At 39.3% G+C, this 144,179-nt stretch overlaps 2 protein-coding genes across 5 annotated transcripts; one reads left to right on the forward strand and one right to left on the reverse strand.

Moving 5' to 3' along the window:
• Positions 1-11,202: 11,202 nt before the first annotated feature.
• On the reverse strand, positions 11,203-13,514 carry LOC135627529 (uncharacterized). The gene is made up of 4 exons (XM_065133657.1): positions 13,386-13,514; positions 11,725-11,798; positions 11,560-11,638; positions 11,203-11,232 (listed from the first exon to the last, which is right to left on the reverse strand). Exons 1-4 carry the CDS (start codon positions 13,512-13,514, stop codon positions 11,203-11,205), a joined length of 312 nt encoding a protein of 103 aa, XP_064989729.1.
• Positions 13,515-15,287: 1,773 nt separating this feature from the next.
• On the forward strand, positions 15,288-56,219 carry LOC135626188 (uncharacterized). Of its 4 annotated transcripts, none has more exons than XM_065131311.1 (12): positions 15,288-15,518; positions 15,612-15,945; positions 18,708-18,897; positions 18,978-19,027; positions 22,795-22,887; positions 22,965-23,053; positions 23,328-23,406; positions 48,475-48,557; positions 51,266-51,344; positions 51,438-52,170; positions 54,467-55,058; positions 55,803-56,219. In XM_065131311.1, exons 1-12 carry the CDS (start codon positions 15,487-15,489, stop codon positions 55,939-55,941), a joined length of 2,493 nt encoding a protein of 830 aa, XP_064987383.1. In that variant the 5' UTR covers positions 15,288-15,486; the 3' UTR covers positions 55,942-56,219. The 4 variants fall into 4 exon arrangements, with proteins under 4 accessions (XP_064987383.1, XP_064987384.1, XP_064987387.1 ...); XM_065131312.1 differs by having other exon boundaries at positions 51,438-51,789; XM_065131313.1 differs by lacking the exons at positions 15,288-15,518; positions 15,612-15,945 and adding exons at positions 17,072-17,104; positions 17,205-17,295.
• Positions 56,220-144,179: the final 87,960 nt, after the last annotated feature.

Raw genomic sequence — 144,179 nt, forward strand, 5'->3', positions numbered from 1 at the left:
AGAAAGCAAAAAATTTGCTAGCTCACATAATTCAAGAAGAAAGCAAAAATTACACTTCTCAAAAAAGAAAAAATTGCTATCTTGAACATCACCAAGAATTTCTTATTTGAAGTCTCAAGAAGATGCAAAAATATGCTATCTTGCACATCGCAAAGAAAAGCAAATATGTCAACTTACATATTTTTAAATTTGCTAGCTTGTATGTTGTAAAACTTGTATATTTTAAGAAGCAAGTGTTGCTTTCTTGAACATCTCTAATTTGATAGCTTGCATAATGTAGAACTTGCTATCTTGAACTCTATAAAGAAGTGTTATCTTACCTATCTCAAGAAGTAAAAATGCTAGCTTTTTTTATACATCTAGCAAAATTTACAAACTTATAAAACTTTAAATTTTTGCTAGCTTGTATGATGATAAAAAAACTAGAAATTATGTTTATCATGTAATGTGTTGAACCTGTATTCCAAACACATGAATAGTTGGACTTCTCCTTTGTGTTGATGACAAAAGGGGAGAAGTACGATCATGTTATGCATGATGACGTATTACAAATATTCAAGATGAAATTTGCAATGACTTGAATTCAGCTTGAATTCAAGGTTCTATCAATATGGTATATTGATAGGGGGAGTTTGTTTAAACTCCGGGAGTTAAAGTTAACTCCGTCATCAATTAGTTATCATCATCAAAAAGGGGGACATTGTTGAATCTCGTATTTTGATGATGAAACCAATTGATAATTGTTTATGATTTAATCTGCATTTTGAGTGACGTAGGATGCTTCAATCAGGATGAGACAATTAAAGCAAGAAAAATCAAGTTGTACCAGAGGAGAACATGTCAGAAGATTGGACGTCTAGCCGGTGGATCGGTCGACGTATCGACAGAAGGCTTCGGGTCGTGGATTCGGGCATCGGGCCAAGAAGAGCGGATATTGCGCCAAGGATATCAGAGTTGTGGAGTCAACTGGTCGATTGGGCAATAGGCCACAAGAGAGGACGATACGTCAAAGAATCGGACGAAGCGTCAAGGGACCAATGACATGCCGGACAACTTGATTAATGCTTAGTATTAATTGTCTAAATCGAAGTTTATTTTACATGTGCAGGATTAACTACGATGACGGTAAGACATGTAGCAGGAGTTGTGCCGAAGTCAAGACTGGGGGTTCGAGAGTTTGACGGAAGTCCGGACAGTCATCGGAGGTTCTGCAGGAACAAATCCGAGAAGTCCAAGAGCTTTCCAAAGAAGCTCGTCGTAACTCGCCAAGTGGATCGTCGCAAGTCCAGGAGTTTGTCCGAAGTCCGTCAGAGCATCGTCGAGGGTTCATCGGATGTTCGCTAGAAGTTCACCGAAAGAAGTGATTGACGCACCGGAGCAAGTTGCAATATTAATGTCTTAAATATCTAGTTAGCATGTAGATTAAGTTAGGAATGGGAGGTGATCCCATTAACTTAATCTAGGGGTAATTGGGCCCTTGGCAGACCCAAATTGAGCCGAATGGATCAGCCCATTCGGACCCAGAATTCCTAGCCGACGGTGCCACCGCCTAGGAGCTCAGTCTCCCAGGAATATTGGGCGATGGTACTGCCCCTGTCAGGCGGTGGTACCGCCTAAGCTCGGTCTCCAAGCGAAGTCAGGCGGTGATACCGCCCTTGTCAGGCAGTGGTACCACTCTTGTCAGGCGGTGGTACCGCCCTTGTCAGGCAGTGGTACCACTCATGTCAGGCGGTGGTATCGCCTGAGCTCGATCTCCGAGCAATGCCGGGCAGTAGTACCGCCCAGTTATGGTGGTAGTACCGTCATAACCCCGAAAATCCGGGAGATAACACTTTTGAGCTCCAAATTCAAACTAGTTGAGGCCTATATAAACCCCACCCTTTCCTACATAAAAGGGCACCGAAATTTAGCATTTATTCTGAGAATTTGAGAGCTTAAAAGTATTCTAAAATGCTAGAAGTTCTTCTCCCTCTTTTCTTCTAAGTTTTGATCATTCAAGAGAGGAGTGAAAATCTGTAAGGGTTGTCTCCTAAGCCCGTCAAAATGAGTAAAGCTATAAAAGGGTGGTTGGCCTTCGTCAATTGAAGGAATGCCTCTAGTGGACATCGGTGACCTCATCGGAGGAGGAAGCCAAAAGTGGATGTAGGTCAAGATTGATCGAACCACTCTAAATCTCGGTTTGCATTTATATTCTACTCTCTATCTTAACTGCAAACTGCTTCCATTGTTTTTCTTCAACTGTACTTCGCTTAATCTTAAGTTGAAGAACTTTTCGAAATAGTTTTTCATTGAAAGTGTTTTTATCATACGAACGTCGTTTTAAATCGTCGAAAGTTTTCCGCTGCACTAATTCACCCTCCCCCCCTCCTCTCTTAGTGCTCTTGATCCTAACATACTTGTGGCCTTCTTCGACCGCCTTGACACCTTAATATCAAGGAAACCGACCTCTTATTCTCTTCATGTATGTGGGCTGCCCGTCCTGAACTCGGTCTTTTCTGAAGCTTGCTTGTTCCTCTTAGGCTTTTCGGGAAGGGGAGTTGAACCACTGTCTTGACTGCACTAACGGAATGTTTGACTTGCGCTTACGGAGTTCTCTTGACTTGCGCTTACGGGAGTTGTTACGGTTGCTTGTGAACTTGCTTTAACTTTTTCCTTCAAAAGAGCCTGCCTTATCTTACGGGTCATAACCTTTGAGTTGACTCTTGAACCAGTTGTCCTCCTTGGGCTCTTTTCTTTGCAGTGGTGATAGAATCCTTGAAAACATAGTTTTTAAAAGGAATTGATAGCCTTAAGCCTTCTCTTTCTTTCCTAGCTCTTGATTTTCCTCTTCTTTCTCAAAGAGGTAGGACTCCCCTTCCATACTATCTGTAATCCTATTCTCCTCCATAAGATCTGTAATCCTATTCTCTTCCATAATATCTGTAATCCTATTCTTTTCCTACTGTAAGTTAGCTATTCCCTTCCCTACTGTAAGTAATCCTATTCTCTTCCTACCCTACTGTAAGTTAGCTATTCTCTTCCTCCAGCCTGTAAGTTAGCTATTCCCTTCCCTGCTCGTCCGTAATCCTATTCTCTTCCATAATATCTGTAATCCTATTCTTTTCCTACTGTAAGTTAGCTATTCCCTTCCCTGCTCATAAGATTGGAAAAAGTGGTACGAGTGTCTGAGAGCAAGGAATAGTATTCAAAAAGGAAAAAGTAAAACAAAGATGAAATAAGAAGCTCTAAAGAATTGGGGACTAACTGCTTTCATGCCTTGACCGAGTCTCAAGAGTTGGTACTGTACAAATACTTATCTATAGTATCTCATAAAACTAGCTCAAGAGTTGGTACTATACAAATACGGATCTGGAGTCTCTAATTAAACTTGTATAATAAATATCTAATGAAACTAGTAGAATCAAAAGGGTGCCCATATTATAATCAGATGAATAGGATGAGTGTTCCTTTAATGAAATGATACAGATTGTGGGTGTAACCTTTAATGAAATGATACAGATGTGGGTTAGAAAAGAGTATCAGAATGGGTGTTGAATAAGAGAGTAGAGGAATGGGTTGTAAATAAGGGTGTTGAATAAGAAAGTAAAGTAATGGGTGTTGAAGTAATTTGATATCGAGTTTTGTAACATTGGGCATCTCCTACTTTGCATAAGCTGACGATACTGCAACATTATTGACTTCCTACACCTCTATTCTTTATGTACGTACCATTAGATACTATAGAAATGGAAGACGCCCCCTTACTTAGACAGGCATTGTTTACTTTCCAATTCCACTAATATTTCTTCTCTGATGTTAGAATACTAACATTATTGACTTACCTATGAAATAATGAATAGGATCTGTCTAGAAGATATCATAGGGATATTCATCCACTAAATAAGAGAGTTAAGAGATTGTTATATACTCTGCATTATGGATAGGCACCGAAATAGACTAGTCAAGAGAAAATAGGCGCATACTATTCTATAATCAATTAGGAGAATCATACCGATCCCGTCCGAAGTGAATGAATTGCATATATAGATCCATAGATAGGAAATGGCTTATAGTTTAATTGGTTGAAATGTACTGCTCATAACGGTGATATTGTAGGTTCGAGCCCTACTAAGCCTACCGCCGCCCCTAGTACATATAGTCAAAGTCCCCGTAACCCTACGATTTAACCGGGCCAAACCACAACTGAAACATAATATAAAGATAAATAAGCGGCCACTGATCGGTCGTTGAGCACTCACAGTTCAACTAAGTTAATACTTGCTCCCGAAGAGTCAAGCTCCTTCTCTCGGTATGCTTCACCATAATATATACAAGTGCAATTAGTGAGCTTTGCTGGTATATTTAGAATTAATTCTTTCGGGAATGTATTAGCGAGTTGACTTTACACGACAAAGCGCTCTCCGATGCTAAGAGGATTCGGCTCTTTTCCTACTCCCGAAAAATATCATCTGAAAGAGTTAACTGAACTTACCACTTGGGCGAGGCCCCTTTCTCCCATCCCTAAAGCATAAAGTGGGGGATCCCTTTCTCATTGACCGAAGAGAGAGAGAGGAGCCTTTAGCCTTGAATCGAGATCCAAACAAGCTACTGCTACAAAGGCAAAGTACAAAAGCAAAGAAAGTAATGAACTACCTGGTTTACAGCCCAAAAGAAATACTAGTATACGAGTAATCAAGAGCGATAACAGTATTTGTAGCCTGAGTTCAAAGAGCATAAGTTTCAGTCGAGGAAGAATCAAGTATTGGCTTTAAAGCGAGCTTGAGGAGAGGTAGGCAAGGGATAAGGGATAGATGTTGCGCATTAGGGGATAGATCTAGTGCATTCAATTCTTTTATAGAAGTAGAGAGGTCGGGCAAAACGGAGCATGATACGAATAAAAATAACACTCTGGAGGTAGGGACACAGATTCAGGAGAATCCACAGTGGTGTCAAAGTCCGATGGTAAGCGATGAAGAAGGGGGTTGAGATATGTCTACTAGAATAATACAATAAGAGAATAGCCTAAGGGAAATTCTAATAATCTAATAGCCTAAAGGGATGCCACTCTCAAGTCAGAATTGAACAAGTAAGTAACAGAGACAAGCAACTACGCCAACAACTAGAACTAGCACCACTACAAGGGAAAGTCGATAACCAACCTATCTATACGTCAACAAGGGAAGGGTCAAGCGTTTGGCACTTTACCTTTGCATGCTTTTCTTTCCCTTTATGAGTAGTGAGTCGGTTCAGGCAATCAATCCATTCTCGTCGTTTAAGCCATGTTTCAAATCATATTAAAAGACTTGGATTTAGCCTTAGTGAGAAACCCCTATAGCGCTAGTTAGTTTCAATGAGTAAGCATGTGCGCTAGTGAAAAGAGAGTTTTCTAGTTTCTAGTTGGTTGACTTTCATTCTAGGTGAAAGCAGTAAGTAATAATATGTCATTTATAGATGTCAGCAGTAAGTAATAATATGTCATTTAGCAGTTTGCTTACCTGTTGTAATAACAGTCAGCTGTTTGATAGTGCTTATAGTAAGTAGCTTTAGTAAGGATGAAACAGTTTCAGAGTCTTTTGTCCCTATAGGGAATATGTTACTTCAAATCAGCAGGAGCAGGAAAAGATGGATGTGTCCTGTTTTCGGTAGCAAGAGAAGATTCTATGAGTGGAACAAGGGATGTCCCTCTCCGTAGGGGCAAAAAAAGGACTGGCTCTTGATACTGCTGTAGTTGCTTGGCGGACTCGGTAATAACTACAACTAACCATATATTATGTGTTCGTTCGCCTCTCCTTACTTACCTAGCTCTAGCTCATGACCTATCCTTGAAGACCCGCTTGCTACATACTCGTATTCAGTACACCTCGATTCAGAAAGATGACAAAGATACTGGTAGAGATTCTCAAACGCTTAACAAACACTGATGAAACAAGAACTGTACTGGCACCCTCGAAAGTAACTTCACCTTACTTTCTCAAAGGTATTAAATACAATACAGGAGTCAGGAGTAGAAGACCGGTCCTTATTAATATTCTAATCCCTGAGTGGAAGACCTGAGTTCAACGTTGCTTGTTTGAGTTGAGCCATAAGAGAGGTAGTCAACTTTTTGTCTTGTGAAATGACAGTTTTCGGGCTTAGAAGCGGGAAGTGTTGGATCTTACTTATACTAATTCTAAGGGATAAGAAGCGGAAACAGTATCCAATCCAGTAGCTGTCTTGTCTCAAGCAATAAAGAGCAGGGAGCAGGCTACTACTAGTGGGGCAAAGGCAAAGAGACAAGCAACGGGCAAGCAGCGGCATACAATCAGTTCACCAGGCAAGCAACGTATAGTTATGGGTACGATCTAGCGCATTCATTGAGTATTGATTGGCTTGAGTTAGATGAGATGAGAGCCGGAGTTATAGGATCAGAATGCAGGTAGAAAACGGAATACTTAATTTCAGGAGTGGTTAGTTTACTTAACACAGTATAAATAGCCCAGGAATGGCTGCCGCGCAACACGAACAAAGGACTTTTTTCTCTTATCTTTATATAGTCTTTATAAAAGAATTAGGTAACCTACCGAAGACTCTTTCTCTCGACTAAAAGAATGAAACAAGAAACTAGGAGTATAAGAATTCCACTCCAATCCAAGTCCAGAAAAAGAAGATTTAGCTTGGTATGATAGAATAAGTAACTAACCCTGTTATCTTTCTCGCTAACCCCCCGCTCGCGTAAGCCATGAATACCAGACTCATTACAGGCACCGAACAAATTAACACACTTGTGGGATTTTGGACTCTCTGTGCTTTTTTAGTAGTAGCTTGTTTGCTCTTAACCAAAGAAGAAGGGAACGCCGTACCTAGTGCTCTTTAATGAAAGTCAGAAATAAACTCGTTAGTAGGAAAGCAAGAAGTAACCAACAAAGTAAGAGTTCCACTCAAAATAAAGAATGAAACGGAATCAGAGGAATTAACCTCAAAGGTCAGAATTACACTTAAGGGGCTTAAGCATGAAGGAGGCTTTTGCGAGGTATTTCCTTGATGCAGAGTTGGAATACACCACCAGTAGGAAAGGAATCAGGTAACACTGTCTAGTGCTAGTGCTCCTTCCTGTATAAGTGGAAAAGTAAGAAATCAACTCGTTAGTGGGAAAGTCAGAATCCAACCCTATAGTAGTAGCTTGCCTTAACGCAAATAGTTACGACCGCTTGAGTTTAATCCTACCAGATAGACAGTTTGAGTTTCATCCTATCCTCTACAGTTTGAGTTTCATCCTATCCCATATAAGGGAAAGATGGAAATGCTCTATTTGACTTTCAAAAGCCTAGAATCGATGCGGTGCGATTTAAAGGTGTGGTTAAGTATAAAGTGAGCGAGAAAGAAGCTCCTTATTTGCATTTGCAACAGGGGTTCGCCCAGCCCTTTAACTTGATGACTTGCTCCTATGCAGGTTTTAGTATGGTTTCTGGTTTGCTTACGTGACATGAGTGGAATCCGTCTTTGTCTGCCCTAGCTTTAAGTTCTCATATCAGCATGCATACCTTTAAGTTATAATATCAGCATACCTATAAGTATGAATTAGGCACACCCCTGCAACTTTAATAAGAGAAACTTTAATAAGATAAGAAAATAAGAGAAACTTGTGAATAAGATAAGAAATATATACATGCGCGCGCCCCGACGAGAGTAAGCCTGAGCGAGTTCTTACTGCTCTACCTGCTGAATGCTTTTCCTTTAATGAGGCACCACTATCCCGACTACTGGAATTTCCATAAGATAGCCTTATTACTGCCTTGCTTCTTGTTCTCGTATACTTGTTTGCTCTCTTTACTCTAAATAAGCTATTCCATCTTTCCTGTTGCAAGTGTTCTGATCCTTCCTATTGTAAGTGTTTCGATCTTTCCTATTGTAAGTGTTTTGATCTTTCCTATTGCAAGTGTTCTGATCCTTCCTATTTCATATGTTTCAATCTTTTCTACTATAATTTCATCTCTGCTTTTGTCTTAAATATAAAAATTTTGAATTGTTCTAGCCTTGTATTTGATACATCTCTTGTTTAGACATAACGATTTGAATCTGGAAAGCTTCCGAGATTCTGACCCTTCCATCTTTTCTTAGCTATAAATCCTTGCATAGATTTCTAATCTAGACATAACTTATTTAATTAGAATATAGACTCGTAAACCTTTCTTTTGACAGCTTATTTGAATAATTTAGAGTAGATTTGCCTGCCTAAACTTCTATTTCGATTGACCCTATGGATTCTGCAAAATAGAGTACGTATCTTCTGACATTTTGATACTAAACTGTTTGTATAAGTCCATGTTGGGAATTCTGATTTATGCAAAATTTACTTTGTTGGAAACTAGACTCCTAGATCTTTCTTTTGATACCTATAATGAATAATTTGGAGTACAAATACCTACCCATCTATCTGTTGAATCCGATCTTATAAATTCGGCCAAACAGAGATCTTATTCTCCGACCTTTGTTTATCAAATTATTTGTAACTCTCTATTGGGAACTTCAATTCATATGAAGCTTATTTTATCTAAAAGTAAGTTGAAATATCTTTTCAATGATATATTTCTTGAGTAAATTAGAGTACAATTGATAGTTTGAATCATTTATCCAATGTGCCTCTCGAATTCTGCCAAAAATCGAGCTTTGATCGATTTCACTTGTTCTTATTCCATTCCCTTTGGAAATTGATTTTTTTAGCATTCTTTCTTCAAATGAGCTTTATATCATACTTTGAATTCTTATATGCTTTTGTCCTTAAATTATTTATATTCTTGAAACCTATTATGTAAAGTTTATGTTGTATCGCATTATTTCGTATGGGCATATGTAAGTTTCGTTGTTATGCATATGCGTCTGATATATGCTAAAATCCATATATTCTCTTGCCTTAGTTTCCTTTCAAATTTGAATACATTTTTGAAAGATTATATTTGCATTGTATTAACTCACAAAGGCACATGTACGTTTCATTGTTCCGTATGTGCTTCCGATATGTGCTAATTTTATTGTTCACACTATTCTTTTGTACTCTGGTATTTGTGGGATATTGTGAACCTTTACCAGAAATAGTAAAAGGAGTTATGTATAGAGCCTGCGATGCTCTACTAGCTCCCTCTGATTTCACCTAGACATGGGTGGATTGAGCTCCTAAACGTGGGAGACTTCTGTCTGGTGATCATTCAGAAATGGATGAATCACATTCTATCTGTGGTCCCACTGCACCTTCTGTATATTTGATATGATATTCAGAGGTTTGGTTATGTTTTTTCTATACTTGCTTTGGATAATAATGATATAAATGCAATATCAAATACAACGTTTGAGCTTCTGTTTCGTATTTATTTTTTAATATGCTCCGAAATGGTTCAAATGTCATTTATATGCTCTGAAATATTTCATATGCTATTGATATATTCCGAAATGCTCCCTATGCCTCTGAAATGTTCATACACCATTGATATATTTTGAAATATTTCATATACCATTGATATGTTTCGAAATATTTCATTTGTCATTAATATGCTCCGAAACATTTCATACACTATTGATAAGCTCTGAAATGTTTCATTCGTTATTGATATGATCCAAAACATTTCCTACGCCATTGATATGCTTCGAAATGTTTCATCTGCCATTGTTATGCTCCGAAATATTCTATATGTCATTGATATGCTCTGGAACATCTCATACACTATTGATATGCTCCAATTACTCTATGCTCTATTTGTTATGAATAAAATATGTTTTGATTAAAATAACATTTATAATTTTGTATCTAATGAGATGGTATCCTTGAATCTCTTATATTCTGCCTTGCATTGTGATACCTTGTTTATTTGAAACTATCCTTTTTCGTTCTAAACATGTTTTGTCACTTGTTAAGTTGTTTTTAGCTCACTCCGTTGTTATCAATCTTTCAAGTCAACTTGTCACTCTCTGAGATTTTTGTATTGGGCTGAGGCAATGGAGAGCTATTCAAAATTGTGGGCAAGTCTTGTTAGTTGTTATGTTAATGTTGAATAAGCATATTCTTTATGTAATGACAATGTTGTCAATGAATCTGAATGGATATATCATGTAAAAGTGTTAGAAGATCTCTCTTATTTGGAATTTCAGAATGTTAAGTTTAGTCTACAATGATATTGATTGGTGGTAAATGGTTGGAGTTTTGATTGTATAAATTACTTTGCTTGTAGAATTATAAGTGTTAATGTTTTGTTAAGTTGACTTGAGTTTTCATTAATGTGAATTATCGAATGATGTGATATATGATTATAAATTACATAGGTTTTATGGTTGTGAATTTGATTGAATGTTTCTCTGTGTCCTCAAATATTAGTTTAGATCTTGGATTGATTTGTGATGAAAAATTTTAATGTTATCAATTTGAGGGGGTGTGACAGAGGTGGTAGTTTGAGGATTAGTGAAATATTTGATATGTTGACATGCAAAATATACTGATGTTTAGTGAACTATAGTGATCGGTGAAAATTTTCTTTGATACATTTTAGGAATCTAAGGTGACGAGGACATTTGGTCCTCCTACTTCATCTACTTCTAATTAATTATAGGGGATGAAAGGGTTGCATGGGGATATTAAATCAGAATGGCGTAGCGGAAGCATGGTGAACCTAATACATTAGTGGCAGAATAGTGGTAGAAAGATGGATGATGCAAATTGAGAAAATATTTGATGTACAAAATTATTTTAATGATCAAAAAAGAATTTCTAGAGATCAAGGTCAGGAATAGCAAGGACAAGTTTACCAATAAAAATATAATTGGAAATGAATCAGAAAATGATAACAAGAGGGTCAAGACATCTGGATTTGAAAAGGTAAGTCATCACAAAAGACTTAATCCTATGTAAGATGCGAGTTAAATTATGAAATAAGTTTGTGTTTGTGGGTGATTGGAGTCTATTTTGCTTGTGAAAAGTTAGATCATAAAGTCAAACACTATCCTTTAAACAAGAAGAAAAAATCACTGCCTCATAAATCATCAACCCATGTCATAGTGTATGTTATCATTAAATATAATTCTAAAATTTCTGAATCAGTGATCAAAGGTATTATTCATATTGACATGGTCGAAGGCATTATGTTGATGTGGTCCGCTGTATCGACTTCGAAGCTCCTCATTGGCATTGATATGGCTATAGACAGTTGCGAAGGGGCGTGCTACTAAATTGTGCCCTATCACACCTCTATCATGAATTAGTTAAGCAAACTTGGTTATCATCTTCGGTACCTGAAGGAACAAATCATATATCATAAATAATCAACAATTAGAGAGATGCAAAAACATTTATAGAAGCAAGAAACCATTAAATGCACCATCTAATTCCTAAGTTCAAGAACATAGGATTCCTCGAAATCAACAACTTTCATAGCACAAATCCAAGTACGAATTCCTAGAAATAGAATCTTGAAGAAAATAAAAGGGCAGAACCTCGGACCTTAAACTGTGACTTCAGATGTTCTAGCTCATTGTCGAGATCATTGATGGCCTAATTATATGCCTGGATCGGTGTGCTTTGAATCGTCGAGATTAACGCAGCGCAGCGGAGTGGCTTACCCTGAGTTCGACCTCGAGCTCTCGAGGGCTCGGCACCTTGTATCCAGAGAACATCACATCCGGATCTCGACACAACTGCCTGTGATAATCCCGAAACAAAGGAACGCGTCACTCATAAGAACAATAACAGAAGCAGAGTCATCGAATGGAGAGGACGAGCATTACATTTCGAGGAGGTTACCGAGGGTGTGGTCTTCTCTTTCGGTGGTGAACTTACCGACGCAGGCGATGTTGGTTTCCTGCACGTACATAACCATAATTCATGACATTCGGTGTACAGAAGCAGTGATGTTGTTTCACGGAGTTAGGAAGAAGGGAGAAGAATGCAAAATAGACGAGGGCGGAAGGTGGCGGCACTTCTGGGCTACGAAGTCTTGGAAAAGATTTGGGGCATTCATGACTCTTCTCCTTCTCCTCTTTACTCTTGGTGATGTTCCTTCTTCTCTCTTGATGTTGTTCCTCCTTCCTTTTTTACCTCAATCGGATCGTTGGCGCTCTCGTTATATTTACAGTAGAGCCTGAACCCGGGGCGTTTGTAAGGCGAAGTTTACATATATACCCCGCTACAATTAATTTTCTGAAATATATTCCTTGAATTTATATATATACCCCAATAGTCAATATATTATCTTAGCAGAAATATTAAACTTATAATTAACATTAATATTCTTTAAAGTTATTCTTAGAGAGGATTATTATGGTAATAGAATCAAAGGTATTTTTCGTGTTCTATAAATTTTAAAATATTTTTTATACTCAAATTACGTGAAACTAAACATAATGATATTGGTATTAGAGAAACATTATTATGCTTCGTGACCTAGAAAAAGAAATTTACCCCTCGACGTACGAAATGAAGAGTCATATAAGATGCTAATTCGACGGAGTCCAATAAATGATCATGTAAGATGCTAATATGCAAAGTCCGATGAGTTACAGTGTCTCGCATGTCACGTAATCATCAGATTAAAAAGGAACATATTAAAAAAAAGAATAATTGTTGTAACCTTTCAGATCTGGAATATCTTCTTTAATGGCTGGTCATTCTTATTCAAACATTATAAAAGGAATTTTCTATTTTTTTTACATCATTTCTCTACTATATCTCACTTATGATACGTTCCAACTTGAGCAGTATTTTTTTTTTTAACTCCGTTGATCCCATTCCAGTACTCTGTCTATAAATTCAATAGCTGACGATATAAAAGGAGAGATTTTTATTATTTATATTTATATTTTTAATTTAATTATTTGTAATATTCTTAAGACACCTTCTAGAAATGACATCATTTAATTTTAACACCTTTTAAACTTCTTTTATATACTCCTTTTTTTTCTTCCCCTTTTCTTTTTTTTTTTTCTCCTCCTCCTAATCATCTTGATGATCAGGAAAAGACATAGTTAAGGTTCTGATAACGATACTCATATAGATGATTAACCTACAAATGAAATGGATTGTATAAACTAATAATAATAAAAAAATCATGAGAAATAAGAGTATGATTAGTAATTGAGGGATTGTCTTTAATAAAATTATTATTTTAATTATTATATGAAGTAAGGGGTTGTCATCTCTTAATTTGTAACTATAATAATAGCATTAAATCTATGGGTGATTTAAAAAAAACTATTTTTTTCTTTTCTCTTAAGATGCCTCTTTTTTTTTTTTTTCAAATAATGTCTCTTATTTTTTTATCTTGTAAATATCCATCGTTGCCTCCACCTCATAGTAAGACCCCATCACTCTACCCATTGACGTCCTATCATAATCTTTGCTATCTTACCATCATTCTCACGTGCCTTCACCCTACCTATGAAAATCTCACTATCTCATCGTTATCCTCGCAAGCTTCATGAGGCTCTTCTTTCACCTTTGCCATACAAATGGAGATATTGCCATCGTCCTTAGTATCTATTTCCACTACACAAGGCTTCCCCTCACTTCTCTCCGGCATGACGCACCAAGTGAGATGTCACCTATACCTTTCCATGCTGCTATGCTTAGTGATTGAACGATAGTGAGAGGTTATAACAATAAAGAATGAAAGATAATGAGATAAAATAATAAAAAATAAGGAACGAGGGACGAAAGCACTAAGGTAAAAGCGTCGAGGTCGATGGTCAATATGGTAAAAGATAACAAGGCACAGATGAATAAACATCAGGGAAATGAATAAAAATCAGAAATTTGTTTTTTCAGGGAAATGAATAACTTCTTGCAAACGTTTGTACTTGTCCAGTGACTACAATCACAATCATTTATAATTGCAGGTAAATAAACATCTCTTACGTGCTTATGAAGGACAATACCTTAAATGCTCTCACAAGCATAAACTTTAGCAGGTAATATTTGGACTCCTCGATCCCCGCAAACTATATTTACAATCATTTATAATTGCAGGAAAATAAACATCACTTATGTGCTTGTGAAGGACAAAACCTTAAATGATCTCACAAGCATAAATTTAGAACAGGTAATATTTGAACTCCTCGTTCTCTTGGAGAAGTTCGTGCCGTGGACACTTCACATCTTGCGAATGCTTTGCTTTTCATTACCGTAAAATATATATTTGATATCATCAAAATCCATGAAGATCATCATGTCATCAAATAATACAATGGTTTAGGTTAAAGTGCCAAGTAGATAATTTACATTATTTGGGCAGACATATCCTTTTTTTATTCAAATATTAGGAGGGAAAAATTGTTGGATATTTGAAAACCATCAATTTTTATATAACTTGCTTATGAATTTTCAAATTTATTTTAAAGAGGCATTTTTTATATTTTTAAATTCGATTAAAAGGACCGTAATTAAAGTGTACCAAATATTTTGTTTTTTTACCATGAATTAAAATTATTGAGTATATCAGTTTATGAATATTAGGACAAAAGTAAAAGGAGAATTATTATGGAATTTTCGAATTATACAAATGAAAAATCGACTTACATACTACAGGTGAAACCATTAGAAAATCTCCAATTTATAATGAGTTTATAGTTGGAGAGAAACCACTTAATTTTTCCCACTTAAATATTATGTTAATTATCCCATATTACAAACAAATGAAATTTATACTACATATGTATCCTTCAAACCACCAAATAAAACTACTTAATTATCTATTTTTTCTACCTTTACCTGCAGTTCCGACTGAGCTAAATCTTAAGAGATCAATCATTTCCTATGTTCCTCTTTATGACGCAACACGAATGGGGCCACAACTGTCGCTGATCGGTCCAATGGACGGCTAAGATGGATTCCCGGCACTTCCTCAGCCATCTTATAAAAGACACATGCCTCGTGTTTTACCCGCTGCTGATCCGCTATTTAAAAAAAATTTTCTTGTGGGGGCCAAGAGTACATCCATCTATAATTCAGGTACAATTTGAAACGTAGAAACACAACCCGAATGAATCCGAAACTCGCATGACTGGCCGTCATGCCAAGTGGACGGCATGGATGGACTCCGAGCATCGACGACTCGTAAATGGCCCACTCCAATACACCGATCGTGTTCCTTCTGCACCATTGGGCGGGGTTTTTTTTTCTTAGTTTGGACCCACTCCCTGGAGGGTGACGGTAACAGGAGTGGACACCTAAAATTCCCACCGCAACTAATAGCCGAATACGAATACATCATGTAACCTAATACATGTAACGTTATATATATATATATATATATATATATATATATATATATATATATATCGCTTCTCTCCGCCCCTCTTCCCTGTCTTCTCTTGGCCCTGGTTCACTTCGCCCGCCCCTTCCCTCTCGCTTCGCAATAATCCCATATATTTCCCCTCGGGCTTATTATTATTTTTATTATCGCCCAATTCCCACCTCGCTCTAATTCTTTTTCAAATCGATCACAGGAGCGAAACCCCTCCCCCTTTTAAACCCCAACATCGCATCCGATCTAAATGGCTTTCCACATCGCTTGCCCCATCACTTGGTAATACTTCTCCTTCCCCCTCTCCCTCTCTCCTTCCCTTTCGTTCGCTCTCGTTTGGTTGTGGGGTGACGAATCCCTTTCTTTGGTCCGCAGCCGGCAGATTTGCGACTGCGAGCTCGGATTCCCGGCGGGGCTGCGCGGGGAGGCGGGGAAGGGCGCGTTCTTGGATGAGATCGACGCGCTCGAGGAGTTCTTGAGTGACCCGTGGACCGTCCGGCCAGACGCCGCCGAGAGGGAGGAGGAGGAGACGGTCCAGGTATGGGTGCCTCGCGTGTCGCCGGCCGTTGCCGTGCCCTCCGCGGCCGTGGACGACAGGGGCGCCGGCGTAGGCGACGAGGTGAAGCGGGCGTTGCTGCAGCGACAGGCGCTGGCTGCTTCCCTGGCGGCAGAGGACTATGTCCGGAGGTTGGAGGCTGGGGGTACTGCGGTGAGTGCCCTTCTTGCGTCTCATGACGAGGCTTTCTTTAGGAGTTTAGTGGTTGGCTTGTTGGCCTTGGTAGATTTGGGGGATAATATCTTGGAATGTTTCACCAGGATTCTTGCTATTCTAGAATTCATGTCTATATCTTCACTTTAAGTGTTTCTGGATTCGACCCATAGTTGAAGGTTAATTTTCTTCTCTATTGCTTTCAGGTATACAAATTTTTTGATATCGAATTTGGTGAAGATGTTTTTTCTCATCTTGTACGGTTTCCTATATATCTCTGTTGATTGTAATTGAAGTCTCAATAGTTGTTTAAATCACCTCCATGATGGATGTAGGATAATTTATGCAAGTTTTTCTAGTTAACCATTGATGAAGGAAGTGATATTATGCAAATCGTTGATTAGTTAACCATTTTATTTTAACTTTTTGTTTGAACAAACAACCACAAACCAATTCTGTGCTCTAGGCACCACCTTTTTTATATCAAACCTTGACAATGGTTGAAATAGATTTTTAGAAGGGGGAAAAGGATGTTACTGTTACTGATCCATTTTGTGTCACTTCTTTCTCATCATCAGAATTGTTCTTGCCAGAGTTTGTAGTGTCAGTTCGTAGCTGAATGCCATGAATATGTTATTCTAGTAAAAGATCTCGGACTTGGTAAGATAATGGCCATATCCTGTGGAAATTTATTTGTTTACTTGATGTCATAACTTGATCAATTTTTAATACTAATAACATGCCTTCCAGTTTAGCTTTCACCCAAATCTTTTCTAATTTTTGGTGAATAGTTCTATGTCATCATCATATTATGTTACAGATGAAAAGGCAATGTTTATCGGCCCAGTTAAAATCAACCATTGTTTTTATACATGTCAACGTGTAACTATATTAATTGTATGCATCACAGAAGAGCCAAACAATAGTGAGACTATTAATGGCACAGCTTGCTCTTGGTATGATGTAAGAAAGATTTGGGTTGTTCTTGCTTAAAGGGTATAATTTGGACTCCTATAAATGCAGACTTTCTGTATGGCATCTTGGTTTGTGCCTCCTATCCAATCATTTCAGAATTTCACTTATTTATTACCACAGGGGGAGCTTTGTTCTCCGTAGTGTGCACCACTATATCATCCACCAGTTTAGACAAGTACCATAGGTATGTGCTGCAAAGTGGCCTAAATTTTCCCGCTTGCCAACTAGTTAAAGTATTAAGCTTCTAAGCTATCAGGTAAATTTTGTTTTGGTTACTGTCACAGGCAATTCGCTTTACAGATTACTGAGAGATTCTTCTACTGTCAGACACATTTGAGAAAGTTGTTTGCTTAATTTACGTACGTACCTGTCAAGGTATGGAGTTGATATTACCTTAGCAAATTGGGTGGAAAGATTCATGATATTGTTTGGTTTCTTTTTTGAATTTGGGAAAGCTGTTGCTTTACTTTTGATTTGCTATTGGGAAATGGGTTCCAATGGCAGTGATATCACCCCCATGATCGTGTTGATGACTGGGAAACTGAAGGTTTTTCAAGGCATGATGCTAGCAATATGTTTTATTTATTTAAAGTAAGAAAGAAAGGTGGTTGCTGATATTAAATTTAATAGAACTTTACAGGTTAACATTGCTAACTAGGAGATTGTGACTTTCTGAGAGTCAGGATCTTTAGTCACATACCAATTGTTTTGGAAGTGCTTTTGTCATTGCATTGCTGCGATCTATATTGTTTACATCACCAAAATAATTCCCAACTGATTGTTCTAGGTGCTGTTATTTCTGATGATTTGACTTAGTAGTGAGAAACATTTAGACATATGAAAGCAAAAGGAAATCAATTAAAGTGGCTTCCATTTTCTTTTTGGGGTTTAAGGGTTTGTTTTATACCTCCATATTATAGGCCTCCTAAATGTTGATATCTGAGTATTGCTTCAGTGGTTGTTGCTTTAGAAATATATTGTCTCAAACATGTGGCACTATGCTGATTGTGTTAGATCTTGTAATTTATATGAGTCAATTTAGACTATTGTGGTGTAATTAAATCTATGAACAATCAGTCACTTATTGATTGGAATTCTGGTCAAGCACTTTTGCTAGCCAAACATATACTTTATTGCTCACTTTATTTTTCTGAAACTTGGAATTATACAATGTCGTCTCTCTTGTGGTATTGACCCAATGCGTTCTGTTATTGCCTGAATTGCAACGCAATAATAGATATTATTTAAATTTTGGTTTCCAAGAACTTGGTGACCTGACACTACCTTAGTAATCGTGGAACGTCCATTTCTGAACTTTTCTTCTGAACCTCTTAGTATTGCACAGCACCAAGTACAATTGCTATGCTGTTTAGTCAACTTCCTTTAGACATGATCTTGTGTCATCTCTATGAATTCTTGATGTTCCTTCATGATTTGTTTAACTTTACATGGCTCCCATCTTAGCTCTATTATTTCAGTACTTTTTGTTAGAGGATATATCTTGTCTCATTGCCTATTTAGTGGTGTAACACACATTCCCTTGTTTCAGAATTAATTTCTTGTGTTTGTATAACCAACTGAATGGTTTTTAAAAGGTGTGTAGACTATATTGTATGTACCTCTGTACTCCTGTTCACCAGCACAAGGACAGCCATTAATTTGGATTCTCTTACTCCTGCACTATGTGGAAATGAAATAGCTCATGTTGTAGTAAAATGTTTTAGTAAGTATTTCTTTTAATCTGCTGTAAAGAAAAGCAGTGGATAAAGTAATTTGAATTATCCCAGGAGTTACTAGGAGAGGCAACTAGCAATCTTGCTAGGGATGATCAAGGGGTTTCTACCGTCAAGGTCATGTGCCATATTTGTTTCTCTGGGGAAATTGAGGGAAGTGAGAAAGTTATGAAGATGCTATTGTGCAAATCGTGCAACAGGAAATACCACAGAAGTTGCTTGAAAACATTGGTTGAACATAGAGGTTTCTACTCACAATTCAAGGCTACACAATAGAAATATTTTCCCCGAAGATTTCATTACTAAACATGTCTTTTCCTGCAGATCTATTTCATTGGAGTTTGTGGTCTTGCCCTGCGTGCCGCATCTGTGAGGTACTTGCTTTTGCTGGGCTATGTTGGTCACAGCATGCCTTTCTGAATAAAGAGTTAGAACTTTACAAAGAAGTTACTAGAATTCTATGAGACATTTGTGCTCGTGCTTGGACCTTTTTACTTAGACTTCATTTGTCGGGATATAGTGTAGGGACTTCTTGTGAAATTATGTTGTCTATAGATGTTAGTCTATTTTCCTCTTCAAATATACAGAACAAGGTCTACCACTGCAGGAATGTTGGTAGAGACAACTAATTCGATTGCTAAAGCTTGCTTAGAAAAAGTAATTCAGTTTCTCTTGGCTGCTGTTTGATGAATTTGATAATTGATTTTATAGAATGCTAATCTTAATGCATCCTTTATTTGGCGACAACCTTGACATGCTGAATAGCATGGAAGTTGATTTGGAATTTTGGATAGTGTTATTGATGCACAAAATCTGCTATGTGGTGGATATTTTTTTATTCTTTGACATGTTAGATGTTGATGTTGATTCTATGCTGCTGACAATGTCCAACAAACGTTATGTTGTCAAGTTATGTTTGACACTGTCTCCTATTACTTTAGGAACAATTTTTATCATATCATCCATCGTCTGCTCTATAATGCGACTATTCGTCTCAGGTGCTTATGTATGAAACATTGGATGAATTCAATGGACTTCATGTTTGGTTTGTTAAGTGTATTTTAAGTTAATTTTGGCAATTTTCAGTTGGACCCAGAATGCTAACTATTAGTTATTTTTCATTGGATGACTATTAAAACAGATGCACTTAGTAGTGAGACCGTGGAAAATTTAGTTTACAAGTGACCATTGCAATGCAATGGCTAGATAATTGCAGAGATTTCCAGACATAAATATATTGTTCTTGGCAGTCCCCAGGGTGTCATTTGAGCATATGTCATATTCATGCATTCTTCTGTTGTCCCCTGAATTCTAGCGATCTAGATTGCAAATGTTATGTTTAATCTGAATTGACAGACTGTCATGGACAGCCACTGCAAGCCTGCAATGCAGGACCTTCGTCACTCGAGCAATCTGTGTTTTGTTTGTCATCACCTTTTTTCTTGTGTACAACTGTGAATAACGAGGCATATGGTAGCTGAGCAGTCTCATTTTGCATGTAATTTGCTTGTTTTCGACTGTAAATGTAGTCTGCAGAACATTCCGTTGACTGTCAACATTCCTGGACTGAAACTGGCCAAAACAACCCATTTTGCTTGTGCCACGACTACTGATTTTCAGTATTGTTGTTGGTGGAAAAAACATTAGCTATCTCAGCACTCTAGAACTGCACAGTTGGCACTGGGCCGATTAGGACTTTGGTACATTAGTTGGAGAGCTTCAACAACTCGTGAGGCCATAAGTGATATATTCGTAGAAGTGTGAGACTTCGTCAAACTCTTTGACAACTCGGGACCCTAATACGTTTGGATTTGGGACTGCCTTTTCAAGGCTAATTTAGTTCTTATTACTTTCAATTATTTGTAACGTGTGCCTTCCAGACAAAGATGACCTTGTGTTTGTCGTTTGCTTCTTCAACTAATTCTGTTCTTCTTTTGCAGATCCTTTGGGACCGCAAGGGGTGGAAACCTAGGCTGATCCTTGTGGGTAGAAGTCAGCTTGGGTGCCTCATAAGTTAGACAATTCTAGCTAAGTTTGTGATATGATGGAGTCAAATGGTGGCCGACACCCACCTAATTATCACCATGTGAACTTTTTACCATGATTTCCTTCCTAATCCATGATTAAAGGTGCATCTCAGGTGCAAAATATATTTTTATTAATTATGTCCTTTGAAGGTGAATCTTAATGCCATGATGAGTTGTTTCCTTATTACCCGGATGTCAAGGGTTCAATTTCAAAAGCAGCCTTTTTGCTTGTAGGAGTAACCCATCCTAGACATGGCAGTTATGGCAGACTGTCTTGGGCTGCCCTTCTGCTCTTGGAGGAATTTGCATTTAAGAGGGAAAATTGTTTCAGGGTAACTGTGGTTTAATTAATAGTTATGTATTAGAAAAGTGCATGTATATTCATGCACTTTTGTTTTCAGGAAGCAATTAAAATGGAAAGAAATTAATATTTTTAATCATTTTCAATGATGATACGTGCTATTTCTTGTACATGATAGCTGATAGCCTGATACCACCGAAAGTGATATCTTTTTATCAATGAAATAGTTGCACAATGGGACAGGAGTAATTTACTAGTTATGGGTTATGAATGGGCAAGAAATCCAATATGAAATTTATATTTTGAATAAATCTGCTCCAGGATAATGGCATATATTTTTAAAGGTTTCCTTCTAGAAAGTATAAATTAGTTTGTATTGTTTAACTCATGAACCCATGATTGGTGGGATTTAGGCTTATAATCATGCTATCGTAATCTGGCTCCAAGAACCTGACATGTTGTGTGCAGGCTGTAAGTAGCATCGCGAAAGATACTTGCCATAAGGGCATAGTTGTGATGTTGATTATTAATGGTAGCTTGACTTTGGAGGAAGAGTAAGCTTGTGGTGGTTTAAAAATGCCAAATCGTGTTTCAAGCATCATTGACTGGAAGTTTTCAGAAGCTCAAATGCACTCGAGTATCATCAGCATGTCCTGGGCCTGTTGGTTATGGGCATGATATGTGCTGTTGGCATGTCCTTTGCTGATACCATGTCAACATGGTCATGCTGGCAGCATACTTAGTGAGAATTAGAGGTCATATGGATTCCAAGTGATCTGCTGTTGGTCTCCTTCAGTGTCCCATGACAACAGTTCCAACTTCATCAAGAATGATTATTTATGTTCCTGCAGTGCAGGCATTAAGGTTAATGCCAGTTGGCCTCAGGATAAAATATATAGGCCTGTTATCTATCTGTAGTCATCTGATATCCCTCTTTGCTTTTGAAAATCCAGTCAGAGATGAGGGTCAAGAAGTTTGATAAAGATGATATTTTAGTGATGATAAATATCCTCGACTCTTGACTATGTTACTAATGCATTTTTTTTCCTTGAAAAGTGAATAAATATGACTACATATAGTAAATAATAATAATATAGCTCAGTAGAACAGAGAATCAACTTCTTATCTTGTGCCAATCCTGTTACTATGGTACTTGCAATATGATATTGCTCTTTATTGTTCAAGCTTTGTCTGTGGCTCTGTGCTACTTGGCATGGAATGGAACTCCACTTATTTGCTTTAGTTAGTTTTGACTCTTATCCATGCTAACATGAATGTCTAGATTCCACATCAATTTTGGAAAAATATTAATACCATGATTTACTTTTTTCTGCAACAAACTTGAGCTTTTGTGTGGTGTGTAAATCAAACATGATGTTCCATGGGTGACATAAGCCTATAATGTTCATGAGTGCTTGTAATGAAGTTCCGACTCTCCAGGTAATCTTAGAAAAATAATTCAATGCCAGAATAACAAACTGTTCTTATTTCAATATATAGGAGTATTTATTTGTATGTTGTGTTGAAAGTTGAAACCATGTGGTTTAGTTGCAAAACTGATAGTGAAAAGCATCAATATTCTAGTTCTTAACATTCTCTTCTGCTTCAAAAACGTTCTTTAGAAAATTGTGACCAACTTTACACAACAGAAAAACCATCCGGTGTTGACCTTAAGATAGTGAAACCTGTTGCCTTTATTCCATTCTGCTAGGTGTCTTTTGTTTGATGTCATATGCTCATTTTTGTCATGTTCCTTGTTATCGTCCGTGCTTGAGTTGATGGTTATATCAGTTCCTGATTCTCTTTTACCCAGGTCTGCCGAAGAACTGGTGATCCCAATAAACTGATGTATTGTAAAAGGTGCGATGGCGCTTATCATTGCTACTGTCAGCACCCACCACACAAGGTGTGTTATATGACTGATTTCTGGATAATGCATAGTTTTCTGCATTTCAAGTATTGTGTCAACAATTTAACTTGCAGAATGTGAGCCGTGGACCTTACTTGTGTCCAAAGCACACAAGATGTCACAGCTGTGGGTCCACCGTTTCAGGAAGTGGTCTTAGCACAAGGTAGTTCAAATACCAAACTGCATTTCGCATGATTAAGTTGCTGCAGTTGTTTGAGCTATTTTCTACACTACATAGTTGATCAACAAGGTTGTGATATTTTGGTGTAGTTGTTTGAGATATATTCTATATGCCACATGGTTGAACCACATGGCCCTCATTATGATGCTGTAGTCTTCTGAGATATTTTATACACTATTAAGTTGAACCACAAGCTCTGAAACTAGTCTGTTTTATTGGCATCATTCCTACTCTAACATGGATCAATGATCTGCAGGTGGTTTTTAGGCTATACCTGTTGTGATGCTTGTGGTAGATTGTTTGTGAAAGGAAACTACTGTCCAATCTGTTTGAAGGTACTGCTTTATTATACACAAGTTTTCCAGCTTTTAAAAGGAAATCTTGGATTACAGTTTACAGATTATAAGGAAGATTCTGTGACTTGGATGAGAGCCATTTACATATTATAGTGACCATATTTCATTTATGTTTGCCTATTTTGTATTATGTTTTTGGAAAATCCTTGAGTTTATCTGTAATATTGACAGGATTAGCAAGTTAGTGATCATTTAGTAATAAGGTTCATATTATTGGGAGTCAACTATATCTGAGTAACTAGATGACAAATCCTCGAATAGCATATGTCGGATCTTGACTGGTTATATTGGTAGCAACAATATGTGCTGTCCCTAGGAGTAAGGTTGAGTTGTATGGATGGTGCATTTATCTTTTTTTGACAAAGACTACAAGCTACATTCATATTTCATAAAGCTAGTAAAATAAGTACAGGGTGGAAAGGAAAAAAACGTCAAAAGAAAAGTAAAAAGAAAAAAAGGAAAAATATAGAAATAATGAAGGCAGGAGAGCCTTCCCAATCCAATTGCAATAACTAAAAGACAATCCAGTAAATGTGTCAAATTTTTGGATTCCCAACTGCTAATGTAAGTAGGATCCTTTTGAAGTTAGAAAACTGGCCCTGGTGAGGATGTTTCTCTGAAAAACTTTGTTATTTCACTCCTTTGTAAATCATCATACAGATCAACAAGACAGGGAATGGAGCTAGATGGCCATGGGAATTGGACATAAGTCACCTCAAAATCAAGGTAGATGGAGGGCACAAAAAACCATTCAAGCTCTATCCCAGAGATTCTATCATCTAAACCAAGCAATTTAACTTGCCCATTTTTTTCCATAAATAAAGGAAAGCAACTGAATGTGATATAAGGGCCCAAGAATGAGGTTCAAATAATGCCTTAAAAGTTCAACCAAAAACCATGTTGGCACAAGCCAAAGGTGATTGTGATCTTAGGATTTCTAGTATGGAAATCTTAACAGGAGGGTTCAAGCCATTAGTCTTCCATAGATTAATTGATCTTCCATTGGCAAGCGAAAATTTATGCTAATTAAAGATTTTTAGGATTAAGGAGATATCGAAGATACAGTGATAATGCCAATTCAATATCTTTAAGTAATAATGAGGAAAGTGTTGGGAAAGGAAAGAAAGCGATCAATGCATCCAAGTGTAGGGCTACTAATTTACCATGCATCGTATTTGAGGTTTTTTTTTTTTTTTTCACTCTAGAGATGTGCCTTGGAATCTCCTAGTCAAATAAAAAGAAAAAGACATTAATGTATGATTAATTCATCAGACAACTAAATTATCCTCCCAATTTATCTGGTCACTAGCTAAGAGACTAGACTCATGTTGTTTTAACATGTTTTAGACTATAACTATTAGGTGGTTACCAAAAGTTGATCATGGCTTGTGGATATGCTTTTTTGCGATAACTCGAATGATAACACATTAACATATTCTTCAATAGTTCCCACCTTTGTCTTGCCCTGTGCCAAAGCCTTTTGACTCCAATTTCATCTATGCAAGTTGAGTCGGGCCTCCTTGCCTTGGTATCTATATCGAGACTCAATTTGTAGTGAGATAATTATGGCCCTCATGGTCCTTCGTTACGTGGGTCGGCCCTCCATAAAGCTCGATGTTCACCTCATCGGCTCGATGCATGCCTTCATCTTTGGCATTGTCTTCAGTAGCTTCCCGACTTGATCTCACGACGTGTCCATCGATATATCACCTCCTATGAGATCTTGTGATGACTCCTCACTGTAGCTTGATTTTGGCTTCTTACGAGCTTTATAGAGCATTTATCTTTGCGACCCTTGTCTTTCGGCTTGGAAGAGAGATTGGTAAGGCATGCTTCTTAAAGGCATCTCCTTCAATGTGTGTGGTCCATTGCACAAGAAGCATTTGTCGAAAATTTGGGCTTATCCTCTTGGAAACTAACTTGTCTCGTTGGAGCAACATTCATCTTCACATACTTCTTTCATGCATACTTTCCTCATGCAAAAGATAAAATTTTCTTTGTCCATTACGTCGAATTTCGATCACCTTGCGATGGCCACAGACAATTCGTCGTCTATATATAAAGCCATTGTATGAATACCGAACTTTTCAGGTCATCAATTCCCTCGCCTCTATGAGCCCTTGCACAAACTCTTTTAGTCGTTGATCAACCATTCTTTGATTTTCACAGTCTCATTTTTTTAAGAAGCTCTCTCGCTTACATTGAGCACTATGAAGTTAGGTTGACCACATTGAGTTGTAGCTCGAACTAAGCCATCTCGTCCTTTATGTGCATGTATATTCTTCCGAGCTCGCTTCTTGTGGTGCCCCCTGTGCGATGTGTTGGTCATCCCTTTGAACGCAATCTTGGATGCATGCTCCTCTGGATGACTTTATTTCCAACGTTTCCAAACCCATATTCTTTAAACGGTCACACAAACTGCCCTCCAAGCAGCCCACTAGGTTACCTCTATTAGATGTCGTGTTTGTTAATGCGCTTGTCCCATAATTGTCACAAACTTAGATGCTTTGTTTAAGTTGTGTATCACCCTTGCGATATTTGTCTCCCTACCCGTAACCTCATGCAATCCTATGGGGACCTACAAGGTATAAGGCTGTTCCGTAGAAGCCAAAACTTAGGATTTTACAATCAAACACTTTATAGGCATCGTGAAAAACAAAGATGGACCTTGCAAATCTCAAAACGGTCGTGTAACAAAATCAACCAGAAACTAATCGCGTACAAAGTTCGTCGTATTGTCATGGACAAAACTGTAAATGGGTGTTTGATGTACTGCTCATGTATATCCGTGTCGTTCGGTTTTGTTCATGCTTTACACATTCAAAGATATCTATGAGAATGATGTGGATTTCGGCTCAATATGGCAGAATTGCAAATCAGGTTATCTTTGATGGATCTTTTTTCGAGCCAATATATTGTGTGTTTCATCTTCTTTTTTGAGACGAGTAATTCTAGCTGAAGCTCATGGTGGTGTTTTGGGAGGACATTTCAGTAGGGACAAGACTCTAGTTCTTGTTCAATCAAATTTCTATTGGCTTTAGATGTTCAGAGATATGGAGAGACTTGTAAAGCAATGCCGAGTGTGTCATTTGGTAAAACCAAGACGTCAAAATTCTAGTTTGTACACTCCATTACCAGTGCCTAATGCTCCATGGGAGGAAGTGAGTCTTGATTTCGTTTTGAGACTGCTAAGAACTAAAAAAAACAAAGATTCCAAAACTTCTGAAGTTTTGGGTCCTTCCTCCACAAAATTTGCCCATTGACTCTTCTTTCACTTAGTTGTCACTTCCAAGTAGGTTCGCATCACTTCCGCTTTCGATTGGCATTTCGTTGGGAAATGAAGCGGACAATCTACTCTCAGTAGCACTGATCACCGTTGGTGAGGATTTGACAACTATTGTCTTCCATTATCTTCGAAGGGTCTTTGAACTTGTGCAGAGCTCCTCTGCTGGATAGATAAGAGAATTGGGGTACTCGATTTCACTCCTTCTCTTAAGGGTTGAGAAGGCAAAGGTTACTTGACTTCGCCCGCCTCCTCGAGGTTGTACTCCATGCATCGAGCTGGTTATTGGCCTTCGCCGGCTCTTTGCTCACACTTCTGAAGCACTTGAAGTGTTTGCACTCCTTGCGTTGAGTTAGCTATTGTGCTTCACCTTCTCAATGCCATCGAACTTCTGGAATGCAAGAAGTTTTTACCCCAACTTGGAGTAATTCTCTAATAGATTTGGTTGCCTCTAGGATTGTACCGTCTTCTCCATCAACCTTGCCGCCTACTCCCCTGAGTAGCAAAGGTACAGCACTACGTACTGCCTGCTTCGTTCCTTGGTCGTGCACTCTTGCAAGACCCGAAGTCCTTCACTTTCGGCTATCTTGATGAGAAGCTCGTTGACACCGGTCTTACGAAGTTCCTTGGCCTCTGCCCTTCAGCCTTGTCTCGGTACTTGGAGTTTGCCTCTGCATGCTCCACCTCCTCGGCCCCTTTCACGACCAAGCGCTCTCCCTCCACGAGAGCAAGGGATCAATGACTTTCACGGAAGTCTCGCCTCTGCGGTACCATGGCACTGCCATGCCCATGACCCTACTATCCATCGCCTCGCATCTGCATCCCTTTTCTTCATGATCAGTAGATATGTATCTGTGGCATTCCTCCGAGTCCACCTCCATTCTAACTAATGCTTGATTTTGGGTAGCTAAGTCCCTCTGGACTCATCGTCGCTTCCTTGCTCCTTTCGACCCCCTACTTCAATACCTCTGTGTTCTCCAAGCAGCTCCCTTGGTCGATGGAAAGACAGACTGCAACTCCCATGCATGGCCTCTGCCATCGCATTATAGGATTTGCACCGATTCTGTTCTCCTTAGCTTCTTTGGTAGCAACATTCGCTTACTCGACCTTGTCCTCTGAATTACCGGGCTCCCTTAAGCGAATATGGGCTATGAAGCAATCCAACTCTCCAACTGCTTCGATCATACCTCTGCATGATCAAGTCCCTCCCATGGGACTCATTGGTACTTGCATTCGAACTTTTCCGTTGGTGGAACACAGCCCCCATATGCTGATGACCAAGGCTTTTATCCGATGCAAAATTCGATGCATGCACGGAAGACCCGCCTCTGCGGTACCATGGCCTTCACTCCTTGAATCCATAGCCCTTCTTGCCGTCGTGTTGTTCACCGAAGTGGAGCTTCCAGTAGCTCCCGATCATACCTCCGTATAATTTAGTCCCTCACGGGACTCATTCATGTGTATCGCATTGCCACGAACTGTTCCACCACGATCCGCTGCACCATGTCGCCTCCTGGTAACATCTTTATTGCATTCTGATCCTTGTGGGATGAACTCGAATTGTGATCCCTCCATGTGTGGCCTCTGCCAATACATCGCAGGGTCTCTTCCACCTTCGATTTTGTTCGCTCCTTTGGCAATCGACCTTCATCCACCCACTCTTGGGTCACACCTAGATGAAGCACCGCTCTAGGACAGTCCGTCGCCTAGTAGCTCCTGAAGTCCCCCGACTTCGCTGCAATTAGTGCACCATTGTCTGGATCCTGGGCCTCTGCCCCTACCAGCACAATCTTCGCTGCGCACCGCTTCCTTCATGGCAACTTGAATGGCAACACTGTGGCATATTCTTCAAGAGTACTCGCCTCCGCATCCTCTTACCCCGTGCCAAGGCCTTCTGAACCCAACTTCACCTCTGCAAGTTGAGTCGCCTTAGTTCCTCCGTCAAATGCGTCTCCGAGATAAGGTGCATGTGCCCAGAAGCTCCCTTCGTCTTTGACACCATGCAAGATGAGTCCACTCCGTCAGAATGAAGGACCCATGGAACAACATGATCCTGCTCTTGCCTGTGCAAGAGTTCATGTCCTTGACCTATGTCCAAGGAAAGCACCGTGCCTCCGCTCCATGTTCCATCTTCTATGCTGGCTCCCTTAATGCGGCTTGGGTATCTCTCCAAGTTACACCAAAGTTGCTCCGCTCCTCGTTTTTGCATTGAGTTGATGGTGGCCCTCGTGCCCACCATTCCACGGATCAGCCCTCCCTTGAGTCCGATCTACATATCGACTCTAAGTGTGCCTTTATTTGTGTTGCTTTGGGTCGCTCCCCCACTTGATCTCGCAATGCATCCACTAATGCATTCTCTCAAGTGAGATCATGCGACGACTCCTCGCCGCTTGCTCGGTCCATTGAGCTTCGTGGAGTTGTTGTTTGTCGAGGTATTCCTCCTCAACATGTGAGGTCCGTCCCACATGATTCTCCCTTTGGAGAGCCGGGACTTATCCTTCTTGGATAACTATCCCGTTGGAGCAACATCTCTCTTCGTTTCGGAGACCACCATCCCCTTGGACTACTCCGATTTGCTGAACAAACTGTGCATTGTTTTGCCTCTTGCAAACGCACTTGCTAGATTGCGACTCCACGTCAATATAGCACCCGCTGCACCATTCAAGGCCTAGCAACATGCTGAACTCGTTGCACACTTCAGCCTCCTACGGACGTATCCTTCACATGCTGAAGAGAAAGTTTCAATGCTCCATGGCGTCGAGTTTCGGTCGCCTTGGGATGGCCGTGAACATTCCATCGTCCGCATACAAGCCCATGCGTGAGTACCAAATTTTTCGAGTTAGCAATTCCCCTCACCTCTGTGAGCTTTTGCATAACTCTTTCGGTCGTTGAGCAACTTATTCCACCTTGTATGGTCTCATCCTTTACCAAGCGCCTCACTTGCCTTGAGCACCATCAGGTATAGTTGTCAACGTTGAGCCGTAGCTCAAACTCAGTCATCCCACCTTTTATGCGCTTCACATTCTTCCAAGCTTGCCTGTTCTCGTGGTGCCTCTTGCGCGAAGGGTTGGCCATTCCTCTGAATGCCAATCTCAGATGCCCACTCCTCTGAGCGACTCTTTTCCCTATATCTTCATGCCCGTTTTCCCCCAAACGGTCGCGCGTGTGCTGACTGCCCTCAACGTAGCCCTGCTAGGTCCCCCACGTTTGCATGCTAAGTGTTTCTATGAGTGCTTGTCCCGCTCTGATACCATCTATCACTGGCTTAGCTGGTTTTGCCTAAGTCGTGCGGCATCCTTGCGTGTCCGTCCGCAAAGGTCAGCCTCCCCGAAGCCTCCCATGGCCCCTTAAGACCCACAAAAGAGAAAACGGGTTAGAGAGAACGCCTCATTCGGGATCCACAAGCAAACATTCCAGGAAACACTTCATAGACAATGCAAATTACAAACAGACTTTACAAGCTCTGAACAGTTGCACAATAAAGGGTCAAAATGGTCCATTACAGACCGAAAATCTTTCACAAGTGTCCACATGACACAACCTTTATTTACAAGCCTAAAGCGGCCACCAACCCAACTACATGCTGTTCAAAGCATGAACATATCAAAAGACATGGACATACATAAGCATTACATCAAACATCCTGTTTAGAAGTTTGTCCGTGACACTATGCTGGCAAGAATACTAAGTAATGAGATCTCATTCTTCCACAAATTAATACAATCGTTCTATGCATCATAGCTTTGGTAAGAGTCCTTTTGAGGTTGTTTATGGTGCTAATCCTATTGGCCCTTTGGACTTAGAAGCTAATGAGAGGGCTAAGCAGATAAAGAAGCTATATGAGGGTGTTAAAGCATCTATTGAGAAGCAAAATGAGAGGTACATGTAAGCTGCCAACAAACACAGAAAACACGTGGAGTTTTACGAAGGTTATTTGGTCTGGATTCATCTAAGGAAGAAGAGGTTTCCACCAGGCAAATTTGGGAAATTGAAACCAAAGGTTGATGGTCCATTCAAGGTGCTTAAGAGAATTGGAAAGAATGCTTGTGAGATCTTGCTACCTGAAGATTATGGAGTGTCCAGTGATTTAAAAAGCGCTAGGCGCCAAAAGGCGCTAAGGTCCACAAACGCCCGAGGCGCTAGGCGCTCGCCCGAGCGAAGCGAGGCGCTAGAATATAAAAATATATAATATAATTAATAATTTCAAATAAATAAAAATTAACAACATTAAAATCAAAATAATATATTATTAATCTATTAACAGAAAATTAATCATTTTAAAATTCAAATAAACTTAATATTAAGAGTATACTGTATACTGAGCCTGATGGAGAAACGAGGAAGCAGCGAAGCAGCGGCGAGCGGCGGCAGCAGCAGCGGCGAGCGACGACAACAGCAGCGGTGAGCGGCGGCAGCGGCAGCGGGAAAGGGAAAGGGAGCGGAAGGCACGAGCAGCGGGAGGGCTCGCGGGAGGCGCAAGCAGCGGGAGGGCTCGAGGGAGGCGCGAGCAGCGGGAAGGCTCGCGGGAGGGCTCGAGGGAGGCGCGAGCAGCGGGAGGGCTCGCGGGAGGCGCGAGCAGCGGGAAGGCTCGCGGGAGGCGCGAGCAGCGACAGCGGCAGCGGGAGCAAGAGCGACGAGCAGCGAGATCATGATCAGGATCGGCAGCAGGTTAGGGTTGGGTAAGGGTTAGGGTTGGGGTTATATCGGTTTAGTTGGTTCGATTGAACCAACTAACAACCGAACCAGGACCAAACCAGACCTAAAATTCTGGTTCGGTCGCCTTGGTTTACCCAGGCGCTCGCCCGAAGCGCCCAGCGCCTGGGCTCGGGCGAGCGCCCAGGCGGCGCCTGGGCTCGGGTGAGCGCCCAGGCAGCGCCTATTTGAAGCGCGCCGCCTAGGACATTAGCGAGGCGCTCGGGCCTCGCCTCGCCTCGCTCGAGCGCCTAAGCGAGCGCCCGAGCGCCTAGGCGAGCGCCCGAGCGCCTTTTTCAATCACTGGGAGTGTCCCCAACATTTAATGTGGTTGATTTAAGTCCTTATCATAATCATGTTAATGAAACAAACGAGGAGTTGAGGGCAAGTCTTTTTTAATTAGTGGAGATTGATATGGGAGTGCTTCATTTGCAACAATAAGCTCTTGTTGACCTTGCTGATATTATGGCTCACTTAAATATGATAACTCATGAGCATATTCCTTAGACAAAATTAAAGCTGTTTCAAGGTACTTTTCTTTATGACCAAGGAATGCATTATAGGAGTTAGTTACCAATTGTAAAACACTGAATTTCGTAATTCCCTATGTATGAAGGGTTGTTTCATGCATTAGTACTTATTTTGGTGTTTTAGGGTTAGAAAGAAGTTTAGAAAACTAATGCTATTGGCAGAAACTTTCTTGGAGTCCTCTTTTAAGCTTTGTATCTCTTGGATGCTTCCTTGAGTGGTGAGTCTTTTGTTTTCAGTTCTGTATCTTTGTATATTATTCTTGGGGTGGTGAACATTTTGTATCCCTTTATGATTTTAAATTTGATGGTGAGCTATTTTTTGATTTTATTAAAGTATTATTGTGAGTTCGTTCATTTTTTATCTGAAAAACTTATTCCAGTAAATACAACTATACTATCAGATTTCTTTCAAAATTCATTCTACATTACACCTCCCTCCCCCCCCCCCCCCCCTCCGCGCATTAGTGACCCAACCTACAATGCCATAGGTATGCATTGTTCACCTCATCTCGCTTCATTTTTAACACATTTACATTCGTAACATGTGGAGCATCATCTAATATGAATAAAGTATTATTTAATGTTCTTTTACCGATGATCTCATCATCTAGGATCAATAAACAACCATTGTTTTAAAAAACTAATATATATCCATTATTTGTCAAACAAGAACTGGAAATGATGTTTCTGATAATTGAAGGAATAAAATAGCAAGCATCTAATGCTAAAAGAGCTCCACCAGGCAACTATAGGGTGACCTCCCTAATGGCAACAACGACAACCTTTGCGCTATTTCCTATCCTGAGGTCCACCTCGTCTTTCGCCAATCTCCTAGGCCTTGCCAAAACCTGCAACGAATTGCAGATATGAGATGCACTGCCAATATCCAATACCTATGCACTATCATAATTTTCTGACAAATGAAGATCAATCATGAATATACCTGAAGCTTCTTCAAATTTTTGTTTCACCTTTTCTGCAAGGTACTCTCCTCTTCCGGTACTCGTTTTTGCCATAGTGGAAGCATTGGTCTTTGTCCTTTGTTGGGTCCTTCTCAGCAACCTTTGGTTTGCTCTTGCCCTTGTCCTCTTAAGGGACTTCTCTACCTTCCTTTTCTTTTTGGTTTCAGCAGTATAGAGAACTGGCTTCTCTTTCCTTGATGGTGCTCTTAGCCTTCCTCAACATATTGAGAAGTTCAGGAAGAGTCACCTCAAGCTTGTCCATTTTAAAATTCATAATGAACTATGAAAAGGAATTTAGGAGGGACTGAAGTACAAAATCCAAATATAGGTTATTCTCTATGATCATTCCTAGCCACGTGAGTTTTTCTATCCACTCAATCATTTTAAGGACATGGTTCTGAACCAATGTCCCCTTAGTCATCTTGGCACGGAATAGACTCTTGGATATCTCATATCGCTGAGTCCTTCCCTATTCCTGAAACAATTTGTGAAGATGTAGGAGAATAGATCTGGTATCTATCTTTTTATGCTACCTTTGTAACTCGAGAGTCATAGAGCCCAACATGTAACACTGAGCAAGAGTGGAGTCGTTTATGTACTTCACGTAGCGAGCGATCTCATCCTCACTTGCCCCTTCCTCGGATGTGGGCATTACTGTGTCAAAGACATACTCGATTTTCTCTGTTGTAAGAACGATTTTTAGGTTGCGAAGCCAATCCGTGTAGTTTGGACTAGTGAGGCGGTTGACATCAAGTATGCCGCGTAAGGGATTTAAAAACGATATTTTTCTGAAAAATAAAAATGCAATAGAAAAGTAAATAACATGTATATTTTGGATTTTGAAAAAATAATTAAGATATTATCTTTTATCTTAATCTATTCCCACTATTTTTTTGCGAAACACATAACTCCCTCCGATATGTGAATTGAAAATCTACAGTAGATTTTTATTAGGGATTGAGATCCAATCGACGCCTTAGTATAACGTTGAGGGACTCAATTAATCACACAGCCCAAATGGTAGGTAACTCTTGCCAATCACAACTCCTTATGATTCTCATCCTATTCGGCCTCTAAACCATCATGGCCTTAAGGGACTCGACCAACCATGATGCTTGGTTAAGTCAGCACTATCATTACAAGATGAGTCTGATTCGATGGTATGCCCTCGAGGGACTCAACCAAACATACTATGTTCTCAGGTCATCGGTGACATTTCAATGTTGTAAGCAAGATCTCAAATCCTAATATATATGAGCCTCGAGGGACTTAACCAACTCGGCCTACGTCAAAAAGTGATTTTCGCTTATAATGATGGAAGGTCACGTGGGTCAATCTTATTGCCTCACGTTTACCGACTTAATATTATTTTAGAGGGGTTTTTGTAATTTGATTTAGTCTTGTGGTTAAATATGATGCGCTACACATATTTTTAACACACACACACACAGACACACACACACAGACACACACACACACACATATATATATATATATATATATAGTAGGTGTAGAAATGTATATCACATATATGCACACACATCTATACTAGATGATTATGGACTAGAGCCTAAGTGATCATGCACGAACCAAAGGCTTGATCACGAACAAAAAGATCAAAGTGTGTCTCAATGCATCTCAATGCTCGGTGATTGTGTCTCGTCCTCATCTGTCGTACCGACACCTCGGTACATCTCCATGCCCGACGATCGTCCGCCTCATCCTCCTGGTTCCCGTTAGCATCTCCATGCTTTCGCCGCACCTTCTCATGCGATTACAACTTAATTACATGCACGTAGGTCCATAAATGTACATATTACATATAAGAAGCCTTGATCACATCAAAGGGAGGTATACCACTAAGGGAAATAGAATCACATGCCGGATATAATGAGAGAGAAAGGGAGGCTCACAGGCCCCAATAATAATAATCACATATACACTTCATCACATTACATGACCCATGATCATCTATCCACATCATACGTCATATGTACACAAATATGTAGGACTCTTTGGTAATAATTAATTAAATTAATTAATTAATTAGATATATGGACTTTTAAACCTAGTTGAGACCCCTGCCATATCCTCATGGCAAGATGCCCCTTGCGGCTAGGAAACCTTAGCCGCCAGGGTTACCCCTGCGTCTTGGAGTCCCTAGCCACAGGGCTGCCTTCGGCAGCTAGGAAGCCCTAGCTACCAAGGTTGCCCTAGTAGCCAGGACTCTCTAAGTGTAGGGCTGCCTTGGGCAGCCAAAAAACCTAGTAAAGTAGTTGTCCCTACAGCTAGGAATCCATGGCTGCAGGATTACCACAAGTGGCTAGGAAACCCTAGTCGCCAGGGTTCCCCATGCGGCCAAGAGTCCTGGCCGCCATGGTTGTCTTTGGCCAAGTAGTCCTCGGCCAGGGCAAGAGCAGCAAGGGCTGCTCTTGGCCATGGCAACTTTGGCCAGGCCGAGAGCAACCCTTGGCCAAATTTGTAGGGTAGCAACTTTTGCTTCCCTTTTGCCTTGGCATATCAGATATCCAGAGGTTCTTGGGTGATAGAATAGTTTGTACGCCAAATATTACGTTGTTCCAATCTCAAATCGGCAAAAGCGTAACTTGTTTACCAAACACCAATTCAGCACAACATGCAACAACTCATACAGTTTATAACCAATCATCACACGAACAACCTGGCTCTGATACCACTGTTGGGAAACCGGGAGAGCATCACACGCGCAGCGGAAAAACAAAACAGAAATCAGTTTCCCAAAAACAGATTTATAACAAATCGCGTGCGACGATTGAGAGTGAAGAACTCGTTAAATTGAAAACTATATAAGACGTGAGATCTCGCATGAAGGAGATCTGCAGATCTAATAGAACCCCAGAGGAATTCTATGTAGAGATCACTCCTTGGAACGCTATAGAGGAATTGTAAAGAGATCTTATTCACAAAGAGATGGAAGCTACATGCTTATATAGGGCTCCAAACCCTAGCCCTAGGGGCTGTTTCCTAAGTGAGTTTCCTCTTTTGCCTTTAACCCAAACCAACCAACCCAGTAAAAGGGGGCGGTGGTTAGGAAGCCCAAAGGCCCAAATATAAACCCTAGCCACTCTTCTTTAAAGGATAGAGGCGGCTAGGTGGGGTTTATTACAATCTCACAAGGTTTTATTAGCTGCTTCTTGGTTGAGTAGGACCCAACCCTACTAGAGTCCTATCAAGTCCGCCCTCTCCAAATCAGCCTTATCCACATGGGAATCACATAAGGAACTGAAGACCCGGTTTGGAGAGGGCGGTTTTGATAGGACTCTAGTAAGGCTGATTTTGAAGATAAGGAACTCAGGGAACCGGGTCTTCAGTTCCTTATGTGATTCCCATGTGGCGTCTTCAAGTGGTAAATTATTCCAATGCATTAGTACTTCAGTAGAGGGATGTCGGCGACGCATCACGATTCTGCGGTGTTGGGCAGTTGGATTTGGGTTGACTCATGTTCTCCCAACTTGGGCTTCAGGCATGACACGTGGAAGACTGTGAATTTTGGCATCCTCAGGCAATTTAAGTTTGTACGCCACGACTCCAATACGCTCTGTGATCAGATAGGGTCCATAAAAACGTGGGGATAGCTTCATGGAGGCTCGTGTGTTGATGGAGAGTTGCTTATATAGCTGTAGGCGAAGATAAACCCAATCTCCTACGAAAAATTCTCTTTCGCTTCGTCGTGTGTCGGCTTGCTGCTTCATTTTGGCTTGAGCGGTAGAGAGATTATCCTTAAGCAGTTGTAGGAGTTTGTCCCTGTCAATCAATTCTTGGTCGACCTGTTCTACCTTGGCCGAGCCAATTATATGCTCTGGAATCACAGGAGCCAGCCGACCATATAGTGCTTCATAAGGGGCACATTTTGTAAATGAATGATATGTAGTATTATACCTAATTCGGCCCAGGGAAGCCATTTCGCCCACTCCTTTAGCCGGTCACTAGCGAAACACCGAAGGTACGTCTCTAAACACCTGTTCACCACCTCTGTTTGGCCATCAGTTTGTCGATGATATACTGTGCTCATCTTGAGTTTGGTGCCATGTAACTGAAATAACTCGGTCCAAAATTTACTAGTGAAGATCTTGTCACGATCACTTACAATGGACCTTGCATCACATGCAGTTTAATAATATTATCCATGAAAATCTCAGCAATGCTAGTAGTAGTGTAGGGATTTCGCACAACACAAAAATGAGCAAATTTCGTAAGTTGATCAACCACTACGAGAATTGTGCTTTTTTTCTTTGGAAGGTGGCAGCCCTTCGATGAAGTCCATGGAGATGTCAGTCCACACCAAGTCTGGTATGGGTAGTGGTTGTAGCTTCCCTGGACTTGCCACTGTTTCACCTTTGTGCTGCTGATATACATCACATTGTGCCACATATTCAGAAATAATTTTTTTCATCCCTCTCCAATAAAAATTTTGCTTCACTCTTTTGTAGGTTCTCAGGAATCCGGAGTGCCTTGCTGAAGGTGTGGAGTGCATTTCATGCAGGATGATTTTGCTGCAAGGGGAGTCAGGTATAAGCACAATGCGACCTTTGTAGCCTAGATCCCTCGAATCCCAAGTGTAGTGGGCTATTGCACTTGGATCCTCTTCCAATTTTTTTATGCTGTTGCTGATCTCTGGATCCTTCTTCCATTCTTCCCTAATGTTCTCGAGGAAGCCGGTGGTAGGAAGGGAGATGGCTGAAAATTTAGCTTGCTCAGGTTGTCGTGAGAGTGCATTTGCAATAACGTTTTCTTTCCCCTTTTTGTAAATAATTTCATAATCAAATCCTAGAAGTTTGGTTACCCATTTTTGCTGCTCAGGGGATGATATCTTCTGCTCCAAAAGTACTTGAGGCTTCTATGGTCGGTTTTAATTTGAAATCGTCGGCCGATCAGGTAGGGTCTCCACCCCATTACTGCGTGCATAATGACGAGCATCTCTTTATCATATATTGACATGTTTTGATGGGAGGGAGACAATGCCTTGTTGGTGTATGCGAGTGGTCGACCATCTTGCATGAGAACGACTCTATTTCCGACTCCAAATGCGTCGGCCTTAATGATGAAGGGTTGGCTGAAATCTGATAGCGCTAGCACTGGCGTCGTCGTCATAGCTATTTTAAGTTTGTCGAAGGCATCGGAGGCTTTGTCCGACCATTGGAAGGCGTCTTTTTTCAGTAAAGAAGTGAGGGGTGCACTGATCTTCCCATATTCCTTGACAAATTTTCGGTAATAGCCCGTTAGTCCAAGGAACCCGCGCAGTAATTTCACGTTTGTAGGTTTTGGCCAGCCTTGCATTGCTTCAATTTTTGTTGGGTCCACCGCCACTCCTTCTGATATTATGTGCCCAAGGTACTCTACGTTTTGCTAGAGAAAACTGTACTTTGGCGTCTTAACAAAAAGTGTATTCTCCCGAAGGATCGTCAAAACAACCTGTAAATGCTGAAAGTGAGTCTCAAGAGAATGGCTGTAAATGAGAATATCATCGAAAAATACAAGCACAAATTTGTGAAGAAAGCTCCGAAAAATATCATTCATAAGACTTTGGAAGGTTGAAGGAGCATTAGTGAGTCCAAAAGGCATTACCAAGAATTCATAATATGGTTGTTATGTCTGTGGAATGCAGTTTTTGGAATGTCATATTCATATACCCGAATTTGGTGGTAACCGGATCGGAGGTCCAACTTCGCGAAGACTCGAGCTCCTTTTAACTCATCAAGAAGTTCATCCACCATTGGTATTGGGTACTTGTCCTTGACGGTGATACCATTTAAAGCTCGGTAGTCGATGCACATCCGCCAAGTTCCGTCCTTTTTGCGTACAAGTAGCACCGGTGAGGAATACGGGCTGCAACTTGGTCGAATCACCTATGTTTCAAGCATCTCCTTTACAATCTTCAATTTCATCCTTCTAGAGATGAGGATAACGGTACGACCGAGTGTTCGCTGGTGGTTTGCCCGGAAGGATTGGAATCTGATGGTCATGTTGTCGAGTAGGAGGAAGACCGCACAACTTAGCAAAAATGTCGGCAAATTCGGCAAGCAATTGGGCGAGATTTTGACATTCAATTTCTATTTTCTTCCCCTCTGGTTGCTGCTAGAGATGCATAAAAAAATCACCATTTACCTTGTGTAAAACTTTCTCCATTCGTTGGGTCAAAACGGTGGTTACGTTGCATCCACGCTTCCTGGGTAGGATGATATGTTTGCCTTTGCAATAGAATTTCATAATTAACTTGGAAAAGTTCCAAGAGACATCACCTAGCGTAGTCAGCCATTCTATGCCAAGCACGGCCTCATAGTTATCAATTGGTAGAAGGAAGAAGTCGGTGATAATTTCTTGGTCCTGCAGTAATAGTTTCACCTGCGGGCATCTTTGGTCGCACTTTAGGATTCTGCCGTCGGCGACCTTTACATCGAACTTGCTGCAACCTTCGATATGGAGCGCCATCCGAGCAATAACCTTACTGTTTAAGAAGTTATTAGTGCTGCCCGTGTCGATGAGAACAGTGATCGGTTGTTGTTTGAGAAGGCCTCCACCTTTCATCGTTTGCGGGTTTGAGTAGCCGGCTAGCGCATGTACCATAAAGTCGGTCGGTTGTGGCTCTTCTTCCGTATCTTCTTCATGTTCAAAGCTCTCTTTTGGATGTTCAATGACCTCGTCTTCTACTGGTTCAATCATAAGAAGTCTCCTTTTTGTACAGCGATGCTCGCGGCTCTATGGCTTGTCGCAATGCCAACATAACCCCTTCGCAAATCGCTCTCGAAGAGGTTCAATGGTTCAATCGCTCCAGGCTTCATGGAGCGACCCTAGTCCTCCGGGCTTCATGGTTCAATCGCTCCTCTTGAAGTCGTGCAAAAGAGATGGCTGCCATAAGTGTGTTCGGTTGTCGCGCTTTAACTTCTCCCCGGATCTCCGACTTCAAGCCCTCAATGAAGGTCCCCAATAGTTATTTTTCAGACCAATCACGAGTTTGATTAGATAACCTTTCAAACTTGGTTTGGTACTCCTGAATGGTAGAGGTTTGTCGGATCTTTGCTAGTTGTCCGTCAATGTTCTTGTAATCGGTTGGTCTGAAGCGGATCAACAGTCTTTCTTTGAATTGTCACAATGAGAGGACTCCATGAACGTGTTCGAACCAGTCAAACCACTATATAGCATCCCCTTCAAGATGTATTGCTGCAATTTCTACCATAGATGCATCCGCGGTTTTGTGGTACCGAAAATATCGCTCCACCCGCGAGATCCAACCAATCGGGTCTCCTTCTTCCCATCTAGGGAAGTCCACCCTCATGTGTGGATAGTGGAGATCGGTCAGAGAGCCTTCCCTCTCTTGGAAGTTATCTCTTCGGGCTTGGTGTGATTGGTTAGAGCTCTCCCCTTGATGTGATTTTTTCGGGCTTGGTGGTCGACCCAAATTGAGTCGGTAAAGAGAGTCTGAATCTTATCCTTCATTCGCGTCTCGAAGGCTTTAAATTTAGCATTGATTGCTTCTTCCGATGCTATAGTATACGCTTCCAAATCTGTAATGTTAAGATCTCTCTTTTGTTGTTGGGTTAAAGGCATGTATCGGTTGAGAGAAGTGGTGGTCGAAAGGGTTGGTGGATTGGTGGATGTAGGCTGCGGTTTTAGGCTTTTTTTTTGGCTGTTTTGGGTGCAATTTGAGGGTGTGGTTTGGTGGAGTTTTAGGGCTGTGATGGTAGTGGATGAAGGTTAGGAAAAAAGTTTTAGATTTGTGGTAGATGGCAGCAAAGGTTTGATAGAAATCAGTGGAAGTTGCTGTAGATAGGTGTTGTCTTGTATGAGCAGAATTATCGTCGAAGAAACACCGGTTTCTCGATGAAATTTCTAACAAAATCTGAGAGATTTGAGGAGGGAATTTGACAGCAAAATCTCAGTTTAGATAACAGTAATGATGACAAATTTAATCAAGAAAATTTCGGCAGTATAACAGCAAGGAGATTGGTGCAAGTTGCGATAGCAGAATTCTCGTCGAAAAATTCCAGCGGTTTGCAACGAAAATTTGTAGCAAAACAAGAACGGTTTTAGAGATGAATTCCTTAATATATCAATCTTAGATGGAAGCCAAGAAGATCTATGAAGCGTATAAGAAATTTCGTTCAAGAAGGAAAGCAAATAGATCGGTTAAAAGCAACAATATACGGCTGAAATTTTCTGCAGCAATCCTTCGTTCGCTAACTTTTACGACGAAAGGAGCTCGCAGCATGGGATAGATAAAAATACTTCTTCTTGGTATTTTGAATGAAAAATTATAGCAGCAAAAGGTATTGGTGATAGGAGAATACTAGATCTCTGATACAATTGGAGGTGACGACAATAGATTGAGTAGATCTAGGTAGAAGATGACGGTCAAGATGGCAACATCAAGAGTAATTGTGGGAATTGCTTGGCTTGCGGTGGGCGGCAGAGGTGGTAGCAAAAACAGCAAGATCGCTACTCTGATATCAGATGATAGAACCCTAGAAGAATTCTATATAGATCGAGTAGATTTAGGTAGAAGATGACGGTCAAGATGGCAACATCAAGAGTAATTGTGGGAATTGCTTGGCTGGCGGAGGGCGGCAGAGGTGGTAGCAAAAGCAGCAAGATCGCTACTCTGATATCAGATGATAGAACCCTAGAAGAATTCTATATAGATTGAGTAGATCTAGGTAGAAGATGACGGTCAAGATGGCAACATCAAGAGTAATTGTGGGAATTGCTTGGCTGGCGGTGGGCGGCAGAGGTGGTAGCAAAAGCAGCAAGATTGCTACTCTGATATCAGATGATAGAACCCTAGAAGAATTCTATATAGATTGATCTTTGAGGGAGATCACTCCTTGGAACGCTATAGGGGTTCCACCCTCTTAGAAGTCGGCCAAATGGCTTCAATTGTACATAGATCTTATTCCCAAAGAGATGGAAGCTATATGCTTATATAGGGCTCCAAACCCTAGCCTTAGGGGCTGCTTCCTAAGTGAATTACCCCTTTTGCCCATAACCATAACCAACCAACCCAGTAAAAGGGGGCGGCGGTTAGGAAGCCCAAAGGCCCAAATATAAACCCTAGCCACTCTTCTTTATAGGATAGAGGCGGCTAGGTGAGGTTTATTACAATCTCACAGGGTTTTATTAGCTGCTTCTTGGTTGAGTAGGACCCAACCCTGCTAGGGTCCTATCAGGATCCCAGTCCGTGGATGAAGGAGATCTCGCATTCTCCTATCTAGCGGTGATCCACACGGCGGATGAAGCGACAACGTACTTCCTCTTGCGACGTGTTCTTTTCTCGCTTTCGCGCACCACCATCACGCAGTAGGGTAAATCCTTCTTGCTGCCCTCTCACACCAAACAGGGGGCAGCCCTATTGCTAACCCTAATGGATCCTGCCCTATTGGGTATTGGATCTCCATCCAATTATCCTAACATATTGGATACTTGATCTCCATCCAATTAGCCTTAGCTTAATGAAAATTGGATCTCTATTCAAGTTTTCACTCTAAGCTCTTATTGGGTCCCGCCCAACGGATCCAATAAAATAGGGACTTATTGGATATCACATATCTAATCTTCTATTTGTCGCATCATCTACCATATGTGTGTGACCTTTTAGGCCTAATACCGAGCTGGTCATAAGTTGTACCTGTCAGAACTCCTTCTGACACAATGAATTATTATCCCATAATAATTCACTCAACTCATCGACTATGGACGTATTAAGCCACTACATTATAGTCCCCAAACGGTATAGGGGGATTTAATCCATTGGACATGTCTACTCTTAGTTACTGTGCATTTATAATCCCTTATCCATCTAAAATCTCAGAGACTGTATACCGAGCATGGTGTTGTCAGGCCCATATAGAATCTACTTGAGTCTCATTCTAATCAGATTTTCCCGGAGAACTCTTCTCTCAATCCGATTGACCCTGGCTAGGGATTTGCTTGAGCGAGAACACACGCGACATTCCTCTCATGATACCGAGATCGGATGATCCTCTATTGACACTCAATTGCTCTCGTAAGGTTGGTTACCACTCTCGATGACTAACTAGGTTAGATTTGGAACTTCCAGACCTATAAGTCTGGTATCAAAGAGTGGAGTACTTATGCAGGGCATCCTTGGTGTCTCAAGTCTAAGGACCAGACACACAATTGGGATCACGGAACCGTTGTCTGACAATGTGGTTATTAATTATCAGTATTCTGTGAGCGGATCATTCAGTGAATTCATTCTCTAATGAGCACCTGCATTATATTCTTGGTATCTCTACACAAGCAGCTATGAGACCAGTTGCCTCCATCATATGGATGGGTATATAGTACACCGGTCTATCTGACTATCTTGATGCCCCTCTCGAGTAACCTATGACCAATAATCTTTAGAGTCTTTGTTTATAGGCGAATTGGTCTCATTATTATGATTTGATCATGATCCAATTTCTATTGCAAAGATCGAAGGACATCATAATATATTTATCATCCAATATAAAGAGCGTATCACATATGTCATCACTCACGTGATTGGCTTGCAGGACACCTGTAACTAGCACCTTTGTTACGAGAGAAAGCCATTTTTCGTTTCTGGTTGGCCTCAAAATGCAGTTACAGTGGTGCATATGGCATAGGAAGGTCACGTTTGATGGTGTATGGAGGAGGCAAAGCAATCGATGGTGTTTGGCGGAGGAATGAATGACGACGTAGGGTTTCTCTTTGGTGATGGTTATAGATAAACTTGGTGATCGATTGTACCTTTGCCATTGTCTTCTGATGGATTATTGATAAACTTATTGTAGCTCATCAATGTCTTTCATCATGAGATCCATACAATGTGTTACACACTTAAAGTTCAAAAAAGTTCCCTCTGCAATCCATCAATTGCAAACCAACCTTATTGAAATTTGCCCTATTATCAATAACAATTTGGATAATATATTGTGAGCCAATCTCCTTTACCTTAGTATCCATTAGGTACTTTACATAGTTTACATCTTGAATTTTGTTTCATGCATTAATGGACTTATAAATGACCCTCTTTCTATTGCAGTATACTAAGAAGTTGATAATGCTTATTCTGGTGGGTTTGGTTTAACTATCACACATCAATGTCACCTCATATAGGTCTCCTTGCTTCTTTAAGGATTTTATCGCATCTCTCAATTCTACCATCTTCGAGATGTATTTCCTTCGGCGCAGGAGGTTGGATGCCCTTACCAACCTTTTGAATTGACAATACCATGCTTTGCTAGTATGAACCTTTGGCTGTATGGATTGGAATTCTGTGAAAGTTAAACCACTTGGCAAAGAATTTGCCAATATTATTCTTTTCTTTGTATATGCATCATCAATCATTGTCTGTTTTGTTAACTGTGGTGGATAAACCTCCGGATCCATATTGACAATATCAAGTCTCATAAACCACCTTACCTCATGTTATCGATCCTACACATTTGAGGAGGAGGAACTGACTTATGTTGCTCAACTAAGGAGGAATTGGTTGCTTTATGATGGCAATCTTGCCCAGTCCCAGTCCCACTGCCACTATCATGCTTTCATTTCAAGTTCCATGTTTCCATTGTGAGTCTTTTGTTCGATGTCTCGTGGCCTCATTAATGTGATGATGCTCCAATGAAGCATAAATGCTAGTCACAAGTTTTGTGTCGACATCATTGCTGTGACCCTTATGTTGATTAGCCTGACCTTGCTTCCAAAACTACCGATTTCGGTTCAATCGTATTTGGAATCGAAACCAGCCAGTTCTAGGCAGTTCAGTTCTGGTTCAGGAACTAGCAGTTTTGGAATTGATTCTGAACTAGAACAACCTATTTTATTATATTATTATTTTTTAAATTTCTTGAAAACAGTCCTTCAATTAGCTGTTTATTTAACTATTGGAATGGCAAATTCACCATTTACATGGCATTTAGTTTTTTTTAAAATTTTTCTAGGCTTGCTTGGAATCGAACCAAAATTGTCGGTTCTGATTCCAAATCCAATTTATGGGGATCAGAATTGAACTGAATCACCTCGGCTCTGGTTCGATTAAAAAACCATCGAAATGTTGTCCCTGTTTGGTTTTAGTTCTGAATCGGTTCGATTCCAATTTGGTGTTAGCTCGAATCAAACCGAGGCCAAGGCTAATATTGATCATATACTAGACCCTGTATGGCACACCTATATTGTTCTTGTTCGACCTGCTTACCTGGAGCATTCGTCTTTTTCTATTCCATATTTGCTTGAAATTTTAATTTTAGTGCATTTTGCGACATCGTGATGATATCTGTTGGCTATATGTTACTTCATACGGTCACTCCTCTACGCCGGTCAATGTAGTTACAATGAATACACTACCAATGATGACTATTCTATAAACTATGAGCATTTTCCTACAAAAATGTCAACATAATAATATCCTGTGATTAAGACTAAATTATGGCTAATGACCCCTAATTGGGTCTAAAAGTAAGAAAATGATACTAATTGGCTCTAGTTAGACTTTAATCATATTAAATACAAGAAAAGAGCCTTAATCAACTTATTATGAATTCATAATGAACCAATTAAAAACATTGCGATTAAGCCTAAATTATGTTAATAATCCCTAATTATGTCCAAAAGTAAGAAAATGACATTAATTGACTTTAATTAGACTTTAATCATATTAAATATAAAGAAAAGACTCTTAATCAACTTATAAATTTATAATGAATCAACTAATAACAAGTTGTAATTGAGCCTAAATAATGACCCCTAATTATTTCTAAACTTAAGAGAAAGATAATCACCTTTAACAACCTGAGTTCAGGCAAAATTAACACACCAATTTAGGTCTAAAAGTAAGGTAGTGGACCTATTTGACCTACTCTTAAGGGAAATACACTAGTCACCCTTAATTATTTATAATTATGAAAATAATAATAATCTGATTACATCAAATGATAACTAAAATATAGAAAAGAAAGAGCATAAATACCTTTAATTGAAGAAAATTTTTACCCAATCCCAAATTTGAATCCATCAAAATAAGGAGCTTGATTTGCACTGATCATTGATTAGGATGTTTAATCAAGTCAAAGTGAGAAAAAGAGTGAACGAGGGGAGTGAAAGTGGGGGAGGGGAGGGGAGGGAGGGAATTTTAAACAGGTAGAACCAACCATGGTCCACTGGTCAATTTGATCCTTGGACCTTGATTTGATTAGCTTGGATTGGTACAATCAAAATTCGACCATTAGCAATCAATATAGGTCGGTAAGGAGTGTATCGTCCAATCCGGTCAAAATCCAACCAATCAATATAAGTCAGTAATGGTTTAGTTTGGATGGTAAAAAGGGTGTATTGGGCATGTGTTTCACCTGAAACAGTGATCTGCGTGTCAATCATCAAGCCGTCCGATATGTATCACTAATTTTGTTTCGTTTCGGGCAATACAACAAACATTGCTATTATGTGTAGTGTATATTAACTATTTGGAATTTTTTCTTGTTTAATTTAAACATTCTCATTCTCAAGAACCTTCTCTTGTTGCATCAAGGGTTGATTCACTTAACACACTCCATGTGGCCTCATCTAACTTGAACCATGGGCTTAGATATGAATTATTATTATTTTTTTGTAAGTGAATTGAATTGGCAGGGGCATCATATGGCAATTGAACACCACTTGAACTCGGAACTCCATCTTGGTAGATTAAGGACTAACCCCATTATTTACAATACATTTTTCTAGTTGGTTTGTATTCTTCATTGACTATAACATTGATTATGTTTAATGTGATTATTCAAACAATAAAATTCTTGACTCAATGTTATTAGTCAAGAATTATTATTGTTTGAATAATGACATCAAACATAATCAATGTTATAGTCAAGAATTATTATTATTTTTTTGTAAGTGAATTGAATTGGCAGGGGCATCATATGGCAATTGAACACCACTTGAACTTGAACTCCATCTTGGTAGATTAAGGACTAACCCCATTATTTACAATATTATTTTCTAGTTGGTTTGTATTGTTCATTATAACATTGCTTATGTTTAATGTCATTATTCAAACAATAAAATTCTTGACTCAATGTTATTAGTAGCACTTAGGCGAAGTGTGCCCCTATCACCTCAAATATGTTTAGGTGAGACACCTTTGCTTGGGCACCATCTAGGCAAGTGCCTTAGGTCGGGCGTTGAGCGTCTCGCATGTAATAGGCTCGGCCACCACTTCTTCATCGCCATAAGTTAGTGGCACCTAACCGAGTGACCTTATTGAGTGTGTTACCCTCCTCCACCCCCGGAGTCTCCACCACTGTCTCCTCTATCCTCTCTATCAAGGTATGCAATATCATACCGTACCGGAGTTTCGACATTCGCTCGGTATGGTACGATATTATATCCGAGCGGTATACTGTTCGGTATATATATATATATATATATATATATATATAATTCGATGACGTCGCCAATGTCGCCTCTCTTCTCTCAGGCGCTCGGCGATGTCGCCTCGTTTATATATATATATATATATATATATATATAAATATAAATTAATAAATATATATTTATATATAAAATAATATATATATATATATATTTTTTATAAAAGGCGACATCGCCTCATTTATATATATATATATATATATATATATTTATATATAAAATATTTTTATAAAAGGCGACGTCGCCTTTTCCTTCTCCCATGCGGGGCAACATCGCCGAGGCGACGTGATGTCATCGAGTTTATATATATATATATATATAAGATTATTGATATTTATATATAAATATTCTTATAAAAGGCGACGTCGTTGATAAAGACGACACGACGCCACCTTTTATAAAAATATAAATAAATAAATAAATAAATAAATAAATATAATATATATATATATATATATATATATATATATATATATATATATATATATATATATATATATATATATATATATAGTTCGTTCTGTCCGGTAAGGGGTGGTCCGTGTACTGGCCAACTGACGGACTGGTACGTACCGCCCGTACCGGGCAGTATTATTCGAAATTGTATACCTTGCTCTCTATCTTACGATCCATCTACATTTCCTCTCCTTTGGCACTATTTGTCTCTTTTGTCGTTGTCCTCTCCATCTGCATGATAAGAGGGGTCTTCTTTTACAATATTGAGGGGTCTCAACCTCAAGTTTTACACCGTACCATAGTATACCTCAAATAACTGAGACACCATACCATTCAGCACGAATTATTCTATGATTGAGAGGGGTCTTCTTTTACAATGTGATGCATTTATTTCAAGTTTTACCACGTGATAAAGATAATTTTGGAATGTGATATAGTGGAATGGTAACTATCAAATTGACTCATCTATTGAGGGAAATTCATCAAAATTTGTCGGTATCATTCATGAGACACAATTGATGAGGTGCTGTCTGTACACATCCACAGGCACCTATGTCTCCATCCACATCATAATGTTTTTTCTTGGTATTCCATTGCTAATATTCTTCACAAACCATTATTTTAACCAAAGTTTCTTTTTATTGTTAATTTTTTTTATGTATTCATTGTCATGTTCTTACAGGTCTATAGAGATTCTGAAACAACACCCATGGTTTGCTGTGATGTTTGTGAAAGATGGGTCCACTGCCTATGTGATGGCATCAGGTTGTTGTCAGCATATTCTTGTTGCTTACTTAGGAAGATCAATGTTCGATTTCTTGTTTTTTTATTTCTTTTGAACTTTGATTATGCAACATGATCTAAGTTTATATTTACCTGCACAGATTACATTCTTTTTCACATGCCATATTGTGATTTTGTTAAAAAAAAAATTAAATTAAGGCCTTTGACAGTTTTCTTATTACTGTGATGAGTGCCACTTTGATATTATCGTGTTTATATTGACAAAATGGTCAAGAATAATGACTGTTTGAAAATGAGGATTTATTAATAGGACCCTTTTATATAATTCATTTATTTTGTAAAACTCCTCACATTATTCCTATTTTCATTTTTCCCATAAAAAAATGTTTTTGAAGCAATGGAGACCCCTGCTGTCCATATCTGTGAGTCAAGTTAACTTCAATATTATTTTTGTTACTCAAAATTCAAAATTCACTTAATGGAAACTCTCATATTCAGCATTAAACGTCCACAGAAACATATCAAAGGAACACACTGGCAACAATAGATCCTCCATGGCTCCAACAACTCCATCCAAGTTTGGCTACATATGAAATCAATTCATTGTAGTTGTTAGTGGGTGAACATTTTTACTATTTTTATGGACTGGTGTGACTATCCAATTTTTCATGGTTTGATGCCCTAACAAACAACAAAAACTGGTTTTAGGAAGAAAAAAAAAAGAAACTACAATCTTTATTAACAATAAGAATTGCTACTTTTTTCTGGGATTACTTGATAAAATTCACAGAAATGAAAATAAAACAGTTATGGTGATAAGAGTTTCAAGTTATATATATATATATATATTTTAATGTCTGTTCTTCCCCAAATCTAGATCTGGTGATGCAGCTTGGTGGCACCTTTATGGGACATCCTTCATCTGCACTTTGTCGAAGTCAGCACACCACCCAGCTTGGCAGAACTCATTCTACATGGATCCTCTTCCTTGTTTGCCCCCACATTCTGGCACTCTTGTATAAGCTTGCCATCAATGGAAAGGAGTTAATCCTACTCCCTGATTACTACAACCATTTTAGGTATGATATCTTGTACCACCACCAGTTCACGACTACGAACCATCACAAACTGAGCTCAGTGTAGAAAATATGAAGGGAAGAATAAGAGAGAGAATTACACATAATGAACACCAAGATTTTTCATGGTTTGGTCAATTGGCCTGTGCATGAGCAAGTAGACAGCTTTTTTAAGACAGAAAATGTTACAAGCCTGCCCCGATATAAGTGACTCTCACCAGAGTAATCCTTGCCAAAACCTCTCAAACACAAGATGCATTAGACATAAAATAGATATTCTTTGCTTAAGCATCAATTATATATGGCATGTCCTGACAAATGCCAACAAATTGCTTCACAATTCCCTTGGTCTGCAAGAACTGAATTAATAGAGAGGTCCCGTCATGAGTACTTTGGGGCTGAGCAAATGCAAGAAGCAACTTACATGAGTTGGTCAATTGGTCTGTGCGTGATAAAGAAGACAGCTTTCCTACGATGGAAATGTTACAAGCCACCCTGATATAAGTGACCAATTTGGTTATATCTTGCTTCAGTACGGGCTTATGTGAACAAGGAAGATTAAGTTTTCAAGCATCTCCTTATAAACATGTTGATTCCTGAAGAATAGTGATTCATCTTCCACTGGGTGATGCTTTATTGGTTCTATATAACCTTCCACTTGGAATAGGAGGCCTGGTGCACTGCTACCTGACAGAGGAAGATTGATATGTGTTTGCAGCAGCGCCTGCACTAGAATTAACCGTTAAGCATGCAGTGAATCTGAATGCTTGTATGAGTGCAATGACTAGAACATTTGATAGCAGCTGATTATGAATTAGAAAACTTATCAAGTATGGAAGAAGGTGATGTTGTAATGAACTCTGGTATATACACCTTATTATGAAATATGACATGAAGTTCGACATTGATGTTAGCAATTGTCCTAACCATTTATTAGTTGTCACATAGTTGTTATATACAAACAACTTGAACTAGATGCTATCAAACAATTACACTATGAAAGGAGATGACTTTGGAGATGTATTCTTCAGTAGTTGAATAATCAAATTAATGCGTCATGCACTTCTTTCTTAATGTTACAGGATTCAAACAATATGTTAAGTGGCACAGTTGCTCATTTTTTGGGCAGTCTTCCATTTGTTCTTTTTTTATACTTTCTACTTATCTAGACACTTATCTAGGAGAATCTTGCATATCTTAGATGACAATCAATATTATAAGTTTTTGCATGTGATGATTAATCTTTATTTTGATGGTAAATCTACAGCTCTGTGCATGCTTGAATTTGATTTGGCTTTGTAATTTTGTCCACATCCATTGGTGGTTTGAATATGGAGCCTTCTCTGCATAGACTTCTGTTTTATAGCTGATTTCATATTCGTAAGGATCATGTGGTTGTTTTTTAAAATTTCAAAGTTCTAATAGAGAAACTTATTGTCTCATTAGGTCTTTCTAATAGTTCTAGATCAACAGTTCAATTTCTCTTTTTATCCAACCAAATATTTATATATTTTACAAATTCCTGTTGCTAGAATAATCTAACTACAGACTCTACTTTGTTAGAAATAGTTCTCTTCTTTCCTAAGATCAATTGAAGGCATCCTTGTATCATTTCTCATTTTATCATTTTTTGCCCCCCCTCACATCACACAGTGATGAAAAATATCAGCAGTTCCAAGCAGATCAAAACCTACAATATAAATGTGCTGCATGCCGTGGCGATTGCTACCAGGTGTCATTTGCTGTTTTGGTAGAATGTTGGATATCTTTTTCACATGATGTGATTTGGTAAATCAATATTCCTGACCATACTCTTGATGATCAGGTCGAGGATATAGATGATGCTGTTCGAGAACTTTGGAAGAGGAAAGATATTGCTGACAATGATTTGATTGCAAGTTTGAGGGCTGCTGCAGGGTTACCATCTCATGAAGTGACATATTCAATCTCTCCCTATTCGGGTGATGAGCAAAGTGGTCCAATCATACTTAAGAATGATAATAACAAGCCCCTGAAGTTTTCACTCAAAGGGATTAGTGATAAATCTTCAGAATATGGGAATACCACCTCAAACAAGAAGCAAGTGAAAAAGAAAGGGTACTGGATCAAGTTGGTTGGTAAAACAGAAGAGGCATATCCTGAACTTGACAAACAGGATGAAACAAGATCATTAGAGTGTAAGTATAGAGATCAGAACATTGATGAAATGACCACTTTCAGACCTGATGGCCCAGATATACTTTCATCTTCTACAGCTAGAGACCCTAATGGTAATGGTGTGAAATCCTGCACAAATCAGCTTGGTACTTTTGACCAAAGCATGGCCAAGGAACCAGCAAGCAGTAATGCTGATATGATACCAAAAGTCAAAATAAAAAGTAGTAAGTTGCAGGGTTTGCATTTTAAAGAATGTGCAGATAAAAGTGCAAACAAGATTGAAACTACAAGAAGTACCAAACTAGTTATACATATTGGTTCAATAAACAGAAATGCATCCAACTCTCCAAAATCTGAAACTTCCAGCTGTCATAAGGATCAAGATTTGGTCAATTGCTTTGGTATTCACTTTTTTTTTGTTTTAACTTTTCATCAGTTGCCTTGGTTTATGTTGAGTATTTAACTTGAAATCACTAAGATAATATGTTGATGTTATCTTGTATTGTTTGGTTAATGTTGTTTCAATATGATGACATTATGATATGGTTCAAGTTGTTTTACTCTATTTCAAGTAATATGGTGGAAATTATTGCCTTGTATGTATGGTATGTAGATGCAATTATGCATTGCAGCATGTCAATATTTTTATTTTTAAAATATAATCTCTTGTAGAATGGAGCATCACAGATGAATATCTGTAAAGGAAGATGCTTGTTTTCTGTGTTTCTGTGATTGTTGATATATTTGTTTGTATGCCTTATGTGTAATCAAAAGCTTAAATACTTTTAACCTTTACTTTCACTTTTTAAAAGCACCATATATATTTTTGATGGGCAAGTATGTATATTTGGGACTAGAGGCAATAGAATTGCTTTTCTGTTAGGATATGTAATTCTTACCAGCAGGTTAGAAAGACATGGATACAATGGCTAGATTGTAGAAGCTTTGATTAGTTTTCTGGTGAAAAGGATCATGTTTTTGATCTTAAATAACACTTATGCTTCCTTTGACTTTCTTTTAAGTTAATGTGAAACTGAAGCCTGTCAACCCTGCTAATATGGCCGTTGCAAGTATTGGATATGCTTTACATCATGTGACATCTTCATTGATTTCTCACTGATTATCATATCTATCTATTGGGATGAAAATAACTTTAAATTGGTGAAATTAAAATTGTGTGTTCTTTATTGGCCCATTGTTTTTGTTGGTGCCATATGAGCTTCCTCATAGTAAATGTTCATTTCCCCATCTTGATTTTTTCATTTTAAGGAGCTACCTGTACTTGATTGTACTTGGTCGCATCTATCATAATCCTTCTTAAACTTTACATGCTTTTAACCATAGTAAATTTTCATTTCCCCATCTTGAATTTTTCATTCTAAGGAGCTACCTGTACTTGATTGTACTTGGTCGCATCTATCATAATCCTTTACTTTCACTTTTTTAAAGCACCATATATATTTTTGATGGGCAAGTATGTATATTTGGGACTAGAGGCAATAGAATTGCTTTTCTGTTAGGATATGTAATTCTTGCTAGCAGGTTAGAAAGACATGGATACAATGGCTAGATTGTAGAAGCTTTGATTAGTTTTCTGGTGAAAAGGATCATGTTTTTGATCTTAAACAACACTTATGCTTCCTTTGACTTTCTTTTAAGTTAATGTGAAACTGAAGCCTGTCAACCCTCTGCTAATATGGCTGTTACAAGTGTTGGATATGCTTGACATCATGTGACATCTTCATTGATTTCTCACTGATTATCATATCTATCCATTGGGATGAAAATAACTTTAAATTGGTGAAATTAAAATTATGTGTGTTCTTTATTGGCCCATTGTTTTTGTTGGTGCCATCTGAGCTTCGTCATAGTAAATGTTCATTTCCCCATCTTGATTTTTTCATTCTAAGAAGCTACCATAGGTCTTCATCGAATATGATTAAATTATATTTTAAATAGTTTTCCCTTTCTTATCTCCTATTGGAGTTACATCTAGCTGTTCGTGGATAAAATTATCTTTATTCAATTTTTTGTAGTAAGACTACTCATCTGTTTCAACATTCTCATCTTGATTACATTGAGTAATATATATATATATATATTCCTTTTACTATCCAACTTGTTATGATTTAAAAAAAAATAATTAAGGACACTGGTTTTCATAGTTGATGTTCCTCTTTACTTTAACCATTTTGTTTTTACGCTATGAACAATATCATCATCTATGATTAGTAAATTCGTCCATCACTATTATGAAACAGTAAGACTTATAGTTATCAAGTAACTTACTAGGTACCTCCAATCATGCCCCAATGCTAATAGCTACTCTAACATATGTATCTGCTGTTAGGTTGGTATACTGCTCTGTATACCACTACCATACTGGTCCTGTGTGGTGTCAAACTAGTATCCAACCAAGCCTGCCTCGAAGATGTGCTGCTACTTCTAGGCTTACCATAATGTGCTAGAATATCATAGTCTGATTTTACAAGCAAATGTCAGAAGATCTGATTTTTTTACTAGTTTTTAGATGTTTTGGGCTTGGTATTATGATTTGTGCATTCTCTTAGCTTAATCTGTAGTGCTTCTGTTTGCTCTATCAAGTGTGATCTTGAGTTTCTGCTATAGTGTTTTTCGTAAGAAGCCTCTACTTATCCAGTACAGTAGAACAATAACAAAATTATCTTATTTTTTCAGGTGCCAAAATGGTTAATGCAAATGTGATGAGAACTCCAAAGCATGGAGTTAAAGAAAAAACAAAAGTAAAGATTGGAAAAGTTTATGTGAAGCCCCAGAAAAGTAATGGTAATGTGACTGATGAATGTGACCTTAATGCTACAGATTTATCAGTTGAGAGGATGAACGAGGCAAACTTTGCAGCAGAAAATGATACAACCGAAAGGAGCAACAAGGTTTGCCAGAAAAAGCATTCTGCAGATATATATGTTAAGCCACAGAGAGACAGCAGTGAGATGTCACCCTCAGATTTTACCTCCAGTTCCTCCAAAGACCTGAAGACTTCGCTGAAGCTAAAATTTAAGAATCCATGTTTTGAGCAGAAAAGCTCATGGGCTCCTCATGTAGAGGAAGACAACACTGTTAAGGGGCAGAGATCAAAGAGAAAGAGACCTTCAACTGAGAAAATGGGTGGATGGCAGGATGATAGATCATCAAAGTTGCATCTGGAGAATCTTATTGATGAGGCAATGGATGCAAATTGGATATTGCAGAAGTTGGGCAAGGATGCAATTGGGAAGAGAGTTGAAGTCCAACCAACAAATAGTTCTTGGTTAGTATTTGGCTCCAAGCTTGCATCTAATATCTAACTCGTAATGTTGCAGAAATTGAGAATTATATGGTTATTTGATATATTAGTTTCTAGCTTCGTGGTAATCTAAGAATCAGTTTTACAAATAAATGGCTGTATACTAGCTTGGTGGAAGTAGTAGGCCTTTTTTTTGTTTACATGGGGAAGATTCACTGACTTCAGACTTTGGCAGACTGCTGATATGCATTTCTTTCTAATTTTGTTTTCTTAAGTGACTCTTTTTACTGTTCTTTTAGTTAACCCTTATGTAGAATCATAGGTTGCTCTTTGTAACAACGTGGTTCATGGATTTTATTTGTTTATGTGGATTTTTTTGGGGAAAAGAGAGAGATGTATCACTTCAAAGGATTGTGTCTAAGACAGTTGGCTCTGATTTCATTGGAGCCCAAGAAAGCCAAAAAAATCCATAGGAGAGTATGTATTCTTGTTGATGTTAGGCTGTCTCTCCAGCTTTACTGGTCACTGTCATTTTAATTGTTAAAGCAACAGCCTAGTTATGGATGGAACCTTTTGGAGATGTACTTTCTACTTGGGCTAGCTGCCCTGCATTCTGGTTCGCTCAATCACTTGCTACCTAAGTTCTTATATATCTGCATGAGAAAGATCTTGGTTTGATCACTATTAATTTGGAAATGGCTAGTGTAATTTGAGTAATTCCCAATTCTAGAACCATGGATTGCTGGATAACTTGTAGACTTTGTGCAGGCATCAAGGAGTGGTTATCGATGTCAACCAAAGCACTTCATCTTTGTCCGTCCATTTGGATGATGGAAGATCTACCCTCTTGGAGCTTGGGAAACAAGGACTTCGGTTTATTTCTCAGAAACAGAGGACAAAATCATGAAGTAGTTGATGTTCCTTGCATTGCTGAATTCTCCAAGGGGAAGTTCACTGCTCACATGCGCCTCCAAACTCGTGGGATTTCAAGCTTTTTAATTTTAGCTCCCCTGATGGAGCTATTCTTGTTTGGGGCTTGTTAGTCTCTGTATTATTGGATAAAAATGCCATGAACTAACATATCAACATTTGCTGAAGGATAGAACGCCCCTGTTATAATTGTAACATTTGTATCATCTATTGCATTCTTTGCTTGAGGAGTCATCCACTCAATTCATCCTTTCAGGTTTGCCTTGAAATCTGATTACATGAGCATGTGTTGGGTAAAAGCCTACAGTTTCATAATTACGGCAAATGAGAGTCAGCTCTCCGTTGATGATCATCCTTTGTTTCTTATTATTGTTATTGTTATTATTTGTTTTTTGATGACTTATCATCATTGGTTGTTAGGAGTGTTCAAATTCATTTAAACCTTAAATCGTAATTGATACGGGGTAATGCGGAATAGATTCTGAGAGAAAGTTAATAGTATAGTTGTATTTACTTGAAGAAGTTTTCTTGGATAGAAAAGGAATAAATTTATGATAATATTTTTATAAAATAAAAAATAGTTCATCATCAAGTTTAAAATCATAAAGGGATACAAGAAGTTCATAGTCTCAAAGATAATAAACAATGATACAGAACTAAAAACAAAATATTCATCACTTAAGGAAGCATCCAAGAGAGAGCTTATGTTAATATCATCAATTCTTAAACTCCTTTATAATCCTAAAATATTAAAATAAGTATTAGTGTATGCAACAATCTTTCACACATAGGGAATTATGAAATTAAGTATTTTATAATTGATAATTAACCTATTTAATGTATTCCTTAGTCATAAAGAAAAGCATAGTAAAACAATTTTAACTATGTTTAAAGAATATGTTTATGAGTTGTCATATTTGAATGGGCTGGGTTAAAGGCTATGAGACAACATTGTGGGCTATAGAGAATATCACAGGATCAGCAAGATACACATGAGCTGATTATAGGTACTCCCATGTCAATCTCCCCTAGTTGAAAAAGACTTTACTTAAGTCCTCATTTGTTCCATCAATATGATTTTGATAAGGACTTAAATCAGCTACATTGAATGTTGGGGATACTCCATAATCTTCAAGTAGCTTGATCTCATAAGCATTCTTGCTAATTTTCTTAAGCACCTTGAATGGACCATCAACCTTTAGTTTTAATTTTCTAAATTTGCCTGGTGGAAACCTCTCCCTCCTTAGATGAATTCAGATCAAATCACCTTTGTTAAACTCTAAGTATTTTCTGTGTTTGTTGGCAGCTTGCATGTACCTCTCATTTTGCTTCTCAATGGATGCTTTAACATTCTCATGCAACTTTTTTATTTGCTTAGCCCTCTCAATAGCATCTCCACTAAATTGCTTAGTTATAGAATGAGGGACAAAGTTTAAAGGACCAATAGGATTAGCACCATAAACAACCTTAAAAAGACTCTTACCAATCTATGATATATTGAACGATTGTAGGCAAACTTAATTTGTGAAAGAATGAGATCCCATTGCTTAATGTTCTTGCCAACATAGCTTCTAAGCAAGTTTCCTAAGTTTTTGTTCGTTATCTCAATTTGCCCATTAGTTTGTGGATGATGTGAGCTACTGAAATTCAAAGAAGCACTTAGCTTCCTCCAAAGAGTTATCTAAAAATGACTAAGAAATTTTGAATTTTAATCAGACACTATAGTTCTTGGAATATCATGCAATCTAACAATCTCCTTGAAATACAAATCAATAATATGAGATGCATTATTTGATTTATTACAAGGAACAAAGTGAGACATATTTGAAAATCTATCAATAATGACTATGATAGAATCTTTATTTCTTTGAGTTCTCGGTAGTTCCAAAATAAAATCAAGACTCACTTCCTCCTATTGAGCATCAAGCAGCAATGGAGTGTACAAACCAGAATTTTGATTTCTTATTTTTGTCGAATGACACACTCGACATTGCTTTACATATCTTTCGATATCTCTTAGGCCAACAGAAATTTGATTGAATAAGAGCTAGAGTTTTATCCCTACTAAAATATCCACCCAAAACATCACCATGAGCTTTAACTTGAATTACTTGTCTCAAAGAATAAGATGGAACACATAAGACATTAGCTTAAAAAAGAAAACCATTGAAGATAGAAAATTATTGAAAAGAACATGATTTGTAATTCTGCCATATTAAACCAAAATCCATATCATTCTCATAGAGATGTTTGAATGTCTCAAACCCAAACACTTTGACTTCCATTATTGATAATAAAGAATACTTTCTACTCAATGCATTAGTAACTATATTTTAAACACCAGGTTTGTACTTGATTGTAAAGTTATAAGATTGCAAGAACTCTACCCAAGCTACATGCCTATTGTTTAGCTTGTGCTGGTGATTAATGAACTTTAATGCCTAATATAGGACAAATGACTTAGTAAGAAGATACCGACTCAAATGAGATAAAGTTCGATAAATAACATAAAAGCTTTTATCATTTAGCTTCTTACTAAAAAAAACAATGGGCTTTCCTTTTGACTCAAAACGATACCAATTTCCACATTAGAGACATCACATTTAACCTCAAACACCTTATTAAACTTAGGCAAAACTAAGATAGGAGCTTCGATCACATTTCTTTTTAATAGTTTAAAAGCATAATGAACCTCACTAGTCCACTTGAATTTATCATTTTTCAGGCATTTGATGATTGGAGCAAATAATAGAGCTGAAACCTTTGATGAATCTTCTATAAAAGGAAGTTGAGCCATGGATACTGGGAAATCGCGGGTTAGCATCTCATGCATAGTGAAAACAAAAACAAAACTAGATTTCCCAAAGTTAAGTACTTAGTCGTTGTGCGACGATTGGAGCATGAGAAAATTACAAAATCTAAAAACTACACATATCATGTTAGAAATGTTACCTGGGGAAATCATATATCCATAAAATTTTTAGATCTGATGGAGTGGATGAAGGAGAACTCACATACTCCTCTCTAGCGGTGATCCATATAGCGGACGCAACTACGACACTCCTCAGATTGTTGACGCTCCTCAGATCGCTACGGATCTCCCTCTCCACACACACCACGAGGCTACTAGAGCCAAGGAGGAGGAGAGGAGGTTGAGGAGAATAGGAGGGGCGACCACCAATAGTTCTAGCCTATGAACCATGAGGCTCCTCTTATTTATCGAGGTGCAAGCAGCTTAACCCTTAATAGATCCTATCCTCATTCGATCTTTATCAAATTATCCAATTGGATCTTATATCTGCACATCTACTCGTCGTAAAATTCACAATATGTTTGTGACCCTCTAAGCTCGATACTAAACTGGCCATGAGTCGATCTTATCAGAACTCCTTTTGATATAGTGAATTATCTCTATAATAATTCACTCGACTCATTGACTATAGTAAGACTAGATCACTACACCATAGTCCCCAAACGGTACATGGGGATCTAATTCATCGGACCTATCTGTCCATAGTTACCATGTGTCTATAGTCCCTCATCTATCTAATATCCCAAACATCATATATTGGGTATGGTAACATTAGGCCTATACGGAATCCTATCCGAGTCTTGCTCTAATGGAATTCTCCCGGAGAACTCCTTTCTTAATCTGAACGACCTTAGCTAGGGATTTTGTTTGAGTAAGTACATATGAGATATTCCTCTCATGATACCTAGAGTGGATGATCCTCTATTGACACTCAATTGTCTTCGTAAGGTTGGTCGTCATTCTCGAGAATCGATTGTACTAGATCTACAACTTCCAAATCTATAAGTTTGATTTCAAAGAATGAAGTACTCATACAAGGTATCTTTGGTGTCTCAAGTCTAAGAACCAAACGCACAACTGGGTCTATGGAATCAATGTCTAACATCAAGTATCATTAACCATCCAGCATTCCTATAAGTGAATCAATTAGTGAACTCATTCTCCAATGAGCACCTATACTATACCTCTAGTATCCCCACATGAGCGATTATGAGACCAGCCACCTCCATCATATAGACGAGTATACAACGTATCGGTCTATCCAGTTATCTCAATGTCTTTCTTGAGTAACCTATGACCGGGATGATTTAGGATCTTTGTTTAAAGATAAATTGGTCTCATTATCATGATCTCATCACGATCCGATTCCCATTACATAGATCCAAGGATATCATAATATATATCTAAATAATATATGATAAAATGTCAATAATAATAAGCAAAAAGATCGTCATCATGTGTCATAAGTGCCATCACTCACGTGATTGGCTTGTAAGGCACCTATAACTAACAATCTCCCACTTGACCTAAAGCCAATAATCTATGTGTCTGATCCCCATCAGACCTTTGTGATGCTCAAATACAATTTGAGTTAATGGCTTCATCAGTGGATCTGTAATTTTATCTTTGGATGAAACTCTTTCCATTGCTACATCTTTATGGGCCACGATCTATCTAATAAACTAGAATCTCCTCAGAACACTTTTGATGAGAACTGGGTTCTATTACTTGAGGGATAGTCCCATTATTATTGCAATATATGAGAATCATATGAGAATCAATTCTGTGCTGCTCAATAGGACTCCCAAATCAGTGATGTGTTAGGATCGAAATTGATAGGGGGGGGGGGGGGGGGGTGGGGGGGTGGGGTGTGGTGGGTGGTGTGGATTTGTTCTTTTGAAAAGCTTTCATCGATTCAAAAAATCTCGTTCGATGAAAATCAATATCGAGTGCGCTTGACTTAAAGTAAGTGCAAGGTGGAGTGAGCAAAAAAAATAGTAAGCAATAAAGATAAATAACAAAGAATAGAGCACACTAGATTTATAGTGGTTTAGTTGTCGTGACTTACGTCCACTCTTGATTCCTCCTCCATTAAGGCCATCGGCTTCCACTATTGATTTTCTTTAAACGGGTGAAGATCAACTACTCTCTTACAACCCTTTTCTCCTTTTTACAGGTTTAGTAGATAACCTTTACAAGTCACTCACTCCTCCCTTAAATAAAAATCTAACTTAGGAGAAGACGAGGGAAACTCTCACAAGATTACAACAACATTTTCACAAGTTTTCATTCTCAATTCATGTGTAATAGAGTAAGGATGAGTGAGGTATTTATAGGCCCCAAATGGATTTAAAAATAGAGCTAAAAAAGGTCTCATCTCGGATTTTCGGGGTACTAGCAGTATTGCCGCCTGATAACCTTGCTCTGGCAGTACTATCGCCAATTTGAGCGGTACGACCACTTGACAAAGCCTTGAAGACTAGGCTCTGGCGGTACTACTACTTGACACTTGGCGGTACCACCACTAGTTTAGGTGGTACCACTACCCAGATTCGTTCGATAAAGCTTGTATATGAAAAAAAGTTTAAACTTGAAAACATTCATAAGTGATTGAGGGCAGTGAGCAAGTAAATTAGTGAGTGATGAGAATGAAAAGAATGAAAGAAATGACACAAAAAGAAAGCATACTGGATTTATAGTGGTTCGGTCGTCGTGGCCTATATCCACACTCGATTCCTCCTCTATTGGGGCCACCAGCATCCAATAATGGTCTTCCTTCAATGGGCGAAGACCAAACACTCTCTTACAACCCTTTCTCATTTTTACAGATTTAGGAGATAACCTTTTACAAGCCTCACACCTCTTTTAGATTGATCACAAAGCTAACGGAGGAGGAGAATACTTAACACTTTTTTAATAGTTTTACAATAAAAATCTCATGCTTTTATTCACACTTTTCGTGCTTTTTCATATAGGAAAGAATGAGATATTTATAGCTACTATGACTTTAAAAATGGAGTAAAAAAGTGACTCATCCTAGGTTTCCAGGGTACTAGCAGTTCCACCGCTAGTACTAGGCGGTCCACCGCCAATATTGGATAGTACCACCACCTGCAGACAGACATTGGGTGGTACCACCACCCAGTCTGGGTAGGACGATCGCTTGATAAAGCCTCAAAGACTGGGCTCTAGCATTACCATCGGCTAGAAGCATTAATTGTCAATGGTACCACTGCATAGTCAGGGCAATACCCTGCCTAGACCACCTAGGAGGTTGGGCCTTAAGTGGTACCATCGCTCAAGCTGGGTGGTGCTAATACCGGTGTGATGCAAAATGGGGGGTAAAGTAGAATAGATTTCGAAAGAAAACCAATGGTATAATTTTTAGGATAGAAAATATACGAATTCATGATAATATTTCAATAAGATCGAATAACTACTCACCACTAAATTTAAAATCACAAAGGGATACAGAAAGTTCACCACCCCAAGGAAATTAAACAAGGATACAAAACTAAAAATAAAAGATTCACCACTCAAGGAAGCATCCAAGAGATATAGAGTTTAAGGGAGAACTCCTAGAGAGATTCTGCCAAAATATCATTAGTTTCTAAAAGTCCTTTCTATTAGGACCAAGAGTGGCACTAGGAGGGGAGGGGTGAATTAGTGCAGCAAAAAAATTATGTCGATTCGAAAGCCTTCGTATGATAAAAAATGGTTTCGACTCAAATCATTTATTTCACTTTGAATAAGTAGAGAAGAAAAGGTTGGGTAGTTTGCAATGTAGTAAAGTTGAATGCAGTAAAAAGAATTTATAGTAAGGAAAGAATACACCGAAATTTATAGGGGTTCGGTTGTTGTGACCTACATCCACTTTTGATTCCTCATCCATCGAGGTCACCAACGTCCACTAATGGTCCTCCTTCAATAGGTGAAGACCAACCACCGCTTTACAGCACTTTCTCCTTTTCACGGGTTTAGGAGATAGCCCTTACATGTTGAATCTCGGATTTTGATGATGAAACTAATTAATTGTGTTTAGATGTTTAATTACATTTTGAGTGATGCAGGTCTACTCGATCAGGATTAGATAGTTGACGTAGGAGAAATTGACGTTGTGCCGGAGGAGATCACATCAAGATATTGGACGGTAGAAGGCTTCGGACGTCGGGCATCGAGCCAAGGAGAGCGGAATTGAACCAAGGATATCGGGGTTGGGGAGGTCAACCGTCGATTGCGCAACAAGCCGCAAGAGAGGACGATGCGCTGAAGAATCGGATGAAGTGTTGCAACCAATGACGTGCCGGGCAACAGAATGTCAACTCGCGTTGTAATAATTGTCTAGATCGGAGTAGAGTTTTGGCTTGTGTGTGCAGGATTAACTACGATAACGATGAAGACATAAAGCAAAACAAAGTGCCGGAGTCAAGCGCGAAGGATTCGATGAGAGTTCGAGAGTTCGATGGAAGTCCGAAGGTTCGTCGGGAATGCTGCCGGAACTAGCCGGGAATGAGTAGGGAGCTTGCCGAAGGGTTTTTCAGAAGCTTGCCGAGAAAGATTGGAGCTTGCCGAAGAAGCTCATTGGAACTCGCCAAGATCAAATCGTGAAGTCTAGGAGCTTGCCGGGAGTCCGTAGAATGGTTTCCGAGAGTTCGTCGGAAGACCGTCGAAAGTTCGCCGGAAGCTCACCGGAAAAAGTCTTGACTTGCAGACTTTGTAATAGCTTAGAAAATGTCTTTAAATTTGTAGTTAGCACGTTAATTAGGGTTAAGATTAGGTGTTAATCCTATAACTCAAGTAGGGGCCAATTGGGCCCGAGTTCGGACTAGTTTGGGCCAAGTTTGGAGCCCAACCAGTGAGCTAAAATAGTGTAGGCGGTGGCACCGCCTAGAACCCAAGAACCAAGCGGTGGCACCGCTGGACTGAGCGGTGGCACCGCCCAGCACCCGAGAGGTCCGGCGGTGGCACCGCCAGTCCACTATCAGTGTCAGACACTGACAGGCGGTGGCACCGCCAGCAACGGGAACCAAAGATAATTCAAATTTTGGAGCCCAAATTTGAATCCTCTTGAGGCCTATAAATACCCCTCAATTCTCAGCTGAGAGAACAACTTTTGAGAAGCAATTGATTGAGAGAAAGGTCTTAGAAAAGTCTTAGCAAGTCTTGTTTTCAATTTGCTAGAGTGTTCACCTCCTTCTTTCTTGCTGAAAATTTGTAAGAGTGTAAACCGCTTGTAAAAAGTTGTAAGCGGGGTATTTGCCCTTCCCCTTCAAGAGATTTGCTAGTGGAAGGTGGGAGCCTCATCGAAGAGGGCACCGCAAGTGGATGTAAGTCATTTGACCGAACCACTTTAAAATCGACGTGATCTTTGGTTTGCATTTTATTATCGCTATTTACATTACTGTAAACCTTCTTACGTGCTTTATTTCCTTATTACCTTTGCTGCATACCTTTATGAACACACGTTCAAGTTAAGCTTTTCAAGTTCGATTTTTATCGTATCGAAAGATTTGCCAAAACCGAAGTTTTAATCTGCTGCACTAATTCACCCCCCCCTTCTTAGTGCCGCTCCGATCCTAACAATTGGTATCAGAGCCCGGTATTTCTCATTTCGGATTTACACCCGAGAGAAATGACTCTTCATGGCTTTCAAGAGGGCTTATCGATTTTTCGTCCATCGTTGTTTAACAGATTGGACTACACTTATTGGAAAACTCGAATGAGAGTTTTCTTGATTTCTATGAATTATGATTTATAGAATATCGTTGAAAACGGTTTTCAACTTCCCTCTAAACCGATGAACGGATGGTTACTATTATGAATGACTTTGGTATGGTTTCTGGACTTCAGTTAAATCATGCGAAAAGTAAAGTATGTTAGGATCGGAGTGGCACTAAGAGGGGGGGGTGAATTAGTGCAGCGGATTAAAACTTCGGTTTTAGTAAAATCTTTCGTACGATAAGAACGGAACTTGAAAAGCTTAACTTGAAAGCGTATTCTTAAAGTTGCGCAGCAAAGGTAATGATGAAACAAAGCAAGTAAGAAGATTTGCAGTAATGTAAATGACAATAAGAAATGCAAACCAGAGATTACGCCGTTTTTAAAGTGGTTCGGTCAAGTGACCTACATCCACTTGCGAGGCCCCTCTTCGATGAGGCTTCCACCTTCCACTAGCAAATCTCTTGAAAGTGAAGGGTGAATACCCCTCTTACAACTTTTACAAGCGGTTCACTCTCTTACAGATTTTCAACAAGAAAGAAGGAGGTGAACACTAGCAAATTGAAAACAAGACAAGCTAACACTTTTCTAAGGCTTTTCTCTCAAACACTTGCTGCTCAAAAAGTTGTTCTCTCAGCTGAGATTTGAGGGGTATTTATAGGCCTCAAGAGGATTCAAATTTGGGCTTCAAAATTTGAATTCTCTTTGGGTTCCCGCTGCTGGAGGTGCCACCGCCCATCCAAGCGGTGCCACCGCCCAATGCTCGGGTGCTGGGCGGTGCCACCGCCCAGCTAGGAGGTGTCACCGCCCAGCTCTCGGGTGTTGGGCGGTGCCACCGCCCAGCTAGGCGGTGCCACCGCCTACAGTGTTTTCAGCCCACTAGTTAGGCTTCAATCTTGCCCCAAACTAGTCCGAACTTGGGCCCAATTGGCCCCTACTTGGGTTATAGGATTAACACCTAATCCTAACCCTAATTAATGTGCTAACTACGAATTTAAAGACATTTTCTAAGCTATTACAAAGTCCGCAAGTCAAGACTTCTTCCGGCGAGCTTCTAGCGAACTTCCGACGGTCTTCCGATAAACTCTCGGAAACCATTCTGCGGACTCCCGGCAAGCTCCTAGACTTCACGATTTGATCTTGGCGAGTTCCAACGAGCTTCTTTGGTAAGCTCCGATCTTTCTCGGCGAGCTCCGCGAACTTCCAACGAACCTTCCGGCGAGCTTCCGAAAAACCCTTCGGCAAGCTCCCTACTCATTCTCGGCTAGTTCCGGCAGCATTCCCGACGAACCTTCGGACTTCCGTCGAACTCTCGAACTCCCAACGAATCCTTCGCGCTTGACTCCAGCACTTTGTTTCGCTTTATGTCTTCATCGTTATCATAGTTAATCCTGCACACACAAACCAAAACTCTACTCCGATCTAGACAATTATTATAAAGCGAGTTGACATTCTGTTGCTCGGCACGTCATTGGTTGGCGCTTCGTCCGATTCTTCGGCGCATCGTCCTCTCTTGCGGCTTGTTGCCCAATCGGCGGTTGACCTCCACAACGCCGATATCCTTGGCGCAATTCCGCTCTTGGCCCGATGCCCGACGCCCGAAGCCTTCTGCCATCCAATATCCTGACGTGATCTCCTCCGACGCAACGTCAATTCCTCCTGCGTTAATTGTCTAATCCTGATCGAGTAGACCTGTATCACTCAAAATGTAGTCAAACATTTAAACACAATCAATTAGTTTCATCATCAAAATCCGAGATTCAACAAAGTATATATGAGCCCTTACGTTGAGGATAAGGTCTTTATTGCACAAACTTTGGGGGTTAGTGAGGGAAGCCTGCCAGTTCCTTATTTGGGTCTCCCGCTCATATCCACAGGCATTCACAAAACCCACTGTCAGCCTATCCTGCAAAAAATAAAGAATATAATTTCTTCTTGGAAAAATAGGCTTCTATCAAAAGCAGGACGACTCGAACTCATCCGTTCTGTATTGCACTCCTACTCTATATATTGGAGTAATGCATTTCTTTTGCCTGCTGGACTTCTCCAAGATATTGAAGGCACAAATGATAAGGCAATGCATATGGTAAATTGGGATAGCATTTGCAAACCGAAAGATGAAGGGGGGCTAAACTTGAGAAATACTAGAGATTGGAATCAAGCATGCCTGGTACAACAATTGTGGGATCTTTTATAAAACAAATGTTCCTTATGGTCACAATGGGTTTCTGCTAGGTATCTTTCAAAGGAATCAATCTGGGAAATTTCAACAAGAACATACCACTCTGCAGCTTGGAAAGGAATTTTAAAGGCAAGGAATTGGCTAATCAAACACATTTCGTATGCAATCTCTTCTGGAACTAGTACTAATATGTGGTACGATCCTTGGGTGAATGGGAAGAGTATATTTCAATTATATGGCGATAGAATACGAAAAGATCTTGGGGCTCCCAAAGATTGGAAGGTTTCCGAGTTCATTGCTAACGGTACTTGGTGTCTCCCTAATCCTATTTCTCCCGAAATGTTATCACTTTGGCCGACTATCATAGCTATTCCAATCAGGAACAACTCTTCAGATACACTTATTTGGCCTCATGACAATGGCAAATTTAGTGCCATATCCGCATGGAATCAAATTAGGCAAAGAAATAACAAGTGGGTCCCAAGCAGTTGGACATGGGATCGACCGGGATCACAAAGACACTCCTTATGTACATGGCAGGCCCTTCTCAATAAACTACCTACAATAGACAATATGAAAAGAAGAGGTATCTATCATGTTAACCGATGCTCCCTTTGTTTGCAACAAGAAGAAACTGTTGACCACCTCTATTTTGCTTGTGATTATACAAAATGGATATGGAAGGAGATTCTCCAGCGATTTGAACTCAATAGACTGCCGCAACCAAACTTGCACCAAGAACTAGGCGACCTTATGCAATATTTCTCAAGAAAAGGGCCTCTTACACAACTGGCAAAGGTTACTTTCAGATGCGCTATTTGGTGGATGTGGAAGGAGAGATGTAATAGAATCTTTGAATGTCAACACACAAACAATGCTCAGCTCTTGAAAGAGATTATTAGAGACTCAAGATCCTGTATGGAGCATGATCTCAAAACCGAGCACTTCACCCGAAGAGAAAAAGATATTTTTATCAAATTTAATTTTGCTATTAGCTAAAGATCTTAGGAATGATGCCAAATAATGTACCCACAGGTAGTTATAGTCTACAGCATGTGTAGTCATAACTATCGCATTCGCACTCTATGAGTTACTTGGCTTTGTCTATGACTTGTATAGATAAAGCTATTTGTAGAAACTTTACACATAATCAATTTACTTTTACTTACCAAAAAAAGATGAACGAATGGTCGAATTTGGAGAAGAAGTATTTTTCTTTAAACGCAAAGGCTATGAATGCCTTATTTTGTGCTTTGGACAAAACTGAGTTCAATCGGATTTCTACGTGTGAAACAGCTTTTGATATTTGGCGAACACTTGAAATCACGCACGAGGGAACTAGTAGAGTCAAATCTCGAAAGTTAACATTTTATTGCACGATTTTGAGCTTTTTCGAATGTAACCAAGCGAGACTATAGGCGACATGTACACCCGTTTCACGGATGTCGTCAATAATCTAAGAGTTCTTGGTAAATCTTTTTCGAATTTTGATCTCGTAAGCAAGATCTTAAGATCCCTTCCAAAAAGGTGGGATCCTAAAATAACCGCAATACAAGAAACAAAAGATTTAAATATTTTTTCACTTGAAGAACTAATTGGTTCGTTGATGACATATGAAATGGTGCACAATACACATGATGAACATGATGAACAAAATCACCTTCCAAAGAACAGGAAGGATTTGGAACTCTAGACAAATGAATACCACTTGAACGATGACTCAAGTGATGAGGACAATGATGAACTTGAACTTCGAATACTAAATCTTAATAAGTTTATTAAATAAAAATCTAAAATAAACAATAAACTTGAACGGAGGAAGAGGCCAAAGAAGAGGAAGGCAACCAAGGATGAATCAAAAACTTCCAAAGGCGAAACGACGAATTGGGCTTTGATGGGCTTCGACTACAAGGTAAGTAACTCAACTCTCTTGAATTATTTTGAAATTACTTGAAGTTTTTCTTGAGTGCTTAATTTAGATAGTAGGAATAGAAAATAAAAAATTGTTTTTCAAAAATTATATCATGTTTTTCATTTTAGCATCTTTGAAAAATTAAAAAATTGATCATGAAAAGTATATTGCTAAGGTTTCTTGCATGTTATGTTTTGAAATGTTGAATGATATATGCAACATTAGGGATGATAATTATATGATATGTGATAATGCTTAGGATTAATCTATGCATGTGTATCTTGATGATTTTATGTCATGCATGAGTTTTTGAAGTAAATGTTGATTTGAAACTCTCATTTTGGATTAACATATTTTTGGTCTAATCATTTTTATGATAAATTAAGATGACATTCTCATGATATATTAAGATGACATAGTGCATGTACATCTATGTATGAATTTCTTGATAGTTTTTTGATGATAGATGTGATATTATGATGTGTTTGGTCTTGACGGCTTCATGACGAAACTTTTATTTCGATTTTAAAATGATACATGTTTTCACAAAAAACTTGAATACCCTTACATGAAATCAATTGTATGAAATGGAAATGAATTTTCTATCCTATTGAAATTAATGAATTTATTTTACCAATCTTGTGAATTTCATGAAAATAAACATGATGAATATTTTGAAAATAAATGAGTGTATCATGTATTTGGTCTTAATGATTTCTCTTAAACATATTTTTTGAAATCATACTTGATGATGAATATCAAGATATTAAAAGGATGTTATCATGGAATCATGCTTAATGATTTGTTTTACGAAATTTACCTTTCCGTCTTAAATGTTGACACTTATTTTATTAAAGGTAAAGGCATGCTTATAAGAAGCAAATCACATGAATAGAAATTTATAAAAACGAAATACGATCCTCTATCTTATCGACTTTTCAATAAATATATGCTTGTCATATATGAATTTATTGAATGTGATTTTGAGGATGATTTCGGATTTCACAAATGCTTGATTCATACTTATGACATGAGACACATTTTAAATATGAATCATGTTCAATGCTTCAATCATATTATATTTCCCTTAATTCATTTTGTTCTCCTAGATTTATTTACCAAAGAGGAGAATCTTCCGAAAATGAAATGATACAAATGAATCACTTATCGATATGTCTTTTTGAAATATCTTTTTAATGTGATGTTGATAATTTGAGATGCCTATTGGAATTCATGACATGAGATAATTGAATCCTTGACTTACGCTAGCTTGAAAATAGATGTTTAAAATCTTGCTTGATGAGTTGTTTTATAAGATTTTGCCTTTACGTCTTGAACTTTCATGCTTATCTTGATTTGCATATAATGACTAAGGCATGCTTAGATGAAAAAGAATCACTTAAAAAATGCTTTTCCCATCTGATCGAGATTAATGATTTCATGATATTTTATGAATTTTGAAATTGATTTTGATGACATGATTATAAATTTCAAGTTAACGATTTGATTTGAATGAGTTTTATCTAAATCATAATCTTGATCTTGCAAAATTGGAATCACAAATAATATCTTTTGGTATTCATGAATTGATACTCACAATATGAAAGTATTGGTATTAATGACTTGAATTTGATTGAAACATTGCATGCTTAAATTAATCATTCTCCTATATTTCAAAAATTCTTTAAATGCCTTATGTGATGATTGAAAATTAATTTGCTTTATGATTAATCATGAATCATGACTTGATCTATGATATTGATATATTTTAATCATGATCCTTGGTTGTATAATTCTTTTGCTCTATTAAAAAGATTTATCGAATGAATCATGTCCTTCTTGAATTTTCTTGATATCATGACATGATTTTGTAATATGGCTTGTATAATGATTAAATTTTTTTTTTGCCATTGGTTTCTCCCTTCTTTTTGATAATGGTAAAGGGGAGTTAGTTTACTAGCCTGCATATTTCAAAGGAAGGAAAATTTGCTAGCTCGATCATTTCATTGAAAGAACTTGCTATCATAAACACTACCAATGAATTGCAAATCCTACAATCTAAAGAGAAGCAAAAAATTGCTATCTCGAAAGAAGCAAAAAATGCAAAACTTAGAAAACTTGCAATATAATTGCTCTTACCATGCTTTGTATCAAAAATAGGTTGATATCCTTAAAAGCATCGCATTAAATTTTTTAGTCTATTGTAATGTATCACATGTATCACAAATTGAAAATTTTGAGACTATTATCATATTATGTTTAACAATGGATATCTTTCATTGATATGATAAATTATCAATCTCATGATGTATCGCATAATGATATCATGATTTGCGATTGTATCATGTGATCCTTGGTGAATTTTCACATTGATATCTGTTAGGACTCTAGCTTTGAGAGTCCTAATTGATAGGGACATTCATGTAAAAATGTTAGGACTCTAGCTAGGAGAGTCCTAATTGTGAGGGACATTCTGTTAGGACTCTAGCTAGGAGAGTCCTAATTGAGAGGAGCATTCATGTAGGAGGTTTTTTCTTAGAGAAGAATTAGGAGTTGTAAGGGAATAGGAGTCTTGAGTAGGAGTCTTATTAGGAGTTGGTTAGAAGTAAGAGTCTTAAGTAGGAGTCATATTAGGAGTTAGGGTTTAGAAGCCCTATAAATAGTCATGTATTCCTTCTCTTTTCATAAGCAATAGATGAATCTTTTTTGCAGCCTTTTAGCAGCAACTTGGAGGGAGGAACCCTTATAGAGTTCCAAGGAGGCCGATCCCCTAAAGAGAGCAACCCCAAGTTTAGAATCTGCAAGGGTTCTAACACCTGGTATCAGAGCAGTGTTCTTGGCATCTCGCTGCCCTTCCACTTGTTGAATCTCGGATTTTGATGATGAAGTCAATTGTCATTTGTTGTCTAATCTATGTGTTAAGATAAGTGTGCAGGATTAACTACGATGAAAGTAAGACATGCAGCAGGAGTTACGCCGGAGTCATGACAATGATCACGTTGGGAGTTCGAGAGCTCGACGGAAGTTCGGACAGTCGTTAGAGGTTCTGCGGGAACAAATCCGAGAAGTCCAGAAGCTTGCCAAAGAAGCTCATCGGAACTCGCCAAGTGGATCGTCGCAAGTCCAGGAGGTTGCCGGAAGTCCGCAGGAGCATCACTGAGGGTTCATCGGATGATCAACGGAAGTTCGCCGGAAACTCGCCGGAAGAAGCTATTGACGCATCGGAGCAAGCTGTAGAAATTGTCTTAGGATTTATCATAGTTAGCACTAATGATTAAGTTGAAAATGGGAGGTGATCCCATTAGCTTAATCTTGGGGCAATTGGGCCCTTGAAAAACCCAAATTGGGCCGAATGGATCAACCCATTCGGACCCTGGTTGCTGTGGGAGGTGCAATCGCCCAAGCCTGGAGGTAGCATCGCCTGGGCTAAGTCTCCCAGGGAGACTGTTAGAACCCTTGCAGATTCTAAACTTGGGGTTGATCTCTTTAGGGGATCGGCCTCCTTGGAACTCTATAGGAGTTCCTCCCTCCAAGTTGCTGCTCAAAGGCTGCAGAAAAGATTCATCTATTGCTTATGAAAAGAGAAGGAATACATGGCTATTTATAGGGCTTCTAAACCCTAACTCCTAATAGGACTCCTACTTAAGACTCTTACTTCAAACCAACTCCTAATAAGACTCCTCCTCAAGACTCCTATTCCCTTACAACTCCTAATTCTTCTCTTAGAAAAAACCTCCTACATGAATGCCCCTCTCAATTAGGACTCTCCTAGCTATAGTCCTAACAGAATGTCCCCCTTAATTAGGACTCTCCTAGCTAGAGTCCTAATAGTTTTACATGAATGTCCCTCTTAGTTAGGACTCTCCAAGCTAGAGTCCAAACAGACCCGCCCTCTTCAAATCAGCCTTGTCCTCGAGGCTGATGATTCGTGAATTCTGGGAATTTGATCTTCAAGTCATCATAGTTCTCCCAAGTGGCATCTTCTATTGGTAGGTTCGCCCACTGTATAAGCACTTCATTAGTGGGTCGTCGTCGTCGAGTCACGATCCGTCAATCAATAATGGCACTTGACTAGGTCTGGAGTTCTCTTTGGGTAGTCATATTTGATGGGTGGCTTTGGGTTGTCTCCAAGCACCTATTTAAAACTTTCGGCTGGCTGTTGGTTTGTGGGTGATATGTCATACTCCTTTTCAATTTAGTACCCAGCATATGGAATAACTTTGTCCAAAATCTGCTCTTGAAGATGCAAGTAGAATTTGTCACAAGCACAATGCGTCCCTTATAGTATAATTCATTTGAGTCCCAATTGTAATGAGCCATGGGGCTTGGTGCTTCCTCCCATTTTTTTATAATCTTACTAGTATCTGAATCTTCCTGCCATTCCATCTTAATATCCTCAAGGAAGTCGCTGGTCGGAAGTGAAACGGTCGAAACTTCAACTTGCTCGGGTAGATGCGAAAGCGCATCTGCAAGAACATTCTCTTTCCCCTTTTTGTAAGTTATTTCAAAATCAAATCCAAGAAGTTTTGTTACCCATTTTTGCTGCTCAGGGGATGGTATCTTTCGCTCCAGAAAGTACTTGAGGCATTTATGGTTGTTTTTATTTTGAAATCGTCGACCAATCAAGTAGGGTCTCCACCTCGTTGCTGCGTGCACAATGGCGAGCATCTCCTTATCATATGTTGACTTATTTTGATGGGAGGGAGATAATTCCTTGCTAGTGTATGCGAGTGGTCGACCATCTTGTATGAGAATGGCTCCAATTCTGCCTCCAGATGCGTCGGCCTCAATAATGAAGGGTCGGTTAAAATCTGGTAGTTTTAGCACCGGAGTCGTCGTCATGGCTGCCTTAAGTTTGTCAAAGGTAGCGGAGGCTCTGTCCGACCATTGGAAGACATCTTTTTTCAGTAAGGAAGTAAGTGGTGCACTGATCTCGCCATAGTTTTTCACGAACTTGCAGTAGTAGCCTGTTAAACCCAGAAAGCCATGTAGCAATTTTATGTTCCTCGGGGTAGGCCAGTTTTGTATTGCTTCAAATTTGAAGGAGTCCACTATCACACCTTCCTTTGATATAATATGCCCAAGATATTCCACCTTCTGTTGAAGAAAGCAAAAATTCGTAATGGTTGTTGTGTGTTCAAAAGGTGGTTTTCGGTATGTCTTCTTCGCACATTCATATTTGATGATACCCGGATCAAAGGTCCAGCTTTGTAAAGATTTGTGCTCCCTTTCATCTAGTAATTCATCTGCTATTGGAATAAGGTATTTGTCCTTGATGGTTATGCCATTGAGAGCTTGGTAATCAACGCATATTCGCCATGTTCCGTCCTTCTTGCATACAAGTAGCACCGGTGAAGAATAGAGGTTGCAACTTGGCCGAATAACTCCTGTTTTGAGCATTTCTTTTACAATCCTTTCTATTTCATCCTTCTGAAGATATAGATATTGATATGGCCGAGTATTTGCTAGAGGTTTGCCAGAAAGAATCATTATATAATGATCATGCCGACGGGTAAGAGGTAGGTTGTACGGTTCGTCAAATATATCTAAAAATTTAGCAAGCAAAGGAAGTAGGTTTGGATCTTCAAATTGTATTGGCTCTCCCTTAGTTTGCTGCTCAAGTTGTATAAAAAATCTGCTGCATGCTTTATGCAAAACCTTCTCCATTTGTTGTGTGCAAATCGTCGTTATGTCGCCCCCACGTTTCCCGTTCAGTATCACCTGTTTCTCCTTACTATAAAATTTCATAATTAGTTGCATAAAATTCCAAGAAATATCACCTAATGTCGTCAACCATTTAATTATGAACATGGCCTTATGATCATCAGGAGGGAGAAGGAAGAAATCTACAATTATCTCTTGGTCCTGCAGCAATAGCTTCTCCTGCGGGCGCCTACGATCACAATTCAAAATCCGTCCGTCGACGACCTTAACGTCAAACCTGCTGCAATTCTCAATAGGCAAGACCATCTGGATAGTAAACTTACTGTTTATAAAGTTATTAGAACTGCCCGTGTCGATGAGAACAGTGATCGGTTGTTGTTTGAGAAGGCCTCCAACTTTCATCGTTTTCGGGTTTGAGTAGCCGGCTAGTACATGTACCGTAACTTCAGTTGGTTGTGGCTCTTCTTCTGTATCTTCTTCTTCATGTTCAAGGCTCTCTTCTGGATGTTCAATGACCTCTTCTTCTATTGGTTCAATCATAAGAAGTCTCCCTTTACTACAACGATGCTCATGGCTCCACGGCTCGTCACAATGCTAACATAACCCCTTCGCATATCGCTCCCGAAGCTCTTCTCTTGTTAACCTCTTTGGTGTAGGGACTTGGTCAATAGTAGGGGGGCTGAGGGCTTCAATATTACTGGTTGAGGAGCGGCCGTAGTCCTCCGAGCTTCATGGTTCAATTGCTCCTCTTGATATCGTGCGAAAGAGATGGCTGCCATAAGCGTATACGGTTGTTGCGCTTTAACTTCTCTTCGGATCTCCGGCTTCAAGCCCTCAATGAAGGTCCCCAATAGCTATTTTTGAGACCAATCATGAGTTTGATTAGATAACCTTTCAAACCTGGTTTGGTACTCCTGAATGGTGGAAGTTTGTCGGATCTTTGCTAGTTGTCCATCAATATTCTCGTAATCGGTTGGTCTGAAGCGGATCAGCAATCCTTCTTTGAATTGTTGCCATGAAAGGACTCCATAAGTATGTTCAAATCAGTCAAACCACTGTATAGCATCCCCTTCAAGATGTATAGCTGCAATTTTCACCATAGATGCATCCGCGGTTTTGTGGTACTGAAAATATCGCTCCGCGCGCGAGATCCAACCAATCGGGTCTCCTTCTTCCCATCTAGGGAAGTCCACTCTCATGCATGGATAGTTGGGTTCAGTCATAGAGCCTCCCCTCCTTTGGAACTCATCTCTTCGAGCCTAGTGCGATTGGGCAAAGCTCTCTCCGTGATATGATTTTTTCGTGCTTAGTGGTCGGCCCAATCTGAGTTCGGTAAAGAGCGTCCGAATCTTATCCTCCATTCGCGCCTCCAAGGTTTCGAATTTAGCATTGATTGCCTCCTTAGATGCCATAGTATATGCCTCCAAATCTATGATATTAAGATCTCTCTTTTGTTGTCAGGTTAAAGGCATGTATAGTTGAGAGAAGTGATGGTCGAAAGGATTGGTGGATCGATGGATGTAGGCTACGATTTAGGCTTGTTTTGTGGTTGTTTTGGGTGTAGTTTGAGGGTGTGGTTTAGTGGAGTTTTAGGGCTATGGATGAATGTTTTGGATCTGTGGTAGATGGTAGTAAAGGTTTGATAGAAATCAGTGGAAGTAGCAACAAGTATGTGTTGTCTTGTAAGAGTAGAATTGTCGTCGAAGAAACAATGGTTTCTCGACGTAATTTCCACCAAAAACTTGAGATAATTGAGGAGGGAATTGATAGCAAAATCATAGTTTATATGACAGCAAGGATATCTAATTTAATCAAGAAAAATTTGGTAGTATAACAACAAGAAAATTGGTGCAAGTTGAGATTGCAGAATTCTCGTCAAAAAATTTCAGCGGGTTACGACAAAAATTTGTAGCAACATAAAATCGTTTTTAGAGATGAATTTCTTAATAGATCAATCTTAGATGTAGAAACTTTACACATAATCAATTTACGTTTACTTACAAAAAAAAAAAGTTTATTAGTTCTTTATTTGAGTCTCTGTTAGAACCCTTGTAGATTCTAAACTTGGGGTTGATCTCTTTAGGGGATCGGCCTCCTTGGAACTCTATAGGGGTTCCTCCCTACAAGTTGCTGCTCAAAGGCTGCAGAAAGATTCATCTATTGCTTAAGAAAAGAGAAGGAATACATGGCTATTTATAGGGATTCTAAACCCTAACTCCTAATGGGACTCCTACTTAAGACTCTTACTTCTAACCAACTCCTAATAGGACTCATACTCAAGACTCCTATTCCCTTACAACTCCTAATTCTAATAGGACTCATACTTCTACATGAATGCCCCTCTCAATTAGGACTCTCCTAGCTAGAGTCCTAACAGAATGTCCCTCTCAATTAGGACTCTCTTAGCTAGAGTCCTAATAGTTTTACATGAATGTCCCTCTCAATTAGGACTCTCCAAACTTGAGTCCTAACAGACCCGCCCTCTTCAAATCAGCCTTGTCCTCGAGGCTGATGATTCGTGAATTCTGGAAATTTGATCTTCAAGTTGTCATAGTTCACCCAAGTGGCATCTTCTATTGGTAGGTTTGCCCACTATATTAGAACTTCATTTGTGGGTTGTCGTCGTTGAGTCACGATCCGTCGATCAATAATGTCACTTGGCTGGGTCTGGAGTTCTCTTTGGGTAGTCATATTTGGTGGGTGGCTTTGGGCTGTTTCCAAGCACCTATTTAAAACTTCCGTCTGGCTGTTGGTTTATGGGTGATATGTCATACTCCTTTTCAATTTAGTACCCTGCATATGGAATAATTTTGTCCAAAATATGCTCTTGAAGATGCAAGTAGAATTTGTCACAAGCACAATGCGTCCCTTATAGCATAATTCTTTTGAGTCCCGATTGTAATGAGCCACGGAGCTTGGTGCTTCCTCTAATTTTTTTTTTTTTATCTTACTGGTCTCCGAATCTTCCTGCCATTCCATCTTAATATCCTCAAGGAAGTAGTTGGTTGGAAGTAAAACGATCAAAAATTCAGCTTGCTCAGGTAGCTGCGAAAGCGCATCTGCAACAACATTCTCTTTCCACCTTTTGTAAGTTATTTCATAATCAAATCCAAGAAGTTTTATTACCCATTTTTGCTGCTCAGGGGATAATATCTTTCGCTCCAAAAAGTACTTGAGGCTTTTATTGTCAGTTTTAATTTGAAATCGTCGACCAATCAAGTAGGGTCTCCACCTCGTTGCTGCGCGCACAATGGCGAGCATCTCCTTATCATATGTTGACTTATTTTGATGGGAGGGAGATAATGCCTTGCTAGTGTATACGAGTGGTCGACCATCTTGCTTGAGAATGACTCCAATTCTGACTTCAGATGCGTCGACCTCAATAACGAATGGTTGGTTGAAATCTAGTAGTGTTAGCGCCGGCGTCGTCGTTATGGCTGCCTTAAGTTTGTCGAAGGCAGTGGAGGCTCTGTCCGACCATTGGAAGACATCTTTTTCCAGTAAGGAAGTAAGTGGTGCACTGATCTTTCCATAGTTTTTCATGAACTTACGGTAGTAGCCTGTTAAACCCAAAAAGCCATGTAGCAATTTTATGTTCCTCGGGGTAGGCTAGTTTTGCATTGCTTCAATTTTGAAGGGGTCCACCGTCACACCTTCCTCTGATATGATATGCCCAAGATATTTCACATTTTGTTGAAGAAAGTAAAAATTTGTAGTGGCTATTGTGTGTTCGAAAGGCGGTTTTCGGTATGACTTCTTCATACACTCATATTTGATAATACCCGGATCGAAGGTCCGACTTTGCGAAGATTTGTGCTCCCTTTCATCTAGGAATTCATCTGCTATTGGAATAAGGTATTTTTTTCTTGATGGTTATGCCATTGAGAGCTCGATAATCAATGCATATTCGCCATGTTCCGTCCTTCTTGCGTACAAGTAGCACCGGTGAAGAGTAGAGGTTGCAACTTGGCCGAATAACTCATGTTTCGAGCATCTCTTTTACAATCCTTTCTATTTTATCCTTCTGGTGAGGTAGATAATGATATGGCCGAGTATTTGCTGGAGGTTTGCCTGAAAGAATCGTTATATAATGATCATGACGACTGGTAAGAGATAGGTTGTGCGGTTCGTCAAATATATCTGAAAATTTAGCAAGCAAAGGAAGTAGGTTTGGATCTTCAAATTCTATTGGCTCTCCCTTAGTTTGCTGCTCAAGTTGTACCAAAAGGCCGCTACATGCTTTATGCAAAACCTTCTTCATTTGTTGTGTGCAAATCGTCGTTATGTCGCCCTCACGTTTCCCATTCAGTATCACCTGTTTCTCCTTACTGTAAAATTTCATAATTAGTTGCATAAAATTCCAAGAAATATCACCTAATGTCATCAACCAATTAATTATGAGCAAGGCCTCATGATCATCAAGAGGGAGAAGGAAGAAATCTGCAATTATCTCTTGGTCCTGCAGCAATAGTTTCTCCTGCGGGCACCTACGATCACAATTCAAAATCCGTCCGTCGATGACCTTAACGTCAAACCTGCTGCAATTCTCAATAGGTAAGGCCATCTGGATAGTAACCTTACTATTTAAAAAGTTATTAGAATTGCCTGTGTCGATGAGAACAGTGATCGGTTGTTGTTTGAGAAGGCCTCCAACTTTCATCGTTTGCGGGTTTGAGTAGCCGGCTAGTGCATGTACCGTAACTTCAGTCGGTTGTGGCTCTTCTTCTACATCTTCTTCTTCATGTTCAAGGCTCTCTTCTGGATGTTCAATGACCTCTTCTTCTATTGGTTCAATCATAAGAAGTCTCCCTTTACTACAGCGATGCTCACGGCTCCACGGCTCGTCACAATGCCAACATAATCCCTTCGCATATTGCTCCCGAAGCTCTTCTCTTGTTAACCTCTTTGGTGTAGGGACTTAGTCAATAGTAGGGGGGGCTGAGTGCTTCAATATTACTGGTTGAGGAGCGACCCTAGTCCTCCGAGCTTCATGGTTCAATTGCTCCTCTTGATGTCGTGCGAAAGAGATGGCTGCCATAAGCGTATACGGTTGTCGCGCTTTAACTTCTCCTCGGATCTCCGGCTTCAAGCCCTCAATGAAGGTCCTCAATAGCTATTTTTGAGACCAATCATGAGTTTGATTAGATAACCTTTCAAACCTGGTTTGGTACTCCTGAATGGTGGAAGTTTGTCGAATCTTTGCTAGTTGTCCATCAATATTCTCGTAATTGGTTGGTCTGAAGAGGATCAGCAGTCCTTCTTTGAATTATTGCCATAAAAGGACTCCATAAGTATGTTCAAACTAGTCAAACCACTATATAGCATCCCCTTCAAGATGTATAGCTGCAATTTTCACCATAGATACATCCGCGGTTTTGTGGTACCGAAAATATCGCTCCGCGCGCGAGATCCAACCAATCGGGTCTCCTTCTTCCCATCTAGGGAAGTCCACTCTCATGCATGGATAGTTGGGGTCAGTCATATAGCCTCCCCTCCCTTGGAAGTCATCTCTTCGGGCTTGGTGTGATTGGGCAAAGCTCTCTCCTTGATATGATTTCTTCGGGATTAGTGGTCGGCCCAATCTGAGTTCGGTAAAGAGCATCCGAATCTTATCCTCCATTCGCACCTCAAAGGCTTCGAATTTAGCATTGATTGCCTCCTTAGATGTCATAGTATATGCCCCCAAATCTATAATGTTAAGATCTCTCTTTTGTTGTTGGGTTAAAGGCATGTATTGGTTGAGAGAGGTGATGGTCGAAAGGGTTGGTAGATCGGTGGATGTAGGCTACGGTTTAGGCTTGTTTTGTAGCTATTTTGGGTGCAGTTTGAGGGTGTGGTTTGGTGGAGTTTTAGGGCTGTAGATGAAAGTTTTGGATCTGTGGTAGATGGTAGCAAAGGTTTGATAGAAATAATTGGAATTTGCAGCAAGTATGTGCTGTCTTGTAAGAGTAGAATTGTCGTCGAAGAAACAACGGTTTCTCGACGTAATTTCCACCAAAAACTTGAGAGAGTTGAGGAGGGAATTGATAGCAAAATCACAGTTTATATGACAGCAAGGATATCTAATTTAATCAAGAAAATTTCGGCAGTATAACAGCAAGGAAATTGGTGCAAGTTGCGATAGCAGAATTGTCGTCGAAAAATTTCAGCGGGTTACGATGAAAATTTGTAGCAACACAAAATCATTTTTAGAGATGAATTCCTTAATAGATCAATCTTATATGGAAGCCAAGATGATCTATGAAGTGTATAAGAAATTTCATTCTAAAAAGATTACAAATAGATGGGTTAAGGCAATAATATGCGACGAACTTTTCTGCAGCACATATTTTTAGGTATAGCAGATTGGACGTAAAAGATCAGTGGTTTATATTGAGAATTTTTTGATGAAACCAAAGGGAAATCCACTGTTAGGAAGTGTCAAAGCTATCATAAAAATTTCATAGAGATTTGGATAGAAACAATGTAGTATCAAGATCAAATAAACAGTGCTATGCGGCTGAAATTTTACAGTGCAAATTTTCAAGTATAGCAGATTTGACGTTAAAGATCAATGGTTTATATTGAAAATTTTTTGAAAAAACCAAAGGAAAATCTGCTGTTAGGAAGTGTCAAAGATGTCATAAAAATTTCATAGAAATTTGGATAGAAAAAGCATAGTAGCAAGATCAAATAGATGGTACTATGCGGCTGGAATTCTGCAATGTATCTTTCGTCGTAGAGATGACAACTTTGTAACGAAAGGTTTATGCAGCAATATAGGAACTGTTTTTTTTTTGGATTTTCGAATAAGGATAACTAAATTGCAGCAGCAGTAAGGTAGGAAACCAGAACCTGTTGCAATTCACAGGGAGATCAAAGGATGATCCGCGGTGGTGGAGATGATGGCGGAATTCGACGACGATCTTTTAAGCAATTGTGGGAATTGCTTTGGGCGGTTGTGGAGGGCTAATGGATGGCAGTGGAAGGGCAGCAAGATGCCAAGAACGCTGCTCGGATACCAGGTGTTAGAACCCTTGCAGATTCTAAACTTGGGGTTGATCTCTTTAGGGGATCGGCCTCCTTGGAACTCTATAGGGGTTCCTCCCTCCAAGTTGCTGCTCAAAGGCTGCAGAAAAGATTCATCTATTGCTTAAGAAAAAAAAAGGAATACATGGCTATTTATAGGGCTTCTAAACCCTAACTCCTAATAGGACTCCTACTTAAGACTCTTACTTCTAACCAACTCCTAATAGGACTCCTAGTCAAGACTCCTATTCCCTTACAACTCCTAATTCTTCTCTAAGAAAATACCTCCTACATGAATGCCCCTCTCAATTAGGACTCTCCTAGCTAGAGTCCTAACAGAATGTCCCTCTCAATTAGGACTCTCCTAGCTAGAGTCGTAACAGTTTTACATGAATGTCTCTCTCAATTAGGACTCTCCAAGCCAGAGTCCTAACAGCGAACAAGAAGCCCTCTTTTGAACTTCTCCCACGAAGGAACTACGTGGAAAGTTTCATATCAATCGTACCACTGGAGTGCATCTCCCTCGAGCTGGATTGAGGCTACTTCTATCTTGGATTCATCTAGGGTTCTGTGAAAATGGAAAAAATTTTCTGCCTTAGAGATCCAATTGGTCGGATCTCCATCTTCATGTGTGAGTAATTTGTGTCACAATCTTGGGGCCCTTTTCCTGTATTTTCATATCTGTGCAACGTAGAACTTGAGACCCCATTTTGTTGAAATTTGCTGAGGCTCTCTAGTACGCTCTTTTTGAAATCATTAAGTGTTTCTTGCAGTTGATTCTCAATTCTGATTTCCAATGCTTCAATTTGTACTTTCACCGAGTTATCAGTGGCCATTGCGTAAGACTGCAAATCTGTAATCTCAACTCCTGTTTTTGGTGTCGATCAAGGGCATCAACACTGTCGATGCAAAGTTGCCGAGGAGGTGGATGCCAAGGGCGATGCTACGGTCGCTGTGTTGGAGGAAGAGTAGCTGCCTTGTTTCTATCGCTGCGTGACGTGAGAGCACCGGGGTTGGAAGGCGATTGCGTTGATGTGGCTATAGCTACTGCGACCCAAAGGGCGATCGCCAAGCAAAGGGGTTTTGAGGCTGCGGTGATGGCAACTGTTAGGACTCTAGCCAGGAGAGTCCTAATTGAGAGGGACATTCATGTAAAACCTACCTAAGCCGTGTTAGGACTCTAGCTTGGAGAGTCCTAATTGAGAGGGACATTCATGTAAAACTGTTACGACTCTAGCTAGGAGAGTCCTAACTGAGAGGGGCATTCATGTAGGAGGTTTTTTCTTAGAGAAGAATTAGGAGTTGTAAGGGAATAGGAGTCTTGAGTAGGAGTCCTATTAGGAGTTGGTTAGAAGTAAGAGTCTTAAGTAGGAGTCCTATTAGGAGTTAGGGTTTAGAAGCCCTATAAATAGCCATGTATTCCTTCTCTTTTCAGAAGCGATAGATGAATCTTTTCTGTAACCTTTGAGCAGCAACTTGGAGGGAGGAACCCCTATAGAGTTCCAAGGAGGCCGATCCCCTAAAGAGATCAACCCCAAGTTTATAATCTGCAAGGGTTCTAACACCTGGTATCAGAGCAGCGTTCTTGGCGTCTCGCTGCCCTTCCACAGCCATCCATCAACCCTGCACAACTGCCCAAAGCAATTCCCACAATTGCTTAAGAGATCGTTGCCAAATTCCGCCGTCATCTCCACCACCACGGATCATCCTTTGATCTCCCCGTGAATTGCAATAGGTTCTGGTTTTCTACCTTACTGCTGCTGCAATTTAGGTATCCTTAATTGAAAATCCCAAAAAATATTATTCCTATATTGCTGCATAAACTTTTCATCATAAAGTTTTCATCTCTACGACGAAAGATACATTGCAGAATTCCAACCGTATAGCACCGTCTGTTTGATCTTGCTACTGTATTTTTTCTATCCAAATCACTATGAAATTTTTATGACATCTTTGACATTTCGTAACAGCAGATTTCCTTTGGTTTTGTCAAAAAATTCTCAATATAAACCATTGATATTTTACGTCTAATATGCTATACTTGAAAATCTGCCCTGTAAAATTTCAGCCGCATAGCACTGTTTGTTTGATCTTGATACTGTGTTGTTTCTATCCAAATCTTTACGAAATTTTTATGATAGCTTTGATACTTCCTAACAGTAGATTTCCCTTTGATTTCATCAAAAAATTCTCAACATAAACCACTGATCTTTTACGTCCAATCTGCTATACCTAAAAATCTGTGCTGCAAAAAATTTCAGCCGCATATTGTTGCCTTAACCCATCTATTTGCAATCTTTTTTGAATGAAATTTCTTATACACTTCATAGATCATCTTGGCTTCCATCTATGATTAATCTATTAAGAAATTCATCTCTAAAAACGATTTTATGTTGCTTCAAATTTTCGTCGTAACCTATTGAAAATTTTCGACGAGAATTCTGCAATCGCAACTTGCACCAATTTCCTTGCTGTTATACTGCTGAAATTTTCTTGATTAAATTAGATATCCTTGCTGTCATATAAACTGTGATTTTGCTATCAATTCCCTCCTCAATTCTCTCAAGTTTTTGGTGGAAATTACGTCGAGAAATCGTTGTTTCTTCGATGACAATTCTACTCTTACAAGACAGCACATACTTGCTGCAACTTCCACTGATTTCTATCAAACCTTTGCTACCATCTACCATAGATCCAAAACATTCAGCCACAGCCCTAAAATTCCACCAAACCATGCCCTCAAACTGCACCCAAAATAGCCACAAAACAATCCTAAACCGTAGCCTACATCCACCAATCCACCAACTCTTTCGACCATCACCTCTCTCAACCAATACATGCCTTTAACTCGACATCAAAAGAGTGATCTTAACATCATAGATTTGGCGGCATATACTATGGCATATGAGGAAGTAATCAATGCTAAATTTGAAGCCTTTGAGGTGCGAATGGAGGATAAGATTCGGACGCTCTTTATCGAACTCAGATTGGGCCGACCACTAAGCCCGAAGAAATCACATCAGGGAGAGAGCTTTGCCCAATCGCGCCAAGCCCGAAGATATGACTTCCAAGAGAGGGGAAGCTCTATGACCAATCCCAACTATCCATGCATGAGAGTGGACTTCCCTAGATGGGAAGAAGGAGACCCAATTGGTTGGATCTCGCGCGCGGAGCGATATTTTCGGTACCATAAAACCGCGGATGCATCTATGGTGAAAATTACAGCTATACATCTTGAAGGGGATGCTATACAGTGGTTTGACTGGTTTGAACATACTTATGGAGTCCTTTAATGGTGACAATTCAAAGAAGGACTGCTGATCCGCTTCAAACCAACCGATTACGAGAATATTGACGGACAACTACCATTCAGGAGTACCAAACCAGGTTCGAAAGGTTATCTAATCAAACTCATGATTGATCTCAAAAATAGCTATTGAGGACCTTTATTGAGGGCTTGAAGCCGGAGATCCGAGGAGAAGTTAAAGCGCGACAACCGTATACGCTTATGACAGCCATCTCTTTCGCACGACATCAAGAGGAGCAATTGAACCATGAAGCTCGGAGGACTAGGGTCGCTCCTCAACCAGTAATATTGAAGCCCTCAGCCCCCCCTATTATTGACCAAGTCTCTACACCAAAGAGGTTAACAAGAGAAGAGCTTCGGGAGCTATATGCGAAGGGGTTATGTGGGCATTGTGACGAGCCGTGGAGCCATGAGCATCGCTGTAGTAAAGGGGGACTTCTTATGGTTGAACCGATAGAAGAAGAGGTCATTGAACATCTAGAAGAGAGCCTTGAATATGAAGAAGAAGATGCAGAAGAATAGCCACAATTGACTGAAGTTACGGTACATACACTAGCTGGCTACTCAAACCTACAAACGACGAAAGTTGGAGGCCTTCCCAAACAACAACCGATCACTGTTCTCATCGACATGGGCAGTACTAATAACTTTCTAAATAGTATGGTTGCTGTCCAGATGGCTTTATCTATCGAGAATAGCAGCAGGTTTGACGTTAAGGCCGTCGATAGTTGGATTTTGAAGTATGATCGTAGGCGCCCGCAAGTGAAACTGTTGCTGATCATGAGGCCTTACCAAGAAATAATTACATATTTCTTCCTTCTCCCTCTTGATGATCATAAGGCCATGCTCAGAATTAAATGGTTGATGACATTAGGTGATATTTCTTGGAATTTTATGCAACTAATTATGAAATTTTACAGTAAGGAGAAATAGGTGATACTGAACGGGAAACGTGAGGACGACGTAACAACGATTTGCACACAACAAATGGAGAAGGTTTTGCATAAAGCATGTAGCAGCTTTTTGGTACAACTTGAGCAGCAAACTAAGGGAGAGCCAACAAAATTTGAAGATCCAAATCTACTTCCTTTGCTTGCTAAATTTTTAGATATATTTGACGAACCGCGCAACCTACCTCTTACCCGTCGGCATGATCATTGTATAACGATTCTTCCAGGCAAATCTCCAGCAAATGCTCAGCCAAATCAGTATCCACATCTCCAGAAGGATGAAATCAGTATCCAAATCAGTATCCACATCAATATCCACTACCCAAGGAGAACTTCAGACCCAACCAAGTGCCATTATTGGTCGACGGATCGTGACTCGACGACGATGATCCACTACTGAATTGCTAATACAGTGGGCAAACCTACTAACAGAAGATGCCACTTGGGAGAACTATGATGACTTGAAAATCAAATTCCCAAAATTCATGAATCGTCAGCCTCGAGGACAAGGCTGATTTGAAGAGGGCGAGTTTGTTAGGACTCTAGCCAGGAGAGTCCTAATTGAGAGGGACATTCATGTAAAACCTACCTAAGCGGTGTTAGGACTCTAGCTTTGAGAGTCCTAATTGAGAGGGACATTCATGTAAAACTGTTAGGACTCTAGCTAGGAGAGTCCTAATTGAGAGGGACATTCTGTTAGGACTATAGCTAGGAGAGTCCTAATTGAGAGGGGCATTCATGTAGGAGGTTTTTTCTTAGAGAAGAATTAGGAGTTGTACGGGAATAGGAGTCTTGAGTAGGAGTCCTATTAGGAGTTGGTTAGAAGTAAGAGTCTTAAGTAGGAGTCCTATTAGGAGTTAGGGTTTAGAAGCCCTATAAATAGCTATATATTCCTTCTCTTTTCATAAGCGATAGATGAATCTTTTCTGCAGCCTTTGAGCAGCAACTTGGAGGGAGGAACCCCTATAGAGTTCCAAGGAGGCCGATCCCCTAAAGAGATCAACCCCAAGTTTAGAATCTGTAAGGGTTCTTACAGCAACCTATAGTGATGGCAACCTGTGGTTGTGGTAGAATATGCTAAGCAAGGGAGAGTCGGCATTGATGTGGCCGAGGTTGAGAAGAGGAATCGGTGTTGTGTGCACTGCTGGGGTTGAGGCAAGGCAGCGTACTTGCTGTGGTTGCTACGTTCGCTGTTGGAGGGCAGCTGCTGCAGAATGAGGGGTTGGTCATTGGCCGGGAGTGACGACGATGGTTAAAATTGGCGGCTGCGGCAGTAGAGAGTGCCATTGTTTTTGTCGCTGCATGGTGGTTACTGCATACTCTGTTTTTGTCGCACCACCTAAGTAGTTGGCCGGAAGGATCACGAGCGGTTAAGGAGAAGGCTGCGGTGGCTGGCAGCAGTAGTGGTCGCTAGCTGGAGTGCAGCGTTGGCGGTGGAGAAGGAGGCAGCGAGGGTTGCGGCCGGGATCGACGGGGGCTGCAACAACAGAGGAAGCTCTGTTTCTGCAACCATTGCAATGAGGGCTGCGGCAACCGAAGGCTGCGACTGCGATCATGCGGCTGAGAAGCAGCGGCAGCGGTGGAGAAGGAGGAGTCGGCAGTGTCACGGCTAGGAACAAGGGCAACCGGTGAGTTGCCCTGTTTCTAGCACTACAGATATAGAGCAAGGAGGATCGATTGCTGGGAGGCGTGCGGCGGTCGTCGCACGGTGGCTGGCAACAGTGGTGACTCGACAACGAAGGAGAGGGGTGGCGTTGAAGTGGCCGAGAAACAGCGGCGGTGGTAGAGGCAACCGGCGCCTACGGCAGTAGAGGGACCGGCGGCTGCTCTGTTTCTATCACACCACATAAACAGCGACGCCGACAGATCGCACGGCCGAAGCTACAACCAAGGGAAGGCAGCGATGGCGGTGCGGCTAGGGCAGCGTCACCGACGGTAGAAGTGGCGATGGGTGGTCCGCTGGCTGGGAAACGGCGGCCGTGGCCCTTCTCGCTCAAGCGAGATGCGGGCAGCGAAGAGGCGAGGTGAGAAGGTTACTGGTCGGGGCACAATGGCAGTCGTGGGCGCTGGCCGGGGAGCAGCGGCGACGGTGGTCGTCAACCAGGAAGCAGCGCCAACGGTGGAGGAGAAGGAAAGCAGGGGTGGTCGGCATCAGGAAGCAAATGTTCCTTCTTGGTTGAGAGGAACAACGTGCGTGGCTGCCCACTTCGCCCTCACAATTTTTTTTTTTTTTTTAGATGATGAACTATAGTGAGAACGCCGAGGATCGCTGCTTTGATACCAAATGATAAGACCCTAAAGTCTTATTGTAAAAGAGAAGAAGAGAAAGGGGATGATCACTTCGAGGGGATCAGCCTCCTAGGGTTTGTCAAAAGATTGAATAGTATTTTTCATAGATAACTGAAAAGAAGTAGTTGCATCCCTATTTATAGAGTTCGACCCAGAGTCCATCAGGACTTGAACTCTAATAATAAATAAATATTAAATAAACCTCTACTTTTTTTTAGTAAGTAAAAGTAAATTGATTATGTGTAAAGTTTCTACAAATAGCTTTATCTATACAGGTCATAGACAAAGCCAAGTAACTCATAGAGTGCGAATTCGATAGATATGACTACACATGCTGTAGACTATAACTCCTAATTATAGTCAACATAGAAAATGTTTATCCAGATATATCAAAACTACTTGTGGGTACATAATTTGGCATCATTCCCAAGATCTTTAGCTAATAGCAAAATTAAATTTGATAAAAATATCTTTTTCTCTTTGGGTAAAGTGCTCCGTTTTGAGATCTTGCTCCATACAGGATCTTGAGTCTCTAATAATCTCTTTCAAAAGCTGAGCATTGTTTGTGTGTTGACATTCAAAGATTCTGTTACATCTCTCCTTCCACATCCACCAAATAGTGCATCTGAAAGTAACCTTTGCTAGTTGTGTGAGATGCCCTTTTCTTGAGAAACATTGCATGAGGTCGCTTAGTTCTTGGTGCAAGTTTGGTTGCGGCAGTCTATTGAGTTCAAATTGCTGGAGAATCTCCTTCCATATCCATTTTGTATAATCACAAGCAAAATAGAGGTGGTCAATAGTTTCTTCTTGTTGCATACAAAGGGAGCATCGGTTAACATGATAGATACCTCTTCTTTTCATATTGTCTATTGTAGGTAGTTTATTGAGAAGGGCCTGCCATGTACATAAGGAATGTCTTTGTGATCACGGTCGATCCCATGTCCAACTGCTTGGGACCCACTTGTTATTTTTTTGCCTAATTTGATTCCATGCGGATGTGGCACTAAATTTGCCATTGTCATGAGGCCAAATAAGTTTATCTAATGAGTTGTTCCTGATTGGAATAGCTATAATAGTCGGCCAAAGTGATAACATTTCGGGAGAAATAGGATTAGGGAGACACCAGGTACCGTTAGCAATAAACTCGGAAACCTTCCAATCTTTGGGAGCCCCAAGATCTTTTCGTATTCTGTCGCCATATAATTGAAATATACTCTTCCCATTCACCCAATGATCGTACCACATATTAGTACTAGTTCCAGAAGAGATTGCATAAGAAATGTGTTTGATTGGCAAATTCCTTGCCTTTAAAATTCCTTTCCAAGCTGTAGAGTGGTATGTTCTTGTTGAAATTTCCCAGATTGATTCCTTTGAAAGATACCTAGCAGAAACCCAATGTGACCTTATGGAACATTTGTTTTGTAAAAGATCCCACAATTGCTGTACCAGACATGCTTGATTCCAATCTCTAGTTTTTCTCAAGTTTAGCCCCCCTTAATCTTTCGGTTTGCAAATGCTATCACAATTTACCATATGCATTGCCCTATCATTTGTGTCATTCTAGAAGAAGTTCATTAATAACCATTCAATATCTTGGAGAAGTCAAGCAGGCAGAAGAAATGCATTACACCAATATATAGAGTAGGATTGCAATACCGAACAGATCAGTTCGAGTGGTCCTGCTTTTGATAGAAACCTATTTTTCCAAGAAGAAATTTTATTCTTTATTTTTTGCAAGATAGGCTGACAGTGGGTTTTGTGAATGCCTGTGGATATGAGCGGGAGACCCAAATATGGAACTGGCAAGCTTCCCTCACTGACCCCCAAAGTTTATGCAATAAAGACCTTATCCTCAACGTAAGGGCTCATATATACTTTACTTTTCGCATGATTTAACTGAAGTACAAAAACCATACCAAAGTCATTCATAATAGTAGCCAGGTTCTTTACTGAAGTTGGTTCATTTTGGAGAAAGATAAGTAAATCATCTGCTAATGTTATATGTGATATATGAATAGAACCAACAATGGGTACCTTAATGCTGCCATTTAAGACTGCGTGTTCCAACATACAGCTAAGTCCTTCCATCGCAATAGTAAAGAGATACGGAGAGAGTGGATCACCTTGTTGGATGCCATTCGTGCTCCCAAAAAACCAATAGGTGAGCCATTAAAGAGTATCGAAAACTTTGTAGTTTCCAAGCAAGATTGAATCCAATTAACCCATTGTTGTGGGAAGTTCATATCGAGGAGCATCTCATAGATAAATTTCCTATTAACTGAATCAAAGGCTTTCCATAAATCAGCTTTAAAACAGATTTTTGTCCCTCTTGCTTTTGAATGCAAATCTTTGACCAAGTCATTAGCAAGCAAAATGTTATGATGTATACTTCTCCCTTTGATGAAAGCAACTTGATTTGGGCTAATGATCTTGTGTATTATCTTTTGTATTCTATTTGTCAATACTTTGGAGATAATCATGTAAATAAAGTTGTATAATGATATGGGTCGATAGTTCTCTAGTAAATCAGCCCCTGCATTCTTCGAAATTAAAGAAATAAAAGTGCAATTCATCTCTCTAAGAATATGACCTGAAGAGAAAAAATGTTGGCAAGCCTTGATCACATCATTTCCAATAATAGACCAATCAGTTTAATAAATTTCAGTTGGAAATCCATCTAGACCTGGGCTTTTGTGCTTTGGTGACTTAAAGACAACACATACAATTTCGTCATCTGTAATTGGGGCTTTAAGGATTAAAATAGCTTTCGAATCAAGTTTTTTAGTCGGCTCCACATCAATGTTATTAGGTTTCCCAGCTTGATTGAGTAAGGAATAAAAAAATTACTCTGTGTGTGCTTTAACCTCATCTAAATTCTCAATAAGATTATCAGCCCTTCGAGTAGCAATTGAAGCATAGAAAAATTTAGTATTGGAATCCCCTAGTGTAAGCCAATGAAGTTATTTCTGGCTTCTGTCTTTTTGTAGATAATATTCTCATCATTTGGCTGAAGTTGCAGCTCATGTTGCAATGACATTAGTTCTTTTCTGCAAAATTGAACTCTGGTGGTAATATTGCCAAAGGTATTTTTATTCCACTCCTTTAGTGCTGCTTTACAGGCTTTGAGCTTTTGACATAAGATGTAAGGGGGGGATCCATGCACATTAACATTCCAAGCAGATCTGATAACATCAAGAAATTGAGGATGAGTACTCCACATGTTAAAGAATCTAAACGGTTTCTTGCCTCTTGGTGTCGCTTTGTCTGCGTGTATATACATTAAAGAATGGTCAGAAAACAAAGGAGCACCATACTCAGGAAGTAAATCTGGGTAAACTATTAACCATTCATGATTAATCAAATACTTATCAAGTCGAGCCATTATTTTTCTGTTAGCAGCACCTTAATTACTCCAGGAGAGCCAATTACCCACATATTTCATATCAAACAAAGCTGTAGTGTCAATGTAATCATTAAAACTTTGAAGCTGGCTTTCTGAAAGTTGTCTACCCCCCTCTTTTTCATATGTGTACCGAACAATGTTAAAGTCTCCAAGAACAATCCAAGGTACATTGAGACAGCCATTTACAATATTAGTCAGGTCAGACCAAAGAGTATTTCTTTCTTGCATACTGTCCGACTCGCAAGGACAGCACCGCGGACAGAAGGACAAATCCAAAACTATATCTCTTCCTATAATGTCGGAGCCTTCCACAACAGAGGTTTCCCTTGGTACTAGTGGACAGGAGAAACATAAGTCAGGAACTTCATCTCTTCCAATATCATTGGATCCGTCCACAATAACTCAACAAACTCCCAAACAAATCTCGCCAGCAAGGATATTCTTCCTTAACAAACTCAGGCCACAACAAACATCGCCAACAAAGATATTCTTGTTGAATCTCGGATTTTGATGATAAAATCAATTGATGGGTTATTTGATCTAATCCATATTATTGAGTTAAGTGTGCAGGATTAACTACGATAACCAGAAAACACAAAGCGAGAATACCGGAGTCAAGTTCGATGGACGTTTAAGAGTCCGAAGAATCGTCGGAGATGCTGCCAGAACCAACCGAGAAGAAATCGGGAACCTGTCGGAATTTTCGGAAGTTCGCCGAAGAGATCGTCGGAGGTTCACGGAGATCACCGAGAAGGCTCGGCTACTCATTAAAGTCATCACAAGTTCGGGAGCTTGCTAGAAGCCCGTCGGCAGAAAGTTCGTCGGAAAGCTCGCCAGAACAAGACTCGACGTTCGCGGTTGAAAATTTGCTTAGGATGTGTTTTGGTTATGTAGTCCACTTGTAATTAGGATTAGGATTAAGAGATAATCCTATATCCTGGTTAGGGGCCAACTGGGCCCAAAGTCAGAGTTGGTTTAGGCTAAAAATTAAGCTAAACCAGCGAACTAGAGAGCCAAGATTGAAGCCCAACTAGTGGCTGAAAACACTGTAGGCGGTGGCACCGCCTAACTGGGCGGTGGCACCGCCCAGCACCCGAGTGCTGGGCGGTGACACCTCCTTGGCTGGGCGGTTGCACCGTCCAGCACCCGAGTGCTGGGCGGTGGCACCGCCTGGCTGGGCGGTGGAACCGCCAGCACCGGGAACCCTAAGAGAATTCAAATTTTGGAGCCCAAAATTTGAATCCTCTTGAGGCCTATAAATACCCCTCAAATCTCAGCTGAGGTTACAACTTTTGAGAAGCATTTTGATTGAGAGAAAAGTCTTAGAAAGTCTTAGCAAGTCTTGTTTTCAATTTGCTAGAGAGTTCTCCTCCTTCTTTCTTATTGAAAATTTGTAAGAGGTTGAGCTGCCTGTAAAAGGTTGTAAGAGGGGTGTTTACCCTTCCATTTCAAGAGACTTGCTAGTGGAAGGTGGGAGCCTCATCGAAGAGGGGCCTCGCAAGTGGAGTAGGTCATTTGACCGAACCACTCTAAAAATCGGCGTAATCTCTGGTTTGCTTTTTATTATTGTCATTTACATTACTGCAAATCTTCTTACTGCTTTAGTTCCTTATTACTCTTGCTGTGCAACTTTAAGAATACGCCTTCAAGTTAAATTTCTCAAGTTTCATTCTTAACGTACGAAAGATTTTGATTAAAATCGAAGTTTTAATCCGCTGCACTAATTCACCCCCCCCTCTTAGTGCCGCTCCGATCCTAACAAGTGGTATCAGAGCAAGGTTATCTCTCATATTTGGTTTAATACCCAAGAGAGATGGCTTACTCCGGCATGCAAGAGGGCCATTCTATTGCACGACCACCTTTGTTTAATGGGTCGGATTACACATATTGGAAGACTCGCATGAGAATCTTCCTCATTTCTATGGACTTTGAGCTTTGGTCTATTGTCGAGAATGGATTTCAAAAATCTTCTCTTCCGATGAGCGAATGGAATGAATCGGAGAAGAAGGTTTTTGCTTTAAATGCAAAGGCTATGAATGCCTTGTTTTGTGCACTAGACAAAAATGAATTTAATCGTGTTTCAATGTGTGATTCGGCTTTTGATATTTGGAGAACTCTTGAGGTCACTCATGAAGGCACTAGCCGAGTGAAAGAGTCCAAAATCAACATCCTTGTGCACTCTTACGAACTTTTCCGAATGAAACCAAGTGAGTCCATCGGAGACATGTACACCCGGTTTACGGATGTCATCAATGGACTCAAAGCTCTTCGTAAAGATTTTACTAACTTTGAACTAGTAACTAAAATCTTAAGATCCCTCCCTAAAAGTTGGGATCCAAAAGTTACGGCCATTCAAGAGGCCAAAGACCTTAAAGCATTCCCTCTTGAAGAACTCATTGGGTCTCTAATGACCTACGAAATGACATGTCAAGCTCATGACGAGCTCGAGAACCCCCTTCCAAAGAACAGGAAGGATATGGCACTCAAATCACAAGAAGACCACTTGAAAGGAACATCAAGTGATGAGGACAGTGACAATGACATTGCACTTTTGACTCAAAAGTTTAAAAAATATTTAAGAAAGAACAGATTTAAAAATAATACAAAAAATAAATTTGAACAAAAGAAGGACCAAGTGATTTGCTATGAATGCAAAAAACCGGGACACTACTAGAACGATTGTCCTCAAGCCAAAAAGAGGACATCAAAGAAGAAGGCGTTCAAGGCAACGTGGGATGATTCAAGCGCATCCGAAGAAGAGGAGTCCAACACCGAGCAAGTTGCTCATTACGCGCTAATGGCTTTAGGAGAAGAGGTATGTGATTTACTTAATGAAGATTTATCTTTTGAAGAACTCTCTATCGCTTTTCATGAATTATTTGATGAATGTAGAACTGTTAGCAAGAAGTTAAGTATCTTAAAGAAAGAGCATGCTTTGCTACAAGATAAGTTTGATAATATTCAAACTCCTCCATGCTCTAAGTGTGAGCATTTAGAAGCAATAAAAAATGAAAATTTGCTTCTTAAAGAAACCTTAAACAAGTTTAAGGTTGGTAGCAAAGGATTAGATATGATCCTTGCACACAAGGGTCACATCGCAAATAGAAATGGAATTGGATTTGTAAAAGGATTACATCAAAATCCTACCACTTTCATAAAAGGACCTACATTACATGTTTCCTCTTATATGCAATGCAACTTCTGTTGCAAATCCGGACATATTGCCTACAAATGTCCTTTTAGGAAAATGAGTTCACAAAAATTAATATGGGTTCCTAAAGGAACTATAAAGGATTCGATAATAAATAACAAAGTTAGTGGGTCAATTTTTGAGGCACCCAAAATCAAATGGGTACCTAAAAATCATCCTCTTTTGTAGAAAAACCCACAAGCTAGGAGCAAGAGATGGTATCTCGATAGTGGATGCTCAAGACATATGACTGGAGATCCATCTCATTTCTCTATGCTCACTAGCAAAGAAGAAGGGTACGTCACCTTCGGAGACAACAACAAAGGCAAAATCATTGGCAAGGGAACTATTGGTAACAAATTTAGTTTTTCCATTGATGATGTTTTACTAGTTGATGGATTGAAACACAATCTCTTAAGTATAAGTCAACTATGCGATAAAGGTTATATCGTTAGGTTTGAATCAAATATGTGCATTATTGAAAAACCAAATCATAACATGACTATGATTGCTTTAAAACAAAATAATGTCTATACCATCAATCTTGATGAACTAAGTAATGAAATGTGCTTCTCCGTCGTAAATGATGATGCTTGGCTTTGGCATAGGAGATTAGGCCATGCAAGCATGAAAACAATATCTAAGATCTCATCTCAAGAATTAGTACGAGGAATTCCAAATTTAAAGTTTATTAAGAACAAAGTATGCGATGCATGTCAACTAGGCAAACAAATAAAAACAAGCTTCAAACCAAAAAATCAAATTAGCACTACTAGACCATTACAATTGATCCATTTGGACTTATTTGGACCAATTGATACAACAAGTCTAGGTGGAAGCAAATATGCTTTTGTGATTGTGGATGACTACTCTAGATACACTTGGACCTATTTCTTAGCTCACAAAAGTGATTGCTTCAAGTGTTTCTCTAAATTTTGTAAACTCACTCAAAACGAAAAAGGCTTCATGATTTCATCAATTCGGAGTGATCACGGTGGTGAATTCCAAAACCGTGACTTTCAAAATTTTTGCGAAAGTAATGGGTACAATCACAACTTCTCAACTCCAAGAAATCCTCAACAAAATGGAGTAGTTGAAAGGAAAAATAGAAACCTACAAGAAATGGCAAGAACTATGTTGAATGAACAAAGTTTACCTAAGTACTTTTGGGCCGAAGCTGTAAATACGGCTTGCTACATTATGAATAGAGTCCTAATAAGACCATCCTTATCCAAAACTCCCTATGAATTATGGAATAACAAAAAACCAAACATCTCCTATTTTAAAGTTTTTGGTTGTAAATGCTTTATTTTAAATGAAAGGGATGCTTTAGGAAAATTTGATGCTAAATCCGATGAAGGCATCTTTCTTGGTTACTCTTCCGTTTCTAAAGCTTTTCGGGTTTTTAATAAAAGAACTTTAGTAATTGAAGAGTCTATTCATGTAGTTTTTAATGAAATTTCCGATTTAAAGAAAAATGATTTTGATGATGATCTTGGTTTTGATAATTTGAATTTAAATGAACCCTCTCCTCAAAATAGCCATTTGAATGCATCTTCTTCCGAAATTTCTTTACCAAAAGAATGGAAGTATGTAGATGCTCATCCAAAAGAGCAAATTATAGGAGATACATCAAAAGGGGTTCAAACTCGTTCTTCTTTCAAAAATTTTTGTGCTAACGCCGCCTTCCTTTCTCAAATTGAACCTAAATGCATTGACGAAGCCTTAAAAGATGATTTTTGGATCATTGCAATGCAAGAAGAATTGAACCAATTTGAGAGGAATGAGGTATGGAAGCTTGTTCCTAGACCAAGTGACCACTTAGTCATAGGTACTAAGTGGGTCTTTAGAAACAAGCAAGACGAAAATGGTATTGTGGTTAGAAACAAGGCTAGATTAGTGGCCAAAGGTTTCAACCAAGAAGAAGGTATCGATTACGAAGAAACCTTCGCTCCCGTGGCTCGATTAGAAGCCATAAGGATGCTCCTTGCCTATGCTAGTAGTAATAATTTTAAACTATTTCAAATGGATGTTAAAAGTGCTTTCTTGAATGGTTTTATTTCCGAAGAAGTATTTGTCGAACAACCTCCCGGATTTGAAAATTCTCTTCTTCCTAATCATGTATTCAAATTGACTAAAGCTCTCTATGGCTTAAAACAAGCTCCTAGAGCTTGGTATGAAAGGCTTAGTTCCTTTCTTATTTTAAATAATTTTACCAAAGGCAAGGTTGATACTACATTGTTTATTAAATATTTTGAAAATAATTTTCTTATTGTGCAAATTTATGTTGACGATATTGTGTTTGGCTCTTCGGATGAATCACTATGTGAATCATTTGCCAAATGTATGAGTCTTGAATTTGAAATGAGTTTAATGGGTGAATTAACTTTCTTTTTGGGATTACAAATCAAACAACTTAGTGATGGTATATTTCTTAACCAATCCAAATATACATTAGAATTGTTAAAACGATTTAACATGGATAATTCAAAAGCAATAAACACCCCTATGAGTACTGCGACTAAGTTAGATATGGATGAAAATGGTGAAAGTTTCGATCAAAAAACATATAGGGGAATGATAGGTAGTCTACTCTACCTTACCGCGACTAGACCGGATATTATGTTTAGTGTAGGACTTTGTGCTAGGTTTCAATCAAATCCTAAATTATCTCATCTCAAAAGTGTTAAAAGAATATTTAGGTATCTTAAAGGAACTCCAAATTTAGGATTATGGTATCCAAAATCTGAAAAATTTGATTTAATAGCCTATGCGGATGCCGATTTTGGCGGATGCAGAATAGATAGAAAAAGTACATCCGGAACATGCCAATTTTTAGGACATGCACTTGTTTCTTGGACTTCCAAGAAACAAAATTCAGTTGCACTATCTACGGCAGAAGCCGAATACATAGCTGCAAGTGCATGTTGTGCACAAGTCATTTGGATGAAAAATACATTAGAAGACTATGGAATTCACTTTAAAAATATTCCCATAAAATGTGATAATACTAGTGCCATATGTCTTACTAAAAATCCAATTCAGCATTCTAGAACTAAGCACATCGACGTTAGGCATCATTTCATACGCGATCATGTCCTTAACAATAATATTGTTCTAGAATTCATTGACACAAAGCATCAATTAGCGGATATATTCACAAAAGCCTTGAATGAAGACCAATTTGAATTCATTAGAAGGGAATTAGGTATGTTAAATTGTCCCTAAACAATAAACTTGTTTGATTGGATTTTCCGTAAAGTTTTTCATCTTCTTTCCATCTCTCATTCTCCTTCAAATTCCATATGACATGTGAAATCTCGAAATCAACTTTGATGACTTGATTATGAATTTCAAGTTAGCGATTTGATTTAAATAAGTTTTATCTAAATCATAATCTTGATCTTGCAAAATTGGAATCACAAATAATATCTTTTGGCATTCATGAATTGATACTTACAAATATGAAAGTATTGGCATTCATGACTTGAATTTGATTGAAACATTGTATGCTTAAATTAATCATTCTCCTATGTTTCAAAAATTCTTTAAATGCCTTATGTGATGATTAAAAAGTAATGTTGAGATTTTCATGAATTTGACGATTTGAATGAGTTTGTATTCGAATTATGATCTTGACTTCGTGAAATTACTACTTGAATTTTTTTTATCCCAATCTCTCTCTTATACATCTACAATTTCTGTTACTCATAGGAAGAAGAGATTAGATAATATGAATGCATGCTGAATTTTCCTCTAAAATGAACTCTGCGTAAATATTTTTGCATACTTAATTTTCAATGATAAAATCGTTGTATGACAAAATATGTGCTTCAAGTCTCATTTTCCTTTTTGTTGATGACAAAGGGGGAGAAAAGTGATGACTTATATCATTCTTAATAGCATGACAAAATATGAATTGCAAAATCCTTGAGAAAAGTGATCGATCGATGATAATCTTATATGCCTTGCAAAATCCTTGAAAATATCGTAAGATTGATTGATCATATTGAATGCATGTCTAAAATGTATAATCATGCAATTCAAGTTGAAAATCTTTATCTCTTGTCATAGTAAAATTTGTCTCTTATCTTTCGACTTGAAAAAGATTTTCATCAAAGTTTCGCATTTACATTATGCTCAATGAGAATAACGATAAGTTCTACGGTTAGAGCTTATAGGTTTATACTTGAATTCAATGATGAAATTCAAGTGTTTTATCTTCTCATAATATGGCATATAGATAGGGGGAGTTACGTTTAACTCCGTCATCAATTGATTGTCATCATCAAAAAGGGGGAGATTGTTGAATCTCGGATTTTGATGATAAAATCAATTGATGGGTTATTTGATCTAATCCATATTATTGAGTTAAGTGTGCAGGATTAACTACGATAACCAGAAAACACAAAGCGAGAATACCGGAGTCAAGTTCGATGGACGTTTAAGAGTCCGAAGAATCGTCGGAGATGCTGCCAGAACCAACCGAGAAGAAATCGGGAACCTGTCGGAATTTTCGGAAGTTCGCCGAAGAGATCGTCGGAGGTTCACGGAGATCACCGAGAAGGCTCGGCTACTCATTAAAGTCATCACAAGTTCGGGAGCTTGCTAGAAGCCCGTCGGCAAAAAGTTCGTCGGAAAGCTCGCCAGAACAAGACTCGACGTTCGCGGTTGAAAATTTGCTTAGGATGTGTTTTGGTTATGTAGTCCACTTGTAATTAGGATTAGGATTAAGAGATAATCCTATATCCTGGTTAGGGGCCAACTGGGCCCAAAGTCAGAGTTGGTTTAGGCTAAAAATTAAGCTAAACCAGCGAACTAGAGAGCCAAGATTGAAGCCCAACTAGTGGCTGAAAACACTGTAGGCGGTGGCACCGCCTAACTGGGCGGTGGCACCGCCCAGCACCCGAGTGCTGGGCGGTGACACCTCCTTGGCTGGGCGGTTGCACCGTCCAGCACCCGAGTGCTGGGCGGTGGCACCGCCTAGCTGGGCGGTGGAACCGCCAGCACCGGGAACCCTAAGAGAATTCAAATTTTGGAGCCCAAAATTTGAATCCTCTTGAGGCCTATAAATACCCCTCAAATCTCAGCTGAGGTTACAACTTTTGAGAAGCATTTTGATTGAGAGAAAAGTCTTAGAAAGTCTTAGCAAGTCTTGTTTTCAATTTGCTAGAGAGTTCTCCTCCTTCTTTCTTATTGAAAATTTGTAAGAGGTTGAGCTGCCTGTAAAAGGTTGTAAGAGGGGTGTTTACCCTTCCATTTCAAGAGACTTGCTAGTGGAAGGTGGGAGCCTCATCGAAGAGGGGCCTCGCAAGTGGAGTAGGTCATTTGACCGAACCACTCTAAAAATCGGCGTAATCTCTGGTTTGCTTTTTATTATTGTCATTTACATTACTGCAAATCTTCTTACTGCTTTAGTTCCTTATTACTCTTGCTGCGCAACTTTAAGAATACGCCTTCAAGTTAAATTTCTCAAGTTTCATTCTTAACGTACGAAAGATTTTGATTAAAATCGAAGTTTTAATCCGCTGCACTAATTCACCCCCCCCTCTTAGTGCCGCTCCGATCCTAACAATTCTGTCTCAACAAACTCATGCCCCAACAAACCTCTCTTGCCAGGCTACTCCAACAAGTACTATCCAGGATATTGTGCTGCAACAATCTTATCGTGCTTCAACAAACCCTGCCAATCAAGACCAAATGATTCAAGGTATTTTAAAGTTTAAAAATCTGCAAGCTGTAGATGAAGTGGATAAATATAGGAATAAAGCCATAAAAGGTAAGGATATTGTGCGGGAGGAAAATACAAAACCGAAGGATAAGAAAAAGGATGGTACAGTCCATCCAAAGTCGTAAGATGAATACCTTACCACCTTTTCATTTCTTTATTACTGATGAAGATAACATGTTGGAATGTTCGCGGACTTAATAAGCCGGAGAAATGTCGGGAGCTCAACAGAATAATCAAGTATGCCGCATGTGATATTGTTATTCTAGTAGAAACGAAAATTAAACAATTGCGCGTTCAAGCTCAAAAGAATTTAATATGGCCGGACGCAGAACTGTTTACCAAAGACTCAAATGAAACTTTTGGTAGAATATGGGTCTTATGGCATCCTAACTCTATTAATGCTTGGTTTATTTCTGCTACTGATCAATTCATTCATCTTAAGGTAGAGGACAAAAAGAATGGCTGTCAATTCAATTTCACTGGTATATATGCTTCAAATAGTATGCAAGAAAGAAATACTCTTTGGTTTGACTTGACTAATATTGCAAATGGCTGTCTCAATGTACCTTGGATTGTTCTTAGAGACTTTAATACTGTTCGGTACACAAATGAAAAAGAGGGGGGTAGACAACTTTTAGATAGCCAGCTTCAAAGTTTTAATGATTACATTGACACTGCAGCTTTGTTTGATATGAAATCTGTGGGTAATTGGCTCTCTTGGAGTAACCAAGGTGCAGCTAACAGAAAAATAATGGCTCGACTTGATAGGTGTTTGATTAATCATGAATGGTTAACAGTTTACCCAGATTCACTTCTTGAGTATGGTGCTCCTTTGTTTTCTGACCATTCTTTAATGTATATACACGCAGACAAAGCGACACCAAGAGGCAAGAAACCGTTTAGATTCTTTAACATGTGGAGTACTTATCCTCAATTTCTTGATGTTATCAGATCTGCTTGGAATGTTAACGTGCATGGATCCCCCCCTTACATCTTATGTCAAAAGCTCAAAGCCTGTAAAGCAGCACTAAAGGAGTGGAATACAAATACCTTTGGCAATATTACCACCACAGTTCAATTTTGCAGGAAGGAACTAATGTCATTGTAACATGAGCTGCAACTTCAGCCAAATGATGAGAATATTATCTACAAAGAGACAGAAGCTAGAAATAACTTCATGCAAGCCTTAAAACAGGAGGAAAGTTTTGCAAAGCAGAAGTCTCGACAGCATTGGCTTACACTAGGAGATTCCGATACTAAATTTTTCTATGCTTCAATTGCTACTCGAAGGGCTGTTAACTGTATCAGCAAATGCAGAGACAAAGATGATAATTTTATTGAGAATTTAGATGAGGTTAAAGCACTCACAGAGCAATTTTTTTATTCCTTAGTCAATCAAGCTGGGAAAACTAATAACATTCATGTGGAGCCGACTAGAAAACTTGATTCAGAAGCTATTTCAATCCTCAATGCCCCAATTACAGACGACGAAATTGTATGTGTTGTCTTTAAGTCACCAAAGCACAAAAGCCCAGGTCCAGATGGATTTCCAACTGAATTTTACCAAACTGCTTGGTCTATTATTAGAAATGATGTGATCAAGGCTTGTCAACATTTTTTCTCTTCAGGTCGTATTCTTAGAGAGATGAATTGTACTTTTATTTCTTTAATTCTGAAGAATGCAAGGGCTGATTCACCAGAGAACAGTGTAACATCCCTCATTTCCGAATTTTCGTATAAATTTCCGGTGATAATGTAAGCATCTATTTTAAATTGACAAAAGAAATAGAGTATGAATCAGAGGTAACTTATTTTTAAGATTTGGGAGATCTGTTCAAAAAAAAAAGAAAGAATCTGAGGACCTATATGTAAACCCTAAGGACCTAATCGTGAATATGATAAAAACAAGGACTAAAATGCAAAACGCACAAAATGACAAATTCCACCGCTTAAGCCTCTCTGCCTTCGTTCTTAAGGAAGCAGAGAAGGCAGCTGCATGGATGATCAGGGAAGGAAAGAAAGAAGAAGAAGAAGAAGGAGAAGAAGAAGAAGAAGAAGAAAAAAAAATTGGGGCTTTAAGGGTTCTTGCCCAAATCCTTTCACTTAGGGTCAAAATTCCCTAAGGCAAGTGTTTCTAACCTCATCCTACAGAAAATTAGTCTCTGTTTTTATGTTGTTTCAAAATAAACTAAAGGATTTCTATCTAGAAACTGATATGTCTCTCTTTGGACATAGAACCATGGATTCTGAAATTTTTTCGGTAAACTGACCCCTATACACTGTTTCAGCTATAATTTTTAGTACAAAATGTGAATTCAGGTAGGAACTATTTTGTTTGAAATTAGACTCTTATAACTTTCTTTTGACACTGATTTTGTAGATTTTGGACACCGAATACTTACCCAATCATCTGTTTCAAATGAGCCTATAGATGCTGCAAAACAGGGATCAAGATTTTTGACCTTTTGATACTAAAATGCCTATAACTCTCTGTTGAAAATTCTGATTTATACCAAACTGACGTCTTCCAAAATTAGACTTGAGACCTTTCTTTTGAAATATAGTTTGAAAATTTTGGAATTCAAATGCCTACCCTATCATCTGTTGAATCCGACCCTATGTATTCCGCAAAACAGTGATTGTGTCCTTGACCTTGTGTTACCAAATCAAAGGTAACTCCTTGTGGGAAACCCTGATTCATAGGAAACTTGTTTCGATAGAAAACAGATTGATATATCTTTCGACAGTAGTTTTCTTATGGGTATTGGAGCATAATTGATAATCTGAAATATTTGTTCTATGTGCCATTGAAATTCTGTCAGAAATCGAGCTTTGGTCGATTTCGCGTATTCTGTTTCGTTCCTTTGGATATTGAATTCATCTATTCTTCTTATTTGAATTGAGCCAAATATGATTGCTTGGAATCCCTATATACTCTAGCTTTCATTTCATTTCAAATCTGAATACATTTGTGAGACCTTTGTTCCTTGCATCGTATTATCTAGAAAAGGCACACGTATGTTTTTGTTGTTCCGCGTGTGTTTCCGATATATGCCACTTATTGTTAAACTGCCCTTTTGTACTCTGGTGATTGTGGGACTGTCTGGACCTTTGCCAGAAATGGTAAAGGGTATGTGCTTAGAGCCTGCGTTGCTCTACCGGCCCCTTCTGACTTCACCTAGACGTGGGTGGATGGAGCTCCCAGACGTGGGAGACTTCTGTCTGGTGGTCATTCAGAAATGGATGTATCACATTCTGTTTGAGGTCCCACTACACCTTCTGTATGTTTGATATGATATCCAGAGCTTTGGTTATGTGTTTTTGTACATGCTTTGGATAAGAATGATATGAATGCAACGTCAAAGACGACGTTTGAGCTTCTGTTTGGTATGTGATATTGATAAGCTCCGAAATGTTTCATTCATTATTGTTATGCTTTAAAATGTTCCATACGCTATTGATATGCTCTGGAATATTTCATATGCCATTGATAAGCTCCGATATGTTTCATTTGTTATTGTTATGCTCCAAAACGTTTCATTCGTTTCTGATATGCTCCAATTACTCTATGCCCCGTATGTTATGAACCAAATATGTATGATTGAAAGGACAATTGTGATTCTGCACCTAATGATATTATGTCTACGAATTCGTATATTCTGCCTCATATTATGAAACTTTATCTCTTTGGAAATTATCCTATTTTGATATGGATATGTTAGTCACTTGCTGAGCTCTATATGCTCACCCCGTTTGTTGATAAATTTTTCAGGATAGCGTATCGCTTGCTTAAATGTTAAGATTGGGCTGAGGCAGTGGAAAGTTAGAAGATTTTGGGCAGATCTGAGTTAGCATATATGTATTTGTTGTATAAGCCACTCTACATCTAATGAAATGTTGACGATGAATCTAAACCTGTGGATTTTGTGTAAGTTAAAGGATCCCTCATGTTTAGGATTTTGGAATGTTAAGTTAAATTCATGTAATGATACGAACTTATGGTAATCGTTGGTTTGGTGACTGCATAGACTTCCCCACTTGTGAAATTATGTTGTGGTTATTATTTTGATGAGTTAAGTTCAGTTTGTTTGAATTATCGAGTGATGTGTGGGATGTTTATGAACTACATAGGGTTATGAAATTGTAGACTATAGAGGTGAAATTTTTGATCTGAATGTTTTCTTAGTGACCTCAAATGTGTGTTTGGATCCTGGATTAGTTGTGATGAAAATTTTAAATATTGTCGATATTTTGAGGGGCGTGACACTATCGACCCATATCATTATGAAACTTTATTTACAAGATCATCTCCAAAGTATTGGCAAATAGAATGCAAAAGGTAATACACAATATCATTAGCCCAAATCAAGCTGCTTTCATCAAAGGGAGAAGTATACATCATAACATTTTGCTTGCTAATGACTTGGTCAAAGATTTGCATTCAAAAGCAAGAGGGACAAAAATATGTTTTAAAGCTAATTTACGAAAAGCCTTTGATTCAGTTAATAGGAAATTTATCTATAAGATGCTCCTCGATTAGAACTTCCCACAGCAATGGGTTAATTGGATTCAATCTTGCTTGGAAACTCTAAAGTTTTCGATACTCTTTAATGGCTCACCTATTGGTTTTTTTGGGAGCACGAATGGCATCCGACAAGGTGATCCACTCTCTCCGTATCTCTTTACTGTTGCGATGGAAGGACTTAGCTGTATGTTGGAACATGCAGTCTTAAATGGCAGCATTAAGGTACCCAATGCTGACTCTATTCATATATCACATATAACATTTGCAGATGATTTACTTATCTTTCTCCAAAATGATCCAACTTCAGTAAAGAACCTGGCTACTATTATGAATGACTTTGGTATGGTTTCTGGACTTCAGTTAAATAATGCGAAAAGTAAAGTATATATGAGCCCTTAAGTTGAGGATATGGTCTTTATTGCACAAACTTTGGGGGTTAGTGAGGGAAGCCTGTCAGTTCTTTATTTGGGTCTCCCGCTCATATCCATAGGCATTCACAAAACCCACTGTCAGCCTATCCTGCAAAAAATAAAGAATAGAATTTCTTCTTGGAAAAATAAGCTTCTATCAAAAGTAGGATGACTCGAACTCATCCGTTCTGTATTGCACTCCTACTCTATATATTGGTGTAATGGATTTCTTCTGCCTGCTGGACTTCTCCAAGATATTGAACGATTATTAATGAACTTCTTCTGGAATGGCACAAATGATAAGGCAATGCATATGCTAATTTGGGATAGCATTTGCAAACCGAAAGATGAAGGGGGGCTAAACTTGAGAAATAATAGAGATTGGAATCAAGCATGCCTAGTACAACAATTGTGGGATCTTTTGCAAAACAAATGTTCCTTATGGTCACAATGGGTTTCTGCTAGGTATCTTTCAAAGGAATCAATCTGGGAAATTTCAACAAGAACATACCACTCTGCAGCTTGGAAAGGAATTTTAAAGGCAAGGAATTGGCTAATCAAACACATTTCGTATGCAATCTCTTCTGGAACTAGTACTAATATGTGGTACGATCCTTGGGTGAATGGGAAGAGTATATTTCAATTATATGGCGACAGAATACGAAAAGATCTTGGGGCTCCCAAAGATTGGAAGGTTTCCGAGTTCATTGCTAACAGTACCTGGTGTCTCCCTAATCCTATTTCTCCCGAAATGTTATCACTTTGGCCGACTATCATAGCTATTCCAATCAGGAACAACTCTTCAGATATACTTATTTGGCCTCATGACAATGGCAAATTTAGTGCCACATCCGCATGGAATCAAATTAGGCAAAGAAATAACAAGTGGGTCCCAAGCAGTTGGACATGGGATCGACCGGGATCACAAAGACACTCCTTATGTACATGGCAGGCCCTTCTCAATAAACTACCTACAATAGACAATATGAAAAGAAGAGGTATCTATCATGTTAACCGATGCTCCCTTTGTTTGCAACAAGAAGAAACTGTTGACCACCTCTATTTTGCTTGTGATTATACAAAATGGATATGGAAGGAGATTCTCCCGCGATTTGAACTCAATAGACTGCCGCAACCAAACTTGCACCAAGAACTAGGCGACCTTATGCAATGTTTCTCAAGAAAAGGGCCTCTTACACAACTGGCAAAGGTTACTTTCAGATGCGCTATTTGGTGGATGTGGAAGGAGAGATGTAATAGATCTTTGAATGTCAACACACAAACAATGCTCAGCTCTTGAAATAGATTATTAGAGACTCAAGATCCTGTATGGTGCATGATCTCAAAATCGAGCACTTCACCCGAAGAGAAAAAGATATTTTTATCAAATTTAATTTTGCTATTAGCTAAAGATCTTGGGAATGATGCCAAAAAATGTACCCACAGGTAGTTATAGTCTACAGCATGTGTTGTCATAACTATCGCATTCGCACTCTATGAGTTACTTGGCTTTGTCTATGACTTGTATAGATAAAGCTATTTTTGTAGAAACTTTACACATAATCAATTTACTTTTACTTACCAAAAAAAAAAGAAATTGAATTGACAGCCATTCTTTTTGTCCTCTACCTTAAGATGAATGAATTAATCAGTAGTAGAAATAAACCAAGCATTAATAAAGTTAGGATCCCATAAGACCCATATTGTACCAAAAGTTTCATTTGAGTCATTGGTAAACAATTCTGCGTCCGGCCATATTAAATTCTTTTGAGCTTGAACGTGCGATTGTTTAATTTTCGTTTCCACTAGAATAACAATATCAAATGCTTGATTCGGAAGCTATTTCAATCCTCAATGCCCCAATTACAGACGACGAAATTGTATGTGTTGTCTTTAAGTCACCAAAGCACAAAAGCCCAGGTCCAGATGGATTTCCAGCTGAATTTTACCAAACTGCTTGGTCTATTATTGGAAATGATGTGATCAAGGCTTGCCAACATTTTTTCTCTTCAGGTCAAATTCATAGAGAGATGAATTGTACTTTTATTTCTTTAATCCCGAAGAATGCAGGGGCAGATTCACTAGAGAACTATCGACCCATATCATTATGCAACTTTATTTACAAGATCATCTCCAAAGTATTGGCAAATAGAATGCAAAAGGTAATACACAAGATCATTAGCCCAAATCAAGCTGCTTTCATCAAAGGGAGAAGTATACATCATAACATTTTGCTTGCTAATGACTTGGTCAAAGATTTGCATTCAAAAGCAAGAGGGACAAAAATATGTTTTAAAGCTGATTTACGGAAAGCCTTTGATTCAGTTAATAGGAAATTTATCTATAAGATGCTCCTCGATATGAACTTCCCACAGCAATGGGTTATTTGGATTCAATCTTGCCTGGAAACTCCAAAGTTTTCGATACTCTTTAATGGCTCACCTATTGGTTTTTTTGGGAGCACGAATGGCATCCGACAAGGTGATCCACTCTCTCCGTATCTCTTTACTATTGCGATGGAAGGACTTAGCTGTATGTGGGAACATGCAGTCTTAAATGGCAGCATTAAGGTACCCAATGCTGGCTCTATTCATATATCACATATAACATTTGCAGATGATTTACTTATCTTCCTCCTAAATGATCCAACTTCAGTAAAGAACCTGGCTACTATTATGAATGACTTTGGTATGGTTTCTGGACTTCAGTTAAATCATGCGAAAAGTAAAGTATATATGAGCCCTTACGTTGAGGATAAGGTCTTTATTGCACAAACTTTGGGGGTTAGTGAAGGAAGCCTGCCAGTTCCTTATTTGGGTCTCCCGCTCATATCCACAGGCATTCACAAAACCCACTGTCAGCCTATCCTGCAAAAAATAAAGAATAGAATTTCTTCTTGGAAAAATAGGCTTCTATCAAAAGCAGGACGACTCGAACTCATCCGTTCTGTATTGCACTCCTACTCTATATATTGGTGTAATGGATTTCTTCTGCCTGCTGGACTTCTCCAAGATATTGAACGATTATTAATGAACTTCTTCTGGAATGGCACAAATGATAAGGCAATGCATATGGTAATTTGGGATAGCATTTGCAAACCGAAAGATGAAGGGGGGCTAAACTTGAGAAATAATAGAGATTGGAATCAAGCATGCCTAGTACAACAATTGTGGGATCTTTTGCAAAACAAATGTTCCTTATGGTCACAATGGGTTTCTGCTAGGTATCTTTCAAAGGAATCAATCTGGGAAATTTCAACAAGAACATACCACTCTGCAGCTTGGAAAGGAATTTTAAAGGCAAGGAATTGGCTAATCAAACACATTTCGTATGCAATCTCTTCTGGAACTAGTACTAATATGTGGTACGATCCTTGGGTGAATGGGAAGAGTATATTTCAATTATATGGCGACAGAATACGAAAAGATCTTGGGGCTCCCAAAGATTGGAAGGTTTCCGAGTTCATTGCTAACGGTACTTGGTGTCTCCCTAATTTCTCCCGAAATGTTATCACTTTGGCCGACTATCATTGCTATTCCAATCAGGAACAACTCTTCAGATACACTTATTTGGCCTCATGACAATGGCAAATTTAGTGCCACATCCGCATGGAATCAAATTAGGCAAAGAAATAACAAGTGGGTCCCAAGCAGTTGGACATGGGATCGACCGGGATCACAAAGACACTCCTTATGTACATGGCAGGCCCTTCTCAATAAACTACCTACAATAGACAATATGAAAAGAAGAGGTATCTATCATGTTAACCGATGCTCCCTTTGTTTGCAACAAGAAGAAACTGTTGACCACCTCTATTTTGCTTGTGATTATACAAAATGGATATGGAAGGAGATTCTCCAGCGATTTGAACTCAATAGACTGCCGCAACCAAACTTGCACCAAGAACTAGGCGACCTTATGCAATGTTTCTCAAGAAAAGGGCCTCTTACACAACTGGCAACGGTTACTTTCAGATGCGCTATTTGGTGGATGTGGAAGGAGAGATGTAATAGAATCTTTGAATGTCAACACACAAACAATGCTCAGCTCTTGAAAGAGATTATTAGAGACTCAAGATCCTGTATGGAGCATGATCTCAAAACCGAGCACTTCACCCGAAGAGAAAAAGATATTTTTATCAAATTTAATTTTGCTATTAGCTAAAGATCTTGGGAATGATGCCAAATAATGTACCCACAGGTAGTTATAGTCTACAGCATGTGTAGTCATAACTATCGCATTCGCACTCTATGAGTTACTTGGCTTTGTCTATGACTTGTATAGATAAAGCTAGTTGTAGAAACTTTACACATAATCAATTTACTTTTACTTACCAAAAAAAAACAATATCACATGCGGCAGACTTGATAATTCTGTTGAGCTCCCGACATTTCTCCGGCTTATTAAGTCCGCGAACATTCCAGCATGTTATCTACATCAGTAATAAACAAATGAAAAGGTCGTAAGGTATTCATCCTACGACTTGGGATGGACTGTACCATCCTTTTTCTTATCCTTCGGTTTTGTATTTTCCTCCCGCATAATATCCTTACCTTTTATGGCTTTATTCCTATATTTCTCCACTTCATCTATAGCTTGCAGATTTTTAAACTTTAAAGTACCTTGAATAATGTGGTCTTGATTGGCAGGGTTTGTTGAAGCACGACAAGATTGTTGCTGTAATTCCTTCCTTGCTGTATGTTGGAACACGCAGTCTTAAATGGCAGCAGTAAGGTACCCATTGCTGGTTCTATTCATATATCACATATAACATTTGCAGATGATTTACTTATCTTTCTCCAAAATGAACCAACTTCAGTAAAGAACCTGGCTACTATTATGAATGACTTTGGTATGGTTTCTGGACTTCAGTTAAATCATGCGAAAAGTAAAGTATATATGAGCCCTTTCGTTGAGGATAAGATCTTTATTGCACAAACTTTGGGGGTTATTGAGGGAAGCTTGCCAGTTCCTTATTTGGGTCTCCCGCTCATATCCACAGGCATTCACAAAACCCACTGTCAGCCTATCTTGCAAAACATAAAGAATATAATCTCTTCTTGGAAAAATAGGTTTCTATCAAAAGCAGGATGACTCGAACTCATTCGTTCGGTATTGCAATCCTATTATATATATTGGTGTAATGCATTTCTTCTACCTGCTGGACTTCTCCAAGATATTGAACGGTTATTAATGAACTTCTTCTGGAATGGCACAAATGATAAGGCAATGCATATGGTAAATTGGGATAGCATTTGCAAACCGAAAGATGAAGGGGGGCTAAACTTGAGAAATACTAGAGATTGGAATCAAGCATGTCTAGTACAGCAATTGTGGGATCTTTTGCAAAACAAATGTTCCTTATGGTCACATTGGGTTTCTGCTAGGTATCTTTCAAAGGAATCAATCTGGGAAATTTAAACAAGAACATATCACTCTGCAGCTTGGAAAGGAATTTTAAAGGCAAGGAATTGACTAATCAAACACATTTCTTATGCAATCTCTTCTGGAACTAGTACTAATATGTGGTACGATCCTTGGGTGAATGGGAAGAGTATATTTCAATTATATGACGACAGAATACGAAAAGATCTTGGGGCTCCCAAAGATTGGAAGGTTTCCGAGTTTATTGCTAACGGTACCTAGTGTCTCCCTAATCCTATTTCTCCTGAAATGTTATCATTTTGGTCGACTATTATAGCTATTCCAATCAGGAACAACTCTTCAGATATACTTATTTGGCCTCATGACAATGGCAAATTTAGTGCCACATCCGCATGGAATCAAATTAGGCAAAGAAATAACAAGTGGGTCCCAAGCAATTGGACATGGGAACGACCGGGATCACAAAGACATTCCTTATGTACATGGTAGGCCCTTCTCAATAAACTACCTACAATAGACAATATGAAAAGAAGAGGTATCTATCATGTTAACCGATGCTCCCTTTGTATGCAACAAGAAGAAACTATTGACCACCTCTATTTTGCTTGTGATTATACAAAATGGATATTAAAGGAGATTCTCTAGCGATTGGAACTCAATAGACTGCCGCAACCAAACTTGCACCAAGAACTAGGCGACCTCATACAATATTTCTCAAGAAAAGGGCCTCTCACACAACTGGCAAAGGTTACTTTCAGATGCGCTATTTGGTGGATGTGGAAGGAGAGATGTAACAGAATCTTTGAATGTCAACACACAAACAATGCTCAGCTTTTGAAAGAGATTATTAGAGACTCAAGATCCTGTATGGAGCAATATCTCAAAACGGAGCACTTTACCCAAAGAGAAAAATATATTTTTATCAAATTTAAATTTGCTATTAGCTAAATATCTTGGGAATGATTGCCAAATTATGTACGCACAGGTAGTTTTGATATATCTGGATAAATATTTTCTATGTTGACTGTAAATAGGAGTTATAGTCTACAACATATGTAGTCATAACTATCGCATTTGCACTGTATGAGTTACTTGGCTTTGTCTATGACTTGTATAGATAAAGCTATTTGTAGAAACTTTATACATAATCAATTTACTTTTACTTACAAAAAAAAAAGATTGTTGCAGCACAATATCCTGGATAGTACTTGTTGGAGCAGCCTGGCTAGAGAGGTTTGTTGGGGCATGAGTTTGTTGAGACTGAATATCCTTGTTGGCGATGTTTGCTGTGGCTTGAGTTTGTTGAGGAAGAATATCCTTGCTAGCGAGATTTGTTTGGGCCTGAGTTCGTTGAGCTAGTATGGACGGATCCGATGATATTGGAAGAGATGAAGTTCCTGACTTATGTTTCTCCTGTCCACTAGTACCATGGAAAACCTCTGTTGTGGAAGGCTCCGACATTATAGGAAGAGATAAAGTTTTGGATTTATCCTTCTGTCTGTGGTGCTTACCTTGCGAGTCGGAATGCTCAATAGTTTTCGCCACCATCGGTGCTACTGCCATTAGAGAAGAATCACTTTGTTGCTGAGGCACTTGACGTGGTCGATAGACCTTTGTGGTTGGTTTTGGGGTTTGCTGACAAGCTCCATTTGCATGACCAAAAGATAAGCAACACTGACATCGTTGTGTCTTCTAGGAATATGAGACATGTACCTTCTGAGTGTTCCCGTCAAGATCACGATAGAAAACCTCATTAGGAAGATCTTCGTCGGAAGAAACCAGCACACATGCTCGTGCAAATGCTAATCTCGTCTGAGCTGCTGTTGCTTTGTCGATGTAGAGTGGTTGTCCCAGAGTGCTGCATAACTTTACAATAAAACATCGACTCCAAAGATGTAGAGGTAGTCCTTGAAAGGATACCCATAATGGAATAGACTGTAGGCTATCTAACTCCAAATGGACATCAGGAGACCAACGTCGTAGAATCATTGGATGACCGCGGATAGTCCAGAATCCTTCGAGGATTCGTTGCAAATCTTCTTCAGAGTATAGCTTGGAAACAAAGAATCTGTTCTCCAGCATATGAAGATCAAATGACGATATTCCCCATTGAGTTTTGATAAATGAGGATAGTGAGAAATAAGATGTTTTGAGACCTACCACATAGCCAACAATCGCCATAGACCATGTCTCAATAAGCTCTGCTGAATCAGCAGTCTCGTATACAGCAATCTTCTTATCAACCTGAACTTCTGGAGTAAAGAATTCCAAGTTTAGATCTGGACTTCCAACCGGAGCCTTGAAGAGGCTAGTCCAAGGTCGAGGATCGCTGGAAATGAGAGCAGGCTGCCGCGATCTAAAGCGCGACCTGCTTCGATGCTGCTTCGTCGAAGGAGTTTCTCTCTGGAAAGGATATGGTGGAGGAGCAACTTGGGGGGTAACGGTAGGGAGCCTTGCCATCGTTTCAACCCTCTCGCCACCATCGCCAGCCCTAGGGGTCGTCGCTGCCATGCCAGCCCTAGGGGCCGTCGCTGCCATGTTTGATCCCTCTTCTGGTCGTCGCTATGGAAACGACGCCATTGGGAAAAGCCACCGCTGTAGTGTATTAGATTGCCGCTACAGTACCGTCGCCCTAGGGAGATCTGGTTGCTGCTACAGTATCGTAACCCTTGGGGAGAAGCCGACCCTGTAGGAGATCAGATCGCTGCTACAGTACTGTCGCCCGTGGGAGAGAGCCAACGCTTTAGGAGTCAGATCGCCCTAGGGAGATCTGATTACCGCTACAGTACAGTCGCCCTTGGGAAACAACCAACGCTGTAGGAAATCAGATCACCGCTACAGTACCTATGGAGATCTGGTCACCGCTACAGTGTCGTCGCCTTAGATCTGGTCGCTGCTACAGTGTCGTCGCCGCTACTGTACCATCGATGGCCCAAGATCTGGTCGCCGCTACAGTGTCGTCGCCCTATATTTGGTCGCCGCTACAGTACCATCGCCGCTACTGTACCGTCGCCCTAGATCTGGTCGCCGCTATAGTATCGTCGCTGCTACAGTCGTCGCCCTGATTACTAAACCTCTACTTGACTCTAATTGAACCAAACCGACCCAATAAATAACTGGACTAAACAGACTTAATAAACATTATTCAAAAGCTTAGAAAAAGGGTCCGAACAGAGTTCTAATAAGACCATTACTCGCCAAAACTCTTTATGAGTTCTGGAACAACAAAAAACCTAATGTTTCATATTTTAAACATCAAGCCTAGGAGGTAGCAAATACGCCTTTGTCATTGTAGATGACTATAGTAGATACATATGGACTTATTTCTTGAAACACAAAAATTAATGCTTTAGATATTTCACCAAGTTTTGTAAACTTGTTCAAAATGAAAAGGGTTTTATGATTTCATCAATTCGAAGTGATCACGGTGGTGAATTTCAAAACCGTGATTTTCAAGAATTTTGTGAATCTAATGAATACAACCACAACTTCTCTACTCCAAGAAATCCTCAACAAAATGGAGTAGTAGAAAGAAAGAATACAAATTTATAAGAAATGGCAAGAACCATGTTGAATGAACATAGCCTACCCAAATATTTTTGGGTCGAAGCCGTAAACACTACATGCTATATTTTGAATAGAGTTCTAGTAAGACCCTTACTCACCAAAACTCCATATGAGTTGTGGAACAATAAAAAACCCAATGTTTCATATTTTAAAGTTTTTGGGTGTAAGTGTTTTATCTTGAATGAAAAAGATGCCTTAGGAAAATTTGATATAAAATCCGATGAAGGGATTTTTCTTGGATATTCTTCTATTTCTAAAACATTTTGTAGCTTTAACAAAAAAAAATTAATTATAGAAGAGTCTATTCATGTTGTTTTAAATGAAGTTTCCGAAGTCAAGAAAAATAATTTTGATGATGATGTTAATTTTGATGCTTTGAATTTAAATGAAACCCCTTCTCCATCTAACAACTTAGATACATCTTCTTCCAAAACATCCTCCAAAGAATGGAAGTATATAGATGCTCATCCTAAGGAGCTAATCATAGGAGACACATAAAAAGGGGTTCAAACTCATTCTTCTCTTAAGAATTTCTGTGCCAACGCCGCTTTTCTCTCCCAAATTGAACCTAAATGCATTGACGAGGCCTTGAAAGATAATTCATGGGTTATCGCAATGCAAGAAGAGTTGAATCAATTTAAGAAAAATGAGGTGTAGAAGCTTGTTCCTAGGCCAAATGACCATTTAGTTATTGGTACTAAATGGGTCTTTAGAAATAAGCAAGATGAATTTGGTATCGTGGTTCAAAACAAGACTAGATTAGTGGCTAAGGGTTTCAACCAAGAAGAAGGTATCGATTATGAAGAACCCTTCGCTACTGTGGCACAATTAAAAGCCATAAGGATGCACCTTACCTATGCTAGTAGTAACAATTTTAAGTTATTTCAAATGAATGTTAAAAGTATTTTTCTTAATAACTTTATTTCCGAAGAAGTTTATGTTAAATAACCTCCCAGATTTGAGAATGAGGAGATTAGATGAAAACTATAACTCCCTACTTTTCGATTCTCATCAACATGCTCTTAAATTTTGATCCATAGAGTCTAGACATGTTCATAAGGGTAAATATATTGATTTAAATGAATTAAGTGATTTATAACCTATTCAATGGTTTGCTAATCTAGATATTCTCCCAATCCTTCAAATAAGTGTACCTATCTACCCTAGACTTTTTAGGCTATTCTACAATAATTTATATGTAGATGAAAACGAAATGGTATCTACCTATCACTTAGGACATCATATACCCATTACGGATAGCATAATTTGCAGCATCATAGGAATTACGGTAAAAGAAAAAGTGTGTTATTTTAAAGTTGGGACTACTTACATTGATGCCTTAGGAATAATTTTTGGTAATCCTAACCTAACTATTCTTCCAAAAAGTTACGATCATTTACTACTTTTAAACATCAAAATACTTCATCACATCTTGATAAGTATTATTCTCCAAAATAATATCATCATGATAAAGTAAGCCAAATAGAATTAGGTACCATTTTTTTTTACCAAAAAAAAAAAACTATCAAAAAAGGATATGATGCTTCCATATGGTGGCCTAATCACAAGACTACTCTATGCTTATGACATTACTATCCCACTTGACGAAGAAGTTAAAAACTAGATAGATTTTTTTTTTTTGTAAGTAAAAGTAAATTGATTATGTGTAAAGTTTCTACAAATAGCTTTATCTATACAAGTCATAGACAAAATCAGGTAACTCATTGAGTACACATATGGTAGTTATGACTACACATGCCGTAGGCTTTAACTCCTAACTGTAGCAAACATGATAGATTTAGTATCATAAATAGAAACCTACTTTGACGGTTGAGATGTACATTCAGAAATGGTATATAGACTAGACTTCCTAGAAGGACTGATCCCCTCCAACCAGAACTAGAACCTGAAACACTAATTTTTAGGGGTAATCAATCTCCTCCAACTGGTCCTTTTGAGGCATTACCTCTAGTAGAGCAAGCACCTCCCTCATCTATTGATGACATAGGTGTTAGGATCGAGAGCACTAAGAGGGGGGGGTTGAATTAGTGCAGCGGAAATCTTTCAGCGATTAAAAATGAAAGCTGCGTTCGTTCGATAAAAACTATTTTGATGCAAAAGCCAATTCTAAGATTACTTATGATTAAGTGCAGTTTATGTCTAAACACAGTTTGCGTCTAAGCGCAATTTACGCAGTTTGCAGTTTGCGTCTAAATGCAGATTGCGTCTAAGTGCAGTTTGCATCTAAGCGCAGTTTGCGTCTAAGCTCAGATTGCGTTTAAGCGTAGTTTGCATCTAAGCGCAGTTTACGTCTAAAATCAGATTGCGTCTAAGCGCAGTGCAGTTTGCGTCTAAACGCAGTTTTACGTCTAAACACAGTTTTACGTCTAAACGTAGTTTTACGTCTAAACGCAGTTTACGTCTAAACGTAGTTTTACGTCTAAACGTAGTTTTACGTCTAAACGCAGTTTTACGGGGATCTAAACTTAGAAACTTCGTTCGTAAAAGCGCAGAAGACAGTTTTGCAGAATCAAAACGTAAACGTAAACTGTAATGTATGAAAACACCGATTTACGTCTGAATGCAGATTCGGAAAGATCAGCACTTAGAAACTTGTTCGTAAAGGCGCAGAGAGCAGTAGCTATGTAGGAGGTTCGCAGTAATGATAAAGTGCTCAAAATAAACGCAAACCAGAGATTTAGAGTGGTTCGGTCAGTCTTGACCTACTCCACTTTTGGCTTCCTCCACCGACGAGGTCACCGACGTCAACTAGAAGCCTTCCTTCAATAGGCGAAGGCCAACTACCCTCTTACAGATTCACTCCTTTTGACGGGCTTAGGAGACAACCCTTACAGGACCTTTCTCTCCTCTCTTTACAACTCAAGACTTGAAGAACAGAAAGAGGAGAACTTTAGGACTTTACACAAATTTGAGCTCTTAGAATCACAGAAAAGATCAAGAATTCAGTGTAGGTCTGTATCTTTTCAGTGCTGAATGGGTGGGGTATTTATAGGCCCCAACCCAATTCAAATTTGGAGCTCAAAACGATTAAATCCCGGAATTCCGGGATCAGGTGGTTGCACCTCCTGACTGGAGAGGTTGCACCGCCTGGCAGAGCTCGAAGACTGTGCCCAGGCAGTGCCACCTCTTGACTGAGGCGGTTGCACCTCTCTGCCAAAGCTCGAAGACCGAGCTCAGGCGGTGCCACCTCTCTGTTAGGGAGGTTGCACCGCCTAGTCTTGCTCGAAGACTGAGCTCAGGCGGTGCCACCTCTCTGTCTGGGAGGTTGCACCGCCCAGTCTAGCTCGAAGACTGAGCTCAGGCGGTGCCACCTCCTGTCTGGGGAGGTTGCACCGCCCAGTCTCGCTGGGAGGCTTAGCCCAGGCGGTGCCACCTCCTGGCCTAGGCGGTTGCACCTCCTGGTGCAATCAGGGTCCGAATGGTTGGCTCAATTCGGCCCAATTTCAGTCTTTCAGGGGCCCAATTGCCCCAAGATTAAGCTAATGGGATCACCTCCCATTTTCCAACTTAATCAACGTGCTAACTACGATTAGATCTAAGACAATTTCTGCAGCTTTGCTTCGGTGCGTCAATCACTTCTTCCGGCGAGTTTCCAGCGAACTTCCGTCGATCATCCGATGAACCCTCGGTGATGCTCCGGCGGACTTCTGGCAAACTCCTGGACTTTGCGACGATCCACTTGGCGAGTTCCGACGAGCTTCGCTTGGCAAGCTTCTGGACTTCTCGGATCTGTTCTCGCAGAACCTCCGACGACCGTCCGAACTTCTGTCGAACTCTCGAACTCTCAACGTGATCATGAACTTGACTCCGGCGCAACTCCTGCTGCTTGTCTAACTTTCATCGTAGTTAATCCTGCACACTCAAAACAAAACTTCGATCGAGACAATTAATCCTAAGCGATTAACCAAGTTGTCTGGCATGTCATTGGTCCCTCGACGCTTCGTCCGATTCGTCGGCGCATCGTCCTTTCCTGCGGCCTATTGCCCAATCGGCCAGTTGGCTCCGCAACTCCGATATCCTTGGCATAATACCCGCTCTTCTTGGCCCGATGCCCGAGTCCACGGCCCGAAGCCTTCTGTCGATACGTCGACCGATCCACCGGCCCGACGTCCAATCTTCTGACATGTTCCTCCGACACAACATGATTTTCCTGCTTTAATTGTCTTATATTGATCAAAGCATCCTGCGTCACTCAAAACACAGATTAAATCATAAACATATATCAAGTAGTTTCATCATCAAAATACTGAGTTGTAGTAGATTCATCAACAGCTTAATACCTTGTTCAGACATTTTGACTTGCCATCACCTAAATAAGCTGTGTATGTCTTTTTGTTGATAACAAAAAGGGAGAAGTGGACGAAATCCCTCTCTATTATTGTGCTTACTTTGATATTGTAATCTTATGTTGTTTACTCCGTAATGATGCTTACTTTGATGATAAAACGCTGTGCTAAAAATGCTTACTTAGATGTTATAACTATTACTTTGATGTCAAAACACTATGCTAAAAATTTTATGATGTGATATCTTTATCATACAAATGATGCATTATCAGATTCTTAATATTGTGAACTTTTGAATGTTACAATGCAATAATAATGATATTTCATGCAAAGAAAGATGAAAGGCTATACCGAAATATTTTATCATACTTTTTTTTTTTTGTAAGTAAAAGTAAATTGATTATGTGTAAAGTTTCTACAAATAGCTTTATCTATACAAATCATAGACAAAGCCAAGTAACTCATAGAGTGCAAATGCGATAGTTATGACTACACATGCTGTAGACTATAACTCCAAATTATCGTCAGCATAGAAAATGTTTATCCAGATATATCAAAACTACCTGTGGGTACATAATTTGGCATCATTCCCAAGATCTGTAGCTAATAGCAAAATTAAATTTGATAAAAATATCATTTTCTCTTTGGGTAAAGTGCTCCGTTTTGAGATCTTGCTCCATACAGGATCTTGAGTCTCTAATAATCTCTTTCAAAAGCTGAGCATTGTTTGTTTGTTGACATTCAAAGATTCTGTTACATCTCTCCTTCCACATCCACCAAATAGCGCATCTGAAAGTAACCTTTGCCAGTTGTGTGAGAGGCCCTTTTCTTGAGAAATATTGTATGAGGTCGCCTAGTTCTTGGTGCAAGTTTGGTTGCGGCAGTCTATTGAGTTCAAATCGCTAGAGAATCTCCTTTAATATCCATTTTGTATAATCACAAGCCTTCTATCGATACGTCGACCGATCCACCGGCCCGACGTCCAATCTTCTAACATGTTCCTCCGACACAACATGATTTTCCTGCTTTAATTGTCTCATCCTGATCAAAGCATCCTGCGTCACTCAAAACGCAGATTAAATCATAAACATATATCAAGTAGTTTCATCATCAAAATACGAGATTCAACAATCTCCCCATTTTTGATGATGACAACCACTTGATGACGGAGTTAAACTTAACTCCCGGAGTTTAAACAAACTCCCCCTATCAATATGCCATATTGATAGAAACTCTTAGATTCAAAAATCTAAGCAACATGTCATCATAAACGGAGTTAACCTTAACTCCCAGAGTTTAAACAAACTCCCCCTATCAATATGCCATATTGATAGAACCTTGAATTCAAACTGAATTCAAGTCATTGCAATATTCATCATGAATACTTGCAACACATTATCATGAACTTATGCATAAACTTATGCATGTCATGTCATCAAATATTTCTCCCCCTTTGTCATCAACAAAAAGGAGAAGTACCACAATCAAGTGTTTGTGATATTGGTTCAACTCATTGCATGAAAAACATAATATCAAGTTTTATCATCATGCAGTTTTGAAGCCGGAAAATTTAGCAAATGTTACATCATGCTTAGAACATTCAAGCTATCAAGTTTTAGATATGCAAGTTTTACAGCATACAAGATAGCACTTTTATAACATGCAAGCTAGCAATGTTGCAACATTTTAGAACTTGCAAGCTAGCAATTTAGAGATGTTCAAGAAGGCAACTCTTGCTTCTTGAAATATGCAAGTTGCAAGCTAACAAATTTTTACGATATGCAAGTTTTGCTTCTTGAGATAGGCAAGATAGCACTTTTGTAATTTTTGTTTGGCAAGCTTGTGATGTTCAAGATAACAAGCTCTTTCTTCTCTTTTGAGAAGTGTCATTTTTGCTTTCGTTGCAAAGTGCAAGCTAGCAAAATGCCAAACTAGCAAGAGATAATGTTTTACATGAGGCAAGCAAACAATTTGGCAAGTGTTACATTTGCATCTTCTCTTTAGATGTGCAAGAAAATAAACAAGTTTTTGCATTTTCTTAACATTTCAAGCTAGCAATTATCGGTGATGTTCAAGATAGCAATTTCTTCTCTTTTGTAATTTTTGCCTTTTTCTTGAATTGTGCTAGCAATCTATCTCCCCCTTTGTCATTGTCAAAAAGAAGGGAAAAACCCTTTACATCAATTTCTAAGTCATGACAAAGGTAAGTAATCATTCTTATTTGTGCATCATTATAGTTTCAATGCACAAATTCATTAACATTACATTTCATTTTTTTTTATGCACGATACCGAAAAATCAATCATCATCATGAGCATATCAAACATGATATTCAAGCATTCATGATATATCATTTTGGCAACATAATCATAGATATTCAAACGATGGTATCTAAATGTCAGAATTCATTACATCCTATTATGCATGATCATTGACTCCTCATTTGTATTTCATGCATTATTTCATTTCATCTCATAAGCAATATCAAGAAGAGTTATTGGATGATGAGATAAATATTTTATGAATACACGGAATATCATAAGTGTTTCATGTATTCATATTATCACATGAAGCATATTATCATTTTTAAGATTCATAACATGAATAACTATTTCATCAAAATCAATTTCGAGATTCACACAATATCATGAAATCATTAATCTCGATAAGATGGGAAAAGCATTTTCTTTTTAAGTGATTCTTTTAACACATCATAAAAAACTCATTCATAATTCAAGTGATTTACAAGATATCATAAATGAATTTATCACTTGTATTTCATCAAAATCGAGAACTCTAGAGATAGAAAATGATTGAAGCATTTAACATCATTGATGCATGATTCATATTTAAAGTGTATCTTATGTCCTAAATACGAATCAAGCATTTGTCAAATCTGAAATCATCCTCAAAATTACATTCAATAAATTCATGTATGACAAGCATAGATTTATTGAAAAATCAATAAGATAGAGGATTACATTTCAAGTGTTCATCAATTGTAGCATTTCATCATATGGTAAGATATCAATGCGTAAAACTATGAAGCAAGATTTTGTTTGATATCTTGATACAGGGCATGATGTACACATTTCGAATATATTAGCAAGTGTAGCATTGCATCACATGGTAAGATATCAGCTCGTATGATGCAAATTTTTGTTTGATATCTTGATACAAGGCATATAGCAATGATAGCAATCATATATTTCTTAGTGATGCAAGCATGGGATAATCATAGCATAGTGTTTATAGCATCAATTCATATATTTCTCTCCTTTTTTTTACGTGTTTCATCTTAAGTGATCGATTTCATGTTAGCATGCCTTTTCATTTATGTCAAATGAAAACATGCATCAACGTTTAGGATCGTGAAATGAATTTCATCATAAAACCATCAATCATAAAAATCATCATGTATAACTTTAAAATCTCAAATCTTTATTCTTATGTCAAAATCATACATTATATTTAACAAACAAAGACAATGAAAAATATCAAGCCTTCTAGACAAAAGCCATGTATCGTCATTGAAAAGCAATATGAAAATCATCAAAATATACATTCTTGCTTCACAAGCACATAAATAAGATTTAATCTCACTAGGTGTACAATTATTAGATTTCTATCTTGCATTAACATAAGACATGCAATTTTCATTATCATTTTCAAAATTACAAGCATGATCATATTTTTGCATTTTCATTATTAAATTATTAAAAATATAATTTTCAAGAAAATTTAAAGAAAAAGAAAAATGCATCATGAAAAACATCATGTAATTTCGAAGTAAATTAAAGGCATTTTGATTACCTCAGCGTCGAAAGGCGTAAAGGCATAGTTTGCCACCTCGCCTTTGTTGATTTTCTCCTCGTCTTCAGAGGAGCTCGATTCATCCCAATTTTTGTTCTTCTTCTTGCGTTCAAAGCAAGTAGTTCCGTTCTTTTTACTTTTTAATTTTTGTTTCATTTGTAGTTTAAGTTCACCATCACTTGAGCTTATGCTCGAGTGGTCTTCAAATGTTCTATGTCCCAAATCCTTCCTGTTCTTTGGAAGGTGGTTCTCAAGTTCTTCACGTGCATTGCACGTCATTTCATATATGATCAATGAACCAATTAGTTCTTCAAGTGGAAATAGGTTCAAGTATTTCGACACTTGAATAGCAGTTACTTTTGAATCCCAAGTTTTAGAAAGTGAGCGCAAAACTTTGTTAACGAGTTCAAAATCCGAAAAGCTTTTACCAAGTGATTTTAAACCATTGACGACATCCGTAAAACGGGTGTACATGTCAACAATGGTTTCGCTTGGTTTCATATGAAAAAGCTCGAAATCATGTAGTAAAATATTAACTTTCGAGTCTTTGACTCTACTAGTTCCCTCATGCGTGATTTCAAGAGTGCGCCAAATATCGAAAGCCGTTTCGCACAAAGAAACCCGATTGAACTCATTTTTGTCCAAAGCGCAAAATAAGGCATTCATAGCCTTTGCGTTTAAAGAAAAATACTTCTTCTCTAAATCCGACCATTCGTTCGTCGGTTTAGAGGGAAGTTGAAAACTGTTTTCAACGATATTCCATAAATCCAGATTTAGAGAAATCAAGAAAACTCTCATTCGAGTTTTCCAATAAGTATAGTCCAATCCGTTAAAGAACGGTGGACGACAGACCGAAAAGCCCTCTTGAAGAGCCATTTCTCTCGGGTGTAAATCCGAAATGAGAAATACCCCGCGCTGATACCAATTGTTAGGATCGAGAGCACTAAGAGGGGGGGGCGTGAATTAGTGCAGCGGAAATCTTTCAGCGATTAAAAACGAAAGCTGCGTTCGTTCGATAAAAACTATTTTGATGCAAAAGCCAATTCTAAGATTACTTATGATTAAGTGCAGTTTATGTCTAAACACAGTTTGCGTCTAAGCGCAATTTACGCAGTTTGCAGTTTGCGTCTAAATGCAGATTGCGTCTAAGCGCAGTTTGCATCTAAGCGCAGTTTGCGTCTAAGCTCAGATTGCGTTTAAGCGCAGTTTGCGTCTAAGCACAGTTTACGTCTAAAATCAGATTGCGTCTAAGCGCAGTGCAGTTTGCGTCTAAACGCAGTTTTACGTCTAAACACAATTTTACGTCTAAACGTAGTTTTACGTCTAAACGCAGTTTGCGTCTAAACGCAGTTTTACGTCTAAACGTAGTTTTACGTCTAAACGCAGTTTTACGGGGATCTGAACTTAGAAACTTCGTTTGTAAAAGCGCGGAAGACAGTTTTGCAGAATCAAAACGTAAACGTAAACTGTAATGTATGAAAACACCGATTTACGTCTGAATGCAGATTCGGAAAGATCAGCACTTAGAAACTTGTTCGTAAAGGCGCAAAGAGCAGTAGCTATGTAGGAGGTTTGCAGTAATGATAAAGTGCTCAAAATAAATGCAAACCAGAGATTTAGAGTGGTTCGGTCAGTCTTGACCTACTCCACTTTTGGCTTCCTCCACCGACGAGGTCACCGATGTCAACTAGAAGCCTTCCTTCAATAGGCGAAGGCCAACTACCCTCTTACAGATTCACTCCTTTTGACGGGCTTAGGAGACAACCCTTACAGGACCTTTCTCTCCTCTCTTTACAACTCAAGACTTGAAGAACAGAAAGAGGAGAACTTTAGGACTTTACACAAATTTGAGCTCTTAGAATCATAGAAAAGATCAAGAATTCGGTGTAGGTCTATATCTTTTCAGTGCTGCATGGGTGGGGTATTTATAGGCCCAAACCCAATTCAAATTTGGAGCTCAAAACGATCAAATCCCGGAATTCCGGGATCAGGCGGTTGCACCTCCTGACTGGAGAGGTTGCACCGCCTGGCATAGCTCGAAGACTGAGCCCAGGCGGTGCCACCTCTTGACTGAGGCGGTTGCACCTCTCTGACAGAGCTCGAAGACCGAGCTCAGGCGGTGCCACCTCTCTATCAGGGAGGTTGCACTGCCTAGTCTTGCTCGAAGACTGAGCTCAAGCGGTGCCACCTCTCTGTCAGGGAGGTTGCACCGCCCAGTCTAGCTCGAAGACTGAGCTCAGGCGGTGCCACCTCCTGTCTGGGGAGGTTGCACCGCCCAGTCTCGCTGGGAGGCTTAGCCCAGGCGGTGCCACCTCCTGGCCTAGGCGGTTGCACCTCCTGGTGCAATAAGGGTCCGAATGGTTGGCTCCATTCGGCCCAATTTCAGTCTTTCAGGGGCCCAATTGCCCCAAGATTAAGCTAATGGGATCACCTCCCATTTTCCAACTTAATCAACGTGCTAACTACGATTAGATCTAAGACAATTTCTGCAGCTTTGCTTCGGTGCGTCAATCGCTTCTTCCAGCGAGTTTCCAGCGAACTTCCGTCGATCATTCGATGAACCCTCGGTGATGCTCCTACGGACTTCTGGCAAACTCCTGGACTTTGCGACGATCCACTTGGCGAGTTCCGACGATGTTTGCTTGGCAAGCTTCTGGACTTCTCGGATCTGTTCTCGCAGAACCTCCGACGACCGTCCGAACTTCCGTCGAACTCTCGAACTCTCAACGTGATCATGAACTTGACTCCGGCGCAACTCCTGCTGCTTGTCTAACTTTCATCCTGCACACTCAAAACAAAACTTCGATCGAGACAATTAATCCTAAGCGATTAACCAAGTTGTCCGGCATGTCATTGGTCCCTCGACGCTTCGTCCGATTCGTCGGCGCATCGTCCTTTCCTACGGCCTATTGCCCAATCGGCCAGTTGGCTCCGCAACTCCGATATCCTTGGCACAATACCCGTTCTTCTTGGCCCGATGCCCAAGTCCACGGCCCGAAGCCTTCTGTCGATACGTCGACCGATCCACCGGCCCGACGTCCAATCTTCTGACATGTTCCTCCGACACAACATGATTTTCCTGCTTTAATTGTCTTATATTGATCAAAGCATCCTGCGTCACTCAAAACACAGATTAAATCATAAACATATATCAAGTAGTTTCATCATCAAAATACTGAGTTGTAGTAGATTCATCAACAGCTTAATACCTTGTTCAGACATTTTGACTTGCCATCACCTAAATAAGCTGTGTATGTCTTTTTGTTGATAACAAAAAGGGAGAAGTGGACGAAATCCCTCTCTATTATTGTGCTTACTTTGATATTGTAATCTTATGTTGTTTACTCCGTAATGATGCTTACTTTGATGATAAAACGCTGTGCTAAAAATGCTTACTTAGATGTTATAACTATTACTTTGATGTCAAAACACTATGCTAAAAATTTTATGATGTGATATCTTTATCATACAAATGATGCATTATCAGATTCTTAATATTGTGAACTTTTGAATGTTACAATGCAATAATAATGATATTTCATGCAAAGAAAGATGAAAGGCTATACCGAAATATTTTATCATACTTTTTTTTTTTTGTAAGTAAAAGTAAATTGATTATGTGTAAAGTTTCTACAAATAGCTTTATCTATACAAATCATAGACAAAGCCAAGTAACTCATAGAGTGCAAATGCGATAGTTATGACTACACATGCTGTAGACTATAACTCCAAATTATCGTCAGCATAGAAAATGTTTATCCAGATATATCAAAACTACCTGTGGGTACATAATTTGGCATCATTCCCAAGATCTGTAGCTAATAGCAAAATTAAATTTGATAAAAATATCATTTTCTCTTTGGGTAAAGTGCTCCGTTTTGAGATCTTGCTCCATACAGGATCTTGAGTCTCTAATAATCTCTTTCAAGAGCTGAGCGTTGTTTGTGTGTTGACATTCAAAGATTCTATTACATCTCTCCTTCCACATCCACCAAATAGCGCATCTGAAAGTAACCTTTGCCAGTTGTGTGAGATGCCTGTTTCTTGAGAAACATTGCATGAGGTCGCCTAGTTCTTGGTGCAAGTTTGGTTGCGGCAGTCTATTGAGTTCAAATCGCTGGAGAATCTCCTTCCATATCCGTTTTGTATAATCACAAGAAAAATAGAGGTGGTCAACAGGTTCTTTTGTTGCATACAAAGGGAGCATCGGTTAACATGATAGATACCTCTTCTTTTCATATTATCTATTGTAGGTAGTTTATTGAGAAGGGCCTGCCATGTACATAAGGAATGTCTTTGTGATCCCGGTCGATCCCATGTCCAACTGCTTGGGACCCACTTGTTATTTCTTTGCCTAATTTGATTCCATGGGGATGTGGCACTAAATTTGCCATTGTCATGAGGCCAAATAAGTATATTTGAAGAGTTGTTCCTGATTGGAATAGCTATAATAGTCGGCCAAAGTGATAACATTTCGAGAGAAATAGGATTAGGGAGACACCAGGTACAGTTAGCAATGAATTGGGAAACGTACCAATCTTTGGGAGCCCTAAGATATTTTCGTATTGTGTCGCTATATAATTGAAATATACTCTTCCCATTCACGCAAGGATCATACCATATATTAGTACTAGTTCCAGAAGAGATTGCATAAGAAATGTGTTTGATTAGCCAATTCCTTGCCTTTAAAATTCCTTTCCAAGCTGCAGAGTGGTATGTTCTTGTTGAAATTTCCCAGTTTGATTCCTTTGAAAGATACCTAGCAAAAACCCAATGTGACCATAAGGAACCTTTGTTTTGTAAAAGATCCCACAATTGCTATACCAGACATGCTTGATTCCAATCTCTAGTATTTCTTAAGTTTAGCCCCCCTTTATTTTTCGGTTTGTAAATGCTATCCCAATTTACCATATGCATTGCCTTATCATTTGTGTCATTCTAGAAGAAGTTTATTAATAACCGTTCAATATTTTGGAGAAGTCCAGCAGGCAGAAGAAATGCATTACACCAATATATAGAGTAGGAGTGCAATACCGAACGGACGAGTTCGAGTCGTCCTGCTTTTGATAGAAACCTATTTTTCCATGAAGAAATTATATTCTTTATTTTTTACAAGATAGGCTGACAGTGGGTTTTGTGAATGCCTGTGGATATGAGCGGGAGACCCAAATAAGGAACTGGCAAGCTTCCCTCAATAACCCCCAAAGTTTGTGCAATAAAAACCTTATCCTCAACGTAAGGGCTTATATATACTTTACTTTTCGCATGATTTAACTGAAGTCCAGAAATCATACCAAAGTCATTCATAATAGAAGCCAGGTTCTTTACTGAAGTTGGTTCATTTTGGAGAAAGATAAGTAAATCATCTACAAATGTTATATGTGATATATGAATAGAACTAGCAATGGGTACCTTAATGCTGCCATTTAAGACTGCGTGTTCCAACATACAGCTAAGTCCTTCCATCATAATAGTAAAGAGATACGGAGAGAGTGGATCACCTTGTCGGATGCCATTCGTGCTCCCAAAAAAACCAATAGGTGAGCCATTAAAGAGTATCGAAAACTTTGGAGTTTCCATGTAAGATTGAATCCAATTAACCCATTGCTATGGGAAGTTCATATCGAGGAGCATCTTATAGATAAATTTCCTATTAACTGAATCAAAGGCTTTCCGTAAATCAGCTTTAAAACAGATTTTTGTCCCTCTTGCTTTTGAATGCAAATCTTTGACCAAGTCATTAGAAAGCAAAATGTTATGATGTATACTTCTCCCTTTGATGAAAGCAACTTGATTTGGGCTAATGAGCTAGTGTATTACCTTTTGCATTCTATTTGCCAATACTTTGGAGATGATCTTATAAATAAAGTTGCATAATGATATGGGTCGATAGTTCTCTAGTGAATCAGCCCCTGCATTCTTCGAAATTAAAGAATTAAAAGTGTAATTCATCTCTCTAAGAATATGACCTGAAGAGAAAAAATGTTGGCAAGCCTTGATCACATAATTTCCAATAATAGACCAAGCAGTTTGGTAAAATTCAGTTGGAAATCCATCTGGACCTGGGCTTTTATGCTTTGGTGACTTAAACACAACACATACAATTTCGTCATCTGTAATTGGGGCATTGAGGATTGAAATAGCTTCCGAATCAAGTTTTCTAGTCGGCTCCACATGAATGTTATTAGGTTTCCCAGGTTGATTGAGTAAGAAATAAAAAAATTGCTCTGTGTGTGCTTTAACCTCATCTAAATTCTCAATAAGATTATCATCTTTGTCTCTGCATTTGCTGATACGGTTAACAGCCCTTCGAGTAGCAATTGAAGCATAGAAAAATTTAGTATTGGAATCCCTAGTGTAAGCCAATGCTGTCGAGACTTCTGCTTTGCAAAACTTTCCTCATGTTTTGAGGCTTGTATGAAGTTATTTCTGCCTTCTGTCTCTTTGTAGATAATATTCTCATAATTTGGCTGAAGTTGCAGCTCATGTTGCAATGACATTAGTTCCTTTCTGCAAAATTTGACTCTGGTGGTAATATTGCCAAAGGTATTTGTATTCCACTCCTTTAGTGCTGCTTTACAAGCTTTGAGCTTTTGACATAAGATGTAAGGGGGGGATCCATGCACATTAACATTCCAAGCAGATCTGATAACATCAAGAAATTGAGGATGAGTACTTCACATGTTAAAGAATCTAAATGGTTTCTTGCCTCTTGGTGTCGCTTTGTCTGCGTGTATATACATTAAAGAATGGTCAGAAAACAAAGGAGCACCATACTCAAGAAGTGAATCTGGGTAAACTGTTAACCATTCATGATTAATCAAACACCTATCAAGTCGAGCCATTATTTTTCTGTTAGCAGCACATTGATTACTCCTGGAGAGCCAATTACCCATAGATTTCATATCAAACAATGCTGCAGTGTCAATGTAATCATTAAAACTTTGAAGCTGGCTTTCTAAAAGTTGTTTACCCCCCTCTTTTTCATTTGTGTACCGAACAGTATTAAAGTCTCCAAGAATAATCCAAGGTACATTGAGACAGCCATTTACAATATTAGTCAGGTCAGACTAAAGAGTATTTCTTTCTTGCATACTGTTTGAAGCATATATACCAGTGAAATTGAATTGACAGCCATTCTTTTTGTCCTCTATCTTAAGATGAATGAATTGATCAGTAGCAGAAATAAACCAAGCATTAATAGAGTTAGGATGCCATAAGACCCATATTCTACCAAAAGTTTCATTTTAGGCATTGGTAAACAGTTCTGCGTCCGACCATATTAAATTCTTTTGAGCTTGAACGCGCGATTGTTTAATTTTCCTTTCCACTAGAATAACAATATCACATGCAGCAGACTTGATTATTCTGTTGAGCTCCCGACATTTCTCAGGCTTATTAAGTCCACAAACATTCCAGCATGTTATCTTCATCAGAAGGATAAGAAAAAGGATGATATAGTCCATCCAAAGTTGTAGGATAAATACCTTACCACCTTTTCATTTATCATACATAAAGTGATTGTGCATTTAAATATCTTGATGTTTGATACATGGAAGTCATTGACAAATGCATCTCTCACGGATTTCACTCTTATAAAGTCCAATGGATATCTTAATCTTTGAAAGATGAATTTTCATTTGTGATAATTATTTGCAACATTGGGGATTTGATTTCATATGGATATCTCGATTCTTTTCATGAATCCCTTCTCTTTGTCAAAATGAAAGCATGTTTTAATGAAAACTTATTTATCATTTTTGACTTGATTCAAATCATTTCACAAATTTAGTTCTTAATGGATTCCTTCTTTACATTCTTTTCTCTTCTTCATGCAAAATTGTGATGACAAAGGGGGAGAAGTTGATGGAATTGATCGCTTTAAATGTTGATAACATTTAATGATAAGAACTTTTGAGTGTGAAACTTGCTTGAATTATTTTTTTTAACATACTTCCATTGTTGAATTGTTCTCCTTTTTGTTGATGATAAAGGGGGAGAAATAATACCAAAATATGATAAATTGATGACAAATGTATGCAATGTATTTTATCATATATACTTGAAATGTTTGCTTGATAAATTTCTTTCATTATGATAAGATATCTAGAGCTTAACTTGCAAATTTACAATTGATATCTTGCCATAAAATGATGAATTGCTATCTTTGTCATCTTTCATATTTGAAAAATCATACTTGAAAATAGATGTCAAGCCTTCACATCATTTTGATAAAACTTGGAATCATATTTTGAGAATGTTAGATCATGATAGGAATCATGATGTGCATGTTGATAAGTTTAATGAACTTACCTTATCAATTTGTTTCTTGAATTCAAAGGCCTTGAATTCAAGAATGTCTTTTCTCAAGTATAGCATATAGATAGGGGGAGTTAAGATTAACTCCGTCATCAATTGATTGTCATCATAAAAAAGAGAGAGATTGTTGAATCTCGAATTTTGATAATGATGTCAAATATAAAATATTTAATCTAATATATATGTTAAGAAAAGTATGCGGGATTAACTACGATAGCAGTAAGACATAAAGTAGGTGTTTTGCCAGAGTCAATTTCAAGATCTCGTTAGGAGTTCAAGAATTCGTCAGAAGTCCGGACGTTCTGTCATAGCCTTAGCTGGAATTGCCTAAAGCATGAGGCACCCTTGCGGCCAAAATGCAAACTTAGCTCACATTACCTAAGTCGCGAGGTACCCTTGCGGCAAAGACGTGAACTTATCTTGCGTTGCCTAAGTCACGCTTCGCACTTGCTAGATTGCGACTCCACGTCAATACAGCCCCCGCTGCACCACTCAAGGCCTAGCAACATGCTGAACTTACTGCACACTTCAGCCTCCTACAAACGTATCCCTCACATGCCGAAGAGAAAGTTTCAATGCTCCATGGCGTCGAGTTTCGGTCGCCTTGGGATGGCCACGAACATTCCATCGTTCGTATACAAGCCCATGTATGAGTACCAAATTCTTTGAGTTAGCAATTCCCCTCACTTCTGTGAGCTTTACACAACTCTTTCGGTCGCTGAGCAACTCATTCCACCTTGCATGGTCTCATCCTTTACCAAGCGCCTCGCTTGCCTTGAGCACCATTAAGTATAGTTGTCAACGTTGAGCCGTAGCTCAAACTCAGCCATCCCAACCTTTGTGCGCTCCTCATTCTTCCAAGCTTGCTTGTTCTCATGGTGCCTCTTGCACGAAGGGTTGGCCATTCCTCTGAATGCCAATCTTAGATGCTCGCTCCTCCGAGCGACTCCTTTTCCCTACATCTCCATGCTCGTATTCCTCCAAACGGTCGCGCATGTGTTGACTACCCTCAACGCAGCCCCGCTAGGTCCCCCACGTTTACATGTTAAGTGTTTCTATGAATGCTTGTCTTGCTTTGATACCATCTGTCACGACTTATGCAAAACCAACTAAGTCCATGACAGATGGTATCAAAGAGGGACAAGCATTAATAGAAACACTTAACATGCAAACGTAGGGGACCTAGCGGGGCTGCGTTGAGGGCAATCAGCACATGTACCACCGTTTGGGGGAAAACGGGCATGGAGATGTAGGGAAAAGGAGTCATTCAGAGGAGCGAGCATCTGAGATTGGCATTCAAAGAAATGGCCAACCCTTCGCGCAAGAGGCTATTGAATCTTGGATTTTGATGATAAAATCAATTGATGGGTTAATTAATCTAATCCATATTATTGAGTTAAGTGTGCAGGATTAACTACGATAACCAGAAAACACAAAGCAAGAATACCAGAGTCAAGTTCAATGGACGTTTAAGAGACCGAAGAATCGTCTGAGATGCTTCCGGAACCAACCGAGAAGAAATTGGGAACCAGTCGAAATTTTCGTAAGTTCACCGAAGAGATCGTAGGAGGTTCATGGAGGTCACCGAGAAGGCTCGGCTACTCATTAAAGTCATCACAAGATCGGGAGCTTGCTGGGAGTCCGTCGGAAGAAGTTCGTCGGAAAGCTCACCGGAACAAGACTCGACGTTCGCGGTTGAAAACTTGCTTAGGATATTTTTTGTTATGTAGTTCATATGTAATTAGGATTAGGATTAAGAGATAATCCTATATCCTGGTTAGGGGCCAACTGGGCCCAAAATTAGACTTTGTTTGGGCTAAATTTAAAGCCCAACCAGTGAACCAGAGAGTCTGGCGGTGGCACCGCCAGACTAGGTGGTTGCATCGCCCAGCACTCGAGAGCTGGGCGGTGGCACCGCTTGGCTGGGCGGTGGCACCGCCAGTCCACTGTCAGTGTTTGACACTGACAGGCGGTGGCACCACCACTAACAGGCGGTGGCACCGCCAGCATCGGGAACCAAAGAGAATTCAAATTTTGGAGCCCAAATTTGAATCCTCTTGAGGCCTATAAATACCCCTCAAATCTCAGCTCAGATTACAACTTTTTGAGAAGCAATTGATTGAGAGAAAGGTCTTAGAAAAGTCTTAGCTAGTCTTGTTTTCAATTTGCTAGTGTTCACCTCCTTCTTTCTTGCTGAAAATCTGTAAGAGAGTGAACCGTTTGTAAAAAGTTGTAAGAGGGGTATTTACCCTTCCCCTTCAAGAGATTTGCTAGTGGAAGGTGGGAGCCTCATCGAAGAGGGGCCTCGTAAGTGGATGTAGATCATTTGACCGAACCACTTTAAAATCGACATAATCTCTAGTTTGCATTTCATTACTACTATTTACATTACTGCAAACCTTCTTACTTGCTTTATTTCCTCATTACCTTTGCTGCATAACTTTGCGAATACGCCTTCAAGTTAAGCACTTCCGAGTTTGATTTTTATCGTACGAAAGGTTTATCAAAACCGACATTTTAATCCGTTGCACTAATTCACCCCCCCCTCTTAGTGCCGCTCCGATCCTAACAATTGGTATCAGAGCAAGGCTCACTCTGTTAGAACCCTTGCAGATTCTAAACTTGGGGTTGATCTCTTTAGGGGATCGGCCTCCTTGGAACTCCATAGGGGTTCCTCCCTCCAAGTTGCTGCTCAAAGGCTGCAGAAAAGATTCATCTATTGCTTATGAAAAGAGAAGGAATGCATGGCTATTTATAGGGCTTCTAAACCCTAACTCCTAATAGGACTCCTACTTAAGACTCTTACTTCTAACCAACTCCTGGTAGGACTCTTAGTCAAGACTCGTATTCCCTTACAACTCCTAATTCTTCTCTAAGAAAACACCTCCTACATGAATGCCCCTCTCAATTAGGACTTGTTAGGACTCTAGCTTGGAGAGTCCTAATTGAGAGGGATATTCATGTAAAACTATTAGGACTCTAGCTAGGAGAGTCCTAATTGAGAGGGACATCCATGTAAAACTGTTAGGACTCTAGCTAGGAGAGTCCTAATTGAGAGGGACATTCTGTTAGGACTCTAGCTAGGAGTGTCCTAATTGAGAGGGGCATTCATTTAGGAGGTATTTTCTTAGAGAAGAATTAGGAGTTGTAAGGGAATAGGAGTCTTGACTAGGAGTCCTATTAGGAGATGGTTAGAAGTAAGAGTCTTAAGTAGGAGTCCTATTAGGAGTTAGGGTTTAGAAGCCCTATAAATAGCCATGTATTCCTTCTCTTTTGATAAGCAATAGATGAATCTTTTCTGCAGCCTTTGAGCAGCAACTTGGAGGGAGGAACCCCTATAGAGTTCCAAGGAGGCCGATCCCCTAAAGAGATCAACCCCAAGTTTAGAATCTGCAAGGGTTCTATCACTTGGTATCAGAGCAGCGTTCTTGGCGTCTCGCTGCCCTTCCACAGCCATCCATCAACCCTCCACAACCATCCAAAGCAATTCCCACAATTGCTTAAAAGATCGTCACCGAATTCCGCCATCATCTCCACCACCTCGGATCATCCTTTGATCTCCCCGTGAATTGCGACAGGTTCTGGTTTCCTACCTTACTGCTGCTGCAATTTAGTTATCCTTTTTTTTTTGGTAAGTAAAAGTAAATTGATTATGTGTAAAGTTTCTACAACTAGCTTTATCTATACAAGTCATAGACAAAGCCAAGTAACTCATAGAGTGCGAATGCGATAGTTATGACTACACATGCTGTAGACTATAACTACCTGTGGGTACATTATTTGGCATCATTCCCAAGATCTTTAGCTAATAGCAAAATTAAATTTGATAAAAATATCTTTTTCTCTTCGGGTGAAGTGCTCGGTTTTGAGATCATGCTCCATACAGGATCTTGAGTCTCTAATAATCTCTTTCAAGAGCTGAGCATTGTTTGTGTGTTGACATTCAAAGATTCTATTACATCTCTCCTTCCACATCCACCAAATAGCGCATTTGAAAGTAACCTTTGCCAGTTGTGTAAGAGGCCCTTTTCTTGAGAAACATTGCATAAGGTCGCCTAGTTCTTGGTACAAGTTTGGTTGCGGCAGTCTATTGAGTTCAAATCGCTGGAGAATCTCCTTCCATATCCATTTTGTATAATCACAAGCAAAATAGAGGTGGTCAACAGTTTCTTCTTGTTGCAAACAAAGGGAGCATCGGTTAACATGATAGATACCTCTTCTTTTCATATTGTCTATTGTAGGTAGTTTATTGAGAAGGGCCTGCCATGTACATAAGGAGTGTCTTTGTGATCCCGGTCGATCCCATGTCCAACTGCTTGGGACCCACTTGTTATTTCTTTGCCTAATTTGATTCCATGCGGATGTGGCACTAAATTTGCCATTGTCAGGAGGCCAAATAAGTGTATCTGAAGAGTTGTTCCTGATTGGAATAGCTATGATAGTCGGCCAAAGTGATAACATTTCGGGAGAAATAGGATTAGGGAGACACCAAGTACCGTTAGCAATGAACTCGGAAACCTTCCAATCTTTGGGAGCCCCAAGATCTTTTCGTATTCTGTCGCCATATAATTGAAATATACTCTTCCCATTCACCCAAAGATCGTACCACATATTAGTACTAGTTCCAGAAGAGATTGCATACGAAATGTGTTTGATTAGCCAATTCCTTGCCTTTAAAATTCCTTTCCAAGCTGCAGAGTGGTATGTTCTTGTTGAAATTTCCCAGATTGATTCCTTTGAAAGATACCTAGCAGAAACCCATTGTGACCATAAGGAACATTTGTTTTGCAAAAGATCCCACAATTGTTGTACCAGGCTTGCTTGATTCCAATCTCTAGTATTTCTCAAGTTTAGCCCCCCTTCATCTTTCGGTTTGCAAATGCTATCCCAATTTACCATATGCATTGCCTTATCATTTGTGCCATTCCAGAAGAAGTTCGTTAATAACCGTTCAATATCTTGGAGAAGTCCAGCAGGCAAAAGAAATGCATTACACCAATATATAGAGTAGGAGTGCAATACAGAACGGATGAGTTCGAGTCGTCCTGCTTTTGATAGAAGCCTATTTTTTCAAGAAGAAATTCTATTCTTTATTTTTTGCATGATAGGCTGACAGTGAGTTTTGTGAATGCCTGTGGATATGAGCGGGAGACCCAAATAAGGAACTGGCAGGCTTCCTTCACTAACCCCCAAAGTTTGTTCAATAAAGACCTTATCCTCAACGTAAGGGCTCATATATACTGTACTTTTCGCATGATTTAACTGAAGTCCAGAAACCATACCAAAGTCATTCATAATAGTAGCCAGGTTCTTTACTGAAGTTGGATCATTTAGGAGGAAGATAAGTAAATCATCTGCAAATGTTATATGTGATATATGAATAGAGCCAGCATTGGGTACCTTAATGCTGCCATTTAAGACTGCATGTTCCAACATACAGCTAAGTCCTTCCATCGCAATAGTAAAGAGATACGGAGAGAGTGGATCACCTTGTCGGATGCCATTCGTGCTCCCAAAAAAACCAATAGGTGAGCCATTAAAGAGTATCGAAAACTTTGGAGTTTCCAGGCAAGATTGAATCCAATTAACCCATTGCTGTGGGAAGTTCATATCGAGGAGCATCTTATAGATAAATTTCCTATTAACTGAATCAAAGGCTTTCCGTAAATCAGCTTTAAAACATATTTTTGTCCCTCTTGCTTTTCAAATATTTTGATTTGAATATCCAAGGAAGGTGCCAGTCCAATCTTTATACTTTTCCTCCGTGTCCTCTCTCTGTTTCGTTTTGTGCTCCCGTTTTCTTCCTTTCTTCGTAACTACATCACGTGTCGAACATCGAGGCACAGTCACCTGCTCTCTCTTACTCTCATTCCTTCTTTTTCTTTCCCAAACGCAGCTGCCACAGCCGCCGCCGCTGCCACTGCCACAATCGCAACTGCGGTCACAACCGCAGCCCCCTTCCACTGCACTATTTCCTTCTTCCCTTCTCTCGTTCCTACTCTTTCTCTTTCCCAAAAGCAGCTACTGCAGCTACTGCAGCCACCACCGCTGCCGCAGCTACCGCAGCCAACGTCGCAGCCGCAGCCGGAGTCGCAGCCACGGCCGCAGCCACCACACTCGCAGCCTCTTCTTCCTCCCCTGCTCTATTTCCTCCTCCTCTTCCAGCTGCAGCTGCCACTGCCGCAGCTGCCACCCCTTCTCCTCTTCCTCTCTTCTTCCTCTCCTTCCCTTTCTCTTCTTCTTCCTTTCCTTCTCTTCTTTCCCAACCACAGCTGCAGCTGCCATCGCCGCAGCCGCAGCCCCTTCTCCTCTTCCTCTCTTCTTCCTCTCCTTCCCTTTCTCTTCTTCTTCCTTTCCTTTTTCTCTTCATCTTTCCCTGCCACAGCTGCAGCTGCCACAACCGCAGCCGCAGCTACTTCTTTCCCTTCTCCTCTTCCTTCTCCTTCCTTTCTTCTTCTTCTCTCCCCGCTGCAACTGCTGCAGTCGCGGCCGCAGCCACGGCCGCAACCTCTCCCTCCTCCCCTGCTCATCTTCCTCTTCTTCTTCTCTTCCAGCTGCAGCTGCCATCGCCGCAGCTGCAGCCCCCTTCTTCTCCCCGACGAACAGCACCTCCTTTCCTCTGTTTCCTCCTGCAGGAAACAGAGGTGCCGCCTCTTCACCCGCTTCTACTTCTTCTCTTCTTCCTCACCATCTCTTCCTCTCCTTCTCTTCCAGCTGCAGCTGCCACCGCCGCAGCCGCAGCTCCTCCTTTCCCTTCTCTTCTTCCTCTCCTTCCTTTCTTCTTCTTCTCTTCTTCTCCTTCCTCCCCTTCTTCTCCCCGACGTCACACACACCCTCTCCTCTGTTTCCTCTGCAGGAAACAGAGGTATCACAACCTCTTCTCCTGCTTCCTCTTCCTCTTCTCTTCCTTCTTCTTCTTCTTCTCCTCTTCGAACGCCCCACCTCTCCTCTGTTTCCACCTGCAGGAAACAGAGGTGCTGCAGCCCTAGCTGCTGCCACCTCTCGCTCCTCTCCCTCTTCCCTCTCTTTTCCCTCTTCTTCTCCTTCTTTTCTTCTCCTCTTCCCTTTTCCTCCCCAATCCCACACACCTCCTCGCAGCAGCCTTGCCGCAGCTATCATCCTCTCTTCTTCTTCTTCTTCTTCTTCTTCTTCTTCTTCTCTTCTCCCTCTTCTTCCTCTCTTCTTCTCCCCACGCCCCACAGCTTTTCGCTGCAGCCCTCGCTGCAGCCACCTCCTCTTCTTCTTCTTCTTCATCTTCTTCTCTTCTCCCTCTTCTTCCTCTCTTCTTCCTCCTCTCTTCTTTTCCCTCTTCTTCTTCTTTTCTTCAACCACTCTCCTTCTTCTCCTCACGCCCCACCGCTCTCTCTGTTTCTGGAAAGAAACAGAGTCGTAGGAGGCGGTGGGATAATACCGAATTTTCGGTTTTTCCTTTTCTTTTTTTTTTTCTTTTTGCAACTTAGCAGTTTAGTCCTTGTAATTTCTATATTTACATATAGGTCCCCCAATTTACATATAAATCCTTATTAATATATTTTTAAAAGTGGGGGATATTACAACTACCACTTGGAATAGTGAGAATAGGGGCACTAGTCAATCTTCTTTTTAACTCTTGAAAACTTTGCTCACAATCATCACTCCATACAAATTTCATATTCTTTCGAGAAAATCCCTCCACAAATCTCCTGTAATAACCTGCCATGCCCAAAAAGCTTCGAACTTCTATTACATTTGTTGGTACTTCCCATTCAACTACAGCTTCTATTTTCCTTGGATCAACAGATATACCCTTCCCTGAAATCACATGGCCTAAGAAAGCAACTTCATTCAACCAAAATTCACATTTGCTGAACTTTGCATACAACTTCTTTTCTCTTAGTATGGACAATACATTTCTCAAGTGTTCCTCATGCTCTTGATTACTCCTTAAAAACACACAAAATGACAAATCCCACCGTTTAAGCCTCTCTGCCTTCGTTCTTAAGGAAGCAGAGAAGGCAGCTGCGTGGATGATCAGGGAAAGAAAGAAAGAAGAAGAAGAAGAAGGAGAAGAAGAAGAAGAAAAAAAAAAAATTGGGGCTTTAAGGGTTCTTGCCCAAATCCTTTCACTTAGGGTCAAAATTCCTAAAGGCAAGTGTTTCTAACCCCATCCTACAGAAAATTAGTCTCTGTTTTTATGTTTTTTTTTTTTTTTGGTAAGTCTCTGTTTTTATGTTGATTCAAAATAAACTGAAGGATTTCTATTTAGAAACTGATATGTCTCTCTTTGGACATAGAACCATGGATTCTGAAATTTTTTTGGTAAACTGACCCCTATATACTTTTTCAGCTATAATTTTTAGTACAAAATGTAAATTCAGGCAGGAACTATTTTGTTTGAAATTAGACTCTTATAACTTTCTTTTGACACTGATTTTGTAGATTTTGGACACCGAATACTTACCCAATCATCTGTTTCAAATGAGCCTATAGATGCTGCAAAACTGGGATCAAGATTTCTGACCTTTCGATACTAAAATGCCTATAAGTCTCTGTTGAAAATTCTGATTTGTACGAAACTGACTTCGTCCGAAACTAGACTTGCAGACCTTTCTTTTGACATATAGTTTGAAAATTTTGGAATTCAAATGCCTACCCTATTATCTGTTGAATCGGACCCTATGTATTCTGCAAAACAGTGATTGTGTCCTTGACCTTGTGTTACAAAATCAAAGATAACTCCTTGCGGGAAACCCTGATTCATACGAAACTTGTTTCGACAGAAAACAGATTGATATATCTTTCAACAGTAGTTTTCTTATGGGTATTGGAGCATAATTGATAATCTGAAGTATTTGTTCTGTGTGCCACTTAAATTCTGTCAGAAGTCGAGCTCTGGTCGATTTCGTGTATTCTTTTTCATTTCTTTGGATATGGAATTCATCCAACCTTCTTATTTGAATTGAGCTAAATATGATTGCTTGGAATCCCTGTATACTCTTTTTTTGGTAAGTAAAAGTAAATTGATTATGTGTAAAGTTTCTACAACTAGCTTTATCTATACAAGTCATAGACAAAGCCAAGTAACTCATAGAGTGCGAATGCGATAGTTATGACTACACATGCTGTAGACTATAACTACCTGTGGGTACATTATTTGGCATCATTCCCAAGATCTTTAGCTAATAGCAAAATTAAATTTGATAAAAATATCTTTTTCTCTTCGGGTGAAGTGCTCGGTTTTGAGATCATGCTCCATACAGGATCTTGAGTCTCTAATAATATCTTTCAAGAGCTGAGCATTGTTTGTGTGTTGACATTCAAAGATTCTATTACATCTCTCCTTCCACATCCACCAAATAGCGCATCTGAAAGTAACCTTTGCTAGTTGTGTAAGAGGCCCTTTTCTTGAGAAACATTGCATAAGGTCGCCTAGTTCTTGGTGCAAGTTTGGTTGCGGCAGTCTATTGAGTTCAAATCGCTGGAGAATCTCCTTCCATATCCATTTTGTATAATCACAAGCAAAATAGAGGTGGTCAACAGTTTCTTCTTGTTGCAAACAAAGGGAGCATCGGTTAACATGATAGATACCTCTTCTTTTCATATTGTCTATTGTAGATAGTTTATTGAGAAGGGCCTGCCATGTACATAAGGAGTGTCTTTGTGATCCCGGTCGATCCCATGTCCAACTGCTTGGGACCCACTTGTTATTTCTTTGCCTAATTTGATTCCATGCGGATGTGGCACTAAATTTGCCATTGTCAGGAGGCCAAATAAGTGTATCTGAAGATTTGTTCCTGATTGGAATAGCTATGATAGTCGGCCAAAGTGATAACATTTCGGGAGAAATAGGATTAGGGAGACACCAAGTACCGTTAGCAATGAACTCGGAAACCTTCCAATCTTTGGGAGCCCCAAGATCTTTTCGTATTCTGTCGCCATATAATTGAAATATACTCTTCCCATTCACCCAAGGATCGTACCACATATTAGTACTAGTTCCAGAAGAGATTGCATACGAAATGTGTTTGATTAGCCAATTCCTTGCCTTTAAAATTCCTTTCCAAGCTGCAGAGTGGTATGTTCTTGTTGAAATTTTCCAGATTGATTCCTTTGAAAGATACCTAGCAGAAACCCATTGTGACCATAAGGAACATTTGTTTTGCAAAAGATCCCACAATTGTTGTACCAGGCTTGCTTGATTCCAATCTCTAGTATTTCTCAAGTTTAGCCCCCCTTCATCTTTCGGTTTGCAAATGCTATCCCAATTTACCATATGCATTGCCTTATCATTTGTGCCATTCCAGAAGAAGTTCATTAATAACCGTTCAATATCTTGGAGAAGTCCAGCAGGCAAAAGAAATGCATTACACCAATATATAGAGTAGGAGTGCAATACAGAACGGATGAGTTCGAGTCGTCCTGCTTTTGATAGAAGCCTATTTTTCCAAGAAGAAATTCTATTCTTTATTTTTTGCAGGATAGGCTGACAGTGGGTTTTGTGAATGCTTGTGGATATGAGCGGGAGACCCAAATAAGGAACTGGCAGGCTTCCTTCACTAACCCCCAATGCTGGAACATGCAGTCTTAAATGGCAGCATTAAGGTACCCAATGCTGACTCTATTCATATATCACATATAACATTTGCAGATGATTTACTTATCTTTCTCCTAAATGATCCAACTTCAGTAAAGAACCTGGCTACTATTATGAATGACTTTGGTATGGTTTCTGGACATCAGTTAAATCATGCGAAAAGTAAAGTATATATGAGCCCTTACGTTGAGGATAAGATCCATGTATACTCTTACTTTCCTTTCATTCCAAATCTGAATACATTTGTGAGAGATTTGTTCCTTGCATCGTATTGTCTCGAAATGGCACATGTACGTTTTGTTGTTCCGCGTGTGCTTCCGCTATATGCTACTTATTGATAAAACTGCCCTCTTGTACTCCGGTGTTTGTGATATTGTCTGGACCTTTGCTAGAAATGGTAAAGAGTATGTGCTTAGAGCCTGCGATGCTCTACCGGCCCTCTCTGACTTCACCTAGACATGGGTGGATGGAGCTCCCAGACGTGGGAGACTTCTGTCTGGTGGTCATTCAAAAATAGATGAATCACAATTCTGTTTGAGATCCCACTACACATTCTGTATGTTTGATATGATATCCAGAGCTTTGGTTATGTGTTTTTGTACATGCTTTGGATAAGAATGATATGAATGCAACGTCAAAGACGACGTTTGAGCTTCTGTTTGGTATGTGATATTGATAAGCTCTAAAATGTTTCATTCATTGTTGTTATGCTTCAAAATGTTCCATACGTTGTTGATATGCTCTGGAACATTTCATATGCCATTGATAAGCTCCGATATATTTCATTTGTTATTGTTATGCTCCGAAACGTTTCATTCATTTCTGATATGCTCCAATTACTCTATGCCCCGTATGTTATGAACCAAATATGTATGATTGAAAGGACAATTGTAATTCTGCACCTAATGATATTATGTCTATGAATTCGTATATTCTGCCTCGTATTATGAAACTTTATCTCTTTGGAAATTGTCCTATTTTGATATGGATATGTTAGTCACTTGCTGAGCTCTATATGCTCACCCCGTTTGTTGATAAATTTTTCAGGATAGCGTATCGCTTGCTTAAATGTTAAGATTGGGCTGAGGCAGTGGAAAGTTAGAAGATTTTGGGCAGATCTATGTTAGCATATATGTATTTGTTATATAAGCCACTCTGCATCTAATGAAATGTTGACGATGAATCTAAACCTGTAGATTTTGTGTAAGTTAAAGGATCCCTCATGTCTAGGATTTTGGAATGTTAAGTTAAATTCATGTAATGATACGAACTTATGGTAATCGTTGGTTTGGTGACTGCATAGACTTCCCCACTTGAGAAATTATGTTGTGGTTATTATTTTGATGAGTTAAGTTCAGTTTGTTTGTATTATCGAGTGATGTGTGGGATGTTTATGAACTGCATAGGGTTATAAATTTGTAGACTTTAGAGGTGAAATTTTTGATCTGAATGTTTTCTTTGTGACCTCAAATGTGTGTTTGGATCCTGGATTAGTTGTGATGAAAATTTTAAATATTGTCGATATTTTGAGGGGCGTGACATGGGTGATATGCCATACTCCTTTTCAATTTAGTACCCTGCATATGGAATAACTTTGTCCAAAATCTGCTCGTGAAGATGCAAGTAGAATTTATCGTAAGCACAATGCGTCCCTTATAGTGTAATTATTTTGAGTCCCAATTGTAATGAGCCATGGGGCTTGGTTGGTGCTTCCTCCAATTTTTTTATAATCTTACTGGTCTTTGAATCTTCCTGTCATTCCATCTTAATATCCTTAAGAAAGTCGTTGGTCGGAAGTGAAACAGCTGAAACTTCAACTTGCTCGGGTAGCTGCGAAAGCGCATCTACAAGAACATTCTCTTTCCCCTTTTTGTAAGTTATTTCATAATCAAATCCAAGAAGTTTTATTACCCTTTTTTGCTGCTCAGGGGATGATATTTTTCGCTCCAAAAAGTACTTGAGGCTTTTATGGTCAGTTTTAATTTGAAATCATCGGCCAATCAAGTAGGGTCTCCACCTCGTTGCTGCACGCACAATGGCGAGCATCTCCTTATCATATGTTGACTTATTTTGATGGGAGGGAGATAATGCCTTGCTAGTGTATATGAGTGGTCGACCATCTTGCATGAGAATGACTCCAATTCCGACTCTAGATGCGTCGGCCTCAATAATGAAGGGTCGGTTGAAATCTGGTAGTGTTAGCACCGGCGTCGTCGTCATGGCTGCCTTAAGTTTGTCAAAGGCAGCGGAGGCTTTGTCTGACCATTGGAAGACATCTTTTTTCAGTAAGGAAGTAAGTGGTGCACTGATCTCTCCATAGTTTTTCACGAACTTACAGTAGTAGCCTGTTAAACCCAGAAAGCCATGTAGCAATTTTATGTTCCACGGGGTCAGCTAGTTTTGTATTGCTCCAATTTTGAAGGGGTCTACTACCACACCTTCCTCTGATATGATATGCTCAAGATATTCCACCTTCTTATGAATAAAGCAAAAATTCATAGTAGTTGTTGTGTGTTTAAAAGGTGGTTTTCGGTATGTCTTCTTCGCATACTCGTATTTGATGATACCCGGATCGAAGGTCCAGCTTTGTGAAGATTTGTGCTCCCTTAGCAACTCATCTACTACTGGAATAGGGTATTTATCCTTGATGGTTATGCCATTGAGAGCTCGGTAATCAACACATAATCATCATATTCCATCCTTCTTTCGTATGAGGAGCACCGGTGAAGAGTAGGGGCTGCAACTTGGCCGAATAACTCCTGTTTTGAGCATCTCTTTTACAATCCTTTCTATTTCATCCTTCTGGAGATGTGGATATTGATATGGCTGAGCATTTACTGGAGATTTGCTTGGAAGAATCATTATACAATGATCATGCCGACGGGTAAGAGGTAGGTTGCGCGGTTCGTCAAATATATCTGAAAATTCAGCAAGCAAAGGAAGTAGATTTGGATCTTCAAATTTTGTTGGCTCTCCCTTAGTTTGTTGCTCAAGTTGTACCAAAAAGCCACTGCATGCTTTATGCAAAACCTTCTCCATTTGTTGTGTGCAAATCGTCGTTACGTCGCCCTCACGTTTCCCATTCAGTATCACCTGTTTCTCCTTACTATAAAATTTTATAATTAGTTGCATAAAATTCCAAGAAATATC

The sequence above is a fragment of the Musa acuminata genome, chromosome BXJ2-11, assembly GCF_036884655.1.
Source record: "Musa acuminata AAA Group cultivar baxijiao chromosome BXJ2-11, Cavendish_Baxijiao_AAA, whole genome shotgun sequence".
Classification (NCBI taxonomy): domain Eukaryota; kingdom Viridiplantae; phylum Streptophyta; class Magnoliopsida; order Zingiberales; family Musaceae; genus Musa; species Musa acuminata.

Excerpts from the sequence above, each read along its gene's own strand:
- LOC135627529 (XM_065133657.1), bottom strand. The coding sequence starts at position 13,514 with ATGCCGGAGAGAAGTGAGGGGAAGCCTTGTGTAGTGGAAATAGATACT. Across the intron at positions 11,799-13,385 it reads GCGAGGATAACGATGAGATA|GAAACCAACATCGCCTGCGT; the intron begins GTGAGATTTTCA and ends ATGTACGTGCAG. Across the intron at positions 11,233-11,559 it reads AGCTCGAGGTCGAACTCAGG|GTACCGAAGATGATAACCAA; the intron begins GTAAGCCACTCC and ends TTGTTCCTTCAG.
- LOC135626188 (XM_065131311.1), top strand. The coding sequence starts at position 15,487 with ATGGCTTTCCACATCGCTTGCCCCATCACTTG. Across the intron at positions 15,946-18,707 it reads TGGAGGCTGGGGGTACTGCG|GAGTTACTAGGAGAGGCAAC; the intron begins GTGAGTGCCCTT and ends GAATTATCCCAG. Across the intron at positions 48,558-51,265 it reads TGCCTATGTGATGGCATCAG|TGATGAAAAATATCAGCAGT; the intron begins GTTGTTGTCAGC and ends CACATCACACAG.